Source organism: Lonchura striata, chromosome 5 (assembly GCF_050655825.1).
Source record: "Lonchura striata isolate lonStrDom1 chromosome 5, ASM5065582v1, whole genome shotgun sequence".
NCBI lineage: Eukaryota > Metazoa > Chordata > Aves > Passeriformes > Estrildidae > Lonchura > Lonchura striata.
Window position 1 is genome coordinate 33,971,791 of NC_140707.1, and position 143,042 is coordinate 34,114,832.

The 143,042-nt window shown below is 42.6% G+C and overlaps 4 protein-coding genes across 10 annotated transcripts in view; 3 read left to right on the forward strand and 1 right to left on the reverse strand.

Annotated features, from left to right (window-relative positions):
* Positions 1-5,968: 5,968 nt before the first annotated feature.
* On the forward strand, positions 5,969-55,162 carry PRDM11 (PR/SET domain 11). 6 transcript variants are annotated; one of them, XM_085580251.1, is made up of 8 exons: positions 5,969-6,116; positions 24,047-24,165; positions 24,548-24,651; positions 25,530-25,792; positions 26,581-26,648; positions 41,186-41,373; positions 44,433-45,083; positions 45,925-48,604. In XM_085580251.1, the coding sequence occupies exons 2-8, from the start codon at positions 24,050-24,052 to the stop codon at positions 48,087-48,089; spliced, it is 3,555 nt and encodes a 1,184-aa protein (XP_085436377.1). In that variant the 5' UTR covers positions 5,969-6,116; positions 24,047-24,049; the 3' UTR covers positions 48,090-48,604. The 6 variants fall into 6 exon arrangements, with proteins under 6 accessions (XP_085436377.1, XP_021388924.3, XP_085436379.1 ...); XM_021533249.4 differs by lacking the exon at positions 5,969-6,116 and adding an exon at positions 6,389-6,618; XM_085580252.1 differs by lacking the exon at positions 5,969-6,116 and adding an exon at positions 6,739-6,760.
* LOC146767321 (uncharacterized) lies at positions 28,685-37,404 on the forward strand. The gene is made up of 3 exons (XM_085580255.1): positions 28,685-32,695; positions 33,470-33,586; positions 34,298-37,404. Exons 1-3 carry the CDS (start codon positions 32,257-32,259, stop codon positions 34,870-34,872), a joined length of 1,131 nt encoding a protein of 376 aa, XP_085436381.1. The 5' UTR covers positions 28,685-32,256; the 3' UTR covers positions 34,873-37,404.
* A 3,945-nt stretch (positions 55,163-59,107) lies between the features above and the next one.
* SYT13 (synaptotagmin 13) lies at positions 59,108-79,448 on the reverse strand. 2 transcript variants are annotated; one of them, XM_021533251.4, is made up of 6 exons: positions 78,847-79,448; positions 74,043-74,265; positions 71,991-72,131; positions 70,132-70,445; positions 65,678-65,807; positions 59,108-64,952 (listed from the first exon to the last, which is right to left on the reverse strand). In XM_021533251.4, exons 1-6 carry the CDS (start codon positions 79,027-79,029, stop codon positions 64,648-64,650), a joined length of 1,296 nt encoding a protein of 431 aa, XP_021388926.3. In that variant the 5' UTR covers positions 79,030-79,448; the 3' UTR covers positions 59,108-64,647. The 2 variants fall into 2 exon arrangements, with proteins under 2 accessions (XP_021388926.3, XP_021388927.3); XM_021533252.4 differs by having other exon boundaries at positions 71,991-72,125; positions 78,847-79,446.
* Positions 79,449-96,905: 17,457 nt separating this feature from the next.
* Positions 96,906-143,042, forward strand: part of LOC110472148 (astacin-like metalloendopeptidase) — a 305,051-nt gene continuing 258,914 nt past the window's right edge. Inside the window, exons 1-15 of the mRNA XM_031504939.3 lie at positions 96,906-96,989; positions 97,218-97,242; positions 99,479-99,495; positions 99,887-99,911; positions 100,743-100,814; positions 101,605-101,739; positions 102,360-102,477; positions 103,217-103,395; positions 103,519-103,603; positions 103,997-104,124; positions 104,868-104,983; positions 105,398-105,623; positions 106,608-117,055; positions 137,423-137,579; positions 138,864-142,151. Coding sequence (XP_031360799.3) covers positions 96,921-96,989; positions 97,218-97,242; positions 99,479-99,495; positions 99,887-99,911; positions 100,743-100,814; positions 101,605-101,739; positions 102,360-102,477; positions 103,217-103,395; positions 103,519-103,603; positions 103,997-104,124; positions 104,868-104,983; positions 105,398-105,623; positions 106,608-106,642 — 1,230 coding nt within the window. The 5' untranslated portion in view covers positions 96,906-96,920 and the 3' untranslated portion in view covers positions 106,643-117,055; positions 137,423-137,579; positions 138,864-142,151. The remainder of the gene's footprint in view (positions 96,990-97,217; positions 97,243-99,478; positions 99,496-99,886; positions 99,912-100,742; positions 100,815-101,604; positions 101,740-102,359; positions 102,478-103,216; positions 103,396-103,518; positions 103,604-103,996; positions 104,125-104,867; positions 104,984-105,397; positions 105,624-106,607; positions 117,056-137,422; positions 137,580-138,863; positions 142,152-143,042) is intronic.

Consider the following 143,042-nt stretch of genomic DNA (forward strand, 5'->3'; position numbering starts at 1 on the left):
AGGATAACATCAGCTAGTGGGGAAGTGTTGCACAGATTGTCTGTAACATACCGTGTTAGTGTTTCTTGAAGAGCAACACTCCTGCCCTTCCAATAAAATGAAATAGTAATAAAAGATGCGTGCAGGAGGCATTCCATATGGTTGTCCTAAAGATGAACTGGAAGAGCTGCCTGACAAGGGCCATCCTCTTGTAATGCAGCAAGCATCATGAGAGCCTACCCCAGCCCTCCCAAGAGCAGCAGGGAGTACTTACTCCTGGGTAAGAAGAGTGGGTAGAGAGTCAATGTAGAGTCAGAATCAATTGCAAGACTTGGGCTGAAGTGACAGCCTCTCCTAAATAATGTCCCCTGCTCAGGAAACACCTGGTAATGAATGGGCTTTCTAAGAAGTATTTGCATTTATCCTAGCAAATGAGGGAAGAGAAGGTGTTATGATATCTGATCTGAGAATGCTTGATGTCAGAAACATGGGCCTATTCCCAGAAAATTATTTTGCAGGCAGTGCCATGTATGGCACTGCGAGCACAGGCCATTCCCAAGGAGTGATGGAACACTCTCTGGGTAACAGCAGCTCTGGAAAGGGTAAAAGGACAGTTTCATGGGGAACCTGAGTGTCCTGATACAATGACCTACTGTGGTGATCCTGAAAGCAGAGCTGTAAAGACACTTGTGTATAAATACAGATCTGCACTTTTGTTTTGAATCCTATACTGCTAGGGGCAGTTCAGACGACTGTGTTTTAAAATGGATGTTGAAAAACTGAGTGGGCTTCACAGGAAAAGCAAGAAAACAATATAAGGACTGATAGAAATATCCAATTTCCTTTGTTGAGAGATTTAAAGAGAAAATTCATTAACTAACTCAGAAGGAAATTTTTTGAGTTGACTAGATAACAGCATAGATAATATCTTCCCAGGAAGAAAATATCAAGAATGTGTCTAAGCATAAAGAAAAACATAAAAAGGACCTGTGGCTAGAAGATGGATGCTGCCAAATTCATACAGAGACTCTAAGCACATGTTTATAATGTGGAAAGGACAAAGGGAAAGCTAAATTCTTTATCTCTTGATTTCTGAAGATCAGAACTCAGTGTCTTTCTTAAAGAAAACTTTATAGTTAAGCAAAAGTTATTTGGCTCAAGCCAGGGTAGCTGCTTGTGATATATAGAAGTGCACATTCCTATGGACTGCCAAAACATGTGACGGGTGCCTAGAAACAAACCACCAAGTTTTGAAGTGCTTGTGAGCAGAGACATTCCTTGCTTTCCAGTCTTTGGGCCAACTACAGAGAGACCATTTCATATGGAAAAGCAGTTCTGGTTATTCATTAAAAACATACCAGTGCAAATTCTCAGACCCTAGTGTTTGAGAAAGACTTTGTACGTGCCTCTTTTTGTCCAAAATATTTCAGGACTGATCTTGGGCAAGTGATTTAATTTCTGTGTTTCTGGCTACAGCTTTACTGCTCATTCCTGCTGCTGTCCCTGCAGTCCGAGGCATGGGCACCAATCTGGGAAAAAGGCTATCCATATGCATGGACCAATACTATGATAACTAAGTTTTTTGTTTTGGTTTGGTTTGGTTTTTTTTTTTTTTGTTTTTGTTTTTTTTTTTTGTGGATTATTTTTAACCCAGTTCAGTTTTCTTCTTCAGCTCATGGCCTGTGAATCACCTTGTCAGTACAGCTAGGACTGGGTGGCCATGACAGCACCCACTGACCACAGAAAAGGAAACCCTAAAGACACTACTGCCTTGGAGAAGAGAGTAAAAGGCAGAAGGTTGCACCCAGAAGTTTCTTGTTTACCAGCTGAACTCAGCACTAATTATCAGCCTCCTTGGAGAATTACTCATTAGGCTCAATCCATTGAAACTCATAACTTCAAGGAGAGCACTGCATTGCTAAAGGATTCATATTTTTCTACCAATAACAGTGGAAGACTCATATAGCATGATGAGGAAAAACACCCAGCACTACTGGGTGAAGGTCATCACCGCTTCTATTGTACAGCAGAAATAAAAACACAAGCTGCAGCTCTGCACAGTTACGTGCTCTTCAAAGAGCTCTTCCCCTGCACCTCATTCAGAGCCTGTCCCACCCTGCTGCAGTAATTTGTAACTATGGGCTTCTGGCCGAGTTTCCTTCTCAGTCATGTAATATCCTTTTCTTTTGTGGGCCATTTTCAGATTTTCAAAGGAAAAGTTTGTGTTCTGCTTCACTATCCAATAACCTATGAATGTAGAAATGTCCCTGATTTTGATGTGGCTTATTAACAGAATTTTTAATGCTAAAGGATGTTTATCAGCTAGCGACACACTGACTGAGAGTATCAGCACTGTGGTCCCACAAATTTAAATCTTTTCTGTGTGCTGGAGAAATGTTCCTGGGTAATAGCAGTAGGATTTTCCTTTCTGCTGGCAACTGAGCAACCTTTTCTGGAGGAAGATGAAGTTTGGCCCCAGCAACTAGCTTCTCAGAGCTTGGGAAGCAGCTGCCTCTTGGTATTGATGTGGTTACATATGATGTTGACAATCTTGAATGAGAGAATACTCAGTAATGTCAAGGCTGCTGTATGCTACAACTTGCAGAAAAACCCAAATGCTTTCCTATCTTTCCTTAGACACCCTGTTGAAGACAGCCAGGCGTCCCCCGGCACCCACTTCCAGCACAGGTCCTGACTTCCACTCTCTTTGCAGTGTTGTGCCTGAGACACTGGCTGTTTTTAGATAAGCTCATTCCACAAAATAAATCCAGACTCTTCTGGTGCAGGGAGCAGATTTTGCAGCTGACAGATGTACCTGCCAGCTCCCAGTACCTGGAGCTCTGAAGATCATTTAACTGAAGCTTAATTCAGTTTTACCCACTTTTGCAAGCATTATTTTTTATAACATCAGCTAAAAGTTCAGTGTCAGGAGAAGAAACTTTTTGCCTCTGCAGGAGAATATCCAGCATTTCATGGAGGAACAGATTTGACAATATAATACTGGAAAGTCAACACCTAATTAGACAGTCATTCTGTCAACACCTAATCAGACAGTCATTCTGAACTGATGTTGCCATTTGTAAAGTTTTATTCTGAGAGCCTGTCAGACAGAGGAGAACTGCTGTGGGTGGTGGAGTGGGGGCTGAATGTAGTTATTTAAAAAAAATTAATCCTGTGTCTTCTTAATAAGTGAGGAGGCAGCTTGTTGAAGAAGGGAAGCCTTTTCAAGCCCCAAAGGTAACATTTTTGCAGAGAGAGTACAATTTTGCACCATCTTTCTTCCATAATTTGTTTCTATATAGAAAAGATACAAAATCTTCTTCATGGGGATTTTATCTTCTGATGGGATGGGTTGACCTTGGCTGGACACCAGGTGTCCAACAGAGCGGTTCTATCACTCTCCTCCTCAACCACACAGTGGAAAGAAAATACAATGACTAAAAGCTCATGGGTTGAAATAAGACAGGTAAAGAAGACTCACCAATTACCATCATGAGCAAAAGTGACCCAGCTTGGGAAAATTAGCTTATTACCAATCAAATCAGAGGAAGATAATGGGTAGTAAAACCTAAATATTAAAACCCCTTTCCCCACCCCTCTCTTCTTCTGGGCTTAACTTTACAGGGAATGGGGGCTGCAGTCAGTTCATCACACATTTTCTCTTCTGCTCCTTCGTTCTTAGGGGGACTACTCCTCATGTTCTTCCCCTGCTCTGGTGTGGGGGCCCTCCCACAGGCTCCAGTTCTTCACAAACTGCTCTTGTGCATGTCTCCTGCAGGGTCTCAAGTCCTGCCAGCATACCTGCTCCAGTGTGGCTTCTTCTCTCCACAGGTCTTGCAAGGAGCCTGTTTCCAGTGTGAGCTTCCCAAAGGGTCACAGCCTGATTTTAGCATCCACTTGCTCTGGTGTGGGGTCCTTCAGAGGGCAAAAGTTGATACCTGCTACACCATGGACCACCATGGGCTGAAAGGACACACCTTGCCTCACCATGGTGTTCTTCACAGGCTGCAGGGAATCTCTGCCCTGGCACCTGGAGCACCTCCTCCCCTCCTTCTTCAACTGACCATGGTGTCTGGAGAGCTGTTTCTCTCATATACTCTCACTCCTCTCTCTGGCTGCAATTGCTGTTGCAGTTTTTCCTTCCCTTTTTAAATGTGTTATCACAGTGGCTGATGGGCTCGGCCTTGACCAGCAGCAAGTCCAGCCTGGATCTAGCTAGAGATGGCTCTGTCAGACATAGGGGAAGTTTCAGGCAGCATCTCACAGAAGACACCCCTGTAGCCTCCTCACTACCCAAACCTTGCTACAAAAACCCAACACACCTGACTATTAAACGTATAAAGGCGACTGGCAGACATTAAAACAAGGCAACTCCCTGTCAATAAATTAGCATGCCTGTGTTTACAGGAAGACATAATAGCTGTTATTTATATTGCATTTACATATTTAATTTTCTTTATGAATAAAAGCTTTATGCCTCCCTTTGAGCATCCCCTTGCAGCCTTTGATTACAATAGCTACAACTAAACTATTACTCCAAATTAGCCTGGCATTCAGTGTGCATTTGTATTACTCACTTGATTTTTATTGTTTTTTAGTTATTATTTTTCCTCTTGGTTCATTCATCAATCATATTTACAAACCCATTGTTGTACTTACTGCCAGTTGAGTGTTCTCACACATTTCAGCACACAGAGAAACTGCAAACTAGGGCAGCTCTATTAGGATCTCTAATATTTCTGAGGAGTCTGAAGGTGCTGACAGCTTATGGTCTTTCCAAGGCAAGTGCAAGTGCAATTACTGGAAGGGGTAAAATGACACCGCACGCTTTTCCTCTGAGAAGGAATCCTCTCCCCAGAGGTTAGAAATGGGGAACAAAAATCAAACTACATTTGGAGATCTGAGGACTGATACTCATTTGAACTTCCGAATAATCATCTGTGCCACACTGGCTGCTTTTGCAAAGAGAGCTTATTTTGAAGCCGAGTTGATTACCTTCCTTATTGTTCTGCCAGGCAATTTAAATTACATGACACTTCAAGACCTAACTCTGAAGTTCTGTCATCTCACAACACTCAGTGAGAGCAGTGGAAGCAGTGGAAGGATGGCAGAAGCAGGCCTCTATTTTGCTTGGGTTATATACATTTTTACTTTTTGTCCTCACTCAGTTTTTCTCTTCTTTACACCAACTTTGTATAGTAAGCACTTCAGAGTGGAGAGTATCAAGAGAGAATTTATTCTTCGGGACTGCAGAAAACGGTGTCTCTCAGGGCTACAGAAAATGGGAAGTAGTTCCAAGAATCCAATCTGGCATATTGTCACCACAGCCCTGTTTGCATACAAGTCCATTGTCAACTGAAGGAACTGGAAAATTATGGCTATTTATCCATTCTGCTCTTTACCCCCCGTTGTGCCTCTTTTGGCAAAGCAGCTGAAGAGTTTGCATTGTTTCAAATTTAATGCTTGCAGATGGTTTTTATTTAGAACTTGTTTTATTGGTGAGACATGCTTCCTCTGTTTATTAAATTGTGCCTACTTTTTGTCATCCGTCATGTTGCCCGCAATTTCTGCGCAGAGCTCGAGGGTAGGGTTTGTTGTTACTGTTGCTGTTGGGTAGGTTACTTTTTTGCGGGGGTAATCTGAAATATGATCGAGCTCCGAGCGCCGGGGAAACAGCGGGTATTCTCATTCACTTTTTCCCGCGGAGGAGCATGAGGCTCCCGACGGGCGGGCGGAGGCGCGGGGTGCTGCCGGGGGAACAGGCGCCCGCCCCGGGGCAACTCCGCCTCTGGCCCCGGCCGCCGGGGGAGCCCCGGGGCAGGGCGGCGGGCGGGGGTCAGGTCCGGCCGCCGCGGCCCGGAGGCGGGCGGCCCCGAGGGCGCGGGCGGGCGGCCGGGCGCCGCTCCGCGGGGCGCCGCGGCGGCTGCCGGGCGGCGGCAGGTGGTGGCCGCGGCGGCGCCCGGGGGCAGCCCGGCGGCTCGGCCGGGACGGGCCCCCTCGGCCGGCGGCTCCCCCCGCGCGGTGCCCGCGGGCCGCCCGGGCGGGTTCTCTCCTCCGGAGCCCCCCCGAGCCCCGGCCGGCCGCGGGCGCTGATCGCCGGCGGCTCCGCGCGGAACTCGCAAGCTCCGGAGCAGGAGGTGGGAACGGCGGGCGGTTTGGGTTTGCTCGGCTTCTTCTGCGTTTGTTTTTTGGTGTTTTTTCTCCCCGTAGCTGTATGCGGCTTTTGGGGTTTGTTTTTTATTATTTTTTCCCCTTCTCTTTTCCCACCGCGGGTATTTGGAAGGAAAGCGGGAATGCCGCGGGGGAGAGCCTCGGCAGGCCGGGCCGGGCCGGGCCGGGCGGGCCGGCGGCGCCTCCCCCCGGTTCGGGGGGTCCCCGGGCTCGGCCCCCGAACGCCCCTCTCTTCCGTTCTCCATGTCATTTCCTGTGCTAATAAGATGGTGGTCACGGCCGGGAGGGAGGGAGCCGCCGCTGCCGCCTCCGCCGAGCCCGGCCCGGCCCCGGGACCCGTCCTCGCCTGGGACTAGCCGGCGGGGCCGGCGGGGTGGGAGGGCGCAGCCAGCCGGGCTCCCCCCGCCCCTCCCGGGCGGAGCGGGCCCCCCGACGCCGAGGCGGGCTCCCCGCGCCCGCAGTGCCGAGGTGAGTCAGCCTCGCTGGTAGCCAAGGTGGCCACGAAAATGGCTGCGGAGCGCGGGGGGGAAGCCCGTCCCAGCCCGGGGGGGAGGTCCGGCCGAAGGGTGCCCGCCGCGGGTGGGGCGGCGGCGAAGACCCGCGGGCACAGGTATCTCCCCCCTTCCCCGCCCGCCCCGCGTTTCCCCGCTCGGGGCGGGCTGCTCGGGGCCCAGCCCGTCCCCGCCGCTCCCGCCGCGCCTCTCCCGCCCGCGCCGCGGCTGCGCCCGCCCGGCCCCCCCGCCCCGCCCGCGGCCGCCGGCGGGGCCGGCGAATGACGCGGCCGGCGGCCAATGGGCGGCGGGGGCGGGCGGGCGCGCGCCACATTGGAACGCGGAGGCGGGGCGGCGCGGGGCGCTCCGGGCGGCGCGGGGCGCGGGCACCCCCGGGACACGGACACCCCCGGGGACACGGACACCCCCCGGGGACACGGACACCCCCCGGGGACACGGACACCCCCGGGACACGGACACCCCCGTGCGGGACACGGACACCCCCCCGGGAAAAGGACACGTCCGTGCGGGACACGGACACCCCCGGGACACGGACATCCCCGTGCGGGATACAGACACCACCCGGGGACACGGACACCCTCGGGGACACGGACACCCCCGTGCGGGACACGGACACCCCCCTGGGACACGGACACCCCCGTGCGGGACAAGGACACCCCCCGGGGACACGGACACCCCCGGGACACGGACACCCCTGTGCGGGACGTGAACACCCCCGTGCGGGACACGGGCACTCCGCCTGCGGCATCGCTCGCACCCCGTGCACAGACCCAGGGCAGAGCTGCCTTGAGCCGTTCGGCCGGGATGCTCTCTTAACTTCCACAGAAAAACTCCAGATGCATCTTCTTGGGCTTTCTTCCCTCTGTGGGTTTGGGTGTTTTTTGTTTTTCTTTTTCACTAACAGAGTTTCTCAAGTTTCTTTGCAAATGCTGCTATATCGCTTCTGTTTCAGACGGAAATGGAAGATGCCTCCAGAGTCCCCTTTTCAGATCCCTAAAAAAACCACAAAAACTGGCCTGTGGGCAAAACTGTTGGCTTACTGTTGCTTCCTCTTTTTCCTGTGATTAATGCCTCTCATAAGTGGGAGGAGAACTGGCAGAACCAGCTTAAAAAAATACCAGCCTAACTATAAGATAGGATTGTTTTCCAGCACTGCAGGTGTGTGCAGTGGTTTGTTGAGCAGCAAAGGAGCCCCAGCCCGAAATATCCAGCAGCCCCTTGGATCCGGTCCTGCCAGCAAGGTTTAACTCCCCGTGAGCCTGGTGGAGCACAAGCTCACTGCCTGGGTTGGGCTTCACATTCCCTAAATTTCTATTTGTCTAATGACCAAGTGAAAGTGGAAAGGGAAATGAGTCTCCTGACTTCCTAATGAATTGTGTACAAACCACTTTTACTTTTCAAGTGCAAGCTGCAGTCAGAAACAAAAGTATTGGGATGATGGGTATTTGCTTCTTGCAAGGGGTGCCTTTGGACCAAATGTGCTCCTGCTCTAGAAGGAATAGTTTAGCACAGGGCTGAGTGCCATGGAACTCTTGAAATACATGCAGCCTGCAAAGAGTTCAAATGTTGGTGTGGGCCAAGGACTGTGTTAGCAAAGGAGGGGTTTGCTGCTGGAACCACTCACCAGGGAGGATTTGAGGTAGCCATGGGAGATGCGGATGCTTGGCTCTTGACTGAATGCTGAATTGACCGATCTCACTGTGGCATGGAGTAGCAGGACCAGGGCAAGTTGTTTTTCTCTCCTGCCCAGGAGTCATGTCAAAGGCTGCTGCTCCTTCCAGCTGCTTGTGGAGCATGAAGGAGTTCCTGAGGCTCCTGACTCAGTGCTGTCTTTGGTGCAGAGCTCTCTAGTTTTGGGATACTGGCCTGTTGTTCTTCTAGCATCTTTGGGGACCATGCGTGAAGCATGGTGCTTTTTGGTGCAGTTTGTGGGGGATTCTCAATATCAGCCTTATTGCTCACTGATGGCAATTACTTGCACTTTTTTAGCAAGTAAAGGGCAGGAGTATTGTGAGGATAGTACCTGATTTTAAATAATGAGGGCAAAAGCAATGACTTCTTTGAAACCTTATATTTTATGAACTGATGCAAGGTCCTTCTTGATGGGATGGGATGGGATGGCATGGGATGGCATGGGATGGCATGGGATGGCATGGGATGGGATGGGATGGGATGGGGGCAGCGGGCAGCTTGTTGCTCGTATTCCTTGCTGGAAAGTGATGGAACTGCTTGAAATTGATAGGAGCAGTGTAAAGGTTGTGAACACTGCATGAGGAGCGTGAAGCAGGAGGGCTCCTTCACTGCAGCAGGCTGGTTTTATGATCAGGAGGATACAGGAATTGTGGGGAGTGGAAGTTGCCACTCTGAGTCAGGAATCAAAGAGTGTATATCAATGAGAATTACAACAAGCCTAGTCAAGAGAGGTCTGGTGTTTTTGGAGAGAGGGCCATGTACACTTTATTCTACTGTGGGTTTTTTTTTTAATTTTTTTTTTCATAACTTCTTTGTCATGCTGGTTAATTCCCAAGTGGAGTTGTGGGGTTTTAAGTATTTTTTTTCCCCATGTCCATTTATGCAAGATACATATATGCTTCTACCTAACTCTAATCTTAAAGTTGCTGTTAGCAGGGCCTTTCCCTTGGTTCTGCTAAACCATTTCCAGAGCTCTTAAAATGCTGCCTAATGTATGTGACATTTTGGGGTAGCATAGTTAAAATCATTACTGCCAATCCAATGGTGTCGCATGGATGTGAAAATTTGCACAGAGAAACTAAATGTAGTCTTAAAGACACAATGATTTGGGTTTGTTTTTTTATTTTTGTTTGATAGCCAAATAGTAATGATATATGTTAACTTGGGGACCTTCAGAACAAAGAAATAAGCTGCTAAAACTTGATGTGAAGATTGGACCAGTGAGAAGTAGTGACTTTGTTTCCAGTGGAGTGAGTGCACGTGGGAACTTCTGATGCCTCTTTTGCACTGGGAATATGTATACCTGAGACCTGTGATTTTCCTAAGTAAAGCCAAAACAAGCAAGTATCACTTTTATTCTTCAGTTTGTATTGCAGCTTTCTGTCATTTTAAGAAATCTAGAGTCTGCCAGATACACATCAGGGTTTGTTTGATATATCTTCTTGCATCAGTGCTGCGTTGCCTGATCTGTTCTCTCACCTGAGCACAGACCCTTCAGATCCTGGGGCTGAGAGCTGCTTGAGGCACAGGCATAGCCAGTGAAGGGAGTCAGCATGTGCAATATCCGCTGGCATTGAGCAAGTAGCAGAATTCCTGCTGGACTGCAACTGGGCAGCCCTGCTGTGGGATGCTGGCTTTGCTGCTTCACGTTTCACCCCTTGTCGTGCTGTGGCATTTGTCATTTTAAGTACGACTGTACAGCTCTCCTGCCTGCCTGAGGCTTTCTTGTAGTGGGTGAAGTTTCTTGGGCCACAGCTCTGGTGCAGCTGCAGGCAGTTTTAGTGCCTCCTGTTGCACTGATGCCTCTGCATTAGTGGAGTAAAGAAGGCTTTAATTTCTGTTCTCCCTGTGACCTCTTCTCTGCTACCAAAGGTGTTTTTAAATAAAGCCTCTAGAGAAATGTTCCTTCTAAAGCTACATAGTAAAATGTGGCTTTTCAGGAATTCCTTCTAGTTAAACTTGTTTGTGCAAGAGGATTCCAATAGCAAGTCCAACCACCCTAAGAAAAGCAGAGGACAAGGTGAGAGGTTCATGCAGTCCTGTATGGCATCTTTTGAAAGAAGATGAGGGAAAAGGAAAGGGAAGAATTTTGCATGTGCAAGAGGCCAAAGAGCAATGGAAAACAAAGCAATCCTGTGGCATTTTTGAAAGGTAGTGGCAGCCAAGGTGGATGGACAAGAAACCTGGTGAGGAGGGCAGCACAACTATGCCATGCTGGAGAAGTTTTTCTTTTTAATGTGCACCGTGAGAGACAATACTGATAGAAAAGACTGGGAAAATTGAGAGCCAAAAAGCAGAGATGAAGGAGAAAATTTTGACTTGGCAACTAGAATGACATTTTCCATGTGGTTTTGGTCTGGTCACTGTCTGCTGACGTTCAGCTAGAATTGAAGGTGGTACTTGCACAGGCATTTTTCCAACTTCCATCCCAAGCTCTTCACATAAGTGCAATAACATATGTTTCTGCAAAGACAGTCAAACAATTCAAAATATTGACACTTAAAGCTTTGCTGTTGTGTTTCTTGGTCATGGCTCCATTTGTGGGGGCAGGATAATTGTATCCTTCAGAGCTGTTGCTGAAAGAGCATTTCTCTCTGCAAGGCTGGAAGGCAGTACTCAGGCTCAGAACAGTTCCTCTGCAGTCAGAAAGTAAAAGCATTATAGATGTAATTTAAGGTTTAAGCTGCAGAAACTGGCAGCCTGCAGCAGTCAATCAGTAATGCGTACTGCAGAGCTATTTCAATGCAGTCCCTCACTCATGGACAGCCATCAGTAAGGGGCCCATCAGGAGGGTCTGTCATAAGCCAAATTGTCCAATTTGAGCATGTTCTGATAAATGGCTTCCTTTCTCTGTCCCCTTTCTTCTCCCTTCCTCAGGCTTTGGCTTTTCAGTAAGGCTAGTTTTCCTTCGCCTGTAGTGACTTGTCCCAGAGGAGGGGCTGCTGTTCTAAAATCTTGGCATCAAGCCCTACTGGGGCTGCCACTCCCAGCACTTGCCTTGCTGCCTGTGCTGCTGTCAGCTGGGGCTGGCTTCTGCCTGTGGAAACCCAGCTGTGGGTATGGGGGAGATGTATAAGGACAGAGTGATAAAAGTTCATGGGAGGTGATGTGGTGGATTAACTCATGAAGCAGCTCTAGGGTTGCTGTAATTAGCTTCCCTGAGAGCCAGCAGTGCTCCTGCCTTGCACAGTGGGAGCTGTGGCGCTGAGCATCCTGTGCTGCTCCCCAAGCCAGGTCATCTCTGTGGGCAGCAGGGCACTGGTCCAGGCTTCTGACTATGGATCAGGGCATCTGGGGAACACACCTCCAATGGTCCTCCACTGACACCCTTTCAGAGTGTTTCAGAATGTTGAAGGCTGCTAATTGGAGCTTATATTGGTCAAGGCCATCAGTCATTTGCAGGCTGATAATCAATATGAAATATTTTTTCCAGTGCTTTCCTTTTTTAGTACAATGAAGCTTTATTTTGAAAATGTATCATATAAACTGCATCATTATATGCTGGGGGGAGTTAAATGTGGACCTTCAACTGTAGACTCAAAATTAAGTGTTTACAGCATCATCCTTGGAAGATGTCCTAAGTTTGACCCAGTATGTTCTTCTTTACACCTTTCATTTGTATAAATCTTGACTTCCTCATGTCTATGTATATCAAGATGATTTGCTTTTGTTTGGGTTTTTAAAGTTCTTTTCTTCTGATGCTGCTGGAGTACTTCATGTGGTCTGCTCTTTCTTTGACTTGGTGACTCTTTGCTTGGAGTTGGGAATTGCTAATTCCCAATTAATGCTAAATGCTAAATACACTACAGTTTGCAGAGTCCAGTCCTTTTATAAACTCTGGGGAAATTAATGAGAACACATGGAAACTGACTGAGGGAAAAATCCATACTGATGACACAGAAGCATACTTTTAAGAGCAATAAAATATATTCTATAGTTGTGGTGTTTCACACCTAGGCTTCCTGATTATCTTTTCCGCAACCAAATTAGTTCAATCAGCTTTTGAAGACTAGAAGCTTTTAGATTACTAATTTTCTTTTCCCTTTGTGATTGTAAAGACAATATTATTATATATGGTATTGTAAGTTGCTTTTTTCTTTGAAAATTCTACCTCAGGTAGGGAAGGGCCAGCTGCTGTGTGGGTGTAGAGGTTTCTGACCCTTAGCACAAAGTCCCACCAGCTAATGCTGCATTGCTGTTGCAAAGGTGGTAGCTCCAGAACAGCAGATCCACTATTGCATCTCCTAGATGGGCTGAGACAGATGCTAATGTGTGCTCTCTAGCTGTAATGGAGTTAACTAGTGATTTGCTGGGTGTTTTTTTTAAACTAGACCTCATTACTAGTCAGGTGTTGAGATATTGCTTCTGGATTCTTCTAGGATAGTTGGTGAAAGTTCGTAGTCCCTTAGTGACTTGCACATATAACATTATTCTGAAATGCTCCCTCTGCTTTTTGGACTGGAATTGAATGAGTTCTTAGGCTCTTTCTGTGCTTCTGCTAATCAGTGTTTTTAAAATAATCCATAGTGTAATGGACCAGGTATTTCTGTGCAACCCAGCACCTTTATGTGGAAGATGCACTTAAGGTTGCACATATAGACCAGAAGTGCTTGGCCCCTGCTGGAAATTTTTTTCTAGTTAGCTGTGTTAGGATATGCAGGGTCTGAACACCCCTCTCTCTGTATGGAAGGGAATGTGCAGATCAAATTGTGGTGGTGGTGAATTCAGCACACGGATATCTGGTTTCTTGGCAGATCTGACACTGGGAGTATCTGGACTGCTGCCTGCCCCAAGGAAAAGGGGGTCGGTGTGACCCATGCTCAACCACTACTCATCCAAGCCATGTAACATGAGTCTCTAACCTGTAGACAGATTTACCAGCTCTGAATAATGTCTGTTGTGCTGTGAGATCTTATCTTCCTAATGGCCTGCAAGAGGGTACAAATGAGGAGAAATAAATACTGCTCTTGCTTTTGCTTCCTCTGCATTTTGTGGAACAGTTGATGTGTTCTCATTTTGCCTGCTGTTTGTTAGTGCTTTTAAAGGACTGAGCTAGTTTGTCAGAATTTTGGGAACAAGTGAAAGTAAGATCTGCTCCTACCTTCTCATTTTCTTCCACATACTCTTTCCCTTTTTGCTGAACAAGTAAAAGAAAGGAGCTGCCTATCATGTCCTGAAGTCCAAGTAGAGTGAAACCACTGTAACAAGCATAGAGGAACTGTCCTGTAACATCCTTCCACAGAAACAGGCACCAAGTAGATAAATGGTTCCAAAGCAGGATTTTATCTTCATTTTACATGTGTACTCATAGGTCCCAAGGGAATGGATATTCTCCTGCACCTGAAACTGCCTGCCTAGAAGTATTGGTGCTCCAGAGGCATTACAATTATACATTTGATTCCAGAAGCTTTTGAGTTGTGTGGTGGGAGTGGGCATTGTTGAATAACCAGGTGCCTTCTGGAAGTCCAGAGGTCTCTTGTAGCAGTGCAAGTTTCTCATTGGCCTTCGGGATAACAAGCTTTGAGTTGTGATCTGTAAGTGACAATCTGCTCAAGAAACTTTCTGTCATGTTACTGTATCAAGAGTGAAATCCTGTTTTGCGATTCCTGACAGAATTTAGCAGCAGTCTTATAAAAAAAATCACTGGCAGACCAGCACTTGGTTATTGTTGTTGAGTGGGTTGTTTGCTTTGTGCAGGAAAAAGGAGCTCTGGCAAAACGCACTGAATTTTTTGAGTTGTTGGGACAATTTGATTTTAGTGCATGGCTTGGTCATGGCTCACAGATGTATGTGCAAGCCTGTCCATCCATTTGGTCTTCTGACACACCTAAACATTCACCAGTGAAAGAAAAAGACAGCATACTTCAGGTAATCTTTCTTTTTTAAAGAAAGGAAAAGCTGGAACTTCTGGAAAAGTGTTGAGTGAAAGGCCGTCTTGTTAGAAGATGGATGTGCATTCAGAGAGGCTAATTTTGACACTAAGGAGATATATGTAGAGCTGATTGCTGGCCAGGTGCCAGTAACTGAAGGGCACTGGAGGCTGAAATGCCAGGTAGTGCTGCCACTTCAGCCCATGACAGTTGGGTTGCATGAATTATCCCTCTGCCTTCCAGCTAATTTTATCCTGTTGGTTTTTCATGAATCATTTCCCATCTCTGTGGGTTAGAAATTCAAGTGGAAGTTTGCTAGCCAGAATAGCCACATCTGCTATTTAGAAACTAATGTCTGGGGTTTGCTTCCTGCCCACCTCCAGCTTTCCCTTCCCTTTCCCTTTTTACCTCCATCATTGTTGAAATACATGAATCACTAGTGTTGCTCATCTATAACAATTTTTGGGCTGACCATCCTGCACAGGTGCAGGGGTCTTCTGGGTGCATGTGACTTCACTGTGGGCAATGGGATGGCGGGCAGATGCTCAGTTCTATGTGGCAGGGTCCCAGGTGCACAGTGATGCTGGCAGGAACTGACCAAGGCATCTTGAATTTCCTGCATGGGCTTTATAAAACACTAAAGACACTCCAGTGTCTTTTCCCTCTCTCAACACAGCAGAAGAGCAGGAGTGTGACAGTGGCCCAGCCTTATGTGCCTACCAAACACTTCCTCTCTCCAGCCTTTTTGTCTGTCCATGAATGAGAGTAAAAAGTCATTTGGGCAGTAAATTCACATCTCTGCTTCCCTTTGTTGAACTGTGTACCCTTGAGTGCCATTGGGGCTGACAGCTTGGCCAGCAGCATAGGAAGTATAAGTTCATTATTCAGTAGTTGAGTGCTGCAAGTCAGGATCCAGGGTCCCACATGGGAGTTGTGTAGCGTGGGGTCCTGTTGGTGAGCAGTTTTGCTGGCAGCTATGCTAAGAAAAAAAGTGCATTCCCGTGAAATATAGTGAGCACTAGATGAGTGAGAGGAGGTCTCTAGCTTGTTCACTTTTATTTAGTTTTGGTGGATTGCAGCAAATGCAGGAGACGGAATGAGTGATTGTGTTGGGACAGTTTTGAAAATTGCCAAGTGGATGGCCCAGGAAAATAAAAGCTGGGTAGTGTGACACCAATCCTGGGTAAATATAAAATTATTCATGCCTGAAAATTGGTGGCATGGGAAGTGTTTTGTACTTCTTAAAAAGTTATGATTTTGTTCTTGGAGAAGTTTACTGTTGATTTAAAGAGACATCTCTAGATGTGATATACAATTACATATAAAAGGCAGCTAACTCAGTGTGTGAGAACCCAATTAATATCCAGTGCCAGAGAATATCAATAAAATACATGTGGCTTAGGAAGTGAAGGCAGTGATTGATAGAGAACCAGCATCCAATAAATAAGCTGAAGTGGCAGTATAAACAGTAAGGAGGTTGAAGGATACTCTAAGGTAAAGGAGCACACTAATAAATCAACTGTTTGAGAATTGACTTTAAAATGAATGTAGAAACTATCTTCTCAACATCAAAAGATCACTGTTCTGGCATTGCCACCTTAGATGAGGGGAGCAAATAATCTAGCTATTTTAAGCTAGAGCTTGATCATTTTACAGAAGAGTCTCTGCAATATGATATGTAGAGGCTGTGTTTTCAAAGAAGTAGACTTGATGACCCTTCTCTTCAGATAAGGGGAAAGGAGAAGCCAGTTCTGCCTGACACTTACTTAGTGATGCAGAAGACATGACTCATCGCTGGCAAACTGTGTAGATGAAGCACGTTTGGTGAATTGTAGCTGTTGATAGGGGCAGGACGGTGTAATGCAGTTTGTTTGGTAAATGAGATTATTGAAACCGAATCATTTTCACGCAGACAAGTGGAGATTTATGAACCTGGAAAGGCATGTCCTGAACGTGATCTGTGAAGGGAGGCTGTGTCCTGAGCAGTCCCATCTGAGAACATGGGGGTCAGAATGGGCAGGCGGCTCTGAGGAGCTTTCTGTGCCAGGTCCTAGTGGGAAAAGACAGCTGTGGTTTTGGACACAAGCAGGATGGTAATGATTCAGGGTGAGGAGATAGTTTTACATCTGTAAACCTTATATTTACTTCAGAATCAGTCTTACATCAGCATGGCTTTCTAGTGCCAGCATCTTGAAGTAATACGGAGAAAATTGGAAGAGTTACACAAAAGAATGATACAAATTGTTGGAAAGCTAAGAAGATACTGCATGGCTACATATCCAGGGCTCTTCTATGTATGTGGGTTTATTCAGTGCTTATCACTATTGCTATCTGAACGCCTTTCGGTAGTGTCTTAAGGAAGAAGGCTTACAGCTGCCACTTAGTTGTACTCTTATTCTGTCCTTAGGGAGAAAAATGGTAAAATAACATCTAGTTTTAGTACTGGGGCTTTGTGTCTGTTTGTTTTAACTTTATAAATGTAGGTATATATTTATGTTGAAGCCAGAGGCAAAGTGCAACTGGCAGTTCTGACCAAAGATGGTGAGGTTTATTACAGCCATTAACCTGGGAAGCAATTCTTTCCAGTTGCTCAAAGCAGTATCCCAGCATACTGGGTATTTCAGCCTTTCCCATCAGGTTCCAGGACCCTTTGAAAGAACTGTTGCCTGGTGCCCAGAACTAAAAAGAATCACATAAGACTTGTCTGTCGTGGGGATTAACAACTGAGATAAACTCATGAAATGTTGCCTTCTCTTCCTCTTGCTTGTCTCAGATAGAAGTTTTGTCTTTTTTGTAGACTAAAAAGAAAGGAGTAGGACGTAAGGGGTGTCAGTCAGATTTTCCAAATTTGCATTTCTACCCTAAAACTGTAAATCTGTGAGTTCAATGCAGGGAGCAGGAAAAATGAGAAGTTTCCATATATTTTAAAAATGCAAGTCACTTATGTATTCTTTCAGCTGCAGTACCTGCATTGGTTCTGTGGCATGTTTCACTGTTTCAGAGGCTTTTAGGCTGCATGGGAGCTTTTCATTGTCAGCATCCTGCTTGTTTGAGTCCTTACTCAACACTTAACATGGAAAAGTTGCATTGAGTAATACCAGCTTTGCATAGGCTATGCTGATCCATGACAGTGCATGGACCAGCACATGGATCCTTTTCCTACTCTCTCTGAGATCAACAAAGGGCAAATGCTCTGAGGCCACAACACAGAATTTTGTGACAAATCTTGTAAAGTTATCAGTATGTTCCATATTCACTAGAAATAATCATGAAACAAACTTCAGACTGGTTCGGGAGTTATTTCAGAGGTTTTCTGTCTTCTTCCCTCTCTGAAACATGTCTGTCATTAAGCAGATCATGGAGAGTTTTGATAACGTGTTTTGCCAATGAAGCATGTAAGAGTGACAGTGTGAACTCATCTCCCATCCATTTGAGACTACAGGAGGAGTTCCAGGTTGGCAAACCAAAATTTCCCTCTTCCCAACTAATCTGCACTGAGGATGGCAGTGGGAATTTGGTGCTGTGGTGCCCCATCCTGTCATGTCAGTTGCTGGTCTTGGGCAAGTTAAAACCACTGGAAACTCTCTCCCCTCCCTGCTGTAAAACATGTTTAAATTTTGTTATTTTGAAGCTTACTCTCCAAGCTTCTTTAGAAAGATGCAGAAAAACTGGTGGTGTTTCCAGGTATCTTTCTCCGAGTCCTGACTTTCTTCAGTGTTTTCAGAATTTGAAACTCAAACAAAATATTTAACATTTCCAGTGAATTTATGCCTCCTGAGTGTAGCAGGGTAATTGACAATGAATGAAATGACAATGAATGACTGCTCAAATCCTACATGATGTGTGACCTATAATTTTCACTAATTAAGTGTGAATTTGTGACTGCTTCATTGTGTTGCCAGGTGTGCTGGCTGCAGTCAGCCTTGCTCTGTGGTCATCAAAGAGCCTTGGCCTTGCAGCAGGCTGGAAGGCAGGTCACGGGGACTTGCACTACTGCCACCAACCTTTGCTGTGCCAGGAGACTGCTCCGCTGCATGCCCAGGTGGAGGACAGCCTCACCCACAAAAATGTTGTACTTTTGTGGAGAAAATGCTGTGGCAACTGTCTAGGCAAAACCAATTTTCCCAGTGGAGCATTGGCTTATATCTGTCTGTGGACAGTGGTCATCCTCAGAGCAAGCTGGTCCTCCCTGTTACTTTGTGATCTTTGATCTTTCTGAGTTTGCGCTGGCTCTAAGCATGAGCTGCATAGCCAGCTGGTACTTCAGAAAGTGATCTGAAGTGGTTGGCATGGCCGAGGACCTTGGTAAGGGCATTCACCTCAGGGAGAACAGCCTGGGTCTTCCACGGCTGTCTGGGGGGCAGCTCAGAGCCTTGAATGCTGTGCTTTATTCCCTGTTCTCAGCTTGTCAGTAGCTGACTGTTCTGGATTACTATTTCTGGTAATCGTATGCAACTGTAGAAGAAGTGTATGAACTCATGTCCATCTTTCACCATGGGCCTGCATTTCAAAATGTGGTACAAGATATGTAAGATCTGCCTTAAAAGAAGAGGGGATGACCTCCAGAAGGTCAGCAGTGAGAAGCTGATTGAAGGAGCTGTGTGCTGAGGAGGAGATTGATTCCTATATGGCTGTTTCACATGAAGGAATGTCCCAGTCTGGGAAACCTGCCAGTAAAATGTAAAATTAAAGCTCTGTTTTGGAGGCCGATCCATGCAGATAAGAGCTTGTGACTGTTAACTAATAACTACAAGAGTGGCAGTGATAAAGGCAGCATACTTGAGGACAGGAATTCACAGGTTTGTTCATGCTTAACCCTATTTGGAGGTTTTTTCCTGCATTGGAGATTAATAGCTCAGATGTTCTTGTGTTTTCTACTTCCCTGATTTTGAGCAATCTGGCAGAACCACCGGAGATCTTAATATTTGTCGTGCAGAAACATGACAAGTCCTTGCCTGACAACAGGAGGGGTTGTGTGGTACAGCCTGTGAACCCAGGGATGATCCAGGGATGCCTCTTGGGATTTGTAGCAGTCACGCTGATGTCCTGGGTTTGCCAAAGACCTCTGTGCACAACTGCCTTTGCTGTCCAAAGCACTTGATGTTGTGTGCAGACAGCACCTGGGTCATCACAGCATCCCTCTCACCAAGGATTGGCCTTGCTGACATGCTGCTAGGATGTTGCAGTAGGCTGTGTGCCCACTGAATATTGGGAGGGCTAAACGTTCTTGTTGGCACAGGGACATGCACAGATGAGGCCAAGTACACCCTGGAAATACTCAGCAGTAACCAAGGAGCCTGCTTTGCTTATGCTTACATGCTGCTTCTCCACATCATCTGAAATCTTTAGAGGCTCCTCATATTTGGGTGATAGAACAAACACAATTATAAAAACTGCCAAGAAAACCCCCAAAACAATGAAGTGGAGGGAGTGAAAACTGCAGAATGTGAACTAGACTCTTGTAGCTGTAGAAAGCTAAAGGGGGAGGAGAAATGGCAAGAAAGAGGAATTAATGAGCAGTGAAATTACAAAAAATTAAACACCACTTTGAATACATCAGAAGCTAAAAGAGTCCTAAAAGCATGGTCATCTGCTGAAGTCTGGAACTGGAGAAGTGTCGTATGTTTTTTTTCCTGGAAGAAAAGATAGAAGGTGTTACCAGTTATAGCAGCAATATAATGCTCTGTGTTGTAGCAGTAGCTGGGGAAATTAGCAAATAGCAGCTACTACAGCTGCTATTTGCAGTACATTTTAAAGTTTGCTATTCTGGCTTACTTGCGTCCAGGGACTTTAAAAGGCCTGGCTGAGCAGTGCTCTCTGAGCCATAAATGCTAATTTAAAAATAATTAAAAAAAAAAAACATGTATAATGAGCTAGATTTGAAAAAAGGTTGTCTGTTACTCATAAGCAAGTAGGCCAATTTCAAGTTTAACTGGGCAAATTAAACTAGGCTACCCACAGTCTGTTGTTCACTTCCAGTAAAATAGTGTAGCAGCTGATATGGATCAGATTGGTAATGAGTTAAGGGGTATTAATTGTAATAATCAGTCTCTACAGGTTTTTTTTAGATCATTCTTTTCTAACATAGTTAGATGATTTATAGCAACACCAGATGATTTTCTGGTGTTGCTGTAATTTTACTAAAGGTAAAACTGTTGATAAGTATAACATGTTTAATGCACTGAAATTGTGCAACAAATCATGAGAATAAATAGGTGGGATGATTCAGTGTGTCACACACACACACACACTGTTGGAGTGAGTCCAGAAGAGGAAGGGCCATGAAGATGATCAGAGGGCTGCAAAGACAGGCTGAGAGACTTGGGATTGTTCAGCCTGGAAAACAGAAGGCTCCAGGGAGACATGATTGCTGACCTTCAGTACTTGAAAGGAGCTTTTGAGAAAGCTGAGGACAGACTTTTTGGCTGGGCCTGTGGCAATAGGACAAGGGGGAATAGCTTTAAACTGAAAGAGGGTAGATTTAGATTAGATACTAGAAAAAATTTCTTTACTGTGAGGGTGGTATGGCATTGGAACACAGAATCTGTGGCTGCCCCATCCCTGGAAATGTTCAAGGCCAAACTGGATGGTACTTTGAGCAGCTTGGTCTAGTGGAAGCTGTCTCTGCAGTGGGACTGGAACTAGACAATCTTTAAGGTCCCTTCCAACCCATGCTATTATGTGATTCAGTACATAAAAGGAAACCTGACTAAATAAAGGGTCACAGTGTGGCAACAAAAGGAGCCCCACTGCTGGTAGTGTAGGAGTCTCAGCTGGAAATTTTTTGGTTTTTAGCTCAGTTCTAATAAAGAGGCAGAAACCAGTCTCTTCTCCCTATTAAGAAGTGATAGGATGAGAGGAAATGCCTTCAGGTTGCACCAGGGTAAGTTTAGATTGGAAATTACAAAAGAGCTATCAGGCATTAAAAAAAAATTGCTCAGAGAAGTAGTTGAGTCCCCAACCCTGGGAGTTATTTAAAAGGCATGTAGCTATGGCACTTGGGGATATGGTTTAGTGGTGGACTTGTCAATGCTAAGTTTATGGTTGGGCTTGATGATTTTAAAGGTAATTTTCAGCATAAATTATTCTATGATTTAATGGTGGACTTGGCAGAGCTAGATTTACATTGGACATGATCTTAAAGGTCATTTGCAACCCAAATGATTCTCTTGATTCTAAGATTGTTGGTGTCTTGGGAAAAAAAGCACAAACTTAATTTGGATTGTGTTTGTGGGCAACATAAAATCTGGGCAAGTTGCAGGTAGTGAAAAGAGGAGTGTTAGTGGTGAACTTGGGCCAGCTGTGTGCTGGGTGGGACAAGGAGTTGTGTGATGCTCTTAAAGCAGTCACCTACTCTCAGAGCAGGTGGGAGGGCTGGCGGGATGCGTGGTGGCCTGGGAGCTGTGGCAGGAGCAAGGGCTCTTAGAGCAGCACAGCGGTTCGCTGGAAACAGAACCCCAGCTGGGCACAGTGACCAGAAAGTGAATGCAGCACTTGGACACAAACACGGCAGTCCTGAGCAGGGGCAGGGAGGGCCTTATCTCGGTGCAAGGTGCTGCTCCTGCCAGTGTGCTGCGCAGGAATGTTACTGATAAGTAGGAGGGAGTTCAGAGAGGACCAGGAGAGGGGTGGGCTGCATAATGTGCTATGCAGTAAAACAGAGCTTCATGTGTAAACACAGTGTTTCTTTCTTCTTCCTTTTTCCCCTTTATTTGGAGCTATGCAGTAGTTTAACCAGAGCTGAAGGAAGCACAGTGACCTTCTTTGGTAGGAGGTCAGACCGTGTCATTGCAAGGTTTCTCTCACTCTGTAAGAATCCGTGGGGCAAGAGTGAGAAAGGAAAAGTCATTTTATCTTCAGAAACAAAGGCATGCATCTCTTCCTGATGAATGATTGGGGGATGCGGGTGTTTTAACTCCGGTGTCCTGTCTGCCAGGCTTCCAACACGTGGTTGTTCTGACTTAGAGCACCTGCCCCACAGACAGCATCCACCTTTCCTGTGAAAGTGCAGGCCCCACAGCTAACCAGCACTGGCACACCACTTATATCTTCTTGTCTTTTAACATTTTCCTGCTCCCCAAGCTTTCTCCCTCTTCAGCTGCTTTACTGCAGACTTTGCGGAAAAGGCTTTTTCTTCTCTGAGAAGGCTAGGTAGGCCCTGATTGCAGTACTGGCTGCTGTATGGGTACAGGACTGCAGAGCTTTCCTCTTGCTCCAGAGAGCGCAGACAAGGGACTCAGCCTGCCAAAATAATGAGCCCTCCTTTGGCCTTATTACTGCTTTCCTTCTGAATGGCTGTGGTAATTCTGAATTCTGTCTTGTTTTGGATGTCCTGTACAGGCTTTAAAGTGCATGTGTTTGCATGTGTCTAGTTGTACTTACGCTGAGGCTTTGCTTTCAGACCACTGTATGAGTATTAAGTAACACTCCTTGATAAAGGTTTGATAAATGTCTTTCAGGCTGCACACTGGCATGTGAGAAGTTTGATTGGAAAAACAAATCATTTGTCCCCTGGCATGAAGTAGAGCCAGAGAGGTTGGGAATGGCATTCCTTCTTGCGGAAAATAGGGCAGAAATGCAGACCAGACTTCCATTGTGTTCAGGCCCATACAAGCATGTGTGGAATAAGAAAATTCATGTCTTCAGGGGTTTGTGAACTTGAATTTAGAAATACCCCGAGCCAAGTTTCCCTGATGGAAGTGGTGTGATGAGCTGTGGAGGCCCCTCTGTCAGCACTGCAAGTATGCAGCATAACAGAGCATGTCATTGGGCATGGAAGGGGCCATCACAGGGGATTTGGGGGTAGCAGCTGTGAAATCTGTCTGATCTGGTGTGGTACCTGAGATCAGACAGTTTGTGTACCTTAGAGGAAGTCTTAAGATAAATGGAAATGAAGAGATGAGCAGCACTCTAATTTATTCATTTTCTCACACTGAGATGCTCTTATGTTTAATCATCCTTCCAAAAATCTAAATTAAATCCATTCCAAATTATTATCACTTGACATATCTATATTTTCTCTTCAGCACCACCCCATGATGGGAGGGGGAGGGAAGTGTTATTGTTTTGGAGCTTGCTGTCCTTAAACATCATTAAGTGATTGATGATTCTGTGCAGTGCCTCCTGGCTCTTGTGTTGAGCAGAGGGAGAGTCATTTTCAGTATGGCAGCCTTGTGTGCCAGAAGGGTGGTGGCGGCTCAGTTCTGGCTGCTGAAAAAGAACATCACAAATATGATTTGTATAATTTTGGTGGAGTCCCAAAGGGTGCTGTAGGCACTTGTCTGTTCCTCAGAGGTGTCTAGAGCACATAGAAAGCTCTACCTGTAGGGGTGTGGTACACTGTATTCTGTTCCTATATGGAGACTGGCGTATGTAAGGTTTGTAGGCAGATCCTGGTTCAGTGCCCCAATTTGCATTCCTCTTTCTTGTCCTTCTGCCCCCGAAGACTTGCTCTGAGGTAGTGGTGCTCCGTGTTCCCATAGCATAGCACACCCATTACTCTTAAATTCCATGTGCAATTGGAAATCCTGTGTATGTTTTTAATGGGCTCTGTGAAGCATACTTCAGATTCTCCATACCTCAAGTCGTTCTGTGGTGTCTCACGCTCTTCACCTGACCTGCAGCTGAACTGCTCTTCCCTCCCCAGTGCAGGAAGAGGTTTCCAGGTGCACCTGTGGGTGCTCTGGTGTGTGATGGCAACTCTTGATGCCTGATCTGCTGGCTGCATCCTGGCCTGGGGAAGAAAGCTGTGGTTCCTGGGGGAGCAAGGTTGTCATTTCTCAGCTACTCATATCTCTACTCCCTTCCTTCATTCTTTTTCAGAACATGAGTGAGAACTTGAGGGACTGTTTGATCCAGACCCAAGCTTCCTTAGGGGAGATGGTGACGATAAAAACAGAGGCCTGCTCTCCACACCGGGACCAGGAGTATGGACAGCCTTGGTATGTTGCTGAGCTTTGGTCTGATGTACTCTAACCCCTTCTCTCCACCTACCTCCCAGCTTAAAGGTGGTGTTGAGGAATATACTTGATCTGTTTGAAGTTATTAAAGCTCTTCCTTGTGAGGTCTGCCTTGGGATGTTTGATAGGAGTGGTTGCCTACTCCTGTGCACCTATTCTAGCTGAAGCCATTTTCTCTTGTGGGCTTTAGCCTTACGGATCTGATACACCAGATTTTGGCAGGTTGGGTGGCAAGTTTAGTTAATTCTCTGCTACAGTTTTGGGACTGAAGGAGTTGGTTAGGCCCCATTGCTTCAGCTTATCTCTGTGTGCAGTCCCAGCATCTTGCTAGGTTAACACCATCCTTCTGTTGTTTCCTTCTCAGCTCTGGAAGGCCTGACCCACAGTCCATGGAGATGGAACCCAAGAAACTGAAAGGGAAACGGGATGTAATCATGACCAAGAGCTTTCAGCAAGTGGATTTCTGGTGTAAGTGTCTTGTGAGTGAGGGAAAAGCACCACTGCTGCTTGTGTAGACTTTGCCCGTCAGTTAGGGTCAGGAAGAAGGGGGGAAAAAATCCATTCTCACCTGAAAACACTGGCATGGTTGGTAGGTAAATTGTTGCACAAAAGCAGCTCGTCCATGAAGGGGATAGGCAGAAGTAGGGAGGTAGGAGGAAAGCAAGCTGGATATATGAAATTGTACATTGGAAAACCCTCAGAGTGTGGAAAACCCAACTACTTGAATTCAGAAACTACAAAGGGAGCATTGAGCAGATGACAACTATTTCTCTCATAATCTGGAAAGAAAACTTGTGCCATTTATGTTGGCATATCTACAAATTACCAACTGGTAGACCTGCCTCTGTCTGGACAAAGGACAGGTGCCTGGGATGCTGTCTCTCTCCCAAGCATAGAATGAAGGCTATATGATGAGGATCTTTGTTTTCAGGGATGCTGAAAACATCCCTCTGATGTGTGGGGAATCAAACCTTTTGGTTGGAGGACTTACTGCTAACCAGGAATGTGCAGGGAGCCCTCAGCCTCTGTCTCTGCAGGCAGTAATGGAGCCTTTCCATGTGTGTTCAGCCATCGGTGGCAAATGCATGCAGGGCACCAGAGCTCAGGCAGGTGCAGGTGTTGGTAGGGGAGGTGTGGGTTGGGGCAGAGCCTGTGTTGAGAGGCATGGCAGAACAAGGGAGCAGCCAGTGAAGCATCTCTGTGTGTGTAGGCTGCAGTCTAGGGGGGAGCTCAGCTGGGCCAGGGAGAGGACAGGGAGCTCTCCTGAGTGCTGTGCATCCAGTGTGCTGCAGGAGCCTGTGCATCATGTCTGCCCTACCTAACTCCTGTTTCCTTCACATCTGCAGTCTGTGAGTCCTGCCAGGAGTACTTTGTGGATGAGTGTCCAAACCATGGCCCCCCAGTGTTTGTGTCTGACACCCCAGTGCCTGTCGGCATTCCGGACCGGGCAGCGCTGACCATCCCGCCTGGAATGGAGGTGGTTAAAGAGCCCAGTGGGGAGAACGACGTGCGCTGTATGAACGAGGTGATCCCCAAAGGTCACATCTTTGGGCCGTATGAGGGGCAGATCTCTAGCCAGGACAGGTCTGCAGGATTCTTCTCGTGGCTGGTGAGTGACAAGTTTCCCCAACTAAGTGACACCTCAGCCATGCAGTTCAGAGCTGGGGGAGTCATGGGCTTGTGGAGCCTAACCTTAGTCATCTTCCCCCTTCTCTGAAGGTCTTCTGCTGGCCACATGGGCACTACATCAGCATCAACCTGCTGTAAATATTAGCAGCTTAAGACAGATGATCTAGAGATTGCAGGGTTCTCTCATGGGCCTCTAGCACTCCTTCCCAGCCTGCCTGACCAGAGGAGGTGGCCAGGAAGCCAGAAAAAAAATCCAGGCCATCAGGAACTGATCTACATGCAGATTCCAGCACTAAAACTTTTTCCCCCTCATACTAAACGACTTGGTTAGCATATGAGATAGAGATTACTGGATCAACACATGTTAATTATGAAAATTACAATGTGGGACTTGAGTTATTATTGGGAAAAAATGGAGAGCTGCTGATATGAAATGCTCCTCACACTTTTCTGTCTGTAAAATAAATGTGTCTCAGCCCTGTCCCAAAAGGGAAGTTAATATTTTTTATCCCAGGATTGTCAATGATTTTGTCAGCTGCATCCATAGTTACAGATATTTGTACTTAGAAAAATGACTCTCAGTCAGTTCTGAGTAGCCTCTACACACTCCAGGTCAGCACCCTGTAGTACCAGGAGAGCTGAGATTCACAGCTTAGAGTTTCACACCATGACTCAAGGCTAGAACTGAAGCAGTGATTTGAGATTCATAGACCTTCTCCTGCCTGGATCAGCTGGTTGATGTGCTGCATCCATTCTCTTGTTCCACAGATCGTTGATAAGAACAACCGCTACAAGTCCATTGATGGGACAGATGAAACCAAAGCAAACTGGATGAGGTGAGTCCAGTTCTCTTCTGCTTTCCCTTTTGGGACTGTCTTCCAGAGAGAGGCCATCAAATACTCCTTACTGTTTTGTGTGTTGCAAAACCAAACCAAAATGTTACCACCATTTTGCAAATGGTATGCTTGTACTCTTTCAGTATTCATTGTAATGAGTATCTTTGATGTCAGATTCAAAGAAAGGGTCTAAAATAAGACAAGGATGTGTATAGGGAAGATTGCTGTTTTCTGGAATGAGAATAAATGTTAAAGATGATCCTGTTGATCCACTCTTACAAGCACTGACATGTCTCACTCCATTTTTTTTTACTCATTCTTTTATGTTATGTTCAAATATTTGCAAAATGCTTTGCATTACCCCCGAGATAAATTTGATTGCTTGGGTTTTATTTTTTTGTCCCTACTGATATTTGGGAGACACTAAAAGAGGTGCTTTTTTTTTTTTGCTTTCTTTCTGGGCTGCATTTGAAGCAGCTGTCCGTGCTGGCTGTCGGTTGGCAGTGTCAGCTGTCCTGGTCGAGGGAAAGGGCGAGCAGGGAGAGGAGAAGGGCGAGCAGGGAGAGGAGAAGGGCGAGCAGGGAGAGGAGAAGGGCGAGCAGGGAGAGAAGGGCGAGCTGGGCAACTGAAGGCAGAGCTGCTGCGGATGCTTGCTCTCCCTCTGCTGGTCCCGCTCCTCGGCAGAGCAGCTTCGGCGCGGCTGGCCCTGCTGGGGCAGCTGCAGCAGGAGGGACCACATGTGACCACGCAGCAGAGTTTCAGGTGTTGGCATAGATGTGCGAAACGTCCATCACCAAGGCCTCGCATGAGTGGCGAGTCACCAGAACGGGACATTGCTGCACGGTGAGGCCCGTCAGACCAGTGCTGCTTCTGTGGGGAGCTTTGGAAGTGGTTATTATCAAGAAGGCATCTCCTACAAGAGTAAGGCAGCAGTGGGATTAGCTGGTTTGTTGGCATGGATATCTAGGATTTTCAGTTATCCCTCGTTATGGGAATAAAAAGCATGAAGTACAGGTAAATGAAAGATTGACCTAACCGGTCGTATCTGGTTGCACCACTTGTGGCCATTTCAGTCTTCACATGGATAGCAGCTGTTCCTACATTTATGTTCATAAAGTTCAGCAAAGGATTTTGTTTTTATGTAAGGATTCCAGCTGTTACAGTTGTCACTGCTGGATGAGATAAAATACTAGACCAGGGCTGTATTCAATGAATTGAGTCAGTGAGGTATTCAAGTGAGGCTGGAGTCATCACTTCAAAAAGAAGCAGTGATACAGTGGAGAAGGTAGGCAGACATATATGTATAAGTAAAGAATGCAAAGTTCAAAAATCTGCTAGAGCTTGATCTTTGTGATCTGCATGACGGTGAAGCGGGGGTAAAACACAGTCTTGGAAAGCAAAACTTTTATGATGAGCTCTTCTTCCTACTGCTGTGAACATAAGTTTGATGTCTGGATTTAAATAGGCATTACTCATGGTGCTAACACCAAAGAGCAGAATATTCTTGCCTAAACTTGTATTTGTCATGGTTCAGTCTCAGTCTGAGTGTGGCCTGGGCCATTGTATACAGCCTTGAAAGGGATGGAGGTGTTATGGCTTTGTGGAAAGGGGATGTTTGTGATCCCCTCATGGGAAGGTTGTATCAAAGGGTCTCTGCAGGCTATACCAGTCTTACTGATTTTTCTGATTTTACTCTTGAAAAGTGCTTATAACCAGTAGTATTATGTAGTCTGACTGACAGTTCAGGTGGCAATAGGAGTCCTCAAAAAGCCTTGATTTTGTTTGTTAGCACCTTTTATATTAAGGTGTGCTCAATATTCTGTGCTAGAACATCATCTGACACTGAGATCACGCACAGAAACCATGCTTGACTTCCAGGACGCTGTAGACAGCGCTCTTTTTGTTTTTCAGATGGTGTTCTTTGCTATCACTCACAGATGGAGTGCTTTGCAAAGCAGATCTACTCACCTTCTGGGTAGGTGGGTATGGCATGGGGAGGGCAGCTTGGGCTGACTCCTCTCTCTTCTTGTAGATCTGGCTATTGTTTCTGTTGTTTGAATACCACACCTGAGTCCATTTTCATGTTGCCTGAGGACAACAATATGTACACTGCAGCACTTAGTGGTTTAATTTCAAGTGCCTGTTTACCCAAGGCAGTGGATGACAGGAAGGAAGGAGTAACAAGTGCAGCAGATGGCATGGCACTGGTAACATCCTCTTGCCCTTTCCCTCATCAGTTAGTTAGTCAAGACAAACTCCTGATGCTGGGAGCATGTTCTCCTAAGCTGGCTGCTGGCACACGGCTAAGACATCCTTCATCTCTGTCCAGAGTAAAGCCCTGCTGTTTGCAGTACTTCATGAAACTCTGTGACTTCAACATATGCAAACATCTTCCTCTGTTTTTATTTTTCTGGTGGCTGTTTACAATGGATTGCAGCAAGCAAAATTAATGCCTTTTGGACGCAAACTGTAAATTGCTGCTGATGGCAGTTCTTGGGACTTCTGAAGGGTTGCCAAGGACCATCCATTTTCCTGGTAGCTTCTGAAGAAATTCTCATTCTCAGTTGTTGGTGTCCTCTAAAAAGAATGGCTCTGACAAAAAAACAAATGTAATTCAGAAAGTCCAGGAAAGTCCATCCTTTTGTGTATCACTTTGCCCGGAGCCAGATGTAGGATAGAAACTTGCAATGCCTAACTGAATTGTTGAAGTGTAGTGCCTCATGTTTAGGGTTTCCAGGATATTTTGAGCATATTTTGACCTTCACATGTGAGGTCTTGAATTCTTAGGCTTTATAAATTCATCCTTTGCCTTAGCCAGTGTGAAAAGGCTGAAGCAAGACTTCCTCACTGCTTTCTCCTTTGCCTTCCTTTCTGCCCCCTTTCCTCTCCATACACACTGACAGAGAACATGGGGAGACACACTGTCCTGTAAATCTTCCTGTATCTCCTTATAATGAAGGCACCTGTGATTTGATTTTTCATTGAATAATGGAGCTTGGAAGGGAGCTCTTTTCAGGTGTTCCAATAGCCTTCTTAAAGCAGGACCAACTTTGACTAGTAGATCTTTTCAGTATGGAGCTGCTGTTTCAACTTTACAGGACCTTTTAAAAATAAGCATTTAAAAAACAGTCAGGGTTACTGTGACTGCCCTTGTGTTCAGGGTGAGTAAAAGCCACCAGCCTATGAATGTCATTTTGTTGAACATCACAAACTGATTTCTGCTATTTTGCAGCAAGTGGCACAAATGTTCTTATCTATTACAGAGTCAAATTTAAGCAGAGCGAAGGGATCCTAAATTACTGTGGGGCTGTGGTCACCACAAAGCCCTGGGGAAAATTACATGCTTATTTCTTAGAGACCAAGAAAAGTGGAGTTGATAGATATTTTTGTAGGGTAATCATTAAATGCCTACTATTCAGTGTGTCTTGCACTTCCAGAGTAACCTGGGCTGAGGTGTGAATTCACAACCTCACAGCTGGGGCTGCTCTGGAGCTTGCTGAAACCCTCATGGCATCACCAGAGAGGTACTTGTAGATATCAGTGACTGCCTGTAGGGACCTATGGCATGCTAGAGGAGAAAAGGATCCCCTCTGATAGTAACACTGTCTGCATTTTTATTAGGAGGAGGTGGAGGTTGATGTGCCTCTTAGGAACCTAAGGTTAATTGAATTTGTGATTAAAACTGGCCAGAGCTCATTACTTGATGTGTGGCAAGTTTGCTATTGAAATATGTAAGTTAGATTGTTTTGACCCAAGTCATGCTGGAGCATATGAGTAGAAACACTAAAATCTGAATATCCAGGCCTACCATAATCTGTCCTAAATGCACTTGATGGGATATCCTGTCTGGAAATAGCAAACAGGGTTCTAATTCCCTATCAGTGCAGCTTTGCTGGTGACCGCAGCTGTGTGTTTGGCAGAGAAGAGGGGGCACCAGGTTTTGTGACCCCATGTCTCCAGAGAGTGCTGTTCTGTTCTGCAAGCCATTCCTACCCCAGAGCACTTTGCAGAATACTGTTACTCTTGAGCAGAGTAGCTTATCGGTGGAGGTTTGTTGCCACCTCATGGAGGCATTGATGATACTGTGCAGTCATGTGTACCTGATGAGGAGATACACCAAGGCCAGTTTTGCTGAATGCAATAAAAGTCAAACTAAATATTCCCTTGCTCAATGTCTTGTGTAGCCTTTTCCCTTCTTCTCATGTTCAGCTGGGAGAACTCTTTTTTCCTTTTAAGTTTGGTGAGTTGTTTTGTTGGGGATTTTTGAGATTCAGGGTAACAGGTGCTTTGCTAGCTCTCCATCATTTCATTACCATCTTCTCTAAATACTCCTTCTTTCTCTCTATAAACAAAGCTCCACCAAGACAGTATCTCAGCCATTCATTTATATTTATTCCCATGAAATGCATCTGTGCACTTAGGTCCCAGCTCTCCCTGATGTGCCCTGGATTTGAGCAGCTTGTCCTACTGGTTTTCTAGCTTTAACCAAACTGACAGTTGCCCTGATGGAAGGCAGCAGTGTCAGTGAGATTGATTAAACAACAGTGTTAACAGGACTAGGAAGAACTAGAATGACATGGGTCAGCACGTTTCTGTAGGTTCAGACAGTCTGTTTTCCTTCCTTATTGAATAGATCTACTGCCTTCTTTTTTTCTTTTTTTTTTCTTTTTTTTTTTTTTCCAATAACAAAACATGGTTAGGACTAATGTTTTGTTTATTTTTATAGTTTTCTTTGACTGTGGCTGGAGAAATTAACACACACCCCCTTTGGATAAAATTGCTTGTTCTCAGGATGGCTGCCTCTTTTTCTCAGTAGGCTGAGGCTAAATGTTGTTCATTTGAAGCACCAGAAACTGGGTGCAGGCTCATGTTGGTGGCAGTGACAGAAAGCCAAGCCAGGAGGATCAAGTGGGTGGCCTCATTCCTTTTGAGAACAATGGGAAATGGTAGCCATTTCTGAGTGAAACAAGAGCTTGCTATGAAGCAGACAAATGCTGGATGTAGACTACCCCAATGCTGAAAAAAGAGATCTTTCCTTAGGGAAAGCAAGTTGCAGAAGTTGCCCACCAGTCTAGTCAAAACCTACCTACCCTAAAAAAAATCCAGTTTGATGTAGCCTCTTCATGACATCCTGCAAGTTGTAACAGAGAGGCTGGTGTAAAAGTTTTCTATTGTATGTTTTGCCAGGTAGAACAATAAGATATGTTTCAAGCCTCTACATTTCCTCTAAGTTTTGAGAAGTGTCAGATTAGAAGCTAATTCACTGCTCTGATTGTGAGTTCTCACTTTTTTTTCTGTGCACAAACTGTGGCGAGTGATGTGAGGCTGAACTGAAAATCTCATATGTAAGTCAGGGCATCAGATGATGTGTAAAATTTGATTTTAACTTTAAAGCTGAGAAGGCTCCTTCACACTTGTGTTGCTTGGTATTTTTTTTTTTCTTAAGCTTGAAAATTGCCTTCTAAAAACAAAACAGCTGCCTTTTCCTGGTGAGAGGTTGTTGTGGGTCAGGGGAGCTGGATCCCACCAAACTCCTCTGCCCCAGTACTGCACTGGCCAAGTGGTTGGATGCAAGGGTTGCTTTGCGCTGATTTCCTTTTACCCAATTATGCTTTGCGGGATGTTCAACCCAAGGAACATGGCTGAGCGAAAGAGGAAGCCCAAGTTTTCCAAGGAAGAACTGGACATTCTGGTCACTGAGGTGACCCGAAATGAAGCCATGCTGTTTGGGAGGGACACAATGCGTCTATCCCATGCTGACAGGGACAAGATCTGGGAAGGCATAGCCAGGCAGATCACATCAGTCAGCCAAGTCCCCAGGTCTGTAAAAGACATTAAACACAGATGGGACGACATGAAGAGAAGGACCAAGGACAAACTGGCACTCATGCAGAGGTCCCTCTCCAGCCCCGTCGGCGGGGGGCAGCCCTCAGCCATCGTCCTGACCGCCCATGAGAGAGCCATCGAGTCGGCGCTGCATTCATCACACCAGAGGCACGGCTGCCGGAGAGCGGATCTGGATGTGGTTGGCAGCCTGTACATGAGCTGTAAGTATCACTGCCTTAATCCCTCTTTGTCTTGTGCTTGCATATCTCAGTTTGACACCAGAAGAGCATTGTGTGTTGTGTGAGATGGCTGGGTTGCCTGTCCTTCTGCTGGTGTTGGTTTCTGCTCTGGTGGTTGTGGAGTGTTGAGATGGATTGTTTCCAAGTTTGTCTTTATCTAGTTTTTTTCCATACTGTCGTCTGAAAGTAGATGATGGATTATAAGTATGAACTAATCCTACAAGTGAGGGAGCATCTGTAGCTGAAGTATGAGCTGCCTCTGGTCTGTGGAAGAAGTGTTTTTTGGAAGGATTAGGATATCTTCACTCTGATAAAACAGCAATGCTACCAAACTGAAAGGCATCTGCCTGTTGCTGATGGATCACTTCCAAGAGAGCTTTGAGGGTCTCAGTTATCACTGGTGTTCACTGTTGAGGTTGTGCCATTAATGATTTCTCAGTAGTGGTCAGAAGGTCGGCATGAATGCTGTGAAAAAGGTAGACAATAATGACTCCTTCTTCACTGGTTTTAAAGAAACTGCTGGCCCTGCTTTTGAAGTTAATCTTCTTACACCACAATTCTCAGACACCTGCCAGTGCTCAACCATAAGCTGCTTTTGTGCAGGTTCTTTCCACAGTTTTGTACACAGTTTTCTTTTGTGGAGGTGCAGCTTCTTGTTTGTGAGCTTTTAGAGATACAAAGGAGAGAAGGAGGCGATAGCTTCTTGGGAAGTGAGTCAACTAACACCTCATGGGTGGTCCTCTCCTACCACACTAGGTCTGATCTCATATCTGAAGTTAGTGGGAAAGCAAGGACAAAATCTTCTAGAACTGACAAAGTGGGACTTGGTTATTCTTTGCATCTATCTTGGAAGCCAGTTGCACTATTTCAGAGGTAAAAAGAATTCAGGTTATGTAAGTAAATAGTGGGCAGCTGCACCAGGTGAAACCTTGTCTCTTCTTACTCTTCACATGCCTGTACCTGTGAAATGGCACATCACTAGATATTTAGCAACTAATGAGAATTTTCCCATGGCATTTTCCTTTAGTTTTGATTTTGCATCAAGTGTATTTGCCTGATTAACATAGGGTCCTTTTGCTGCTTTGTCTGATTGCCTCGTTGTCTTAGTAATGCCAAGCCACGTAGTGGCTTTGCAGAACACCTTGAGAGCAGCAAATACAGCATCTATGGTCTTCTCAGTGCAGAGGGTGGACAAGAAATGACGGAGGGACAGGATTTTTCCATGAGAAGTCTGTGTCCCTCGAGAATATTTGTGCTAGCTACCTATGGGCTTGGGGAAGAGAAGTCATTGCTACTGTCTGAAATAGATACATATTCTAGTAATGAACAGTTCTCTGTATAGAATACCACAATAGCTTGGTTCACCCACTCTCAGGTTTCTCATGGCTAAGCTTGTCACACAGATGCTAACATTGCAGCACTTGCATGTTCACTTATGCATCAGAAGCTACAGGCTTGTCTGAACTGGCAGACTGGGGGGAGGGGAAAACTCCTTTTTTCCACGTTCTTTGAGATATCCTGAAACAGAAGCCAGTGTTGAGAGGGATTTCACATTAATAATTCATGCTTCCTCTTCTGTTTAAGCTGATGAAGATGAAGAGATGCCAGGCACTTCTCAGGAGCACCACTTCGCTTCGCTGCCAAGGGCTGTTGCAGGTGTCAGTCCGTTCTCCAGGCCCTCCTTGCTTCGCACTTCTTCCTCATCAGAGCCCTCGGAAGCTGCCAGCCAAAGGCAGGAGCTGCACTGTCCATCCCCACGCACCACCTCGGCCTGCAGACCCCCGCACCCCCGCACAAGGAGCCTGCCCCTCTCCAGCTTCGACCGCCAGCTTCTCCATTCCCATGCACAGCAAACAGACCTGTTCAGGCAGTTCTGCCAGGAGCTGCTGGCCATTCACAGGGACATGGCGGATAGCATGCATGCCATCAGCCAGAGCATGGCTGACCTCACCAGCCAGGTTGGCCAGATGTGTCAGACACTGACAGAAATACGTGATAGGGTCCAGGCTTTCCACAGGGTACAAGATCCAGGGTCCTGTCTACAAGCAGCTTGCCCTAAACAACCCCCCGAGCCCAGTGCAGAGTCTAACCAAAGCTCTCTAAAATGGACAACTCCTGCACAGGCCACCAGGTCACGAAAAAGAAAACATCATTTTTAGTCTGTTTAATATAAAGTAAAGAAGGATGCCCCTTCCTGAGCTGCTGCATGTTCTCATGGCTTCTCCATGTGTATCAGTATTCTGTGGGGAAGGTCAACAGCTGACCAAACCCATCATTCCCCCTGCTGGCTAACAGAGCAGTATGAATATGGCAGCTAATTGTAGGACTGGCCCTCTGCAATGACAAAGAGGAATCTCAAATACTGTAGAGTTTGGAATGTAGGACATCTTTGGGTTCATAGAGTTTAAGAGTTTTCACTGGCTTCCCCATGCTTTAAATGCCGTATAAACTAAGAAATGCAATAGAAGTCATTATCTGGATCTCTTCCTATGCCTGTGAAATATTATTTACTGAAACAGCATGCTACAGGGATCCCTTTGTAATCAACTCACAAATTTATCCTACTACTGCATTCCCATCATCTTCCTGAATATTAGTATATGCAGTATGTGCAGAAATTCAGCCTTATGACAATAAAAACTCTTATTGATCATTGCTTTTATCTTTAATTCAGCAATAGTGGGCTGTCTAGGGCTTCCTGTGACTTACACACAGCTTTGGGAAGAGGAGTGTAAAAGCAGAGCTTGTGCAGGGGCGGGGCAGAAGGCACAATTCTGAGGACAGGTTTGAGCGCCATGGGGTTTAAACTGCTGAAAAGGCCTTTGCAAGGATCCTTCAGTGCCACATGCACTTGGATTAAAGAGTTCAACTTTTGTTTGCTCCCATCTGAAACCCCTACCTTTCACAATTGCAGTTAAAATACAATTATTTGATCATATGACAACATTTAAAGATAATTGTATCATATTATTTTCTTGAATGTTGTCAACTCTTTAGTTTTGAACTACCTCATCCCTTCAAAATGTGGGAGACTGAACAGAAACCAGAAAAGATGTAGAGGCCTGCTTCTAACATCAAGTCAGTTTGGTTTTGTTTTACTTGAATTCTGTCAGCTTCAGTACAGTTACTTTGCACTTAGTTTTATTTAGGGTGGGATCTGTTCTGTGTCTTCCTGTCATGAAGGGTTTACAATCTAAATTCACAGCTACATGGGTTGAAATCTTAAACATGTTGGTTTTATACTGCTTTTTTTACCAATATAGATGCAAGAAAGAACAGTGTTACAACAATTTAATTGCTCTAAAGCTGTGTGAGGTTCTCATGTACAACACTGAATCTGGAACTAGGCTTTAATTGTGTCACTTCAGGTGGTGATAATGTATGTGGTAGCTCTTCTATAATATGTCTGTTTTCTCCTTAATTTTCACCTCTGGATCTAGCATGCTGCCCCTATCTGAAAAAACCCAGACCATTATCCTGATAAGCTTCCGCAGGGAAAAGGGTCAAGGTGTTAACCACACAGCACACTGTGCTCTCCAGGCTATTCTATTGTATTTGGAGGTTGGTTGCAGGACAGTATTCCAATTAAAATTGAGTGTGCGTCATCATGCCATGGCTGGGCTACAGACTTGGCAAAAAAGTTACAGAAACTTCTGTGGAATTGAACATAGGCAGCACGGTGTAGCAGAAGGATAGCTTGTTTTGTGCAGACTTCAAGGGTTATCTTTAACGTGTCTGGCCTCTCCTTTTAAAGTATAGTGCACTAACTTCTTTCCTGAAAAGTTAATTGTAATTTATTTTTAGTGGTGCAATAAAAGATTGCTCAAGAAAGTAGTGGTCTGGCAAGGAAAAAAGCCTCATTCCTGAGGAATGATCCAACTGGTTTCATGAAGAGGACATTCCCATTAGTGCTGATGCCAGACCAGGGCAGAACTTACTCACCTTCCACTTAGGATGTATTTTTACTTCTGTTGAAACATTCATATTCTGCAAAAGTCACAGCCTCTCTTCAGATGAAGGGGAGACTGGGAAATGTGACAAAAGTGGATCTAATTTATGAATCAGAGAGAGCTGAAAAAAAGGTGATATGTTTTAAAGGCTTACTGAGTCAATATAGTGCTGCTGCTATATATTAGTATTTTATATTTTTAATCATATTTGGTCTCTACTGATGCCTTCCCATGGGTATAGTGCTAAGATTAGCTCCTTTGATGTTGTTCAGGGGATCCCTTCTGGGAACCCTCGGTTCTGCAAAGGGAGGAGACTCCTGCAGGTGCTGGGCACTGGAGGGAGTTACCATCATTGCTGCAATCAGTTTAACCACACAGATGTATTTACAGAGAGCATCCTGGTGCAGGATGCACAGCCCTTAATGCAAATCCCCAGGTCAGGACAAAGGTCCTGATGTCTCGCCCAGTTTCCTCTGTGGACTATTACAGATTGGCCCAGATCTGGGGACATACCTCCTGCCCTGTGTAGACCCCTCGGTGGAGTGGCTTTTCTGTACTGGCTCGCAAAGGATACTTCTTCCTGCACCTATCATGTTAACTGGCTGTTGAAGTAAGTGTCTGTGTCAAAACAAACTGCTGTGCTCAACTCCAGTATCTCCATATCTTGTACATGCTGAAAAAATTCTCTCTTTAAAAGTACTTTTGTTAAGAATGCAATAAATATATAACACTTTTAACACAGCTGCTGTTGAGTCATTTGTTTCTCTCTACAATTTTTGCCTGAGCTGGTAACTAGCCTGTCACAGATGTGGGTCTCCTGGAGACACTTGGCATCAGAGCACGGAGACAGGGTTTATGGTTATGGCATCCCATGTCATCAGCCTGGGCTGGTGGCTGCTCTCTTGCATGGGCTCTCCTGCCCTGGCTCTGTGCCCAAAGTTGGTTTGGGAAAGGCCAGTGGCTATGGAGTGGGCAGCAAGGAGCCATGAGGCAAGTCCAGGGCAGTAGTGGAGGGGAAAAGGGGAGAACCTTGAACATCATTCCAGCTGCAGAGGTCTCCTCCCTCATCACCATCTCTTCTGGATCCTCACTGGAGGCTCTGTACCCCTCCTGGGGAGGAATGATCCCAGCTGTAGAAAAAGAACTTGACATTTTTCTGGGCATGCTCATTCCCATATCAAAACTTGGGAATTTGGTGTTCTGAGTGGGCTGGGCCTTAGTAAAAATGAAATAATAATTTTTATTTGCTGCTAGCTTGAGAGTCTGTGGGAAAGGTGGTCCTGCAGAGCAAGGTGCTGTGCCTGTGACAGCTGTGGGGTTGATCCTAGCCCCAGTAGCTGTGGATGAGTCAGAAGTGGTCTCCATTGGTGCCATGTCTGGTCCTAAGTAGGACCAGGAACTGGTCAGGAACTATGGTGTTCTGGAGGCTGGCCTGTCCCAAGGACTAGACAGGACATGAAATGGTGGATTTGTGACTGGTGGCAATGCCTCTCTGCAGGACCAGGTGCAGCTGAGGGTGTCTGGGTCTGCTGAAGGATTCTTACTCTCCTCTGAGGATTACAGGATCCTCTCTTGGGAAACGTGCTCTGCAAGCAGAGCCTTGCCCATCTGTGCAGTGCTTGGGTCAGCCTAACCATGCCTGTCCTGGGCATCCAAACCAAGGTAGCCTCCTTTATTCAATCCAAGTGGAGTATTTGGCATTGGGAAGGGGACTGGACACTATGCAACCTTTGCAGGAAGGGTGGGGTTGTTCAGGATGTGAGCACTTTGGCCCTGGGGATATATGTCAGTGAAGGCTGATCATGCAGTCTCTCCTCAGCAGGTAGTTTGTGCCCCTGGTTCACCAAGCTGGCTACACTTTTGTGGAATGATTTTCTCCATCCGTGGAAAGCATTTGCCTCTCAGCTATGGTGTGCAGTGGCACTAGGTGTCTCAGACTAACAGTTGGAATGTGGGGTTTAGGCAGTCCTTTGTAACCTGTGTCTTTTGTGCCTCTGGGGAAACTGGAGTCTGGGGCTGGGCAGCACTGGTTCAAAACAATTTCTTTTGTGTGCATGATCTCATCCCATTTACCTTATCTCAGGGAAGTCTCACAGATGGAAAGCTTCCTTACTAGGAGTGTAAGCCACTTGCTAGCTGGGTGCAGCTGTGAAGAAACATGTTTGTGACTGGGTTATCCCAGAACTCTCTGTTGGGGGCTGCTGAAGAGAGTGGCTGTGCCAGTGGCTGCAGGAGGCTGGATGAGCAGCCAGGCAGCATTTGCTGCAGTGTTGCAACAGTGCTGCAGCTCATGCCCTCCAGCCTGCACTCTCCTCCCAGCTCCCTGCTGCTCCAGCAGGTGGCCAGAGCCACAGGATGCAGGCAGCAGAGCTGAAGGATACTCAGGCTGAAACATGGAGGGCTGTAGAGGCAGAAGGAGAGCAGTGAACAGAAAAAGGTCATACTCATGCTTAACAAAATACTTAATAATAAAAGTGAGCCCTGGTGCAAATAGTTAACTTCCCATTCAGAGTTGTATTTTCTACATCTCACTGTCAAATACAGTTTGCTGAAAACGCACTAGACCATCCTGCCACCGCTGCATGAATTCCTCAGTGCCACTGGCTGTGGATGTGCAGGTCATGTATGTTATATTAAGGATCTCTGAGTGACTTTAGGTTAGTAAATCTTCACACGGGCAGCCTGATCTGTTGTGGATGGTAGGATGCAGAGCAGGGTCTCTCCTTAGCTGGTGCTAGGAAGCATCCTGACATTTTGCTTGGACTGGAGAGAGCATCCTCTAGGATCTCCTGTGCTTCAAGGAGAGATTCTCCTGTGCTGCAAGGCATCAGCGCATTAGTCTGTCTCAAGGGTTGTGTATCTCATGGCTGGCTGAAGGCCTGATACACCTTTTGAGGAGTGATCACTTACACACAAAAGCAACAGCCTGGCAGCTGTGTGCTATTGCAGGACCTCCTTCCCACCCCACTGGTCCAGGTCTCTCTTCTTCTCAAATACACAAACTGGTACTTCAAAAGTTCCCTTTGTTTTGTGATCAGAAGTAAATATGGGTTAATAAAAGCCAATGTTGGCAGTACCAGTCTGCTGTTTAAATAATTACTGAAGATGGCAGAGAATCCTGGGTAGCACACTTTAGGAAAATTACAACTGCTTGCCGGCACATGCACAGTTGCTTAACATTAAAACCAGAGCCTCAGGCAATCTGAGACACTGCCACTGCAGACTTGTTTTCTGTGTTTTGTGGGAGGTTTCACCAAGATTGTGACCTTTCTTGTGTGGGTTAGTGGGATCACGTGAAGGTGGACTTGTGTCTTTATCTGTGCTAAAGACATGACTAGAGAAGGTAGAATATTCAAAAAATTTGACAGATTTCTTAAGACAAAGGAATACCTGTATATACATTAGGGAACTTAGGCAAGAACTAATAGCAGCAGATGTCAGAGGAGCCATATGCTCCCCTGCAGCCCCCTTGCCTTTGCTGAGGTTGCTGCAGCAGGGCATGCTGAACAACAGAGGCAAATAGCATAAGAGAAAAATAAATTTTAGCTATCAGCTGTTCACGTCTGATTTGGGGTCTACACATGCTGTGATGGGGCCTCCTTCCTGGGTAGGTCTTGTGAGCTCATGCTGATGGCAACTGGAGCCAGTATTACCAAGCCTTTTTCATGTCCTATAGCAGGAATATGAGGAGGGTGGGAGCAAATAATATGACTCTAGTGATACATCTCTGTCTTAGCAAGTTGCACAAGGGGCCAGTTGCTTGGAGTAGGAATAAATACATTTCTGCTGAGCTGAAATGAAGCTGTTTTAAATCAGGAAAATAAACCCCGTGCCCTGAAAGTGATCTTTTTGTCAGCACTGCCAGGAGATCCCTACAATGTGGTGTTGGGGTTTCCACTTGCAGAGCTGAATTGGGTTTTTTTGTCACACCCTGCTGAACTCCGAAGTGCAAAATCTTCCAATACTGGCATGACCTTGACAACTAGCACATAATCCCATGCCCATTAGGTATCCATGTTTCTGTCCTTAGAATCTCAATTCTGCTTGCCTGAGAGGACAGAGGCAAGCAAATCTGTTACCAACTGAAAAAGGAAGGCAGTGTTTTCGGGAAACAGACAGGCAGAGGAACCCTGCCGTATTCCAGATATTCCTGAGGACAAGGGAGGGAGCCCTGGGATGTGAAGTGACAATGGGAGTCTGGAAGTTCTTGTTTTCCTCACTAGGCAAAGATATTTCTGACTGGGAGAGTCTGTCACCCTTGCTGGCAGACATCCCTTCAGACTGGATGTGCATTAGTGTCATCCCCCCTCCTCAGCAAGAAATATCCACACTGGCTTAGTGTTCCCTGGGTGGCCATGCTTGTTTGCACACCATTGCTTATAACTCCATGCTTTCCAGCCTGGCTGTGTTGATGTCTCTCTCCGAAGGTCATTCTGGCTTCTTCATGGTTGTCATTCTGATGCAAGGGAGGGCACAGGAGAGAAGTTTGTGCTTCACACCTGCCTTGTCCCCTTGCCCTCAGATACGTCATCATCTCCCGGGAGGAGAGGGAGCAGAACTTGATGGCCTTTCAGCACAGCGAGAGGATTTACTTCCGTGCCTGCCGAGATATCCACCCTGGGGAGAAGCTGCGGGTCTGGTACAGTGAGGATTACATGAAGCGGTTGCACAGTATGTCCCAGGAAACCATGAATAGAAGTTTCACAAGTGGTGAGTCCCTTCCCTTTCCATCCTCTCTCCTGATCCCCTCAGGCTGCCCCACAGTTGGGCCAAATGTTGTGGATGAAGTAGGTTTTGCACAGGCTGTGTGAGGAGAGCGGCATTTCTAGAAGCAGAGCACCTCTGGGTGAACGCCCCCAGCTCTGCCTGACATAGATGGATGGGTGTACAAGAAGAGTAAGATACCCACAGTCATGGAGATCATGAAAGAAAGATTTGTGCTGTGATGTGTCACGTCATGTGTTGTGTGGTGCCATGCTGTGTGTGTGTGTGCTGCAAGGGCCTGTTGCAATGCACAGGGATCACAGAGCACCCCTGTCACAAGACTTTCTGGCCCAAAGATTGCCAAGCTGACGGTCCTACAAGACAGCGTTAGGTTTTTCCTCTGAACATGCTGGCTTCTGTGAGCAGCCTGTTTGAGGGAGCTTTGGCTGGTTTTGTGTCCATATGAATGAGATTTCCTTGGTGTGTTTGTATGTCCATTTTCCTCGTTTAATTTATCTCCTCTTTCTTCAGAAAGATAATTTGGGATCAGCGCGTCATCAGCTCCTTAGTCTCACAACCTTAGAATGTGTATACAACGTACAGGAGGCTTTGTACTTGTCACACTGATTCTTCCTTGGATAAAAATTGTTATCTTGTCTAAAGAGTAGCAATGTTGAAACAAACCCAGCAGTCCTTTGGGCCCACGTATTGTCATCAATATAGGAAGCTTTAGCGGAAAGCAAAAATTCTTAATGCATCTGTTCATCTGTACAATGCTGATACCTGAAGTTAATTAGGAGCATTTCTTTCCAGTCTAGCTGCAGAATGGCAGGGCCTCAGAGGGGCAGCCACACTAAATATAATTTGTAATTATGATTTCTGAGTATATTATTACACAGCTGCTGTTGCTGCCTTGACTTGGTAAAAGGTGTCTCCTCTTCAGTCATGGGGTGGACAAGATGTCCTGAAAAAGCTGGTTATCTCTGTCACCTTAGGGTGGTTATGCACTTGCAGTGTTACATCATGCTGGCTGTACTTGGACAATTCCCACTTTTGAATTAACATTGGTATGAATTTTCTTTTTTATGTTAATGAACACCAGTGAGAGATTAGGTACAGGCTGCAGTGATTTTGCTGCTGTAACATGCACACATTAGTCATCCAGATGGCTTAGTGCTTTCTGAAAGTACAGCAAGAGACAGTCTGTGTCCTTGGAGCAGCTGCTCTACAGGGGCACCAAGGCTATGAGCTATTGCCCTGCCATGCAGACATGCCTTTAGTCCTGGATTATCATGGTGTCATGGTTTGTGGAAGCTGAAACCATAACTCACAGCCTGCTCTGTGCTACAAGTGTGGTGAAGATCTGACTCAGGACTCTCCAGAACCTGCCACAACCTAATGCACCCTCAGGTAGAAACTCTTGTGGCGACAGAGACCATTCCAGAAACCCCCTGACATCTTGGTGAGCTCATCCTGCTGCAATCTGGGTTTAGCCTGCCTTCACAAAAGGGGCATGGAGATGTTGTTAAAATGGAGCATCACCTGGGCCATTGCTAGACTTGAGAGAGACATGGAAGCTTCCACTGGGAGGGCACTGGGAAGTGGTCAGGAAGCAGCACAAAAATCTGCTGAGGCACTTTCTATTTAAAAGTTACCAAATCCCTGCAGATAAGTCTGTCAAATGAAGTGGCACGCTTTACGAACTCACAGAAAAATAACATTGTTCCTGGGTTTTGTTTCTGCTGATGGTTTCTGACCTGCCTCATCATTGGAGTTGAGACCAATAATATGAGGGATCGTCTTGTGATTTCTAGCTTTTCCATAGGGCTGAAGCACTCGGCTTGTTGGGGGAAAAAATCACCGAGAAAGAAGAACCTAAATCACTGCCTCTAAATCACTACGTCTCACAGTAGTTGCTATGGTCCATAACAGGGGAAATACTAAGAGAGAGAGTGAAAGCTGAGATCTGTTATTATGGATTCACTAAAGAAGTGGCTGAGTTTCCCAGTCAGCATCCAAACCCAGTGCAAAATCCCATCCATTCAGGCCAGCCCTTTTTACAGTGCCTTACTCTGTTTCAAGTCTTGCATCTTTTCTGCATTCTTAGCATTGCTCTCCTTAGAGAGGGAATGGTAGCTTTTGCTCCATAACTCTTATGAAAGCATGAATACACTTTAAGCAAACAAAACCAAAAATCAGCATAAAGCAGCGTCTTGTTTGGGAAGCCATCAATGCTTGAAGTTATTTACAAGATAGAAGAGTGATGGAAATTGAGCCAAACCTATCGTCTTTTGAATTTCCAGGTAAGGAAATCTGGCTATTCCCTTTATTTTAAGCAATTAATAATTTATATGAGGTTGCTTTTAATATTTTTTTTTCAATTACTGAATGGTCATGCTCTCAGACTCCACCCGGACAAGCTAGATGTCCCATCCTTGGAGGGCATTCACCTGTTGTAGCTCAGTTGACAATGTGTACCTTAGGTTTTAAGTGTGCAAGTTGTTTTTACTCCTTTACTTTTGCATTTCTGGAGCAGCCTCCAAATTGAACGAGAATAAAGGGGCTTGCAAACTTTGTGCCATGGCGTGCACAGACACTGGGGTTGTCATGAAATGGTGTAAATCTCTTGCTGCACTGCTGTACGCTTGATACCTTTTACCAAGTCAAAACAGGCACAGAACTTCCAGCTAGCCAAAATAGCATTTAGGCTCTGGGTGTAGTTTCCACCATGATCAGTCATTCACCTCATAGTCCTCTTCCAACACAGGTTGGTTATACCTTTAGGTTAAACAAGCTGCCTGTAGTTTCTCTTCTCTTTGAAGCGTGTGGGTTCTACTCTGCTGTGGTTACCCAGGACTGTCTCTGTTTTTACAGACATGCCCATTAGCGGGGCTTCTCCTCTTGCAAGCCTCAGTTTCCACTGAGTTGTGTCAGTTCCCTGGCTTGTAACATAATATGCAGACCTTCAGGGATTCAGTCTGCCTTTTTGTTCTTTTTTGAGTTTTAGATTGAGGGATGTTGCTCAGTTCCCAGTGATAATCCCCACCCCTCGTTTTCCATTCTAGGAGACAAAATGTTACAGAATGAAAATTCAGAAAAGAATGTAGAAAATCAAGAGGATGCAAGGGGAGCACTCCAGTTCACTACCTTAAAGCAGGGGAAGAGCCCCTACAAGCGCAGCTGTGACGAGGGGGAATCCCACCCCCAAACAAAGAAAAAAAAAATTGACCTCATCTTCAAAGATGTCCTGGAGGCTTCTTTGGAGTCTGCCAAGTTTGAAGAAAACCAGTTAACAACAAGTACACCACTTTCCCTTGGAAGAGCATCTAAATACCAGGCTGAAGACATCTTTGAGCAGTGTGGCAATGCCATGCAGCACAGTTCCCTGAGCCTCAGCAGAAACCAGAGTGAGAGCGAATGGAGGATCCCTCACAGTTCCTCTTTCATTTCAGCCAAAGAGATGAGCATCCTTGAAGATGAGGAAGAAGAGCCCCTGTCACTTAAAGCAGACAGCCCAACTGAGCTGTCACTGGCGTCTGCACAAGGCAACTCCCATGAAATCCCTAGCACATCCTTCTGCCCCAACTGCATCCGTCTGAAGAAGAAAATCCGGGAGCTACAGGCTGAGTTAGACATGCTGAGATCTGGGAAGTTACCCGAGGCGCCCGTGTTACCGCCCCAGGTACCCGAGCTCCAAGAGTTCTCAGACCCCACAGGTAAGCCTTGCCGAATTAGAGCATTCTCCAAACCCTGCCTAAGGAGAGTAGTGAGATGCCTGTGTGCTGTGTACCCATCTAAAGCATTTTGTTCTGAGTATTCAGGTGAACCTGTGGTTCCATGGAAGGTTCTTTGTCAGGTTTTGTGACTGGGTGGGCCCAGAGCTGATGCTGTGGGTACAGTGGAAAACACTGCTTGGGAAAGACTCTGTATAACAATTTACTCTCTTTGTTGCCATTGTAATTGATAATGCACTGCCAATAAAAAAGACATTCCATTGCAGACAGTTTGTTTGCTGTATTTTTGATGCATTCTCTTTCAGCGGAAGACCTTCCACAATGCCTCACATGCTACCAAGAAAGTATGAATGACTCTGTGGTAATGCTGAAATGTTCTCTCTTTGTATATGAAATTATGTCCTGCTGTGTCCCTTGTTGGAAATCTCTCTCTGTTTCCTCCACTGCCTTAACACAACCACGTGTCTCTTTCTGAAGATACATTTCATTTCCTCCAGGAACATGCTGTCAAGCAGCCAGGAGCATTCAGTAAAAAGAATATTTGGGTCACACAGTGTATTGTTCAAGTGGCCAGGATGTAGTGTCCTTTGTTGCTGTTCATTGTGGCATGTTGGAGACAAAGTTCTTATGCAGAAATATAGATTCCTTTTCCCTTCAAAGTCATGATTCAAATTCTATCCATAATGTATTGTGGGCAGAAGAAGAGAGGTTGTGACCAGCTCTTTGGGCAATGCTCTTACTGTCACCAGTAGGATGGTTCTCTAGCTCAGCAACTTTGTAAATACCATATTTTTTTCCTTTTTTTTTTATTTTTTTGTTACAGCTTCAGAAAGCATCATCTCAGTTCCCACCATCATGGAGGATGATGACCAAGAGGTGGATTCTGCTGATGAATCAGTTTCCAACGACATGATTGCTGCTACAGATGAGCCTTCTAAGATGTCTTCTGCCACGGGCCGGAGGATACGGCGGTTCAAGCAAGAGTGGCTTAAAAAGTTTTGGTTTCTGCGTTACTCCCCGACACTGAATGAGATGTGGTGCCATGTCTGTAGGCAGTACACAGTGCAATCTTCTCGGACTTCAGCCTTCATCATTGGCTCTAAGCAGTTCAAGATACACACAATAAAGCTTCACAGCCAGAGCAACCTCCACAAGAAGTGCCTGCAGCTTTACAAGCTCAGGATGCACCCAGAGAAAACAGAAGAGATGTGCCGAAATATGACCCTGCTCTTCAATACAGCCTACCACCTGGCACTGGAGGGCAGGCCCTACTACGACTTTCGGCCTCTGGCAGAACTACTGAGAAAGTGTGAACTCAAGGTGGTGGATCAGTACATGAATGAAGGAGACTGCCAGATTTTAATTCACCATATCGCCCGGGCTCTCCGAGAGGACCTGGTTGAGCGCATCCGGCAATCTCCCTTCCTCAGCATCATTCTGGATGGGCAGAGCGACGACTTGCTTGCAGATACAGTTGCGGTCTATGTGCAGTACACGAGCAGTGATGGGCCTCCAGCAACTGAATTCCTGTCTCTTCAGGAACTTGGCTTTTCTACAACAGACAGTTACCTTCAAGCATTAGACCGGGCTTTTTCCAGCCTGGGAATACGACTGCAGGATGAGAAGCCAACGATCGGCTTGGGAGTTGATGGTGCTAACATTACCGCCAGCCTGAGAGCCAACTTGTTCATGACAATCAGAAAGACCTTGCCCTGGCTCCTCTGCCTTCCCTTTATGGTGCATAGGCCCCACTTGGAAATTTTGGATGCCATTAGCGGGAAGGAACTACCATGTCTGGAGGAGCTAGAAAACAATTTGAAGCAACTGCTTAGTTTCTATCGTTATTCTCCCCGACTCATGTGCGAGTTAAGGGTCACTGCTGCCACTCTGTGTGAGGAGACCGAATTCCTGGGGGACATTCGAGCAGTGAAGTGGATCATTGGGGAGCAGAACGTGCTCAACGCTCTCATCAAGGATTACCTTGAGGTCGTAGCCCATCTCAAAGATGTCAGTGGCCAGACCCAAAGAGCAGATGCTTCTGCCATTGCCTTGGCTCTCCTGCAGTTCCTGATGGACTACCAGTCGATCAAGCTCATCTACTTCCTGCTGGATGTGATTGCTGTGCTTTCACGCCTTGCCTACGTCTTCCAAGGGGAGTATCTTCTTGTGTCGCAGGTGGATGATAAAATAGAGGAGGCCATCCAGGAGATCAGCCGGCTAGCAGACTCCCCAGGAGAGTACTTGCAGGAATTTGAGGAAAACTTCCGTGAAAGCTTTAATGGAATTGCAGTGAAAAATCTACGGGTGGCTGAAGCCAAATTCCAGTCAATCAGAGAAAAGATCTGCCAGAAGACCCAGGTGATCCTAGCCCAAAGGTTTGATTCCCGCAGCCGGACATTTGTGAAGGCCTGTCAGGTATTTGACCTTGCAGCTTGGCCCAGAAGCACTGATGAGCTCATGAGCTATGGGAAGGAGGATATGGTACAAATATTTGAACACCTGGAAACAGTCCCATCATTTTCCAGAGAGGTTTGCCGAGAGGGGATGGACACCCGAGGGAGTCTGCTGATGGAGTGGCGAGAACTCAAAGTGGATTATTATACCAAAAATGGTTTTAAAGACTTGCTCAGTCACATTTGTAAATACAAACAGAGATTTCCCCTCCTAAATAAAATAGTTCAGATCCTCAAAGTCCTTCCCACCTCTTCGGCCTGCTGTGAGAAGGGGCGTAGCGCCCTGCAGAGAGTGCGCAAGAACAACCGCTCTCGGCTCACGCTGGAGCAGCTCAGTGACCTGTTGACAATTGCTGTTAACGGGCCGCCCATTGCCAACTTCGATTGCAAAAGGGCACTCGATAGCTGGTTCGAGGAGAAGTCAGGCAATAGTTACGCGCTCTCGGCCGAAATGCTGAGCAGGATGTCATCTCTTGACCAGAAGCCAATGTTGCAGAGCATGGACCATGGCTCTGAGTTTTACCCTGATATTTAGGAAGGAATGCCTCAGATCAGATAATTTTTTTAATCTATACTCTAAACTTTGATATATTATATAAAATATATATATTATCTATATTAAGGAAAAACCCACACTGAAAATTTAAGACGATGTGCGTCTGATAGAAGCTAAGCAGAATTTTAAAGATTGAGACAATGTTTAGACATTTACTGATGTCTCCAACCATGGCAGCTGCAATGTAGGTGGCAACATTTCATTCTTTAGAAGCATGTGCTGGGGCCATACTCTACATGTTCAAACCTAACAACCTATAAGCTAGACAACGGGTCTTTGTCAGCCTCATCCTCCCAGCAGTTTCCTTTGTATGTGTGTTGTCAGTTTACTGGGTTGTTTTTTGTTTTGTTTCATTTTGGGGTTGTTTGTTTGTTTGTTTGTTTGTTTGTTTGTTTTTCCCTTGGTTTCAATCTCTGCCTCTCTTTCCATTGTTCAGCCCAGTTATTGAGCCATTTGAGCCTTTTGTTGGCAATCATCAGATTTCTGATTTCTGACAGAGCATCCCGTGTTTTGTTGCCCCCTGCTCCACCCAGTTCTCTTCAACTGAGTGAAATATTTCTTCACTCAAAAAATTACTGACAGGAGAGAGGGGCTGGGGGCATTATTTTGGGTTTTTATTCTGATTTAGAAACAAATGCCTCCACTAAACTGTGATGCCTCTTTCTCAGTTCTCCCTATTTTTGGGCTGTAGAGTAATACTTGGCTTTCAGCTCCTTTTGTGATAACCCTAGTACCAGTCTATCATACATATGTTATAACATGATGTCATGTGCAGACTATAAAATAGCAAAATAGAGAAGGCAGGGGGAAATTTTTGCATTTATATTTTTATATTGTATGAGATAAATATATATATATATATACAACTATTCATTCAAAACCAGGGCTGCTGTGGAAGCTAGACAGCCAATGAGTCAAGAGCCACCTCTGGGCGGAGATTCAAAGGCTTAAAAATTATATTCTAATTTACATTATTTATACCATGTCTTTATAATCCTAGATTGTTGTGGGGTTTTTGTTTCGTTTCGTTTTGTTTTGTTTGGAATGACTGAAAGAAAAAACCTGCTGCAGTTTGGTGGCAGGAGCTATCAATGCAAGATTATCTTGGATTATATTCATGTGTGATGTCCTACAAAGGTTCACTTACTCTCTTGTGACCAAGGTAACATGTTCCACAGCACAGCTGACTTGATGACAGCAGGAAGAAGGGATGCTCTGCTTCTTCCTGCAAAATATTTCTTCCTTTCTTGGAAGAATGCAGAGTCCAGCTGAAATGTGAATGGGGGACTTGCACCTTTCATCACAAAGAGATTGTTTTGTGGGCTTGGGGCTCTTCTTTGTTTTATTCTTTTAAAGTAAACAAGCTCCATCCACACAATATCACTTCAGGTTAGAAAAGAGAAAAAAAAAAAAAAAACACAAAAAAACCCTAACCAACCAAAAAAAACCACACAAACAAAAAAGGTGCAAAAACTCCACAGATGCTAGTGCCTTGCCCTGCTGATGTGGCATGGACAGCACCAACCTGACCAGATCATCGTGGGAGTGAGATGTGTGGTCCAAAAGGTGTCCAAGCCAACATGTTCTCACTTCCCAGAGGGATGAGCTTTGTGCCAAGCTGTGTTGTTTGGAAACATGATGGTGGTATCAGCAACACTGAACCTTTCCTTTCTCCTGTTACCCCCTGCCCTTGGTCTTGGTGCTAAGATATCTCTAGAACCGTTGCTGCTAGTTAATAGCTTTTCATTTATATAAATATATATATATATATATATAATATTATTTTATTTTTTAAACTTTTTTGTTTGTTTTCAATGGAGATGTAGCATGTTTGGAACTGATCTCTCTCTGAGTCACTTTCACTGCCAGGGTTCACGCACTGTCTTCCCCAGGAAAACACACACTTCTACCTAGGTCTCACTCACCTCCTGCTAACCCCTTTGCCTTCAGCAGAACTTCACAGCCAGCACTGGCAGAGATGTGCAGCCAAGCCACTATGGTACAACTTTCAGACCACATAGGAACAGCTAGGCTGGTGTTGGTCAGGGTTTTGAAAGTGTTTGCCTCTCTTCCTGCGGGACTGAGGAGGGACTGAGCCCACCCAAAGCACAAGTGGTGGCCCATCCTTGTGTCCTGACACTGCCCCTTTGCTGTAAAACAGGGCCTTTCAGTCAGATGATCTGAGCGGAGCAGCGTGGACCCTGTGAATGTAGCAGTGAGGGCTGGTCAGGCTGGTCAGCACCCTCTGTAGCACTTACCCCTTGCCTTACCTCTGACAGCACGTGCAGCCTGAGGCTGGCTCAGGCAGGAGAGGGCCACCCACCTGCTGCCAAACTGCTGCCAGGGGTGCAGGTGCTGGGTGCTCTTCCTTGTGGTCCTCATGGAAATGTCACAAGCTAGGTCAGGGCATCACACAGTTGCAACACAGGGGCATTGATATGACACATCTGAGAAACATGAAAAATGGCTTTGTTTTCATGTTTTCCTGTATTTTCTTACAAATTATATGATCAAGTTGATCCATTCATGCAGAGGTGTGAAAATTAAACTGGAAACCCCCTGCCAGCAGTACAGCCTTGGGTGGTTGTTTGCCTGACCATAAAGTAGGGACCTCTCCATCTCTCCACACAAGGTGCTCGTAGCTCTCCAGGCATGGTGAATTGGCTCTGCTCAGGGTGCTGCCACAAAGCTCTGGAGCTGCTGCCTGCCAGGGAGGTGGCAGGCTCCCATCCTTTTTTAAACTGGAGGAGATGCAAAAAGATAAAGAAGATAGAGAAACTGCTGCTCCATTCATTTCTGACTGGAGATGGGCATGGTGAACATAAATCATAGAATCCATAGCTCTTTGTGGGTGGAGAGGAAAAATCACCTGCTTTTCTGTTTGCAGCAGCAAAACTCCTTGGCATAGAGGCCCATCAAAGTGCCTGGCCCACATGGAGGGGAGGAATATTTGGGGACAGTCTCCAGACACCTTTGGAAAGAGGAATGCTCCCCCAGGACTTGTGTTGAGTAGCCTGAGAGACCTGTTTACAACTCTCAATCCAAGCCTCCTAACTTTTGCTACCGGGGAGGAAATGGTGAGGTAAGAGTTGCCAGAGGCCTCTTCAGAAATTACTCTTCCAATTTGTTACTCCTTCCCTTTGGTACACTTGCAAATCCTGCTTTCATCAGTGACATTTTTCACCGGCAGCTTTTACTTCTAATGGTGCAGTGAAATGTGCAGCATGTGGTGATATTCTCTGGCAGCTAGCAGACACAGGCAGAGCACTTGTTCCTGTAGCAAATAACTTTGCTTGCAAACAGTGATTCCCTGCCCCTGGATGTTATGGATACTTATGATAGGAGCGGTCAGAGTCCCCTTACATTGGTGATGAGGATAGACAAGAGCTTGGTAGAGCAGCTGGCCCAGCCCAGCACATCCCATCTCCTCCAACACAATTCCCTGTTAACCTGCACATCAGAAAATAAACCTGGTCTTTGCCCTAGGATAAATGCAGGTGCTTTGCAAGCTTTCCCTCCAGGTTAACCCACCTGTCAGATCTGTAGCTCTTACTTTCATGGATAGTCCATGGATGGAAACATGACTACAAGACAGGGAGGAGGGAGGAATATCAATGCAAAGCACCCTTGGCTTCCCAGGGCTCCCAAGCCTTTCCCAGAAGCAGGTGCATCTCTGTTTGCTGTTTGTCTGGGCCCAGTCTGGTGTCAGTGAGGCCAGGAGGCAGCAGCAGGCATGGGGAGGGCTTAGCAAGGTGATGAGGGAGGCCTCCATGGCTCCAAGTTTGCCATGCATCAGGTTTAATCAATGCCTTTCTTGCTGTGCTGAGAGATCAAGAGGAGCTGTTTTGAATGTGTTCCTCACAGTGTCTTGAACTGGTTAGGCTGCAAAGACAGAGAATTCGGTTTTTCTTGAATGACCTCTTTATTGTCTCCTTCCCACACTCCTTCCCCTGCATCTTAGCTGTGGCATCTGACTGTGAATACTGCACACTTCTCCAAACCCTCGGGTTTCTGTTTCTAACCCGTGGGATTTTTGGTTGCCAATTTCCCTTCCCCACTTTTTGCTCAGGCTCCTTGCCTCTTTTACCCTGCTGTGAAGCAGAAATCTGTGAAGCACATTTAGACATGTCCTTCTGCAGGGCTCACCTGTGTCCACAGGGATCCAGGCCCTCCAGCCACAAGACCGACCTCAGCAGGGATAATTCTCACAAGAAACCAAAGCTCTTCCCATACCAGCAAAAGCACACAGAAGTTATGGGGGCTGTGAGGGGACACAGTGGGCAGGGTCCTCATGTGGCGTCTGCCTTGGGTCTTGAGCCAGCTGCAGCCATGTCTCCCAAACTGGTGACGCTTTTGCTGGTATGACTGTTCAGACGTGAATCAGGCTTGGTCCATCTCTTTCTCACAGCACAAACTCAACCAGATGGCCCACAGGGTCTTTGGAGTCCCCATCCTTTCTTATATCATGAGGATTGCTGTTTGTTTGACCAGTGCCTAGACAGCTGGCTTGCAAATAAACAGCGACAGCCTCTGCTTTTGCAGATTCCCCTTTCAGCCCTGTTAAAAGAGGTCTTAAAAGCAGAGAAATGGTACGTTAATCCCCCAGCCATTGTATCCAATGCAGTAATGCCTATGCAATTCCTGTCTCCCTTGGAGACACGTATGATGTGTGTGCATGTAAGCTAGTGTATGTATACAGTACATATGCATATGGTCTATATATTGTATATACGCACATCCCACTACATATACACACAGTACAAAAGATTAAAATCACATGCTTATATATCTATAAATGAAATCCTATATATTTATATATTTCTATGTTTTCAATAGATATAAAGATTATAATATAGAGATAGACTCAACCACCCTTGTGTAAGGCTGGCCCTGTGTTCTAGCACAAGGCACGTAACACTGAAGACTTTGGACTTTGGGATGGTTTTAGCCATACACTGAGGCCTACATTTACATGTAAAGCACTCTATGGAGAGGGGCTTGGCTGTTTTTAGGGCAAGGGGTTTCCTTGCTGGCATGTTAACCAAGTGATAAATAAGGTTTGTTTAATAATGGATTGTCTTGGTAGGGGAAAATGCTTGAGTGTCATTCTCCCAAGAAAGCGTCTTGCTGAGAGCCTGTGTGTTCACACTTGGACAGACACATATCCACCCTCATATGCACTTTCGTCTCTCTGCATGGATGTGGTTGGCAACTGCGGGCACTGGTGCTGTGGAAACGTGGCTTTTTGCAGTTCCACCTGGCATTCCTCAGCAGTCGCCGGCACACTGCCAGGGAGACCCTGCGCTGGCCAGAGCTCACACGGCACCAGCGAGAGCGTGGGTGCGCTTGTGGGCATCGGTCGGCGACACAGCCATGGCACTGGGGTAAAGGCAGCAGGAGAGCCAAGGCGGTTTTGAGCAGAGGAAGGGTTACGGCCACGCAGTTGGTGGTGGCAGGGATAGTGTATGGAGTGGGAACAGTGCAAACGAGAAGGAACCATGAAGTCAGAGCGATAGATGAGAGTATGCGATCCCAGTTGGGAAGGCATGCTCAGCTCTCTTGGGTCAGGCTGGCCGCTGTTCTGCTGCAGGAACCACTCCGCTCCCTCAGGACTCACAGCCGCTCCTCAGCCTGTGAGCAGCCTGCCTGGCCAGGGGCCCAGGGAGGCTTTCTGGAGGAAAGGAAATGATGTGATTGTATGGAAGACATGGTCAGTGTCTCACGTGTGCCTTTGGGCCCCAGCACACAGCGTTCGGACCTTGCCAGGCTGAAGCACCAAAGGGTGCAGTCCTCTTACCCTGCCTGTGCAAAGAGACACCTGCTTTCCCATGACCAGAATTTCCATGCTGGGATGGGGGTGGATCAGTCCTCCCTGAGTATCTGCTGATGCCTGTGGGATGGGCAGCTGTCTCATCCATCCATCCCTCCCTTCACACAGCCACTCATAGGACACTGGCCCTGCTGCATCCTGAAGCCTTTGGCTGATGCCTGAGAGAACCTGAGAGGTGCCTCTGGCTGGTCTGGCAGCAGGTGGTCAGTGAGTGAGCTGGGTCCCCACAAGGGCCGGAGGGAAATCATGGAGGTTTGCCTTGGCAGCTCCACGTCAGGCCTGGCAGCCACTGCACTCCTTGCCGTTTGTTTTATTTGTTGGCTTTGGTCGGGAGGAGGGTGAGTTGTAATTCCGACATCCGAATGGATCTTTACACTGGTATTGCATGAGCAGACGCTGTGCGAGCTGCCCCCAGCCCCGTCACACACCTCAGTGCCCTCTCCCAGGCCTCTCTCCTCCACACAACTGGCAATCCACCTCAGCCGCCCCTGCCCGGCGGCGGCTCCCCGCTCTGCCGCAGCCCAGCAGCCGCGCACACCGGCGGGGAGCTCTCAGCACCTGCTCCTCACAAACCTCAGAGACACTTTTCTCCTCCGGCCCCCTCCTTCCGAAGCCACTGACACCCGCGTACGCTCAGCCCGGGCCTCGCCTCCCAGCCGCCCTGCTGGTGCTGCTGCCGCCCGGCGAGGGGCTCCCATGCACTGCACCTCATGTCGAATAAGCTCGCTGGGCTACGCGGGGGAACCACGTCTCATATGCTGTAATGTCCCAAATGCTACAGGAGGGCTACGGAGCTTTCTGCCAGTCATGGCATCCTCATAGACTCACCTGACAGTCGGCAAAAATGCATTTTTACTTCCAGAAAATGAGGTTTTGTCTCAAACCTCTCCGTATCCACATCCAAGCACAGCCCTGCTGAACTGTTTCAAGCGATCTCTCACCCACCCACTCACCCACCACACACACATATGAAATGAGAGAAAAATATCTAGACATCTATTACTATATATGTATTAATATGTTAATATCACTCTTTTGGAGACATTAAAATTATATTACTTTACAGACTATGCTTTATAGTACCTGTGTGAAAGGACCTAGGACACTGGATACGAATAGAGCTATGTTGATATATCATAGTATGTACACAAGAACTTTCCTTTTGTCATATTATCCTTGTAATGTAAAATGATTGTTAATAAAAAAAAATTAAATTTATCAAGTTGGTTTGCTAATTCTTTAAATTGTTCTTGGAGGTTAATGTCATTTTGCCAGATAAAGGGCATCTAAGCTGATGCACTCCTGTTTCCCTCAGCCCAGGACTATAAAGAGCAGATCCAGTGCTGATTAATCCAGAAAGGTCAGTTGCAGCCCCCTGAGGTGCTGGTAGTTCTCCCTCCTGAGTGACTGGCTCCTGACTTGCTGAGTGCCTCTGCAGCCCCTTGAAGTCGCACCTTGGCAAGCAGGTCCAGCGTGTCCTGTGATGGAGCTGCTTCGTTTCCCCATGGGCTGGTTTATCCCAGTGCTATGCCAACGCTGCAGCAGGCAGACCAGGAGCTGGCACCTCCCAGCATCCCAGGGCTGCTCTGGGTCAGCACATGCTATTTTCGGGTAGGGATGCAGAGTGGGTACCCTTGAGGCTCTGCATGCCCTTTCTAGTCAGGTACAGTGGCATTATTGTTAGCTTTGCTGTGGTGGACTGGGCTTGTAACGGATTGACAAAGCTTTACATATGTGCCTGGTTTGGTTTGAAGGTTGGAGACACTTTTCCTGAGCTCTAAATACTCCAAATCCTGTGGAATCTGGGCTTTTTCTATCCTTAAAAGAGAGGGCTGACTTAACTTTGGATTCTTTTTTTTTTTTTTTTTTTGACACTGCAGTTGATTAACTAAAGGTGTAACTTTTAAAACAGTTCAGTGTATTAAGACTATTTTTATACATGGAGGGTCTTAAATCTGCTAAATCATTGTGGGCAAGAGAGACAACGTCTGACACGTGTCCATGGATTAGCCCTGGGCTGTGGGTTGTGTTTTCTGTCCAAACAGCTGAAAACATTGCCTCTGTGGGTTGAGTCTGGCTGCTGCTGTGGATATATCTCGCAGCAAAGGCACTGCAGGGACTGTGGATCATTCTTCCTTCACTGAGGCTCAGGTTTGCATGGCAGTGCAAGCAGGGGCAACCTTGCAAAGGTTTCGTCCATCCCTAGGTAATGGCTATAGCTAGAGAGAAACACAGGCAGAAAACAAAGCCCTTCCAGCACAAACAGTTGCTCACTCAGCTGTAAATGTGTCCGTGTGGCAGTGGAGGGAATCAGAAAGCAAGGAGCAGGCTGTGCAGCTGTGAGTGTGGATCCTGGGTGTGGCACTGCACACTGAGTGCCGATACTGATAGTATTGCTGAACTTCAGTATGCAGGGATGGAACCATCAACAGGACTGGCTCTTTAATCTGGTCTGAAGGATTCCCAGTTTTCCAATTGGCCCAGGGGGAGTGTGTATGTAGACCCATCAGTCCTCTCAGGTGAAGGGCTGTACTGAAATTTTGGGTTCAGAGTGAATGCCTCCAAATTTTAATGGAGAATAGCCACTGGAGCTGGAAGTGAGTAGCAGTTTCTTGGCTGAGAAGTGAAAATTGGCCCAAATTAGTCATCCAATAGGTCTAATAGGAAAGGTTGTTTCAGTGACTTCCTCAAAGTCCACTTCATGGAGCAGACCACATATTACACACAGTTTATAATTTTCTGGCAGCTTTCCCTGTAGTGATTTAAAATGAGCAGTAAGCAAGCCCAGCAAAATCCTGATGGTTGTCAGGGCTTAGCTTCAGTTGGGTTTCCTGGGCACCTGTCAGTCAGCAGTGAAGACTCCATCTCTGGGGTTTTTGCCTTTGCTAGTCAATTGACAGCATGAAGGCAGGACAACACTTTCAGCAGCTCAACCATGTGTAAAGAGTCAGAACTGCTCATGAAATGCACTGCTGCATTGTAATTCATTTCCTACAGGCAATTTTGTGGTGTAGACTGTTGTTAGTTACCTTTGGCAGTGATCAGCCTCCTTGCTTGTAACTTCAAACCAAGGACTTAAATGCAAGATCCTTTCAAGGAAAGTGCACTGAGCTTTTATCAGGAATGGAAGCTTGCACAAAATTCATCTGATCCAGGGCTAAAGGTGCCCTTCACTTTTAGGATCAGTGATTGTCCTGTCAATCAATATGAGTGAAAAGGAAATTGAAAAATTCCTTGGCGATGGTTGTCATAGCATTAAAGCCTGCCACACATTTCCCCAGCTCTGCTGGTGTCCTGGATATTCTCTATGCAGTTGACTGTTGTTAGCAGCTGGTGCTAGAATTTTCATTTAGCAAAAAAACTGGACATGTTTCTTCCTGGAAGCAGAGGGTGTGGAGCCTATGATGCCAAGAGCTTGCAGGCACAACCAGAGGGGGTTTGCAGCACTTCCTGGGATCCATCTTCCCTATCTTGCTCTCCTGAGACAGAAGGAAAAGCACAGGCAGCTGAGCACGTGGGTGGATTTAAACAGGTGCCCCCCAAGACTTTTAAATCAGAGGGCAGATGCCGATATCTGGGCAGTGCCAGGTCCAGCCCTGCAGTGGCACAGGGGACCAGAGGCTGTTTCTGGCAGAGCTGTCGCCATACGCCACACAAATGGAGCCACAGCTCATTTACAAAGGGTTCTAAAAATATCTGCTGGATAATCAAAGGCTCCCACAGCACAGCATATGTGCTAGCTAGACTTTTTGACTCTCTGAAATCCTCTGTTTGAAGTTGTTTTGATCAAGGAGAAAAACAAGGGCGCTGTCTGCATAGCTGCCAGACACCCTGTTTCTGGGGACACTGGTGGTACCTCTGGAGGCACAGGGGTGGGAGAGCCTTGCAGAGGTGCCAGGGCTGGGATGGGGAGCCATGTGCAGCAGAGTGTCAGGAGTGGCAGAGCTGCACTCCAGGCCACCACTGCACTTTGTGACGTTCAGGAAAGATGTCTGGAGGGCTGGGTAGTGTGTTGGTTTTAGGTGTGACCTGTCTTCTCAGGTGCATCTTGGAGCCCTGTCCTCACTGGGTTTATTTCACATTCAGGGGTCACTAAGGGCTCAGGGAAGTGAAGGAACTGGCTGCAGACCTTCAGGACTGGCACTGGCAATGGCTGTGATATAGCTGCTGGATTAGGTGCTACTCTCTCTTGGCATACAAAGGATTACAGGACAATCCCAGTTTAGTTTTTAAATACCATAGGGGGAAGAAAAGGCTTCTAATGAATCTGAAGTGACAATGAACAGCAGGGTTAAGAGAAGAATGGTTCTGTGGCAATTATTGCTGCTTTTCAATATGCTGAGCTGGGAATTACTGAGTAACCCTGTACAAATCTCCCAGGTGGGAAGGATTGCCCCTGGCAGATGCACCACCCGTGTTCAGCTCACTTTGCAGCAAAACCACAGCTTTTTCCTTCATCTCTACAGTGGATTCTTCAGTGCCATCTGCCTCACCGTACAGCTGACAGGCACCCCTCTTTGCAAAGCCAGCAACAGCCTGGGGCTCTGCAGACAGGCTTTGCTTTCTCTCCTTGTGCTTTAACGATGACTGTGATGGGTGAGAGTGCCCCCAAACTGTCAGTGCCCCCAGACTTCTCGCTCCTGCTCCAAAAATTTATTTTCTTTTACTTTTATGTGCAGGTTTTGATCTGTGTGTCTTGTTAAGAACCAGCTAATTCTGGTGACAGTATTAGGTCAGCCAAGCATGTTTTTCTCACGAATGCATGGTTTACAGAGTATCACCAACACCAACTTGAAAGTACTGATATTGGCAAAAAACAAATTAATAATTTTTAAAAACCCTCTAAATCCACTTTTTAGATTTGTTTCAGAGATGGAGCCAGTATCTGGGAAGAAAGTGGTTCCCAGATCCCATTTTCTAAATTCTTTGTAGCTACTGGAAAGCCTTTAGAGCTTTGTTTAGCTGCCACCTTACTGAAAAAGCCAATAGATTTTTTTTGCTTGCCCAGGATAGGACTCTATTGTTGACTCCTCCTCTTCTCATTGTACACCCATCCTTGATGACACCCTTCAGAGCATCTTCTGTTGACCCATGCCAGCACTCTGTGCCCCTGACGTGGGCTGCAAGCAGAGGGGACTTACTGTAAACAATGCAGACACAGCACTGGTACAGTTTGTAATTATTTACTTGCAGTGTTTTACATGTTGTGCTGTAATATTAAACACAATGGCTAAGCATCATGCTCTGGTTTTGTGCATTGGATTGTGAGAACAATATAGAGTCTTGACAAACAATATCTGGCTCTGTACAATAAACACACTGGGACACCAAAGGACCAAGTAAGCAGAAAAGCCTCCTCATGCTGGAAGGTCACAAATCACTATTTCACTTTACTACTTTTTTTGTACATATTGAAAACAGAAGAAATAATATTAAGTGTTAAGTGTTACTATTTACTCATCATGCTTATCTTTTAACAAATAAACCAAATATATTTTAATACCTAGTTAAATTCTGAAACACATTAAAATGTTGTCAAAGCTCTGTCCTTCAATCAGTCTTCAAACTGACCTTCAAAAGACTTCAAGAAGCATGGTCCAAGTCACTTTAGCTTCCAGTTCTTATTAAATCTCATTGTAGTCTACTCATCTTAGACATTAGGAAAATTCGGGCAAACATTGGGCTGTAATTCTAGGGCCCAAATGACAACCTACTTCATTTTTTGGGGGAAAAAAAGGAGTGGTTTTCAACACTACTGCCAGATAATACTGAAGAGAGATGCTAGCAAAATACAAGGTAAAGCCATCAAGCCCATCAGTACCTGGGAAAAATGTTGAGCATGAAAATTTTCCCAGTCCTGTTGAAGGGAATTTTCCATTACTTTCTGATGTATTAACTCTTTGCCAAGCAAATATGTTTCTTATTAGCATGCAAGGATATTTGGGACAACAATTGAGGGGGAAACCCTGCACTGAAAAAATATTACCCTTACAGGGCACCAGCTGTACTCCCCTTACAACTGGGGAAGGGTGCTGAGTGTAGTAATGAGTCTAAAACATCACAGATATTTTAGTTATTAATAATGATTTGTGCTTATTAATTCTTCTACTGTAGGACAAATTGCTTAGAATCAAACTAGATCATTTTTGGGGAGGAAGATCTAGCTCTGAGTGCAGATTGAGGCAAAACAACAGATGGCTGCAGTCTATATTTTAACAAAGGAACTGAATGTAGTCACAAGTCATTTCCTGCTCAGCCCCCTCCTCTGAGCAGAGGCCGCCTCAGGAGGCCACCTTTCCCAGGCAAAGCTGGGTAATATACACGGGAGCTGTATTTCTCAGGCTTTTTTACAGTAATCTGGTTGTTTGTGCTTTGTCACTGGAGGAGGGACTATGAATCCCTATCCTTAAACTCACAATTCTGGCCTTTAGCGAAAAGGATCATTCATTCTGACCAGGTAGACTGCCTTGACACCATCTTTTTTTTTTTTTTTTTTTTTTTTTTTTTTTTTTTTTTTCCCTCCTTCCTTATTCCCTACAGTCTCTTGGCTTCCAGCTTCTTCATATTAATGCTTATAGCAGGCAAAATTACCAGTCCAGCCACTAACTAGGCACTGGGGACTCTTGTGGCTGCTTTTGGTCACGCATATATCTTAGGAACATTAATTGCCATAAGTGGATTTTTTTGCTTCTTCTCTTATGATGCAATTTATAAGCAGCATCCTTTAATTTAATACACAGTGGTGCTTGCTGATGCTCCTGCATTTTCAGCTTCAGGAGCTGAAAACCAAGGGTCTGTCTGGCTCTGTCCTTACTGCACTTTGACAGCTCAAGTTGCCAAAGCTGCTTGATACAGCAGCATTTCCAAATACTTCAGATTTATCTTCATGACTTTGTCACCTACCACAGCCATTCCCAGCCCTTTCCCTGCTGGGACAGTTCAGCACCTCGGCCCTTGGGGTGCTGAGGTTCGGGGACACCCAGGTGCTGCTGCCCAGGCTGTCCGGAGGGGTGCGGCAGGGCCTGGCCAGGCGCTGGAATGCGATGGGTGACACACGGCTCCTGCTAGCAGAGTTCAGAGGGCCGGGCCGGGCGCCCCTGCCCCTCGGGTACCACACGTACACAGCATCCCTCATCCCCTTACGTGCCCGCTGTCAGCCCCGGCTGCGGCCGCCTCCTCCCGGGGACACCTGGCAGCCTTTGTTCAGGCCGTGCTGATGGCGAGGAGCATTCTTTGCAGGCTAAAATGCCAGACGACAAGAATGATCCATCCGGGGAAGATGTATGCATTTTCACTCTTTCTCTCTTTCCCATTAAATCCCATTGCAGCAGAGGAGGAAACAATGCCTTTCATTAACACTGATGGCACTGCTTTGCTCCGAAGACAGATTTGTGGTTAAGTAGTGTGAATACATGTATTTGTCTGCTGTAAAAGATGACATTGTTTTTCCAGAGCTAAGTCAGATTCTGAGGATCTATGCTTTTAAATGCCATAGGACTGATTGATATCTATTACAGGGTGTGCCAGGATCACCAGGGCACAGGCAGATAATGCTGTTTACAATCAGTCACCAAGATGTTATAAAAGACTTTGTGAAGCAAGCAGGATGCAGAACTAGAGGAGTTGGCAGCAAGGCAAATATTTGGCCCTTAAGGCTTTCCATTGCCAGCCAAATGGCGTCATAACGTGAAGTTATCTTTCTTATCCTCATCCCCCAAAAAAACACAGTGCTGCCTGGAACTTATATGTGAATTAGGCCAACATTCCAATAAATTCTGCACTTATATGGAAATTATTATTCCATACCTGTCAGTACATCTACAGGCAAATCAGGATCACAGTAAGCATTAAGAATTCACTATCAACTAGACCTGTGTCCAGTTTTCTCACAGTATCCTACCACTTTTTGTTAGTAAACAAAACCCCATAGAGCAAAACAAGAAACCAATTTTCTTTTGTTTACATGCCCTCTAGCCATCAATATCAGAGATTAAACTATTGGGTGTAAGATTCATGGGCATACTTAGCTTTTCTGTCTGTTTGGTTGCTTAAAGATTAATTTATTGCTCTCTTCAAAAGGATCCTGTAATTCCTGGCTACACCACCCACAAAATAAATAGTGTAAAGATAACAGCTTTCAGTGTGCATCAACCTTGTCAGTTTCTTCACAAAATCATAACATTGCTGAGGATATAAAGGGCCACTGGAGATCATATTGTTCAAACTCACCCCTGCTCAAAGTGGGATAAACTAGAGCAGGTTGTCAGGTTTTTCACGCTGTATCTCATCAAATTTTCACTGTCTCCAAGCATGAAGACCCCCAGCAGCCTCTTCTGCCAACTTGTTCCAGTACTTGATTATACTCACAGTAAAAAAAAGGGGGGTTATTCTTGGTATTTTTCATGTGTTCAAATGGCATTACCTACATTGCAACTTGTGACCTTGACTCTTGTCCTGTCACTGGACACTAGGGAAAAGAGTCTCTCTCCATCTGCTTTTGTCCTCTCCGAGGTCAGGTATCTGCACACATTGATCTAAACAGTTCCAGCTCTCTCAGACTTTCCTCTTACAGAAGATGCACCATCCCCTTAAACATCTTCATGGCCATTTGCTGCACTCTTCCCAGAAACTCCATGTCTTTTTTGCACTGGGGAGTCCAGCAACAGACACAGCATCCCAGAAATGCCCTCACTGATGCTGAGTTGAAAGGAAGGATCACTCTCCTTTGACCTGCTGGCATTGCTTAACGCAGCACAAGGCACTCTGCTGCAAGACCACACTGCTGGCCCATGTTCAATTTGGTGTCCACCAGGACACCCAGGTCCTTTTCTGGAAAGCTCCTTTATAGATCATCAGCCTTCACCCCTGCACTGCAAGGGGTTGTTCTTCCTTAGGTGCCACTTCCCCTTGTTGAATTTCAGGAGGTTCCTGTTAGCCCAGCATTTCTCCAGCATTTCTCTCAGCATCCCTCTGAATGTCAGCAGCACAACTGCCTTGTGTATCAATCACTCTTCCAAGTTTTGCATCATCCACAAACCTGCCGAGGCCATACTCTGCACCATTGTCTGGATCATTTATGAAGGTGCTAAACTCTGTCAGTCTCACAATTAGCCCCAGCCACCACTAGTTACTGACTTTCAGCTGAACTTCATTTCCCAGTTCATAACCCATTGTGCCTGGTGCTTCAGGCAGTTTTCAGACACTGGTTCTGTTCTTTTCTCTTTGCCAACAGGATGGCAGCCTTCCCTTGACAAGCTGCTAGACTTATTTGACTGCACCATCAGAATAGGATGGATACTAGTTAAATCTTAGATTAATATTTTGATTTAAAGAACGAGCAGTCTGACCCTGCAAATATGAAGCTCTGAGATTTTTAAGGCGGAAAATTATATGGTTCTGTGTCCAGGTTTTTGGATGCCTTGTCCCCGTGGAAGTCCCTTAAAGTTTTGTCTACTACTTGAAAAAAAGTAGTAGGACAAGCAGTGTGCTTATAGGGTCATGACACTATCACTGCCAATGCCAGACTTTCAGTCCATCTAGAAACACACAAAAAAAAAGGACAGTCAAAAGTAACATTTAAGCTACATCAAATCTTGAAAGTGCACATAAAAACAATCCCTGGAGAGTCTGTCTGATTGGTGAATTCCTTCTGTCTGGAAGTGATGAAATACATGGCAGTTAATAAGGGTTGTCTTTGAGTAATGCTGTTATGAGGATTTGAGTGCAATAGTTAACTGTCAAACCAAAACCATCTATCAGCTGCTAAGGTATAGAATTATCCTACTTCTTTTGCCTAATTTTAGATGTTGCCTGGAATACAATTAGCATATTTGAAACTTGGGGAAAACACAAATAGAAAAGATGGCAGTAAACTGAAAGATCTGGTCCAAGATTTCGGAGGTAACATCAAAAAGAACTTTTTGGTCCATATTTAGGATCTTCCTGGATGACACCATAAAAAGATAAACTGTATAGATATTCTGCTAAAGGGTCCTGAAACATTCATATTTTCAGCAGTTTTCATGAATCTTAAATACAAGTCCAGGAAACAAAAGTAAAGGAAGGTATTTGACTTCTTGCTCGGCAGTGTTTGCTCAAAGGCTACACAGGATGAGTAGTTCTTCTTCCTCTGTTCTCTCCCTTAATTCTGTATATTTTTCTAGGTATCCACTTCGGCTTCACTCTCTTTTTCATATTGATTCTTTGTGCCTGCCATGACAGTCAGTTCTATGATCTTCATTTCTCAGTCTTGTGGAGTATTATGAAAAGCAGTGATTGGTAAAACAGTTGCGTGTTTGTGATATGGAGCCAACACTCACCCAAGGGACTGGGGTGACAGCACTAGATGCCAGTGAAGGGCTTACGTTTCCATGTTAACTTTGCTCTTCTTTGCTCCCCTCTGCTCCTCTACAGAAACAGCGACCTCTCAGAAGAGACATTGGGCAGGCAAATAAAATTAATTCAAACCATCCAGGCAGCCAACCCCTTGTTTGAGACAACCACTTGATTAGGTGAGAGACTGTCCTTTAAACACATTTTCCAGACAGTTTCCTAGGCTAGAATGGGCAGGAAGATCAGAGAAGGGTGTTGTAATAAGAGTGCTGTGCTGAGCAATTTCATGGAGGTGAAGGTGGAAGATGAAGTCCATCTTATTCCCCCAGGCTCTGAGGCCTGGTGGGATTCTTGTTGTCAGTAATCTTGATGAGCCTACATATGGAGCTGGTGCCACATAGCTATCTGTTTCCTGGGGTTCCTCAGCATTTCTTCCCAGTGGTTCCTCTCTGTGCCTGTGACGTGTAAGCCCAGACTGCATTTGCCGAGCACATGGCTCTGGCCAGCTCCGTCCTGGCTCAGCATTTCCAGCTCCACACTGGAGGCACGCAGGAGCTCATGAGGCACCTCGAACATGATCATCTCATTCCACACAGGGTTGATCTTGTGCTTTGCACGTTTGGTCTGCTTCTTCTTCAGCTTCAGTGACTGATGCCTCAGTGTTACCTTGACAGAAACATCTGTATAGGGAGGGGAGAGAGACACTATATTAATAAACATGCAACAAATAGACTAGTCTAGACTAGACTAGAATAGGCTGCGTTGGAAGGGCTCCATCAGGATCATGGAGTCCAACTCCTGGCCATGCACAGGATGCCCCAAAAATCACACAATGTGCCCAAGAGCATTGTCCAAATGCTTTTTGGAATTCATCAGACTGGTGCTGTGACCAACCTAAATGTCCCTTGATGCAGCTTCACGCTGTGTCCTCAGGTCCTGTCCCTGTCCATGGGAGAGAAGAGATCAGTGCCTGCCCTTTCACTTCCCCTTATGAGGATGTTGAAGACCATACACAGGGGCTTCCCTCCCTCTTCTCCAGGCTGAACAGAGCAGGTAACCTCAGCCACTCTTCATAAGACTTCTGCTCCAGGGCCTTCACCATCCTTATGGCCCTCCTTTGGACACTCTCTAATATCTTAATATTTTTTATACTGTGATGCCTGAATCTGCACCAAAAAATGCAAGACAATTTACACTGGTGACATCAAACTGGGAGCACAGTAGAAAGATTGGTCAGAGGGCATTTGGTTTTCACTTTTTAAAAATTATCCAGATCACTTTGGCTTTCCAAGCCAGACTTTTTTTTTCTTTTTTTTTTCCCACCAAACTTCACCCTCCCCACTTTCTTTCTAGATTTACATAATAGCAGAAACAACAGTATCTGTTTCCTTGCCATAACACTCACCACTTCCGAGTAGATCTTTCAGCTGCTTGGAATGGAGGTTTTTAGCCTTAATAATCACCACCAGCAGGCGATTAGCTGCTGGCAGGTAGCTAATAGAGAGCAGAACCTCCCCATGGCCTGTGGATGGCTCCTGGAAATGGAGACACAGAAAGGGTTAATTTGGTATATGATCTTGGCCAGAACATTAGGAAAACAGTACTAGAAGACTGATGGGTGGAACGTCATGGACCAACCAAGTTGTCTCTCTGTACAGGAGATCTTTCCAGTTATGCTGGATGAGAATAAACCTGGCAAAGATGCCCGAGGCTCATAAGACTCCCATAATGTGAGTTACTGAATCCTTATGGCACTGGAAAGTAACTGCTTCTGACATCAACTTTTAGTGTAATATTTAGTCAGAAGAAGATTTGGGGCTGACATACAGTGCAAATAGTAAAAAAATCATATTTTGAGAGACCACCTAACTGACCTACATTTATATCCACTACCCCTTTTACTGCTTTTCACAATTCACTTTTGGTTTCAGGTGCTCCATTCCTCAGAAGGCTCTGACTGGATTCAGCCTCCAGCCTGCATTGCCCAGCAGGAGTGTAGGGCTCCCTCAGAAAGCAGAGGTGGTGTTTGGGGCTGAGTCTGACCTGGAGCTGGACTTCACCATCCCTGATACCCTATTTGGTATGAGAAAAAAACCTAGCCAAGCTGAAGTCCTCCACGAGCTGGGCACAGTACATTACTCTTCCTTACCTCTTGCCTTCCATCAGGATTGTGAGCTCTCCCTGCTTCCCTTGTGGGAGACTTTCCCTTTCCCTTTCCCTTTCCCTTTCCCTTTCCCTTTCCCTTTCCCTTTCCCTTTCCCTTTCCCTTTCCCTTTCCCTTTCCCTTTCCCTTTCCCTTCCCTTCCTTCCTTTGCCCTGGACAAGCAGCCCTTTGGGGAAAGCCTAGGCACACAGTCACACCACCACTGCTCTCCTGTAAGAGAGTAATGCTATTTCCTTCTCGGAAGCCAGCAGGGAAGGAGAGAAATCCCACACCATTGTGTGCAGAACTGACAGCCCTTGGCAAGGAACAAAAGGGGAGTAGTTATTCTCTCAGTGAATGGGAGCTTGTGACAGAAATCTGGTTTACTGTGAGGTTAATGACCCAGAAGAGTCCCAGAAAGCCAATGCCAATTCACTAGACTCATTCTGGGCTCCTTAGCATGTTCTACATCCTCGAGGATAGACAGCCCTTCTCCAGGCTATTTCTGTGCTCTGCAGTGTTGCTACTAAGTGAGCCATAAATATTTCAAGTTAAGTTTTCAACCAGTTTCTCGGAACAGGCAAGGACAGGCCCCTGTATGCTCTCCATGAGCTGATTGACTCTCTAGAAAACATGGCTGTCATCACTGTCTGCTTCAAATGGCAAATTTGTCCTGCACAAATCCGGTAGAAGGCCATTAGCAAGGAAGCCTGCAATTCAATCCCAGGTAAGCCCAAGAAAATCTTGTTTTCATGCACAAAGGTAGCAAGGAAGGGCTTGTATGCATTTCACTTATATGAATCCTGTCTTAAATTGAAGTGGACCTTAGAAAAGCCCACACATAAAAAGAGGCAGTTTCAAATGCCTGTATGCGCTCTGCAAAAGAATTGTACATTCGGGGGGAAACCCAAACACCACCTCAATGCGAGCCTGGAGTTTAGGCATGTCGTAAGCTGCTTTTGTTTATTTACCCCCACTAAATCTCAGCAGATCCCATTCTATAGCTCTTGGCTAGAATTTGGTTCCTGTAGCTCCAGGCACAGGCAGATGCAGCAGAGATTGGGAGGGGGTGGGGCTCTGTAGACGTGCACACACACACAAACACACACGTTGTACTCGGATCACATCTTGTACGGATGACTTTCTAGCTTCTGATGTGCTGATCAAGGTTTTGGACAACTTGTATCCAAATGGAAACAAAACTTGCAATGGTTGGTCTCTGCTGGAGTTTTGTGTGAACAGACCAAACCAGAGGTACTTTTCTTTCCCCTTCTGGGCTTTGTTTTCTTTGTTTCTTTTTTCCTATTAAATCCACAACCTACATTTTGTGCTGAAATCCTGCAAATTCATACAACCATCAGAGCTTCAGTCTTTCTTGCTATGCAATATGAATAAGAAGCAACAAGGAGTCATCAATGTCTTACGTGCAGGGCACCACGAAATCACAAAAGGGATGTTGCTATGCAAGGACACACTATCATCTACCCACTGTCGTTACTGTCATTAGCAAAGCAGTGGGAGGGAAGGAAGACAAGATAAGGATATCAGTCTACAGCATCTACGTCTTTGCATTGCTCACTGGACTCCATGGATTCCTGAATGCTAATTGCATTACCTGGTTAACTGTAAGCTCCACTCTGGGTTCCTTCCCTTGTGTGTGGGAGAATTACTGGGAAGGTAAGAACGAAATTTCTGCCCTTCCTGGCACTTCAAGGAAATGTCACACTTTCGACACTTTCAGTAACTTTGTTCCTGGATGAATACTGTCAGAAATAGCTCCTCTTTTTTGATCAGCTCTTCTTCACTCCCTCCCTCTCTGGTTCTCAATGAATGATTCAGGATCTGTATACATAAGCTATCTGTGCAATGGTTGGCTCTCTCAGGTCCCAGATGACGCAAATTCAGCTTTCACTGCACATCCTTAGCTCAAACTAGGGCACTGTGTAGCAGCACTGCTGGTGTTAACCTTATGCTGTCAGCCTGGAGAAGAAATGAATTTGCTGTTTCCGTGTGTGATTGTGAAGCTGGACCAAAGCAGAATTCCCTGTATATCAGGACTCCATCAGATGCACTGGAAAAACAACTTATCATTTCTGTGAGCAGGCTGTTCCTTGTGTATTGCTAAAAAAGCAGATGCTTCAGTATGGGGGGAGAGGGGGAGGATTACAGCTGTTAGGCAAATACTGAGTCTTGTGCTTGAAGTTTATTAAACTCATTCAGACCACCCATTTGTTTCTACTGTCTCTGTCTCTGACAGGTGTTTTTTTTAGTGTGGACAGTCCTGTTAGTATTCAAGTGGTTATGAGATAAATCAGCACTACTGGAAATCAGAAATGCTAACTCTGTGTCTGTGGCCAGCTCAGTGGAGAGCTCTCACCCCTAATGGTGACAGGCAACAATTTGTTTCATCATGCTTAGTGAGGGTGCTGATGTTTTGCATTGCTCAGCCATACCACAGCAGACTACAAGACGTACCACTTGTGATGAACAAGCAGCAGCAGTAGCAGCACCCTGCTGCTGTGTTAAGTGAATTGCTGCTACTAGAAGAACAATCTAGCTCATGGCAGGGAAAAGGCTCCTGAGGAAATGTCAAGAAATTAGTGCACATGAAGCATCCCCTATACCCACTTCAAGAATGTTGGAATTCTTCCCTCCATTTTTCCTGTCTGTGCAACTGTTAAAATGTGGATAAGGAAGGAAAGGAAGGATCTGATGTTTAAGGAAACCAACACAATGCAATTTTTGATCTACCAGAACAGATAGCACTGGATTGATTCCAGTAAGTATGTGTCCCTCAGTCCATCATTCCAGTCCCAACAACGTATTTCACTCCTAGATTAAGGCTCCCTAGGGTGCCACCATATGCCCTACCACACCCAGCTTTGCAGAGTCCCTCCATTATGCTCACAGTAAAAAAAAAAAGGAGTTTATTCTTGGTATTTTTCATGTGTTCAAATGGCATTACCTACATTGCAACTTGTGACCTTGACTCTTGTCCTGTCACTGGACACTAGGGAAAAGAGTCTCTCTCCATCTGCTTTTGTCCTCTCCCAGGTCAGGTATCTGCACACATTGATCTAAACAGTTCCAGCTCTCTCAGACTTTCCTCTTACAGAAGATGCACCATCCCCTTAAACATCTTCATGGCCATTTGCTGCACTCGTCCCAGAAACTCCATGTCTTTTTTGCACTGGGGAGTCCAGCAACAGACACAGCATCCCAGAAGTGCCCTCACTGATGCTGAGTTGAAAGGAAGGATCACCCTCCTTTGACCTGCTGGCATTGCTTAACACAGCGCAAGGCACTGTTGTCCTTCTCTGCTGCTCCATTGGGCTCTGCAGGCACTCTCTGATATTTCAGCTCTTGCCACTCTGGTCCTGTATCAATAATTCTCAGAAGCTCACACCCCTTTTTCTAAACATAGCATTTGAATTACAGATACTAATGTCAGATTGTCATGTAATTGGGGAGGAGTTGAAGGAGTTGTGACATATTAACAGCTGGGAGCTTTAAACAGAAAAGCTTCTCATATGATGAGCTACAGACAAGCAGAGAACTGTGCTGAGTGATCTCTGCAGTCGCACATCACCCCTTTAAACCAGTTCCAAACAAATAAAGCCACCCACCCACATGCAGCTCTCTAGGAAAACGGTTTCTCTTGTCCAAACTCTTAATCATTACGTTTTCTGAACTACTGACAAAGACTGAGTCCATACCTTCTCTGGGCTCTTTAGCCTTTCCCACTGGGCCTTTCCAAAGGATTCCTCCATTTCAGCAAGGTTCAGTTTGAGTTCCCCCACAATGCTGTGCCTGGAGAACTTGTCACAGTTTCTCAGGGTGAGAGTCAGTGTCCCTCCTGGCATCTCCTCCTCTGTTAATGGGAACTGCAGCACCTCCTCCCAAAGGGTGTGAAGTGCCTTCTTCTTCAGCTCTGTCTGGGCCTCAGCAATACCAGACTTGCTCTCCAGTGTGCCCAGTATGTAGCAATGACAGCCAGTGTCTTGGTCCCCGTTCATTCCATCATGCATAGCTAGAAAAGATGGATGTTAAGGACCTCTCATAAAAGACAGCCCTGAAATATCTGTGTCTAAATTGCTTATTTCATGACAGCCATAAAATAAAGCAGCTGAATAGACCCTGGCAGGAAGCCCTGTTCCTGCCTGTCTGGGGGCAGATTAAGCTGCATGACCATGCTGTGGTGTTTTCCTCAGGCTGCACAGTGTCCCTGTTCTTTTGCCACTGCATAAGGATGCTGCCAGTGTTTGGGAGAGCAACAGCTGAGTTCAAGGAAACACATTCTGTTGAAAGATGTAGAACTGCACTGAAATGAGGCAGCATGAAACAGGGATTGGCAGTTATCATTTACTTTTACCTTGGCACACAAAAATTACTTCTTACTTTAAAAGCAGGAAGGTCAGTCACAGACATCAGGGATGGGATAGAGCTTCCCTTGGCACACATCCATCCCTCCCGGCCAATGTCTAAGGGTTATTCCATTCTGCTGGTCCAACCTCTGGTAAATGAATCCATCAGAAGCCACCCCACAGCCCAAAAGACCTGCGTCAAGGGACATTCATCCCTAATTTTATACCCTTTTTATGTTGAAAAGTCTAGAGTGAGAATGGCATTTCACACTCCTCTTCAGCTTCAGCAACAGAGCTAGACTGCCTTCTCCGGCAGCAAAAGGAGCACACCCTCCTCCCAGGGGTCATTGAATATCACCGCTTTGAGGGAAAAACTCTTGTCCTTGCTGCAGACAGTCCAAGGACATCTGCTCCTGAGCTGCCAGGACCTGTGGGTCACAGGGCTCACCTGGCTTCTCAGGGGAGCAGCACTGGGGAGCAGAGCCAGGTCCTGTGCACAGGAGTGCCAGGGTGGCAGCCAGCTGGTGTGGGTGTCCATCCTGAAGGGCAACTGTGGGCTTGCTGCTGGCAGGAGGCCCTGGCAGGAGCTCCTGCTCCCTGGCAGGAGCACCCTTTCAATTCTCGCCTCAGAGGCTGTGATTTGATTAGGTTTCCACAGAGATCTACACTGTGCATGAATTATTCAGTCAGCTTATTTTACTCTCCCAGAGGAACTGATGATGCTCCAGCCCTGAGTAGAGAAGCTGTTGCAGTTGTCAGAGAGTGACACAGAGCCTGGCTGCCTGGCCAGGCACTGCCAGAGGGACTTTTCTCAAAATAAGTCTGGTATCTCCAGCTCAGGTTTTGACTTGACTTGAGGAAAAGGCAGTTGGGAATGGATCAGGTTAAAGAATTAAAGGTATAGAGAGGAAGGAGATAGTAACCCCATTCCTCTTAACTCAAAGGAAAAAATAAAAAGAAGAGGTTGCTTTGGACCGCGTCTGGGACTGGAGGAGCCCATCCTGGCTCCTGACAAAGCTATGCAAACAATGTTCCAAAGCTCTGCCCTCTCTTCAAGCAGTGACATTGACAGGTATCCTATTCTGCAAACCCAGCACCAGTGAAACATCCAGTAGTCCTGAGGGCACCTCTTGGCCTTAAGATGGGGGGGAACTGTCTCTAAGTGTACCCACCATGTGTGTGGTCCCGTTCAGGCCAGACGTGTGCCCTACCTTGGAGGAGGGTGACGCGCAGCTGTGCGCGCTGTGGCTCGTACAGCAGGGAGTAGTGCAGCTCGGGGGTCTGCCGGCCGCTGCCTGCCCGCTCGGGCTTCAGGTGCTCCGTGACACACACGTCCTTGACCACACCTGGAACTGAAATGAGCCCTTTAGCAAGCAGCTCTTCCCCTTCCCAAGACAACAAATCCACTTTTTCTTGACTTTACTTTTCTAAATGTCTCGCTATTTCTGTGCTTTTTATGCAGGACTATAATTTATTTTCCTTCTTCATCCATCATCATACATCCTTTTTGTTCTGTTTACTTGCACGTTCATTTCTTTCTACAGCATTTGGACAAGGCTTCTGCCCTCCACCACCTTGTGCTCTATGATGGTTTCCACACTTCCTCTTTTACCTTATGACTAGGCCAAGGTGTCTAAACAGCACTCATTACCTGTTATATTGTTGTATTTTCTTTTAACTGGCACTATTAAATTTAATATTCTCTGCAATGAAAAGTGAATCTGCTCTTGAACTGCTGTGCAACTCTTCACTAGGTCAGACCACTCTAAACATTTTGGTGTTTTTTGTTTGGTTTTTTTTTTTAATTTTAACAATTAAGTCTTTTTCATGCAAAAGACGTCCATTTCCATACCACCTGACCAGATTGAGGGCAATGAACTTGGAATCCATAAGGCAGTTTCTCCATGCATGATTTTGAAGATGAGTATGTATTTCATACTGAAATAAAGCAAGATTAAAAGAAAAGCCAGAGATTTTTGTTGTCCAAAACTGTTATCTGCAAGGTCAGTTCTGATTAACACAGAAAACAATAGTGGGACCAGCACACTTCCTCCCAAAAATCTCAGCCACAGTTCAGACCAGTTCATTGTGGCATCAAAAGGAGAACGCAACAATTCTTGCTTAATTTTAGCAACACTTGAGCTATATAATCAGGCAGAGCAGGAAGGAAACTTGCTTGTGCCATTAGCAGTGCAGAGAGGCTCTTACACCAACACTTATATAAAGCTTTAGCCTAAATGCAGCCATCATCTTTCATCCTTTTCACCCTTATAATCTTTTCCCTGACACCTACGGATGTGGCTCAGACAGTCTCTTCCTCCAATGCATCTCCTTCCCATGGCACTTTCTTTTCTGTACTCACAAGCCTCACATTGGAGGGGTGAAGGTAGCAATTGTCCTTCCAGAAGAGCAAAAATATAATCTCAAAAATTTAAAAATAACTAAAAAGAATACTCAGTAAAAATAATGGCAGATGGCATTGTCTCTCTGGCAAATCTTCAGGAAGGTTGTATTAAAGTGGTAGCCATAGGAGTAAATATCCTGTTAAAAGATGGCTGTGAAGTTAAAAATCAGTATGGAAGAAACCCAGACATGCTGCCAGATACATATAATTAAGATTGCATTTTCTCTCAGGTTCCAGAAATCTTATGTTTCAGGATTTGGAGTGTTACCCTTTGGGCTGGCTGGGAAACAGGAATTCTGTTTGGCAAAAACCTTTGAGGTGTCAGCCTTCAGTTTCACTGCACATTACAAAAAGCCAAGAACATCTCACCAAACCATGGCAATAAAGGAGCAGAGAAAATTAGAAGCTTTGGCCCCCACTGTCCCTGACAAGGGCACTTGCTGGACAGCTAGCATTTGACCTGGAGGAGCTATTCTGCCTAATTTTGGCCAGATATTTCACACATACTCTGGCTACTGCTCTCAGCACAACTACACTAAATGTGCTTTTCTATGAAATGTCTGCTATCAAGGGAGACAGATTCTTCAAAACAAAAGATGTTTAAGTAAAACAAAAAATTGCAAAATTGCAACAAGATACAGCTACAGCATTGTTATCAGAATGTCCTTATAAGCTCCATGACTACCTTCTACTAGACAAATATATTGAAAGGAAAACTCAGAGTGCTCATGATAAGAAAGCGAAAAGCAACCGATGAATTCCATATCTATTTATCTAACAACAATCTCATTATGTATAGAAGTATTACAGATCCACACCCACTAAAGCAATTGTTAGTTTGAAGACCAAAAGCTCCTACCGTTCTGAGGGAGAACAAACAGCTCTTCATTGACTTGTATCTTCATCCTGTTCTCATCCAAAGCAGTATGTTTTCCACTAGCTGGTTCTTCTGTTGTCTTCAGAGAGTACTGCGTGTAGTTAACAACTTCAGGTGAAGTTACTTCTGGTTTGGGGCCATAAATGTTGGGAAACTTCAGAAGGGCTCGAGGCTGGACTGGCTCTGCAGTTTTCTTAATGTTGAACTGAAAATTAAAACTTTTTTATTACTTTGCACAAATTACATTAATTCCTCCTATTCTCTTAACGTTAGATGAGTTGTTTGTACCGTTCATAATTTGTACATAGTCCCCCAGCCAGCAATACAAGAGTAGTTGATTCAGTGGTCATTTCACCCTCTTGGTTCTGTGGACCAGAGCTCCATCTGACCATCAGACACATATTTCCCCTTTATTATACCAGGACTGAAATCTGGATTTATGTCTGATTTTGTTCTTAACACTTCAATTTCCTGTTGATTCATGAACAGGGGATGAGCAGAAGAACCTGCAAGATGCTCAGATAGTCCAAGCAAAGGCTGGCAGAAAAGTCATTGCTGTTCTCCCAGAACAAAAAAAATATTTTACTGGAATAGAACAGTTCTCTTCTGCTAATGTTCCAAGAAAGGATCCTGCCTTCTTACAATTTAAATAATTCCTGATTTATTTATATTTGGATTCACTGATGGGGAAGAACAAAAGCTGACTGAAGCAAATGACCCCAACCCTTGCAACTTATTTTCTTAATATTTCCAAAACATAACAGACAAAAACCACAAGTAAAATAGCTGTTTCAGTTGATTATTGTGCAGTGGGATTATCTCCAGCCTAGTGCCTGCTAACCTACTTTTTGTCAAGATTGAGGGCAAGACAGAACAGGTTCATAACTGTAATGGAAGTTTTTCATTAGTCTTATTGTTTCCTAATAATAGTGAATGTAGATGAAGCTCTTGTCTGTGTAGGGATTTCCTGGTCACAGCTTGTATGTCCAGAGGAAGCTACCTCTCAAGAAACAGAGCTGAAGAAAGAGGGCTGTCTTGGATGTTAGCCTAGCCATATTCTGTTTGTGGAGATCCTGGCTGCATACACTTGGCAGTGGTAGGGAACTAATTAGGTAAGTGACTCCACCTTCTCAAGGCAGCCAGTGCACCAGTGTTTGGGAAGTCTACTGTGCAACATAGCATTTTGGCTTGTCTAATTGTCTTGTCCCTTTGCAAGGGAAGTGGGCTGAGACAGAAAGACATCATTGTGTGCCATCCTCACCTAGCATTCAGTTGAGTTTAGATATTATGTAAATTACATGGTATGAGGCTGTAAGTGTGATCCCTCTTATAGAGATGTGAGCTTCATCAGTCCTAAAATACCTAGGAAACATGAACTTACTCGTTCAAACTTTAAATGCAATTTTCCATCCTTCTAAAATTAAACAAACCAACCAAGCAGAATACATGAGGAATCACTGCACAACAGCTAGAAAAGGCAGGTTGCTTTTGTTGTGCAGGGGCATACATCCAGCACACACAGTGGTGACCAGCCTCTGCTGTCCTCTCTCCTGGAGCTGCTGTGTCCTACCACTCACTGGCCACACACTGGAGCCTCCTGCCTGTATTGCCGCGTGCTGCCAGCACACAAAGCACTTCCAGATCCTTTGGGATTGAAAACACCACACAAATTTGAGGTATTGTTAGTACAATCTTTTCTTTTCTTCCTCTTGCTAAGTACCTGGCAAGGTACTTAGCAAGAGGAAGAAAATAGTCAGGAAATCCATCAGCACATAGCATCTAAGAACTCTGTTGGGTCTAAATATTCCTCTTGTCTGTCTGCTCTGCAGAATTAGAGACGAGAGACATATGCAAGCACAGTGGGACTAGCTCGCCCCCTCTTCCAACTGCATCTGCCTCTGTTTATTATGTTGCTGCCAGCTCTTTTCCCAAGTGCTGTGTGCTAATACAGTTACATAGCAGTGCCCTATGGAAGTTTCCTTTGCAACTCAGCAGTTGTGTCTTAAATAAGGTCACGAGCAGAACAGATAGTTCTGCAAAAAATGCATGAAAGCAAGTAAACTAAAAGGAGCAAGGATGCTGCAAATGATCCATCTGTGTCCCTGCCCAGTGTCACTCAAAGCACCAGACTGTTGCCATTGCTGGATGTGTTTAGGAAATCTTCATTCTGCAGATTTTGCTGAGACTTCGCAAATTTACAGCAGTTTCTCATTGTTTTGTAGATGTATGTTTGTGTTTGGACTTCTCCTCATGTATGTAGGGCATGTCCATGGGTAGCCTCTGTCTATAGCAAATACAAGCATCACTGTCATGGGAGACATGCCAAATGAATAAAATGCAGACTTGCTACATCTTTCTTTTGTCATCTGTGTTTATCAGAATCAGTGGCCCTGACAAGTTTCAATAATTAAATGTGTCCAACACTGACTAGGACATACTGTGTATTAATGTAGTCAGAAAAAAATGTCCTGACAGAACAATTTATAAACATAGAGATAATAAAATTTCACAAGCTCAGAACTCAAACTGAGATTCATTTCTTGAAGGTATAGAGACTGATTCTGATTCAGTGACAGCATAGGAGAATTCATGTTCCTGGCAAGAAAATTATTTTAATTGGAATGAATTGCTAAGCATATGGAATATGCAAACTAAGAACATTTTGCACTTTCTGTGACAGAATGTTCACTCGGCTGCTATAATATGTCCAGATTTCTTTAAAAAGAGCTATAAAGCCCATAACATTGGAAATAATACTTCAAATTTAAATTCTACAATGCTGAAAGAATGCAATCACTCAGGTAATAATGATACATTTAGGGCAGATTGAATAATTTTCTCCCATGTTGGTCAAATACTGGATTAAGTAATGGCAAAACCTGATGAATGTAGACATATTTTGAGGACCATAACTGAATAGCTGCTGAGTACTGGAGGCTTAACTGAACAATATGGAGACATAGTGATTATTCCAGTCCTGCAAACAGGATAGCACCCCCATGGACAAGATCCAGGATGGATTAACACTTTCCCAAGATGTTTTCCAAAAAGCTGTATAAAAGAAAAAAATCCCAGTCCAAGGATAGAGTTAAAATGAGGATTTGAGATGTTTCTGGGCTTGGAGATTGCACATCAAACTCATAGAAGGAGCCTGATGACAAAGTTGTCTGTGGGTTGTGTTGCTGCAGACAACAGCTAGAAAAAATTGCTTTGCATAGTAATGTGGCTGTAAAAGTTATACATTTTTCATTCACTTTAACAGTAAACTTGGAAAAATCTCTGTATCATTGTACATTTTTATATACAGGTGTTAGCAAACCCCCTGTATGGGGTAGGAAAGACAAGAAAGGAGCCTGAAAGGGACTTGACTTAGATATCAAACAGATTAGCAGGTGAAATTCATCCTAGGAAAATGCAAACAGGTTCTAGGAGTTATTCACCATGCTCATAGAGGGAGGCTCAGAATTAGCAGCTATCTCTTGAGAAGTCCTAAACTCCACACAAAAATTAATCCATGGTCAGTTGATGTAGCTCCTACACCTCCCCCCCTGCTCCAGCAACCACAAGATCTGCTAATGCCATTCTCTGTATCTGCACCAGTTCTCACAATACTGTTTGTAGATTTGGTCATCTTTCCTCAGCATAAACTGCAACAAGAACATGAGGATGCCAAGGTTTTCTGATAAGAGGGTAAGAGTGGAATATTTAATATTTGAAGATTTATTTACAACCATTACAGAGAAGTTCAATTAGGACTTCTGCTACACTCTTTAGGAATACAAAAATAATAGTCAGCTCAAATAATTAAAAGGCAAGCAAAGACTGTTATACAAGCCTTTGGAATGGGCTACTATGGCATAATTTGGTTGAATGGCTAGGTGAAACTGAAAAGGACACAAGCACAAACAAATATCAGGAGCAACAGCCAACAGGTACTTTCAGAGATTGACCAGTGCTATAGCTCATGCTGAAGACCACATTCAACCAAGGAAATAATCAAACACTTCCCTTTAAAGAAGAAATTCCCATTAATAAGTATATTATAAGCATTCTATAATTCCCCTAGCTCCCTAGTGCACTGAGCTCAGGAGTAAATCATGCTGTTTGGATTCTAACAAAAATGAAAGAGCACACAAGGATGCCTGACACTATCCATACTCCACACTGCATTTACAATAAGTGAAAAATTCACAGTGAGATTGTCCAGTCATCATAATCTAGATTCTCACTTGCTTTTTATTATGATTTCAATGCATTGTTTTAGCTTCACACATAATTAATCCCCTCAGTTAGAAGGGCAGAGGGAGGAGGAGGGAAGGTTTTCACAAGAAACCAGCTGTTGACAGGGAACTATCCTGCAGGAACTATGAGGTATTGTGAATAGAATTAAATAGATGCCATACGAGATCTCAGCAGGAGCCATCTCCTCTTCACAATGCTGCGTGCCACCTGGTACAGTCCAGTCTTCTCTTCTTAGGAAATTATTTCCCTTTTGATCTATCTTAAAAACTAAGCAGCATTTCCAGTCCTCATCCCCTGTTTCTGCCATTAGCAGCTTTCTCTCTGGCTCCATGGCAGCTGTCTCCTGCTCCAGCAATTGTGGTACCCAGCTCATCTGTGTTTTTCCCTCACTCCTCCTCCCACTGGCATGTTGTTATATCCCGAACACAGCAAGCAGATAAACAGGCAGCATAAATCACATGCTGAGTAGCTTAACAGGGAAGTTGTACTCCCACCCTCTGCCTTTAAAGAAATATCACAGAGTAAATTAGAGACTGTGTCTTACTTGCTGGACTGGCTGAAGCACGCTGGGCTTAGTATTTTCCGTCTCATCCTCTTGGTCCTTTTCTGAGAGTCCTTTCCCAGGTTGCTTGCATTTGCAGAAGCAGGTGAGGCCACAGAGGGCAAGGATGCTAGTTGCAGTCCCTAAGGTAGCCCCCAGGGCTATAACTGGAGCAGACAAAACCATTGTCCTGCGCTGCACAGGAACAGAAAGCAGAGAGACCCTGTGGCTCTTCCTACTCCCTGGGAGAGCAGCTCTCCCACATCCACTCCAAATTCTAGCCTGGCTTCATTCTCCTTGGAAGTCTGAAAGCAATTCTGTTTGCAGCAAAGGGACCAATCTAGACACACAGATAAATCATCCCACCTTTGCTAGGCAACAAGGCTACCTTTCTATCCTGCTGATGGAGTTGCTGCTCCAGGTCAAGGAGAGGAAATAGTAATTGTGGTGCTTGCAATCTCCATATAGCTGCAAACAGGCAGTTTTCATTGAAGCCTGTTCTCCAGCTCCACTGGGAAAAGTCTGATGTGTGATAGAGAGGAAAGACGTCAGCAGAAGGGGCTGGCCTTGCTAGCTAACTCACAGAAAGTGCATCCAAGTGTTTGATCATCTCTCTAGCAAAATTTCTCGTGGTTGGCTTGCTGATATGCTCAAGAGGTTGCATTTGTTTTGTCTTAAGGCAAAGATAGTGACTGCCAAAAGATGCTGGCCTGAGAAGCTGTGTTATGATAGCACTGCACGATAACTCTGTGGTCACAGTAAAGCTTCTGTATAAGTCAGGCAAAACTTTCTCATCCTTCAGAGGCTGCAGAAAAAACACAGACAAGAATTAAGCACTGTCCCATGCCTCACCACCTGCCCCTCAAAGCACAGGGTCTGAACCTTTTGGAACTCCTTTCTGCAGGATAAATGCAGAGCAGCGCCTCTATTTAAAAGGAGAGTAGAAAATCCTACCAAACAAGATGCACTAGTGCATATGCTGCTTCCTCTGAAGAAAATGAGAACGCAAACAACATATGCTAGATATTAGTCATAGTGCTTACCACACTGGTGTCAGGCAGTGGGCTGCTGAGCACAGAAGAACCTGCATGAATAGACTTGAAGAGCTGGATGTCCGTCCCAGTTTTCTCTCGAGGTGATGGAGTGATTATCTTTCTCTGACTCATTTATTTTTGCCTTATTTCTCAGAATGCCCAGCTTGGGGAAGAGAATAATAAATGCCATAATTTGATGTGTTTCTCATGACATGTACTACCCTTTTCTGTGTACTTCACAAGTAGAGTCTAGTGGCCAGAAGGTGATTATCATTCTGGTCATTGCATCTCTCAGCCAGAATGAAAATAGTCAGCATAATGTAAAATATTCAAAAAATACCCAGTTCTACTGATTCTACTGGAAGTTTGTCATTCTATTTTGGAACATAGTTGATGCCCATGGATCAGGAAAACAAATTAACTATGTATAGAGAATTGTTTAGAAATTCAGGGGTTTTGATCCTTCTGTAGCTCAGGTTTTGCATAGATTTTTCTTAACTTTTTTTTTCTTTGATGTTTCACATCTTATTCATGACAACTCACTCAGTCTTTGTTCCTTGATGAGATGTTCACCTTCCTGGTACAAAACTTCCCTCACACATCTGAGTCTCACTTTAATTGTTAGATTCCTCTGTAGCACTGCAGCATCCTAATGGCTGCAGTGCACATTCCCCTTCTCCTCACCCTACCTGACATGTCAGACATGTCTCACCCCTTGCTTCCAAGCTTCCTGACCTCCCATCAAGAAACAAATCCCAGTGGATTCCTTAAGCAGAGGCACTTCCCTAATAAATTGCTGAGCCTGTGGAAGCTGGTCTTTCAGCTCAGTGCACATAAGGAAAACCTTGAGCTTTGTCTTCTATCTACAGGACCAGGAGTTGGGCACACCAGGCTGGACCACTGGCACACCTCTCCCAGTGCTCAGCAGTGGGAAGAACATCACACAGAGGGGGTTGAGAAATCTGACTAAACAATCCTTTTGCTTCTTGCTTTCTGTATCTTGGGAGATTGCAAAGCCTTGAGCAGCATCCTTGTGTTTCCCTCTTCTGATGTGAATTTTCTCTGCCACAAGTAGACTGTTCCAACCATTTGCTGACTTATCTAACAGCTATTTCATTCAGCCCACAGTTGAACAGGTAACAGTGTACTCATGGTGCCATGAGGTCTCATCTAGAGTTTAAAGAATGAACCATGTTGTTAGGGACTTCTACGACCACTCAAGAGAAGCAGAAGTGAGAAGAGTCTGAAAGATGACAAAAAAGATGGACACACTCTTTAGATGCCTTGATGGGTTCTTCATAGAAGTGCTAATGAAATCTAACACAGTTAGGTCAAAGACCTCAGAGATTTGGAAACCACATGAAAAGGAAGAAGGTTCTGTTAAGGGTAGAATACAGTGAGAGAGATTTGGAGTGGAGAAGGCATTCAGTCCACTAATGAGATGCAAGCTTGTGTTTCCCACAAGCTGTTCTGAGAATTACACGAAGAATTACATGAAGACTGCTTATGACATGCTGTAGAAGTAATGTCACGCCAAACTTTCTCTGCAAGACAATAATTACATAGCATAATCTGTGAGATATTTTCTGCCTGCTTATATAGGAAGATTAAGTTTTTCTTGCCAGAAATTGTATTTGATGTGAAATGTAATAGGCAGAGAATCATTGTCAGATATGATTTTTAATAGTAACAGCCAGGCAACAGCCTTTTGCTGCTATTGCTAGGAAAACAAAGAAGCTCTTCCCAGACATTGAATATTATCAGTATGTGAGCTTCTACAAGTGAGAGGCCAGAGAATTCAGATTTTTGTGTGTGTACTGATGCATGTACAGATACATAATTTAACTGTAGCTTTGACATGTACTGCCACTGCATGGTTGCTTATTTTTAGCACATTGTGTTCTAAAAAAATTGGGCCAGAAATGTGTTTCAAAGTCATCTTTACACTTGCTTGTTTCAACACCCAATAATTAAATCACTTATTTTTCTTTAAAGCAGTAGTAAGATAAAATGGGGTCAGGTGACCCCATTTTATGACCTTTCCCACTAGTCATTCACACTGATACTGTCCAGAATCACATAACTTTTTTATCTGTCACATCTACCATAGGAAAGAGTCTTGACAAGGTAAAAAGATGAAAGCCTGTTTCTGCAATCCAGATTTTAGGGGCAGGTTCAGGCCTGACAACATATTTCACAGTCATCCTATCCACATATTTTCTCTAGATTCTGATGTAAGGTATGAATAAGAATGACAAAAGCATACACATGGTTTTCAGCTTCTGGTATTTCAGACAGGAATACTCTGTGATGACAAAATATAAGGTACCAGTAAACCTTTGGTGCCCATAGATTCTTTGTTTCTGCTGTGAGCTCTTCTGCTGACATTTTGGGCCTTTCTGTTAAAAAAGAGCTGTATAAAAGAAGCTTACTCTGAATGAAGACTTAGTAGTACAGATCACATGGAGAAATACAAGAGTTTTTGCATTGCCTAGCTGAAGTTCATGCTTTAACAGAGAAAAAAAAAAGCGCCTTTTAATATAATTGCCAACCACTTGAATAAGCAGGTGGGATTTTCAGTCTTTATTTTGACAATTGAAGACACCAAATTAAAGTGCCAGAATCCAGAAGTAAAAGCTGATATACATCTGAATGAAAGATGTTTGCATATTACTTTCCCTGACTCAGCCTACTCCACTCCATCAGGGGCTGGTATCAGAGATACTCTGTTTTTCACTGAGGAATTCACCAGGCAGAAGTGTGAGTTAACAGATGGAAATGGGAAAGTTGTTTGGGCTTTTTTTTTTTTTTTTTTTTTTTTTCTCCCCCTCAGGGAAATCCTTGTGACAGTCAGATTTAGCCTGAAGGTGTAAGCTCATGTTTAACTTGTATTGACTTGTTATGTGATTCTGTGCTATAGGAATGGAACAGTTTGAACAGAATGGTGGTCTGAAATAGCTTTCCAGATCCTAGCAAGGTGTTTATATCACCGACTTTGGGCACTGAAATAATCAGTTAGTAACAGAAGGCCACATAAGGATGTCATACATTTTGTATAATAAGTAAATGAAATACTGTGAAAACAAAAGTGAAGGTAAAAGGCTTATGCTTGCAATGACTGCATCTGACTCCTTATGCTTTTGTGTGCTATTGCCTCAGGTTGTAAAATCTTAAAGAGATTCTGTCTTCCTCCAAGTGGTGAAGTATTCCTCCCCCAGATTAAGGTGAAGTATTAACAAACCACTGAAATAATCCTTTGCAGCACTATTAAGACAAAGCAGTTTTCTCTACATATTCATATGCAAAAAGAAAATAAAGAAGGAATGTGGGCTTGGTCCCTCCATCACTGTCACTGAAGCAGACCTAGAGATATAAATCAAGTAAATTAGGTAATTAAGGGAAGAACAAAGACTCAGTTTCTAAAAGGAAGTTATACAATGATCAGCCTCAACAAAATGAGCTTCAGAGTGTGGTGCCTCATCTGATGCTAATGGATGTAGAACTCCTGGAACCTCCAGACTTACAGGAGCATCTGCCACCCATGTGTGTGGTCTTTTGCCACATTTCTACCCTCAGGATGATGATAAGGATTTAGTACCATGGAGGGTCCAGCTAGCTGCATGTATGCAGTGGAGGGTTTGTGGTTAATGATTCTGTACTGATACACTACACTGTCCTAGATTAAAATCTGTGGAATTCAGGAGATCTATGGAAAAAATATGGCTGTCTGCCAGTTTAAGGAGGCTGCCACGTGCCCCCTGTCACCAGCAACCACTGTAAACCTGACTGTTGTACATCTCTTGCATCCCTTGCAGCAGCACTGGATGAATACTGCCAGAGGGTGGAAGGCTCAATACTAGAAAGTAGAGAGAAGGGGCCAAAAAGCAAAAACTGGGGAGGAATAAGAAGGGCCTGTAACATGAGAATTGGTGTGACTGCTGTAGCAGGATACTATTAGATGCTACACTATAAGAAAAATAGGAAAATTAGGGGGGGTTCAGGGAAGCACCACATGAATGAATTAAGTGGTGTGAGGCAGTGGATCAGAGTGTGCCTCAAGGACAGTCTCTTTATCGATGAAAAGGCTAAGGGGTATCTTGGTCAAAATCCTTAAGCACCCAGTTGTGAAATAAACCTTTGATGATCGAAGTTCTCTGCTGCTGAGCAAACACTGTGTTACCAGGAGCTAATGGCCAGAAGATGATGCCAGATAAACTCAGAGTAGAAATGTTGCAGATTTCCAACCACTGGCATCATTCCTGTGGGGGCAACCTCTGAGGGACTGCAGAGGGTTATCCATCACGGGTAGTTTTGAAATCAAGACTAGTGTTGGGCACTTTGTTTTTATGGGGCTTTTTTGTTCAGTTGTGGTCTACACTGATGTTGAATCACCAATGACACCACCGATATTCTGTTATGTGTAATTCCACATATATATGGGGACCACGTGGGATGTGAAGAATTATTGTATAAAGCAAGTTTTCAAAAAATCACAATTCCTCTCAGAGCATCAAAGGGCCAGCTGCAAAGAGAAAAGCAGCTTTCACATCAGCAGGAAAACAATATCTATGCATTACCAGGTGAATTGCTTTAGTGTGAGGTCTCAGCACCTCAGTAACACATATTCAGAAAGAAAATGTCAGCTCTAGCTCAAGACAGACCCAGTTGAAAGACAGAAAAATGTATCACTGGAAATGCAATGAAGAGTGTTGTTTGGTAAAATGGCAGACAAAAGGTTAAGTGTGAGCCAAATTAGCAGGTGAAGTTAAGCAAATGAGTAAATGCTTTCCCATATGGGGGAGGGTATTTTGCTGAGACCAGATAACACACAGATAGATATCCTGCTTCTCCATTGAACTCTGCTAATTTGCTATTGAAAATCCAGGAAAACAGAGCTTGTTTTGTGCCTAACTCTTTTTAATGTGAGAACTGGCTCTTGATTGACCAGAGAAGCAGAGTTTATTTCTGGGCAGGTATTTCCACTGCAAGCATACTTTTATTTCCACTAGATTATTTTTTATAATCACAGGCAATTTGAAAAACTTCAAAGCCTTCCGAAGTGCCAGAGTGCACATTGTGTATTTGCAATAAACGGCTGCCTCCTAGAGGTGACAATATTTTTCTTTCATTTTCTGTTCAGAGTTCATACCATGCCAGAGTTTCAACCTTTTGCAATGCCAATGTTGTAAAGGATACTTTACAGAGAAAATATTTGGATCTCATAATTTTAGTTAGAATTATATCTCCAGCTATGTTAAGGCAGCAAAGCCAGGAAATTCAAGAATTATGGTTCCCTATAAAGCCTTAGCTCTATCCACTTTCATGTTAGCCTTGTCCTTAAACCTTTAAGCACAGGATAGCACCATTTTATTTGCAAATGAACTGTGAATAGTTGCTGATAAGATGCACTCTGATAATGAATCAGAGCTAGTTACTGAACACATCTGGGTTTTATATGTGTCTCCCAGAGAAGTAGATAAAGAAAAATATTATTGCAAATTACTGGCTGATATTACAGTTTAAGCAGCTAGAAATATACACTGTAATTACATGGGGGTTTACTATTTTAATTTACACCCAACCTGGCACTTGTGGCCTGACTTATGCAAGATCTGTGTGCTCATTTCTGTGGCAAAATTCCATGGAAGTTGCGTTGGAATATGAGCAACACTGTGTGTATTAAGCCGAAAAAAAGTAACCTACAACTGTTCTTTAGGAGATACCCCTATGTGAGAAAGCCCCAGCTGGCAAGCAGTCCTTCTGGACTGGCAGCAGAGCCTGGAGCCTCTGCCTTCCACATCTGGCTCCTCATCCTCAGCCTCTCTGACTGCAGATATCACTGTCACTGCAGAAATACCTCCAGAGAAAAATAGGGAAGACCCAGTAAAAAATGCTGCCATATTTTTCACTGCACTTCAAGAATCAAAGTAGCAGCAAAATGGCCAAAGCAACATCTGCTTTTGTGTCAGTTAATTCCAGTTGTGGAGCAGATTGCTTATCCCTTAAGAGTTACATGCAGCTCTTGCCTTTCCAGTCTAAAATAGGATGTCGTCAAACAAAATCAAGTTCATAGAGGGATCAGAACAGATAACTCAAGGTGTACAGCTGGCTGTGTATAGGAATGAAAGAGCAAATTACAACTCCTCAGCCCAGAAAAGAGATACTGCATGGGAAGAAGAAAGAGGTCTCTCAAATCCTGAGTGTGTGGGAGAAACTGTCTAGGGATCAGCTTCCCAATTCCAGTATAAGAGCTACAGGGAAGATTCAAGAAGGATTCACATTCCAAACAAGGGGGAAGTATCTTGTATGTTTGCCTTGTTCTTATGTGCTTTTCTGGGCAGGCTCTTTTGCCCCACGATGGACAGAGGCCACAGGGTCAGAGAAGCCTGTGGTTATTCTAGCAGACATCACATGCCATAGAAATTGTATTTCCTACATCTTCTAGGTAAAACCCTGAGAATCAGCTTGGTTTTGGAAAAGTTATTTTGAGTCACTGACTCGTGGAAAGTTGCAGTTTGTCAGCAGCAGTTGATTTCTTATTGTTTCCTTCCGTGTTTCATTTAAGTATCGGTGAAAGTTTTAATGTATCCCCTCCATCTGTCAAAGAGGCACAGGCAGGAAGGCACAGTGAACAGACTGGGAACTGATCTGCTCAGTGTAGTCACTCACTATGTTTATTGGGGTTTTTTGCTGGCTACCTCAATCAGTAGAAGCTGCAAGTACCTCAGCAGTGGTAATTCTTAACGGCTAATGGTGAATCACTTTTAGTCCTTATAATATCAAGAACAGAACAGGAATATTTTTCCTTAAGATGATGTTGTTTGATCCTGTTCCTTGACATAGAGGTAGAGAACAAAGAGGAGAAAATAAGCAAAAATAAGAAAAATTCACATCTTCTAGTTCTGAACTCGAGAAATTATATTCTGTTCACATTCACCTCTATCCATTCTTTGTGACCCATAAGATTTTGTCAGGCTTTGAAATATCTTCCATGACACTGCTATTATACAAATTTCAGCCACCACTCTGATAAAATGAGTTGGCACGTAAGATCATGAAGCCAGACCTTCCAGTGAGAGAAAAACACCCTCTACAAAAACAGCCTTTTCAGAAAACATCCTCCAGCTATCAGGATAGATGCCTTTCACTGAGTTAAGTGCACAAGTGGCATGGATCTGTGCTTATGGTATCCTTATTCCTCGACTGCTCTGATCTCTCTGGCCTCCATGCCTTCCTTTGAAATAGCTCAGACAGGGAGCTGATTTTGGTTTTTGCAGAAATAAATGCTATGTTTAGTTTTTCAGATTGAGATCACAATGAGATCTGACTTCATCCTGGTCAAGCTTGATAGGTGATTGCTGCTCAGAATTGATGTTGTCCAGTAAGAAATAGAGCAGTAGGTCTTTCACATTTTATACTACTGCCAGCACTTTTATTGACAGCTTTGCAGTCAGGCCTAATCTAAATGATCTTGAGATAGCCACCACCTTCAGGATTTAGGCACTTCTGTGGTGGAAATCACAGGGGCATTGCCTGTGGTTGCCCCAGAGGGCTGTACTTGCTTAGTACACAGTTTTCAGTCTTCAAAATCATTAGGGCAAAACCTTCCCCTAACATGAGAATGAAAAAGTTACATCCAAATTTGAAAGGAGCCCCACCATATGTGCTCCTTTCCATAGCTCTAGGAAATTGTTTCCTTAATTTTCACAACTGCCCAAATTATGCTTCAAAAGAGTGTCCTCTCCCCGCTGGGCTCACTGACTTGAAGCCTCAGCTGTTCCCTGGCTGCTGTCAAAACTCTGGTGTAACTAATCTTCAAGCTGCAAATCTGCAAAGTGGGTCAGACGCTCTTCCCTGGGTCCAGTATGAGGAAACCTGACACAGTAATGATGAAGAGTAAAACCCTTAGTGCAAATTCCCTTACTTGACTCAGTTATTTCCACACTAGTTTCCACAATCTCTACTTCAGTGCTGTGCTTACACTGGCCAGCTCATTGTCTTTTTTTCCTGAACACAACTATGATATTCAAAACTTATTTGTGTCCTCCCTCTCCTTTTGTAAGCCTTTCCCTCCTCCTTCTCTTTTCCCTTTTATCTGTCCATTTTGTAGGCCTTCACTTTTCTTCACCATGTGAGAATCCATTAGCTACTGAGAGGATAGGTGATTCTTCTTTCTCTGTACCTTATCTCCACTTAGTATTTTCCTGATCCATTCCCACTCTCATATTTTATAAATAGATTACAGATTACCAACATTTGGTTGATCTGTTTTCTTACAATATGAAATCTCAGGCTGATGCTGAGATTCTTCTCCCACGAAATCTTCTCCCAAGAGACTTCAAATGAGTTTAAGCCTAACATGGTCATATTAAAACTCACCATTTTCCCATGCAAGTTGTCTTTATTATCCAACATCTTCTCTCACACCACTATGTATCAAAAGCCCTCGTGACTCAAGCCCATACCTCTTGGATGTCCCCAGCTTGGCATAGACTTGTCACATCAGGAGGAGCTTGCACTTTCTTCATCACTGTCAGGCCCTTCTTGTCTATACAGCCTAACTCCTCTGAAGTACCAGTTCCACTGAAGTTGATGGCAATATCAGAAAAAAATATGTGATATAGTTTAAATCACACTGAAGCTGTGCTTTATAAACTTCAGAAGAGAAAGAGGTTTTGTTCCAATAAAGTTTAAATTTTGCATTTCACCTAAATTGTGGCAAAATACATGCATCTTGTGTCAAAATTTCTGTTCAAAGTTGTGACACACTTGGTACCAGACAGTAGGAGGGAAAGGTCGGCCCCTGTCTGTGGAACAGGGACAGTTGAGTAATCTTCAGCAGTTGCAAGGCAGGTGTGTAGGAGAGATGGTTGCCTACATCTTACCCAGTCTGGCTTTCTCTGCACAGATCAGGAAATGATGGGGGCATGGAAATCACACTTTATTCATACTTTGCTTTTTTTTTATAACAACCATGTAGACAGCCTAAACATCCTGAAAATATAGGTAACTTTGTTCCAGACACAGTGGAATGCACAGTGCCTACTGAGTCATGCTAATGGCCCTGTGAGGAAGCTCCCAAACCTGCTTTGTGTCATGTCACAGCCTGAGAAAAGACAAGGCACAAGATCCCAGTCCCTGCCAAATGCGGTGCCACATACATACAGATTGCAATTTAGTAAAAGCTGCTTAATGGAAAGCTTCTTTAAATTACCCTAGGATAACCATGTGCTACAGTAACTATACACTAGAGTATGGAAAAAATATCATTGTCTCCTAACAGCTCATAATTTAGGACAAGTGTCTTCAGTAACAGCAAAGAATATCCCCATTCATTTCAGTTTGTGAGTGCTTTAATCAAGTATACCCATGAGCAGAGAAATATGTGGTCCTGCTCCTGTGAGGACCAGTAGGTCAGCAAGTCTGCTGCCCACTTAGTTTAATGATCGGGCAAAAAAATTAGAGTTTTTCTGGTTTATTGGGTTAGAAGGTTGACTTGACTATTTGATATATGTATTTCTTTTTCTATTTGCATTTTACTGTTCTTTTCAGTTATGTCATCACACAAACCAGCACCTTAGTTCTTGGTCTTTCAACAGATCCTAAGATACCAGGATTGCAATAGTCTGAGGCTACAGCCATAATTCATTTAATGGCCGGCCACAGAGACTGCCTCTATGGCCCTCATAAATTCTTGGAGAGACGAGCTCTACATTCTCTTCACCTTTTTATGATGGTCCAAAACGAGTATCACATGGGCCTCTTTCTCTTCAAGATCAGAAGAGATTATCAGAATAAGAAAGTAATAAATACTCCACCCTTCTCTCATTTGCAGAGCCTAACAGCTTTGAATATTTCACATCATTCACTACTTCAATTTCTTAAAAAAATAATTTATTTATTTAAAGGAGGATTACAAATATCCACACAGAACCTGTTTATGACATTCTTATCAGAGATAGAGGGCAAATACATGTGCAAAGGATGGAAGCAGACCTCTAAGTAGAAGATTTCTCAGAGTGCCTTGACCTTGATTTGTTGCTGAGCTCATACTGCATCATGTGCAGATTTACAACTGAACCATTTCTGTAAAAAAACAGAGCTGCAGTTCAAATCTTACAGTACAAATAAATGGCTTTCCTCCATACAAACCTGTGAATTGAGAGCCAAATCTGAGTTCACTGAGGAGAACTGAAACTATTAGCAAAGACGAACCTAAAGCCAAAAGGCTAGATGTCCTAACATTAAAGTTTGGCCATACATGTTTCTATCAGCTAGTTAGATAAATCTAAAATAAATTATATATGAAAACATAGATAGGCTTTTCTCTTTAGTGGAAGATCTCAAGGCAGCCTCTCTAATTTATTTCAAATGCATGTACTCTGAGGAGAGGGATGTGTTCACTGAGCAACAGAGGGAACCCTGGTAAGGACTTCAGACACTGTAATTGGAGGTTGTGTGTCAATGTGCCTTTAATGTGTTCAGTAACTAATGGGATAGTCACTGCAGATGAGTGGAAAAGAAAGGCCCCTGTGGAAGCCTTTTCTTTAATGTAATCACAGCTGTAAGCCAAGGTTAATGTAGCCACAGCTCCCTTGGGAAGCATCATGGATAGATAATTCATGGGTTGGGTAGCAGCCATCCTCTGTTTCCTGTTAGGTCCACTCTTCCCCAAAGCAATGGTGAAAGCAACAGACTGACACCCTCGTGCTCCAGGATCCTTCCAGACCCTATGGTAAAAAGTTCTGAAATTCCTGGTGACCCAAATAAAATCAGTAGTGGAAAGGGGAGAGAGGTGCAGATATAAATGTACCCATTTAACTCCTCCTCCTTTCCAGATGGAATTGCTGGAAGGGTAAATCCATGATGGCACACTTTTTGGATGTGTTTTTAACAGGAGCCCTAGCATGGCTCAAAGAAAGAGCCAGGAATGAGTATCCCTCAGAAACGGAGAGCTGATTAAGAGTGGTTTTCCTGTTAAATGGTTAAATCATGAGTGGCAGTGGTAGATTTTAAAACCTGAATTATTTCCTTGTGAAAATGAAAGGCCAGCACTGAGAGGCGGCAGGTGGTGAGCCCAGGCCGCGGCTGCGCTCTGCAAACCTCCCCAGTGACTGGCAGCACAAAGCAGGAAAGCCTTCGGCCTCCCACCCTTCCTCTGCTGCCCGCTGCAGCTCTGCCGCTGCTGCTCCAGCACCCCTCGCACCAATCCTGCTTGTCCAGCCACTGTCCCTGCTATCCCAGCCCTGCTGTGCCCCACCCAAGGGCTGCAGACCCTGCTGGTCCAGTCTGGACCCTCGGCCCCCAGGCCAGAGCACGGCCCTCAGCATGGGCATGCGAGGTCCACCATGCCTTGGCTGCAGGCTCACAATGCGCAGAACAAAACACAGAGCCCCTGCTGCACATCAGTTACTGTGGTCAGAGCTTCAGAGATCACTGGCTGCTTCTTTGGAGGGAAATGCTCTCTTTGGCAAAAGACTCCTGGAACATGCAAGTGGATTCTTTGTTTCAATAACTTTGAAGTTTATTATCAGGTAATCTTTCCCATGTTAATATTTAACCATTAGTATCTGCCTGGATAGCAGCTCTCGCTTAAAACAAGACTTAATTTTTGTGAAGTACTTTTCTGTGGATCCACATAAAGTCAGAATTAGCACAGTGTCCAAACTCACCTGCTCAGGAGAGATGAGAGGAGCTACAAATTATGCTCCAGAAGAGGAAGCAAATCCATAAGCTAACCTGGTGCATTAGAAAAGAAGAGTAAGAGCAAAACAGCCATCTCAAGACTCCCATTGAAATATTAAAAAAGCCTGCTTAGAGGACAGTTGGGAAGCAAATATGTGAATAACAATCAAAGGTATTGAGATAGGTACTGAGACAAGCTGCACAGTCAGAAAGCAGAGCCTTTCTGGTGAGGGACAAAGGAAAAATAAGTCAATGTAGTGATATTTGAGCAAGGGACAATGTCCAATCCCTAATGGACCCTTTATCAGGCATATCTGTGTACTGTAGAGGCAGAGATGTGCTTTCCACTTGCAGCATACACAGGCAGCTCCCATGCACTCATCTGAGAGGTGTTTTCCTCTGCCTTAGTTAAACTGCCAAGCAAGCACTCACAAGGGTAGCTTTCATGGCATGGTTACTGTAAGCAAAAGCCTCCCTGTAGGCAAAAGGACACTTCTGCTCACAGGAGATCAAACCAAGCAGGGAAGCTGGCTGGCCTTGCATAATCTGTCACAAGGAGATCTCCCCAGCTGGGGCAGCACTGGGTGTGCTCCTTCTGAGGGCAGAGGGACCAAAAATGACCCCAGGCACTGCTCAAACAGCTTACACCTTACCCCATCACATGGATTCCTTTGCAATCAGCATAACATTACTCTGCAGGCTGGAAACACAGTGTAAACCCTTTGATCCAGCCTTTCTTCACCTAAGGGCAGCAGACAAATCAGATGGCTTCTCCTGATAAAAGAAAGGAATTTGTTTTTTTTTTTTTTTCAAGGCAATCAGAAGTTCACTATTAGAATTGTCCAAATTAAAGTTCCAGTTTCCATTCTCCTTCCCTCATCCCAAGTAGCCATTAGATCACACTTATTACAAATGCTAGTTTAATTGCTAAATTTTGCTTTGCTAAATTTGGCCTTGAATTCTGATTTTGAAATTACAATCAACATGTTTGCAACCTTTATTTTAGAAGTTAAAACGTTTTTATTATTCCAACTTTTTTCTTTACTATTTTTTCCTCTTTCCATATTTTTTCTTTCATAAAGAAGAACATATCACAAAAAAAACCAAAAAACCCAAGAACAACCTTTTTCTTCATTGTCCTTCTTCCAATGACAGACCAAAGTTCAAAGTTTTTAAGTTTGGCTCTTTTAATATAAAAGTGGCTCAGCCAATGTTCATCATCTTAGGTTTGAGTTCTTTCAATAAACAGTCAGGGCTAGGACTGCAGCTGGAGCTAGTCATTAATACCACAGAGGATGTGTCAGTGTTCTGCTAAAGAACCTGCAAATCATGTGGATTCATTGCTCCAGATGGAGTTAGAAATGACATGGAAACCCCCAAAAATGGAAAGCAAAACACAAAGTGGAACAGGAATCTGAGCAACTCCAGGTCTTCTCTGGGAGGTAGGATCCAAAGAAGAAATGTGGAGAGAGACATGAAGGACAAGTAAATCTGTGAATGCAGCAAGTGTGGTCGTGGGCACTGGGAAACAGCTTCTAACTCCACTTTGACTTGTCTAGAGCTGTCTTTTATAACACACATCAGTCTTCAACACAGGGACTTGAAGTCTGTGCTGGTTACTTGTGAAACCCTCAGGGGCTGCCAGTGCTTCAATAATACTCTCAACCAGCAAAGTGCAGTCCTGGCTGGCATGAATTGCACTGAAATTGTCCACTCCTAATCACTGCACTCCAAAAAGGTACAGGCAACTTGGAGGGAATGAAAATATAATTGTAGAATCAAGAAGAGTGGAATTATTAAAGGGCTGAAAGTCCTTTAAGCCAGCACAGAGAAAGCTTGTGTGAGGACTGATTTATATCTGAAAAGTGTCTGATCATAAAGACACCACAGAAAAGGAAGTGATTTCTGTGTGATTAGGGCACTTGGAATTAGTGAGAGGAAGACAAAGCACTGAGATGAAAGCACTGCACAGGAGCAAACTTACAGGCCAGAGGATGGGGGTTCAGAATTCATGAACCAAGAGCTCAGTGGAAACCAGAATTCTTTTTCCAAATGAAAGTGAGCCAAAATAGTAAAATGCTGCACAAAGGAGACATTCCTGGGAAATGATACTGAGCAATTTTACCTAAAATAATATATTCCTAGTTCAGATTGTCATTAACCCCAGATTGCATATGTAATTGTGTGGTGTTTATTCATGTGATGCCAATCCACAGCAATTTCAGTTATGTGTTGTGGTCTATACCATTGCTTCAATGGTTGGTTTTAGTAAAGGCAGATGATTTTAAACTTTCAAGATTAGTTAGTATTTTACCATGAATCAGTTATGGCAGTTATCACATAACTTCCACAAGCTGTTCAGCATACAGATTTCTATTAGTTCCTGGAATTGTTTTTTTCCTGCATTTCATGGCACAGCAATTAGTAGCAATTAGTGTAATTTCTGTCCATAATTAAATCTTGATGGTTTACATTATACTTCGGGAGCTGTTTACAGTGGAAGACTCCAAAGAGAATAACACATGACTAAATGACATATCACTGAGCAAAATCTGAAAGATTTCTGCAGAATTGTTGTATCTTTCACATATCTGCTGTTTTGATTTAGATTATATATACTTGCAGTGAATTCTTATATCAACAGAAGGGATTTTTTTTTTTAATTATATGTTTGTATATTATTTTCTTGGTTATGCCTACAGATTTCAGCAAACAAGTCTAACAGGCATAACTCCAAGTTTTGTGGTGGTCATTTAGGAGCAGTGCTATTTTTTGCTGAGAGACTTCTTGCAGACTGTGACACTGTTCAAGTACTTAATGAGATTTTGATGTTGGTTTTGGACATCTGCTAATAATTGTTCATGTGTTCAAAATCTGTGGAATCTCTACTGTCCACCAGAAACTGGGATATACTAACATGAGAACTTGGGTCTGACAAAACTTGCCAGATGCTTTTCTTGTATACATGGATACACAGCTTATCTTTGTGAAGTCCTTTGGTTCCTAAGAGTTCCAAACAATTTCAGTGGAATTTTCTCTACTAGTATCTAGTATTGTATCTAGTAAAACTATGTCCTGTTTTTGCAATATCTCAATACATTAGAGTGTATTTTGATTAGAGAAAACAGGTCTGCTGACAATTCCTCCCCCATGAGTACCACACTTTGAAAAATAACCAAATATTGAATCTAAATATGAGGCACAGGTGATAAGATCTTCAGAACTGGCAGGAACCATGAGTACCAGCACTCCCCCTTGCTCTGCTGTGTGAACTTTGCCAGCTGCAACATTTACAGACACATCCTTGATCCCAAAAAGCCATCTCCCCCATCACCACTATTTCTTAGCTTATGGAAAACATGGCATGCAGCAACTTATTTAATTAACTGTTTAGTATGTCAGCATAGTAACATGTCCAGGATAAAGCGTGCTGATCCTTTTTGCCTCACTCTTTCCTGAGCACAGGCTCATTCAGGAGTAGTATTTTCCCAATAACAGGCTACAAAAGTGCTGAGGTTACCAACATTCCTATCTTGCTTTTCAAGTTCGTTTAATGCCCTCAGCTACCTCTGATCCTTCCTTTTGCTCCTGGACAGATTTTCCCTGAGAGTGGTCTGATTTTTCCTTTTTTCCTTCTAAACTCTAATGAAAGCATATTATATTCAAGCTCCATGTTGCAATGTGGTTTTGGTATGGTTTTGGCATGCCAAGGTATCTGGCATTGTGGACTTCTGTTTTGTCCTTGTGTTGAGTGAGAAACATGGAAACATTCTCCCACTGCAGGCCAGAGCTGCACAGCTTTGCTTCAGCATGAGGAAGATTTTCATCCTTCTGAAAGACAAATATTAAAAAAAGACACTTAGTGTTGCTTATTGAGAACGTTTATGCGCACAAAGGACACAAAACAGGATTAACATGCTGACAATAGCTGCTTGATGCACTTTCATGGTCACAAAGACCATGTGCCACCCTGCTGTTTACTAACCCGTGCCTGAGGCAGACTTTCCTTCAGCCAGTGTGCAGACACAGAAAAGTAATATCCCCCTATGCTGCCTCCCTGTGGGGGTGACCAAAGTTCGTCCCTGGACTTTGCCAATCCAGACTTCCTTAAAACAGGCAACAGTTGCACTGTGAACTTTCCATCGCTAAAATAAAGAGTAATCCCCTCCAACACAATTCAGATTTCATTTCCATCTAATTCCTACTATTGACTGGGTATGATTTGGAGACAAATAGAGGGAAAGCCTTCTGCTGTTTCTTGATTTATTCACCAACATGGAGAACTTCTAGAACATCTTATTCAGTACAGAAATAAGGAATAAGTGCGTTTAGAACTTACTCTGAGAGTATCTGAGCACTAGCATGGTCTAGAGGCAGAATCAGTGCATTTTATAATTCAGCTTCCTTTTCCATGCATGGAAAATATACTTTGACACAAACCAAAAGTGTATCAGAGACCAGATGCTTTCCCAGCTACAGCAGCTTCAGCAAATGGTTCAGTAAGTAGAGCTTTGCTGTGAGAAGAGGTTGCTGTGATAAGAGGCAGGTTTGCCTCCTACAAGTATTTCTTGCTAGATCTGCTCACTGCTTTCTCTAGACAACTCCACTCTACTTCTGGACAAGTGCACTCCAGCAAAGCAAATCTGTTAATCAGTCTCAAAATGAGTAAGTGCTGCTTATGCTGCTGCTCTCTTTTCCCCTGCTCTGGTTGCTGGTCACAAAACTCATAAGGGCACCTATAACTGCCAGGCTGCCAGAAACAGTGGAACACAGGAGACGCTCCTGACGTGGTGAAACATCAAGAAACACACAGGAAAAACCAAAAATCTCTACTTATAGAACCAAAAGCTGTCTCAGGGAAGACACAGTCATAAGATCACTGGGTAGACGTGTTCTATATTTCAAAGCAGCACAATAATGTCATGGCCTTCTGTAATCTCAGTGACATAAAGAAAAAAGTCACCTACCCTGTGAAATCCTAACAATCCATTTCTCTGGAGAGTTATGCAGGAACAAGGGCTTCCTGTGTGGTAAGAGTCAAACCCAAGATTTCAGGAGAGATCCTCTACGAAGCAGAGGAAGTGCATGGCAGCCCAAGCATGAGGCCGAGCCAGCTCTAGAGAGCAGCACGAATGACCGTGGGAGGCCTGGGGATGCTCCCGGCGGCGGCGGGAGCGCAGCGCCGGGAGATGCCCAGGGGCGAAAGCGGCTGGAGTTTGGGGCAGCAGCAGGAGTTTGCTTCCTGCTGGGATTCCCATTGGCTGGGCAGGGTTTCCCGGCCCGGGCAGAGCAGGCTCTGCTGCTATATCTAGCGGCAGCGCTGCCGGGTGCGAGATAAGGGCTCGCCCCGGCGGTGCGATGGAGCTGAAGCGGTCCCTGCTCTGCGCCGCGCTTCTGCTTCCCGCGGCCCTGGGCTTCCCTATTCAGGTGAGAGCAGCCCCGTGCAGCTGTGCCCCAGCGTCCAGCTGGTCTGTTCTTCCTGCAGTGAAGCTGTGAAGGCCCACTTCGATACATTTTCTGCAAGAAAATATTAGTGCTATAATAAATAAAGGCAATGTAACGATTTAGTTCCTCCGTTCATCCTGATTTTGATAATATTGTTGCCGCATTTGTCAGCTGTGGAAGAATAATGCCTTTTACCTGTTGGTTTTGCAGGACAACTATGAAAACAGCACAACAAGTAAGTAGGATTTATAGTGCATTTTAAAAGCACCTGTTGTTTCTTGACTGTTTAAAATATTCTTGGTTTTGACTTGCTTTTAGAGCATGTGAAAGCACTGACAGGCCTTTTGAATAAGGCTATGTTTCATAACTTGTTATTGAGCTGAGTGCAGATGTGTTTTTACAAAAATGTGTTTTACACAGACTTTTGGGGCATGGTTTATTAGGTTAATTTAGATGTGCTTTCACAGGCTTGAAATAAAATTTTAATTAGACATCTTGATACCTTTTCACTAAATTGAATGTTATAGGACTGCTAATCATTTGCCTCCTTGCCTACCTCAGTTCAGCTGTATGAGAAAGATGTCAGGCATCAAAGAAAGCTTTGCTTTGTTCTGGTTTGGAACAGGCTTAGCTGAACAGCTTTTGTTAACTGGCAAAATACAAGGAGATAATTGCAAACCTTCAGAGGTCGATGGAAATAAAACTGTAGGCAGACTTTAACTACGGCAAGAAACTAACAGGCTGGAGGTAATGTGTGCAAAAAGAAGACACCTTGGGAAAATTTTCTTGACATAGAGCAAGTCAGTGACAAAAGAAAATTGACAAATTCTGCTTTTGAACTGTCATTTATGCATGGGAAAAAAGAGATGTTAAATTATTACTCAGTATATTTAGAAGGGACCAAGGGATACACTTGCTCAAGTTCAAGGTAGTCAGTTTTTCAGATTAAAGGTTGCAGGCTTATTGGGACAAATGCATACAATGAGTTTTAATTTATCATTGTTACTGGGTTTTGTGCCTTTTGAGACTTCTTTCAGTATTTAGAGTGTAGGGAAATGTGAGCTGTATAATTTTGAAAGCCCTATCACACCAGATGTTCATTTCATCAAGGAGATGGCAGACGCCTTCTGTGGTGTCTCATTTGAGTTTTAAAAAGAAGTTGAAGGCTTTATGTGCCTAGGAATCTGGAGCCTAATTTCACTGACTTTGACTACTCAATTAATCAAGTGCCTCTTGGGTACATAAATTCTGGATCCAGTCAACCCATCTCAAAAATACTCTTCCCTGCAGAATGTTTTTAGTCGCCATGGATCTCTCTGATGCAGCTGGTGGGAACTGACTGAATTTTTCTATAATAAACCACCATCATTGCAGTGGACTCCCATTGCCATGTAACTGAAATAACAGTGTGAAAACACGGACTGAAGTCTTTTTGGCTCAATAAAAGTAATTCTGTTGCAGGTCCTAGATAGAGTCCGAAAATGAAGACATCTTCTTACTATGTTTGAGCAATAATTATGAAAATGGAATGGTGCTGCAAGGGGCGATATAGTTTGGCATATTTTTTACTGAAAAAAATTATAGTAAAATTTGGGGCACAGATGGGCTTGGAAATAATGACTGTTTACATGAGTGTTCTCTGTTTCAGTGTTAACTAGGAAAACCAAAATTGTTTCATACTTTGACAAGGAAGACTGCAATTATTAGGAAACTGGAAGAGATTGCCAGATAGGCTTGCAACATATCCATCATACTTAAGAACTGGTCAAACAAACTGTGGTCAGGAATAATACAGATAAAACTGTTTCTGCCTTAGGGAAAGCAGACAAACTTATGACATCCGAAGGTCCTTCCAAGTTTTAAACTTTTTTGATATTATAAAAATTAAGATAGAAATGTGTACATCAGGTCAGAGTTTCACTTCTGTTTTGTATCTAGAATCTCGTATTTGGTAAAAATCAGAAGGCACCACAGTAGAAAGGCACCTTAGGACTCAGAGTGGTACCATGCTGCTGTCAGGTGCATAATGAAGCTGAGATTATTTTCCCCATGCTAAATCATAGCCTCCATCACATTTTATAACCTTATTGTTTGACACTGTGAAACAGGAGATATTGTTGAGCTAGTTAGCCTGCAGCTTTTGCAGAGAAGTCTGGGGACAAAGCATTTTTTTGTCACTGATTTATTTTGAAATTTTCCACACTGAAACTGATAAAACTCTTTGTTGATTCTTAGATGGCAAATGATCAAGATCTGTTCCTCAGCACAGCCTACTCATAATTTTAACAGTTGTTTGATTAAATATCTTTTTAATTTCTGTGCCTGTGCATCAGATGGTGTACTCCAAGGGATCTGCCAAAGGCATTCCCATGGCTGAGGAGGTCCATCCATGCTTTGAACACTGTGAAGTTGCATTCAGAGTCTGATGCTTGTCTCTTTTTTTTTTTTTTTTTTTTTTTTTCTTTTTGCAGCAATAGAACCTACTGAGGTAAGGAAAGCTAATTCAGATCTTCTGATCATTTTGGGGTCCAACACTGTGGAAAGTAAGGTCAGGACTCTTGTACTCCAGCTATATCTACACCTGTGCAGCAAAGTCTTCTTTGCCCAACCATGCATCAGAGTGTATCTGAACCTTATTCCACACTTCATATTGCATTTGCCTTTATGATATCCCTATTTGCTAAGGTACCAAAGAAGAGCATCTACCACCCTGTGGTACTTCTTTACACATGGCACAGTATATAAAAGCTGCATTGGTGAAAGATACTGCCAATGGTAGCAATGGTAGCCTGGACACTGTTGGCAATTTATATGTTTTATTATTTAATTTAATGTTACATTATAAATTGTGAGATTATATTGATGTATTGTTCTTGCAGGTTACTACGGAGGAGAATATATATGGTATGTATTGTTCCATCTACAAGTACATATTTGAGGGGATATACTGATTGTTATCTACTCAGTTAGTTCAGAAAATAACACAGGCTTAACACAAATTAACCTTTATGAGGAATTTTAAATGAATGCACTCACCACAGTGCTTCATGCAAATCAAAGTATTGTGTTTTTGGCCAATCTTGGCCTTGCTAAAAACCTCAGCTGTTACTTCTGCTAAAAATAGCTCTGCTTAAGTTATGTCTTGAATTAAGTCACTTCTAAAGGTTAGAAGCACAGAGGTCATGTGTTTCTGCTTTTAATTGATGTCAAGACTTGTTGCATAATGCAGAGTTGGCTGAATTTGTTAGCAAGGCCTATGAGTCCCTCATGCTAGGCTTGGTGGGGACATAAGTCCAACCTGTAATTTCATTGGTTTTGAGGATTTTTCAAGAGGTCATCGTGTCCAGCAAGAAGTAGCAGGACTGCTCTCCATGCATTATTGTTTCTGGTATCTTATGCTGGGGATTTGAGTGTGAGTTGCTCATAAAAAATCAAAACTGTGCCATCTCAGGCCTGAAAATATGATGGCTAGGGAAAAAAAAAAAAAGAGAATGAAATAATTGAAGGAGAATTGCTCTTGGGACTAGATTAATGCTAAAATAACTGCATCTAGGAGATTCTCAAGAATGTCTCAGTGAACAAATATCTACATGAGTGAACATCCCTCTCAGTCCCTAAATAGGCTGTCTAAGTTTTACATGCATCACTGGAAAAATCATACATCATCAGAGTAAAAATTCAGGATTCATATTTCCTCTGGGAATGAGAAAGTGATACTCTTGTGTTTCTGCACAGAATCTCCTTTGCCTACAGAGACTGATGAGGAGGATGAAGATATTTTTAACAAAATTCTGAAAGTGAACAAAGGTAATGCCACCAAAATCCTGTCTATAAGGGGGCTGTCTTTGTTGCTTTAAGGTGATGTGGGAGGTACAATGTCTTACCACAATCTGTGCAAATGTGTTTCCCATCATACACACGACCATGTAAGAGATACCACTGGGATTACGCTGTGGTCTGCTGAGGCCCTATAGCATTTCAAGCTATTGTGTCAGTACTGAAGATGCTCCCAGGTGTGGAGGCAACTAAAAACTATTCACACAGTTTCTTCAGCTTTAGCTTTCAACATCTTTGTCATTCTTTGGACATAAAAAGAATGTGGGTATTTGTATGCTTTGCTATTTAACAACCTTTTTTTTGAATGAAGCATTGCTTGCATAGAGCAATCATATGGCTTTGCAGTGCAGACTCCTGGATAAGCTGCAAACAATTCCATTCTCACTGCTCCAGATTTCCTCTTCCCCAATCCTTACAAACATTCCCTGATCTATCAGCTTGTTTCTCACATGACTCCAAGAGTCGTTCAAGACTTGAAGTAAAGTAGAAAGGGACACCAAATATTCCTACAGTTTTCTCCTGACAACACTCCTCTTTTTGGTTTGCCCACCTTCTTGGCACCTTCTGCTTTTGCCCAGCACCTTCCTGGGGAGATATTTGATGCCATTCATTCAGTGTTACAAGATGTGACACTGTTAATTAAATTAGTACCAGACTAAAACATCCTTCTTACTGTTGCCACTGCTTGTTTTTCCAAGTGTGCTTAGCAGGTGTCCAGCAACTTATGGCTCAAATGTTTCCACCCTTTCTCTCTCACCAGACAGCTCTCAGTTCTTGCAGGAAGGTGACATAGTTCCACGAAGGAGTCGCAGTGCCATCAACTGTCGTCATTGCAACTGGCCCCAGTCCAGTGATGGGATTGTTCGAATTCCCTATGAATTGGATCCTGTTTATGGTGGGTTTAAATATATTTTTTTTGTAATGGGTTTTCTTCAATACTCTTCAGAGAGAAACTTACATTGAGTGAGCATGCAAGCAGTTGAAGAAATCAATTCTAAGGATTTACTTGTGCTGTGCAAGCATAGATAAATTTTAAGTCACAAGGACCTGAATGAGAAATATTTCTTGAGACATTTTGCCTGCATCATGTTTTGGGACTGATCTCTAGAGATAGCAATAACCTTTCCCTCTAATAGTGTCTTCCAGAATACCTTCCTTTATACAGTTCATGACTATTACAGTGGAGCTTCAATGATTTGCTTTTCATCAGTTTCCCTTAATTGTCTCCAAGTGTCAAATAAGATACATCAAAAATAGCTACTATAATTAAGAATAAGTTGCTGAAAAAAGAGGCACCTGAATACATTTGGACAAATATCTGGATAATAAGGATATTGTGCCAGGCTGTTAAAATCTTAAACAAAATTCAGTACTGAAAAAAAAAAAAAAAAAAAAAATAGAATCTAGGCTAATATTTCTGTCCCTCATTTACCCTGTTTTTGAGATTATGTGAGATTTTAATGGTATCTGCTAACGTCTGCTTGTGACCTCTAAAATTAACACTCTCTTCCCCAGAGGAGAGCCATGTAAAAGGAATTCATGATGCCATGGCAGAATTTGAAGCACTGACTTGTATTAATTTTGTGAAGCGCAAGGCAGAACGTGACTACCTCAGTATTAGATCTGCTGATGGGTGAGTTGAATGATAAATTAACAAGTTATTTCTACTCTCTTTTTCAATCCTTTTCTACACTGATTCTGTGTGACCTCAGAGAGGCTTTTGTTTTATCACAGTGCCAAGTTGTCTTCCTTGGGTACCTTACTAGTTCAAGAGTTCATCAGGTACATCAGGAACTCACTGCAGACACTGAAATAATACAAATCATGGAAAACCACCATTAAGGGGGAAAGAATATCTAAGCTCATGTTTTTGTGTGGTATAGTGCACAGTTCAGCACAATATATATTGAATACTGTAGGTCCTACTTACAAAAGTAAACCAGTTTCAACTTACAAAACCAACAGTTCTCTGAATCACACTGTTGGCCATCAAGTTCAGAATTACAGTTTATGAGAAAATTGTTCAACACTTAGCTTGAATGTATTATTTCCTTCTTATCTCCAGCTCTGATACTGTCTAGGATTTTGAAAAAAAAATTGTTATTTCAAGGGAGTTAAAGTCATGGTAAAGTCAGAATTCAGGAGCCTCTGTGCTAAAAAAAGTATCCCAGAAAGATTTAGCAGTGATCATATGCTTCATTCTTTTATATGCCATGGTAACTTCTGCCTCTGTACACTCTGACTGTCACAGTGGGCAGAGAGGAATCCTTCCACTCCCACAAGAGGTGTGAAGCAAGCTTCTCTGTTCTGCCTCTTTGCCTGTCTGCCAATAAACATCCCATAAGTCTTCTGTTGTTCAATGCCTCTCTCAGCTGCTGGTCCAACTATGGGAAAGTAGGAGGTGGACAGACTGTCTCTGTGATGAAAGGAGGCTGCATGTGGAAAGGAGTAATTCAGCATGAGCTGGAGCATGCTCTGGGCTTTTTGCACGAGCACTCTCGAAGTGACAGAGATAAACATGTAAAGATCATGTGGGAGTACATCAGTCCTCGTAAGTACTTTGAACTCCTCAATGTAGGAAGTGGTGTAGACACATCCTACTGCTCCCAGATCCCCCTTCTCCCAAAGGGAGTAGGTAGGAAGCATTTTCTAAGTACAATATCATATATTACAGCTGACAGACCGGACTTCAAGAAATTTGAAAACTCCAATAACCTGGATCTTCCATATGACTATACCTCAGTAATGCACTATGGCCCGTAAGTAGCAGCATGGCATTATTATTTTAGGAATGCAAGTCTTACATCAGAATTACTTTCTATCATGACTCTCTCCTAACTACCAGTTTCCCCAATTCTCCTTCTGAGGAAAACACCATGGGTCAGTTCAGACCAGCTGCTCCCTAGGACTGGGATACACTGTCCCTTAGCTTTCCATTAGGGACCCCTCTGCTACTGGGCTTGGGAGCAAAGGAGAGCATCTGGGCATTGACTCTTCTTACTGGTGGACGTCTCAATGAGGCCAGTTTTAACAGCACTATTAGCCACAGGAACAGCTTATGTACAGTTCTTGTTCTCCCTCCAAAGCATCCTACTGAATCCTGAAAGAAGTTATGGTGCTAAGAGAACATTGTTTCTCATGGGTCTTTTCAGATACACATTCACCAACACCACTGGGAAAGCAACTATTATACCAATTCCTGATGGATCAGTACATATTGGACAGAGACAAGGGATGAGCAACTTGGATGTGGCCAAAATCAACAAACTTTACAACTGCAGTAAGTATATCCAGGCCACCCTGTTATCTTTAACTTAGATTTGAGCACATGGCAGAGACAGCAGTTTCTCATCAGACTGTGAGACTATTCTCATGAATTCCTGGTTCCCACTAGGGTTACTCCAGGAGGGAATGCAAAGGTGAAACTGGAGGCACATTGTGATTAGTGAGAAAATGGAAGCTGCCTCTAAATTAAATTTGCTAAACACATTTGCTATTAGCATAAGTGGCTGCTATGCAACTGGACTAACTGCATACCGCATTTTAAACTTCAATGGAATAATTTGGTTTCTTACAGTTCAGCAGACAACTATAAATCCCAAAAGAGCCTCTTGCACTCCAAGTGCTCCTCCTAAGCTTAGAATTTAAGCATTGCAGGGGCATCATATTTGTGCTTGACTCTTTTGACATCACTTCCCCTTCTCAATGGAAACAGTGGCACCAACTGCAGTGAACCAACTGCACCAACTGCAACCTCTCACTCTTTACAAAGTTGCAGAAGGATATCTCTTGATAAATGACAGAGCTAATCCATAAAAATGGATGCTTTTCAGAGCACTACTTTACTCTTTGATGCATTATGTGAAAATTAGGACAACATGATTCCTCCTTTTAATCAAGATGTACTAGTACTCTAAATGAATGCTTGTAGATCAGAAAACAGTGATCAGTCCATTCTGAAGAGATTGTAGCTGTGAATGACTGAAATCTTCTGCAATCCTGAAGCAAGCATTTTTCCCTCAGGTCGCTGCAGCACTATTCTTGATGGACCTTCTGGGTCATTGAGATCTGCCAACTACCCAAGGAATTACTCAGATAACACCAACTGTGTCTGGCTCATCCGAACCCGATCTAGAAAGGTAAACACAGGTTAATAGTGGTCTTGAAATATGGCTGAACTTCTTTCTACGTTAAGCATCTTGTACTCTGTACAGCAGTTGCCAGATGAGAAAAATTTCAGAATAGTCTCTCCTTCTAGAGAGGTATGTGCTTAAGTCGGGTATAGGCAAGGACATTTCAGAGCTGTGATTTTGAAAAATGTCCACAAGCTGGGCTTCGGCCTTGCAAAACCAAGACAAAGCTCCTTGAGCATGGGAGCATTCAGTGATTACATCTGAACCCTGCAACTTCAGGGGAAGAGAGGCAAAGCTGGGTAAGCAGTTCTAGTCTGTGAGTCCATGCTTGGTTACGGTTTAGGTTCTGTCTGTTTTAAAGGACATTCCATGAAACAAGTATACTTATATATTAAAAACTGATTTTCTCTTCCCTTCCAGGTTTCCCTGTACTTTCAAGCCTTTCAGCTCCAAAAAACTAGAGGCTGTCAGGGTGATTATGTTAAAATCTATGATGGATCCAGCAAGTCTTCTCCAGTTCTAATGGACAAGACCTGTGGATCAAAGATCCCCAGTGGCGTAGTTGCTTCTAGTAATCTTATGCTCGTAGAGTTCATCACAGATGGTGCCCACACAGCTTTTGGTTTCCAAGCCACCTTTACTGCTGGTAAGTCTGAGAACAAGGAGAACAGCAAGGAAAACACTCCCTGCCAAATCAACCTTTTATTCACTCAGGAAAATAATTGAAGAACTGCTCTCCATGAGGGTCATCACTTCTTTCCTTGTTCTTGGCATAAGGGATCAGTTCTACACTGACCCCATTTATTCATTCAGGTGGGGCCACTCTCAGGATAAGTGCTGTTAGCCAGGTGATTCACTGTCCACCTCCCCTCTCAGATATGTGCTATTCCAAAGCACGTGCCAATAAGGGCAATCAATTTAATGATGCTGTTTGTGTTACTAGCACAGTAGAAAGAGAAAAGATCGTAATGCAGCATTTGAATATATCATTCCCCTGGAAAAGGTGCAGTTTTTAATCACACAGTTCAGAGGGTGAGACAGATCTATGGTGAATGAGGTCACCCAGTCCCATGATAAGAAGAGAGGCAACATTTCCATGGTCAGAATTCCTGGAACCTTTCCAGCTAGAACACATTTTCTTCAGTTCCATTTGATTGAGAACTAAGGCCACAACTAAACAATTAAGTGACCACAGGCTTTCGAGTTAGTGTGTACCAGCTGGAATAAAGGAATTCCTGTGTGTATGACTGCAGCCTACAGCAACTGCACAGCAGTGCAGCTTGTGTTGGTGGGAAAGGAAGCTTGGCTGTGTCATGCAGCCTTGTATCTGCCATGGGATAAGGACAAGCACACAGAGTTTGCATGAATCTACTGAAATGAGCTAACTTGACCATGTACCCAAACCAAACCAGCAATTTTATATTGTCTCTTTGTAGTATCTATTTCTGTACACTGTTGCTGTGGAGGGAAAGAAAAATTAAGAAACTCCCTGTGTCACTTTGAGGTGTCCACAAATATAAAGCAATCTGAGTTGCCAGATAAGATGTGATTTAGCATATACATATTTTAGAGATGCTACAGTTTGTTCAGAGACCTCTGAAAGCTAAGTATACTCTCATTTCATTTACAGTGAGGACCCAAAGAAGATCTAGCATCCACAACTGACTGAATAAAGAAGAACCTATTCTGTGAATATTGAAATGATGTGTTTCTTACTCTGTTCCTATCTGGGCTTGGTTCAGTATGGAATTTTATTCTATTAAGAATCAAAGTTTTCATCTTCCTGAAAAAGTTTATTTCCCAAGCCATATAAATGTACAATTTCTATACATCTGGTGTACTCCTCCTTTTGTCTGCACAGTTAAGTTATTACCTCTTTCTATTTAACAATTGAATAAAAACCTTCATTAAAAAAAGAAGTTTCCATTTCTCTTTTCCAGCAGTCACTTCCAGCCAAACACATGATCCATGTGGTCTGACTTCTTAGCCCCCTTCATTCAGTCATAGGGATGTCTCTTAAGTATGCCACTGACATCATCATGGGTTTAGTCTTGAGCACAAGAAGGTCTTGGACAGAGTCCTACTCCAGTCTAACATTTCCACTTCAAGAAATTACTTTAAATCACAAGAAATGAGGACAAGACAAATCTACTTCCAGGAAAGGACTGGTACTTCCTATTGCAGTTTTCCTTGTACAGTTCTGGCAGGCAGGGCACAGCTAAGGGTGCTTGTTTAGCCACAAGCCCTTTTTGGTCCTGCAGAGATGACTAAGCCTATCACAGGACAAGAGGTGGACAAGATAATGCTGCCAGAGTTCATGCACATGTTCAGAGAAAAAATTTTTTGTCAAGAAAGTAGCTAAGCTCTTATCTTATGATCTCATAAGAGATCTGCAAGAGTGTTACAGCTCCTGGAGTGTTCATTTTATTGCCTTGCCTGCAATCACACTTAAAATTACATTCTCTTGATGAAGACAAGCCTGTAAAAGATCTGAGAACAAAATAGGCTGCTATTTTTATTTGTAGCATAGAAAGATAGTTAAATATATTACTAACCTGGGTATTTAATATACAGGTTAGTAATATATTTGGGATATTTTACTGTACTGATAAATTTTGCAAAAAATATTGTATTTTTAAGTCTGAAAAAAGGAAATATTTTCCTGTTCTTACTTAGTAACCCTAGAAACCTTGAAATTATTCTCACAGAAATATGTTTCTAGAAAAGAACAATGGGAAATTTATTTACATCTCAGATTAAAATTTACATGGAAAATAAAAAAAAAATATTTTATTTTGTTAAAGGAGGCACTAATCTGAAAGAATTTGCTCAAAGGTTTGTCTGTGTTTATACTATAAGATGAAGAAACAGTCAGCTCTTGAGAGTGGTTTTAATTCCATTGAAGATTGCTTCCTTACCCACAGTGTCTGTGTAAATACCTCTGAACACAGTGATCTTGAATCTGCTTTAGAAGAGGCATTTATTCAGTTCTTCACACTGCAAGACAGGTTCAGCTTCTGATATGTTGTTTGAGTTACTCTAAGCAATCAAGTGTTGCTATCAACATATCATTAAAGGAGTAGTCCTTCTAAAATGCTGTTAAAAATGCAGGCCTAGGAAATTTTTTTGCCAGTTTTGATTCCTAAGCTCCTTCAAGACAAAATGGAGAAAATAATTCTGCAAAACCAATGGGGGAGGACTAATATCCTAGCACTATTTTTGAGAGGAATTTCAGGTGTGATTAAGGTGTTCCACAAAATGATGAGAAGACAGGCTCAGGTGATTCAGGTACTTACCCTTGAATCGTGATTTCAGTAAGAGTTCTGAAATGTTGTTGGCAATGGCTGAGAAATTAATAGAGCTGTGATCATCTGTGTATTGCTGAAGTTGCTACAATAGTTAAGAAGTTTTCTTTTTAGGAAAATCAAGCAATCTGTGCCAAGAAAAAAATTAGACCCAATTGATGTTAAGAGCCTGCAGTTCCTTCTTTTAATTCCACTGGTAGAGGAGCCACTTCTCCAATATGCAAAGGCCAGGTCTGTGTGGAATTGGTCTGATTCTTATTGCACAGGACTGCAAAAGGCTAAAGGTGGTCACAGAGACAGACCCAAGGTTGAACCCAAGGATGTGACCACACAGTTGCCCCAGGAAAACTCTCATGAGATACCAGCATCTCAGGATGTGGCGAGCAGCCCAGGCAGTCCCTGATTCTACCTGACCTGGTGTCCAGCCATCAGCTGGAATGTACAGGGACAGCAGTACCAGGAAGCTCGTCTGTGTCTGAAAGCCATTTCTGTCATGAGGACTTTTACACCCCTTTGCTGTGACCATCAATGCCCCCTGTTCCAATTTCAACCTGAGGGTAGAAGCCACCCTGTTCAGTGGGATCTCATCTCTACTTATTTCCCTAAAGCAAAGTGTAACATTTCCCTCATGCAAGTGGGGTCTCTCCCCAGCTCTAGGGACATGCACAACCCCACAGACAGGGCTGCAGGACTTCCTGAGTGTCAGCCCAGGTGTGGTTTCACGAGGCTTCCACTGAATGGGCCCACTTCACTTCAAGCACTCCTTGTCTCACACACACGTAGTTATGACTGCATCCTCTTCCTCATCTTTGACTATCTCCAGAAGAGATATCAGATAATGCAGCACCATCTTCTTCAGAGACACCATCTTGCTGAAGAAAACACCTGCTGAGCAAGAGAATATTTCAGCAGGGAGAGCAGCTTCACAAATCCTGATGGGAATTTTCCTGGACCCATATGCAGATATGCGCTCAGTCTGCTTGGGAACAGAAGTGGGCATCTCCCTCAGGCAGGACTAGTCTGGAAGCTGTAGTGGCAGGACAGAGCCCCAGGCAATTTTGAGGCTTTTCTGCAAGTTTATACTTCTGGGCTGCTACCCAAAAGGTGTGAAGCTGAGACTTCTGAACCAAAACCACTTTGGGAATGTGGAAAACTTAATGTATGCAAAGCCTCCCAGGGATGAAGCAGAACATCTCTTTTCCCTCAAACTACATCCATAGCAATCCAGCTGGGCCAGTCTTTGTGGAATGAAATACCAAGATTTCCAGGAATGCCACAGGGATGGAAATGTGCACGTGCAGGAAATCACTGGAAGAAGCAGCCAAACAAGGGTTACAAGACCAGCCTGTATTGATAACAAAGGACATAATTCCCATGACACAGCAGCCAGGAGGATCATGGAGGAATGCAGTGTTTATGGCATGACCACAGGGTCTATGCTGCATTCAGCAACAGCCCAGAAGACCTGTCAGTGGAAAATCCTGCACTCACGTGCCAGCAAGTCTGCAGCTACCCAGTGTGCTTTCCCTTTTTCCCATTACACAGCAGGAGAAAAATGCATCCTTTCAGCAATGACAAACAGGTTGTTTGAACATGAGAGGTTTTTCTATGAGGAGGCAGAAGGCTCTAATTCCCATGCTTATTTCAGTATGTCTGCCCCTCATGGTCTGAATTCTTTTTCACTAGGCACTGCACAGACTCAGGCAATTATATGAGGGATAACTTATTTTTTTGCTTTAAAGAAAAGTAGCATTTAGTCTGACTTTTTGACTACTTTGAATTGTTAAAAAAAAAAAGGTACCAAAACCCACAAACTTCCCTTTTCCCTTTCAATTGTAGCATGTACAGTCATTCATAACAACTCTTCTGAACTGACCCTTCAAAGCTATTGGCATCATTCTTGACCAGGAGAATCCAAGAAAATAGTTACAACTAAAAGCACAATCAGAAGTTCATTAATATAATTCTATATCTTCAATGAATGCTTGTCCTTTTACATATCTAAGTGAGAGACCAAACAATGGAAATTAAAAAAAAGCATTTTTATTTGGCATTAATGGGCAGAAGAGGTGTTGCCTGAATTTGCCTGTTTCATATCTCTTTCAGGAAAATTGTAAAGCCAGTATCAGAGGGAATAGGCAGATACAGCCCAGTGATCAGCAGGGGAAGTTCACAGTGACAAGGGAGATCCAAGGTCGAACAGTGAATCTGTTCCACAGGCCAGGATGAATAGGGTTCATGGCCAAGTAGAGGCACAACTGTGACAACACTGGACACACTTCCTCTATAACTTAACCAGAGAGTGAAGATGCTGGTCTGAGCTGCAGTAAGGCTCCCTGGCCCATGAGTGGAAGGCTTGGAAGGAGCTCCCAAGTGAAGCTGATCAGGGTAATCAAGGTCTCAGTGCACTCAGGGATCTGTGAGCAGGAGATAAAAAGGTGTCAGGAAGGTTGAGGTTCTTTTGGTAGCCAGTGGTTTAGGAAGGTTCTGCAGTAGGTACTAAGGTAACCAGACAGCAAGAGATTCATGAGCAAGGAACTGTCAAACCATCTGCACAATGAAAGTGTTTAAATATTAGGAGGATTCTTAGGTAAGTGTTTGATTCATTATAAAGCTTTCTATCCTTCTCAAGCCTCAGTCTGAATTAGCAACCAGAGTTGTGGGCCCTGGTTTTAGTCAGTAACTATATGATAGGAGTTATTTTTTATGATTGGAGTTTATTTTTTAACTCTCTGCCTGTATTGAGAGTTAATATGTGAACATCAATAGGCTGTGTCCATTTCTTCTGGGATCTTGCTGCTGCCTTGTCCTGCTGGCAGTTTGTGTCCCAATCAATCTGACTTGTTTTGACTCTTATCTCAAGACACTTGATGGCAGAATCTTTTGCTTTTCTTTCCAGTCCTCTGTCTTGGTGCAGGATATGTACTTCCATTACACAGTTGTCTTCTAGAACGTCTTTTTTGGATGCTTTTAGTCTATGGCTACTACCTTTTATTTCATTGTGTTATGGGGCTGTAATGATTGAATTCAGTTGTACTGTCGGTGCATAATCAATTGAAATTGAAAGAAGTAAACTCAAAGGGAATGTCCACACAAGGAGATATATATTTATAATTATTTTTGTTTACTTTTAAGCTTCTGTTTGCTATATATTTTATTGTTCTTCTTGTCCATGGCAAACTTGGAGAAAAATTTCTATTTGATTTAGCCAAAAGGATTTTGGCTGGATTTTAGGACAATGCATGGTGGCCTTAATACAAAGATTCAAAAGTAATTCTTTTGGGGGGGAGTAAGCAGTCCGAAACTGGCTGGAAGGCCTCAGCTTCTAAACATCAAAGGTTCTTCATTGTCTTATACTTTGCCTTCACTAGCTTATGTAGATCCTCCTCTCAAATGAACATATGAGTGTTGGTAATTAGATTTCCTAATATATTTAGATGTAATTTATCACATTAGTAAATTACCTCTTGAAGTAAAATGGCATGAGGACATAGGACTGTGGAGTAGAAGTGTTAAGTTAGGGGTAACTGATGGACCTGGCTTGTGGAAACCCACCACCAACACTACATTTTGACTACAAACTCAGTTATATTACATGAGAGGAGTAAAAGGAGAAGCTGTATGAAACCCCAAAACTTGACCTAAGTAAGGTATTACAGGTTAGACTTGAGATATATTATTAGAACCTGGAGCATGACTCTTTCACAGGAGTGCAGCACTGAATGCCCCAAAGGGAGAAAGAAATGGATGCTGTGGTTTCGCTTAAACTCCCAAATGTAATCCTTTTAATCTCTTGGAATTCAAGAGATTTTTTTTTCTACATTCATTTGTAGGAATCAACTTGTGCAAGAGAGTTTAAAATATTCCTTTCTGAATGAAACTTAGCTGTAATTTCTATAGGCAATAAAATCACTGGTCTTTCTACAAACAGAATAAAATAGCCCATTAAATCTGCTCTGGTTTTGATCCTGCCTCTTTCCATGGTATTTAGCAAGATATTTTTACAGCTATAATTCAGTGTGCTTGATACAATAGGATTCAGACTCCTCTTTACATTGATTCCAGAAGACATTATTTTTAGCCAAATATGTGCCATTTCTAACAGCAGTCTAGTTGTTTTTTGTACCTAAGCAATACTAAGGTCTCAGCTGATGAACAACACTCCAGATTAAAGTGTTCCAGAGTCTATTAGTTAGTAATGTTTATTTTTGGCATCCATATGTGTTGAATATGCACATGTTACACCAGATATATGGGAAATGGATACCTAGCATTGTTTGGTTTGAGAATAAATATTTATAAAATAATGTAAATGAAAGAAAAGTAATGGTCTACTTAAACTCAGCCCCCAAATCTTTTGGTATTAGCCCAAAACCTTTTAAGTTATGCTCTGCATAATAAAATGAGCTGCCAGTAAATATCTTTGCAAAATGAAATGCATTAGTCTGCTTTTGTCTGAAACCTGTTATCTGGTTCTGTTTCTACCACTTTCTGATAGGGTGATTGACATTCAGATTTCACACAATATCTTACCTCAACTGACATGTGAGAAAATCTATTCCAATAGTGATAATAGCATTCAAGTAGTTTTCAAAACAGAAAAAACATCCCCTTCATTACAGGATATACAATTCTTCTCTCCCTAGAACATTATTTGGGACAAGGTTATCCCAGTGTAGTAATAATATGCCCAAATCTACTGTGTAAAATGAGATAGACTTGCAAGTTACAGCAATTTAAAAATCCTTACATTCTCCATTTAAATAAATTATACAATAAAATGTTAATATTCAGTTTCATTAAAGTTTTTGTTACTTTTGCCAATCTACACAGTAATCACAAAATAAGAGGCTATTTCTGGAGGATAATTTATTCAGTATGTTAATCTCTTTCTTCTGTTGACAAAATGCACAGAAAAATCCTCACAATAACTTTATTGCCTGAGTTTGTAAATTTATTTGGTAAACGTTTTTCCATGAATATTTTATGAACAATTTGTTGTGGATATTCATGATTCAAATTATAACATTAATTCAGTGCCTAAGTAGTATGGTTTCTGCATTGTAATTGTCACTTGTGCAGCTTACCCACACACTTCCCATTTAGAATTTATAGTGTGAATAGTCACATTCAAACATATATTTTGTGACTATTTAAGCTTTCAAATTTAAATTTATTTTTGAAAGTTAAAGTAAGCCTTTTTTTCCTCTAATGAGTATTAGTGTGGTTTTTTTTCAATTGCTTACACAGTTCTTGTAATTGAATTTTCCTGACCTAGATTTCCCTGTAGTTTCAGCAGTTTCAGTTGACTACAGCCTTTTCCCTTCACTTTCTAGACTTCTATAGTGTCCAGTAACTGAAAATAAATTTTCTTCCAGTATAATATGATTTGGAGAAATTGATCACTTGATTTAGTTATTGATTTCTTTACTTTGGAAATTTTGGCAGCAAAACCATCAGAGAGTACTATCAGCACTGTTGTAGAGTAGATGAATGAGGTTTTTTAATCCTTGATCAAAATCTTTTCTTCTGACATCTCAGTTGACATATTAACTGTCTCTTCTTGTCATTTGGGGGAATAATGTCAGTTTGATGAAAGAGCTGTTTATTAATCTCATATCTGTATGGCAGAGCTGGGCATGTTGCCAAGCTCCAAGTAATTATGTAATTTCACTTCTTTTAATTGGCTTATTATTTATTCCATGACTGTGGAAGCAATTTCTCTCTGTAACATTTTCTGTAAGTACAGAAGTTGTGTATTCTTCTCCTGAACACGTAGAAATATGCTGTTTTTTGTTGATGAGATCCACCTTATTTTTCCAAAGCCAGAGCCAATCTTACTGCAGAGATTCTACAATGTCTGAAAAAGATCAGTTCTTGGAGGAAGAGCATATATCTCAAATTCCACTTGGGCAAAACCAAAATGACACTATCCAATGCCCGTTTTCTCTAGGGAGCACTTCCTTTTTCTTTTAGTCTAAAATCCTAGACTCTGAGAATTGTCTCACACAACAGCCAGCTTTAATGGGCAGAATAATCAGATATTGACTGAATTACAAAATTCATCATAGGTCTGCCATCTGTAGCAAATATGTAAGCCACCACAGAAAGTCATATGCTCATAGAGAGAAGGGCATTTTTTGGTGATGATCTCCATAGCCCTTTTAGGAAACTAGCTGTATTTACAGAATGATATGACACAACTTTTTACTGCCATTTTTAAGTGTTAGGATTTTAATTACAAGCCATTCTGTAACAATCATTTACACACAACTTCTCCCCAGATATTTCATGAAATCCCTTAGTCTCAAGTTCTTTATAGGAGTATTATAAGGAATTTGAAACATCAGTGTATGAAGAACTGATTCTCCTGGTTCTAGAGATAAATGCAGTACATTCACTATATCTGTTACTCATTTGTTCAGCACTGGATATACCTCTTTATACCACAGCTGGCCCAATATAGGCCCTAGGTTAGTGTTCTCCAGCACTGGCAATTTAAGTTTCCTGGGTCTTGGGCTCCAGAGCAATCTCATCCAAATAATGATGTAACTGGGGAGTTTAGTTTGCCATTTGGGAGAACAATTCTTACATTTCTTCAGGAGATGAGAAGATATTCCAGACATTTTCATCACCCTTTATACAGTAAGATTAAACTGAGATCAGAGAGAGAAGCTGACAGCTGTATTAGAATGTGTCATATTAATGGCTATGCTGTTGGAATTGATAAGTGCCATCTGATGAATAAAGACAATATTACCTAATAAGTCAAATTTACAAATGAACATAACAAAAAGATGAGGTATTTAACTAGTTATATATAACATCTTAAATCTGCTATTTCATTTTTCAGTTCGGTGTATTCTGAAAAATGTTCTGCAGTTGATTCAATCAATTGGTTTTTTTTTTTGTTTTGATTTTTCTATTGACTGAACAGATCATTAAGTCAAGAGTTATTGAGATTAGCAGAAGCAATGAAGAACTCCAAGTAGCAGAAGCAATACAAACAGTGAAAAGTGGAAGAAACTTGAAAGAAAAGTGAAAATTAAAAGATGATATGTATTCTACTTACTGGTTTGCATTTGTATTGCATAACTTACACTGTTCTTGCATTTTTGTGTGGTCTATCTGGCAGAGCTACTTCTCTTTTATTGACTGATGTAATGTGCCTTTAAAAAGGCATTCCAAAAAAAGTAGTATTTTTAAAAGTTTGAGACTGCTCTTATTTTCCCAATATACAGCTTAAAGTCTATACATTTTTACTAAAATCCATGTAGGTTATTTTACAGTGTTTTACTGCCCATAACTCTTTTTCAAATAACATCTTATACAGTTATTGCTGCTTGGCATGGCATGATCTTTAAAGAATTCATGGAATTTTGCTTGTTTATGGAGAAAAGTATAGAACATCAGCTGCTGGAAGTGAAACAAAACTAAAAACCTCTTCAAAGGTTATTGACTTGACAGCTTGCACACATTCTCTTGATGTACCTTAATTCTACCTCCCAGGCCCTTAGCAGCACAAACCCAGCAAAAGGCAAACCCACCCATCATATTTCATCCTCTGGAAGTTGCATAGTTCAGTGCTCCTTGGAAGGAGAAGTAAATGCTGTATTTATGTATGCACTGGTGCTGCACAGCCAAACAGAGCTGCCGTGTCAGCGAGTAGGTGAGTCAGCAAAGCACCTGCAGAGGGCAAAGCAGGCATGACTGTTGCTGAGACACCACGCCTGCAATACAAAAAAGAGCACAAATTGAGTTTCTTTATGCATTTACTGCAGCACATTTACAGTAATCTTGGCATGTATACAAATAATGGACATCCTACATGTACAGCAAGTTAAGCTACACAGTGACAAGAAGCCGTGAAGCAGGGCCACCCTGATGGAAAAAACAGGCAGCAGGAGAGATTATTAAAGTGCTGCCATGTGTTCATTTTGGTTTTGATGTGAATGTGGCTGGTGGGATTAGCTTGACACGTGCTGAAAAATTATGGCTTGTTTCAGGAATGAGTATCTGAATGTTAGTATCTGAGAATGGGAAACTGTCCTGAAATCATTAATCCAGACCTAGATTTGAATGAAGAACTGAGTTGCCTGAACAGCATGCTTGATTTAGGTGGCTGGAAAATGGCAAGTGATTTCAGATTTGGAATAAATTTTCAGCGAGAGGTATTGTCATTTGCATTTGAAAGTAATGTAAATAACACTGCACTTTATGAGACAATAGGTGATATTATTTCAGTAATTGAAAATTTGGGAAATTGCCTATGGGACTAAATCACACAGACTCCATTTTCTTCATGGTGGTAAAAGACCACTCTTTATTCACAAAACTCTCTTTTTATACAGTTTTACAGACCTCCTGTGTGACTCCATTTGCTTAGTAACTTTCTTGCCAATTACTTTATTGGTTTCTAATAAGTTGTCACAACTGTGACAAGTGTCACAGTATTGATTGATTGGTCACTCAAACCCCCAGTGTGTATGCTCGGGAAAAGTTTTTTTAGAGAGATAGTTTTCATTTTTCTATCTAGCAGTGTAAAAACAGTTTATACAGGTGTTGTTTTTCACCCAGGAATAGATTGTTACGTTAATGAACTGCTCACACCAGGATTGTTTTCACATGGGAACTTGCAAAGTGCCAGCCACTGATTCCAGGAGAGCAGGCTTGATTTTATGAAGCCTTTCTTTATGATTTTTCTATCTTACTGCAACATCTGCCCAACATTCTTAAGCTACTTCTGCTTAAAATAGACCAATTGCAGAGATTGGTGAGTGATCTAATTTTCCTTGGATTCCTATTGTAGATTATATGGATCGTAAAAATATGATTTACTCTTTAGAAGAAAATTATTACTAAATAGTCTGAACTTTTGAAAAGCAGAACTAAGATTCTTCAGTTGTTTAAATTCTCTGGCCTGATTTGCATTGTGCTCATATTGATTTTGGTATAAAGGATTAAACTCAAGCATAGTACAAGTGCTTTAATTTAAACAAACCATTTAACATTTTGAAGATGTCCTGGCTGCTGACTTGCAAAATGGAAAATGCTTTAATTGCATTACAGCTTTTAAAGAACACAATGGAAACCTTAAGCAAGTTCTCCAGAGCAAGTTACCTAATCCTGAATTTTGAATTCTCAGCCTTGTCCAGGAGAAGGTGTGCACGAGGTTGGACAAGTACCTTTTAGTTGCCAATTTATAGATGACAGTAGAAAATGTAGTTTCAAGCTGTGATGTGGAGGGGAGTGTGTGTGTATTTTGTGCAGCAGAGAGAGCATAGAGAAATTAAAATTCTGGGAAAAGGGACCTGGATATGGGAAAAAAATAAGCATCCTTGGATGTGCAGTTGTTAATGATGTATGGGTTATTTATCTGGGTTGCAAATTAATGATGCTGAGGATGCAGAGACACTAGTTCAGAGGTTGTGAAGAGTCAGCTCAGGTCCATGGAGTCTGTCAGCTTTGATGCAGTGCAGAGCTGTGGAGGGGCCAGCTTGGCTGTGTGTGCATTTTTAGACTGTGGTTAAAACTCCAGCTGGACCCCAGCTAGCAATTGTCTGATCTCACCCTCTGTCAATCCTCTCAGGATTATGCCATGCTCCTCGTTATCTCCTAGAATACCTGGCTTGTTCCAGGTACCTGCCTCTGTGGCTAAAGAGCTGATTGTGTACTCATTCAGTTAATTTGTTAGCTGCGAGTCATAGTGTTGGAAGAAAAGTATCTCTCTGCCTTAGAGAACTTGGTAATTGCTGTTTTAAAGAAGTGCTAAGTACTGTTTAGTAATTTTATGGCAAAGGTTGGGGTGAAATCTCTTTCTCCAGAGTGCAGTTTTACTGCTGTGGTGGTGCAACACACCCCACCCTTCTCCTCAGGCCACACCATGATCCCAGAAATGTTCCTTAGGCTTTGAGTTGAGCACCTGTGCTCAACTCATCTGAGTTTATCAGAAACACCACCTGCTCCCAGGAGCCTGGGAGCTGGCTACAGAGCTTGTTTCTTAACAAACAGCCTTGGAAACTTCGTTTTCCTGCCTGAATAATAAACTAAGTGGAATAACATTTTTGTTGTCAAACCTTCAAAGAATGTTTCCAGCATGAAATGTGGTCAGGATGGAAAATCATTGTGTCTAAAGCCATTTGTAATGGGACCCTATAAGCAGCGGTCCTGAGAGTGAGACCATTTGTGCTCTCCTGGGCTGCATGGGCTACAACCAGCAATCCTTTCCTCATTGTGACAGCTCTTGGAAAATGCAAACTCTAAAATTTGCTATACTTAGAGTGCTGCCACTGAGCACCTGTGATGGAGCCTGGGCTGAAACCCCCATTCCCAGAGGCTCAACCCTTGGTCCATGGTGAAGGTGCAAAGGCATCTGATGTGAGTATTGTGCTGAATTTGAGGGGAAGCTTCACAGATATATACCTTGTACTCCTTTCGGTCTCTGCCTGTGTGCAGGTGTGACTATGCTGTAACAGATGTACTATGAATGTTGCTTTCTCAGCTTCTTTACAACTTTAGATCTGTAAGTAACTGTGAGTTACTGTTCTGCTATAGTTAACTTTTATATTAATATTTTGCTAAATGATTTAAGCTGAGCTATTGAGTGCTGTTAAGTGGAAGTGCTGTTAAAACTTTTATCTCTAAACCACTGCTCAAGCAAGGGGTCCATCCTGAACCTTGTGACTCAATGGGAGGGTCTCCTTGTTCCTTTTAATCCTTCAGCATTATTATCCTTACCCTTTTCCATGCACAGACTCCATATAGGCAATTTTTGGTTGATTTTAGCTTTAGATTGATTTTTTTCTAGATTTCAGTCCAATTATTCTCTGTGTCCTTTGACTACCTAGTAAGTAGTAGAGTGGGCCTTGCCACAACAAACCTCATGCTTTCACTTTAATATTAAGCCTGTTTATGCTGACACCTTTGCTGGTGATTCTTTGAACAACCTGAGCCATTCATTTATGTCAACTGCACGAATCATAAGACTACCTTTTGCTTCAGCCTATTTCCAGCACTGCTTGCCATTTTCTGTAGCAAGTGTCACAAAATGCCCCACTTGCAGTCATTCTTCCAATGCATAACCTTAGCCTGTCTCTAGAGAGAAGGGACCAGGAACAAAAGGTATATGAGCTAAAGTTAATTTTATGTCATTTATAATGCCACTTTATGCTGTCTGTGGGTGGCAGGGCAGAGAGGGGCTGCAGGGGAGGCCCCTGTGGGATGAAGTCAGGGGCTGCCCCACGCTGACACAGCCAGCTGGAGAAAGCCACATCACAGACCCCACCAGGACACAGCTGAGCCAGCAGCCAAGCTGGCGGCACCTCTGTGGAAATGAATTTTAGAAAGAGTATAAAATGTTAAAGGGAGAGAGGAAAAGGAAACAAAGAGTGAGGAACAAGACAGGGGACACCAAGATCAGAGCAGATGCTCTGTGAAGAAGAATAGTCACTGTTGTGCATGGAAGACCCACAGCAGAGCAGATGGAGGCTCCTGATGGAGCTGCTGGTTGTGGAGCTCACATGTCAGAGCACATGCTCACTTTTAACTAGAGTACCGGGTAACAGTTTATAGAGAAACTTGTTCGTTCTTAGGATTGGGGGCTTCAGAGCCAAACAATGACACTTTTAGACTTAAGTCAGTCACTCAGGAGCTCTATAGGACATGTTACCAATAGAATAACATTATGAGGTTTACTATGATTCCAGTCTTTTTTTTTTTTTGACAGCAGGTTCAAGGCTGCAGTGTCTAATGACTGTATCACAACAAACAAATCCGGAAATAAAATATCAGTGATAGTCTATAACTCTTTTAAACCTCAAATGCTTTCAAGATTGACATTTGTCAGCCACAAGCTGCTGTCACTGCTGTTCATTAAATCAGTCATGTTTAGAATTAAAGCAGTTTCCAAACAAAACAAATTTGAAGGTGAGGATTACTTAATCTTACCTTTAGTTCACATAAAGAAAATGTGTCTGGCTATCCTAAATATTTAATTATTTCTGTTATCAAAGTGATCTCATGCTGAATATAGTACAGAGAATGCTACAAAAAAAAAAAAAAAATCAAGAGTAATCAGAAAATGACCTGAAACTGAACTCTCCAAATTAGAAACAAATCAATCAGTTAGATGGCAAAGGTGAGTCAGAACCTTGATGGAATCAGCAATAAATCTATTTGTCTTCAGTACTGTTGTTCAGGCTTGGGAAAAGGGTACAGCAGAAGCCAGCACTTTCAGGTGAAAAGAAAGGAAGACATTTTTTTAGTCTCTGCAAATGCAGAGTGTGCTTGCTCTAACTCATTTATTTTGCTCTCAGAACTGCAGTGTAGAGGGATCAAATCACAAAATCATCCTCATCTTTATATTTGAACTCTTTATTTTTCTTTCTAGTAATAAATCTGTGAAATATATGGTTCAGAACTGTGATTTGTATATGCAGGGAGAAGATACAAAAACCCAAAGTTCAGTAGGAGTTGAAACTGGTCAGACATGAAGTTGTGTCAGACAAAAAGGGTTTTTAATGTATGCTTAATAGCAATAGGGGAGTCTAAGCAAAATATTGGATTGATACTTATTGAAGATGGTCACCTGGGCATCTTCAAGAGCAAGAGCAGTATTGTTCCATGTTAAGAAGCAGTCATACCTCTCTTTATAGAGCAAAAGTTCAAATAAATTAATTTTTTTATCAGTTTGCAGAGTTTTCATAATTGGTAATGATATATTTTTCCATGCTAGAAATAAGATTACAGAAATGACATAATCTAGAAAAAGGCAATCGTAATAAATTTGGTCTATATGTAACAATTTATCTTTGACTTCTTTACCGTTTAACTTTGAATTTATTTGGCCTTTTTGAGTCCAAGTGAGGGTGATATAAACAAAAGAGCAGTCGTGATGGAGTCTGATATACAGATTGCTGTGTGCTTCCGATGGGGAAATTTCCAGAGAACTCTCACAGCTCGCAGCGACAGAAGGACAGACCCTGCAGATGGCAGCAGAGCTTTAAACTTCAGCTTGAGGTGCAGTCTGAGAGACAAGCCCCGATGAAAAGACTATTACAGTGAGACCTTTTGCTAGTAGTGAGCAGCATGTTACTGATGCCTTAAAAAAAAAAAAAGTTTTCCTAATTATCAAATAGCAGAAGGATATTTTTGTGCCTTTTGGAATCACTGCAATTTCCCAGTGTAGATATTTCCTACCACTCTGTTTCATAGCAAGAATTTGACCTAGCTGAATTGGAATAGCATAACACACTAATACTTCTGTAAAATAACCAGTTTAGTCATAGCAAAATTTAAGTGACTGTTAAAAAATCCTTCCAGGTGCAAATACCTAGTTCTAAAGACACAGCTTCAGAAATGGAATAAACAGATGAATTCAAACACATGAAAAGGTATCCCTGCTTGGATATGAAATATTCCCCTTAGTTTTACTAGCTCTGTTGTCCTAAGGTGATTTCTTCAGCCTGTCATGCTGCATAGGCTATTCATTCCTTGCTCAAATGTCTTTATATCTTTTTTTTCTTTTTTTTTCTCACCAATGCTAATCCATCTTGTAGTTTGTGTCAATAATCTTTGCATCTTCATCATCTCCTTTCAATTTCTAACATTCAGTTTTAATGAGATATTAACAATCCACAAGAGTAATGATCAAATAGAGCGTAGTGCAGGTAAACACTTATTTATAATGTCTTTATTTTGTGGTAGTCCCTCTAATTTTAAGGAATAGATTGGTACCCATTATGTTTTTGCTGCATTTAAATATTTTGGCTGTTCCTCCTCTGTTTCCACTGGTATTGCTTTATTTGTGCTTATATTGTAATTTATTCAAGGCAATGACAGCAACTTCTTAGTTTATGTACAGAATATTTGCATATCATTCTTGACTGAATGATGGATTGTTAGCAAATGGCTGTCAATTTTGACACAGTTTCCTGGCTGGTTCATCAAAAAGACAAAGTATGAAATAGTTTTCTGGCAGACTAAGTAATCATAGGCCATGAAGCTTGAATATGCTTTGTTTCCAAAATGTAGATGTCTCAAGAGCAATTTTGAAGCATATGGATGGGACAGCTCTGTTGGTTTGTTCAGAAGGCTTTATTCTCCAAAACCAGTAAACTTTTGCCTAGTCTGGGTATGGTATTTTTGTCAGTGTTCCACTTCCTGTCCTGGAATTTTGTATAACGTTACTGCATGCTAAAGAGTCTTGTGTTTTAACAGTAGGGAAAACTGTTCTCTGTAAAGGCTTTGGGATGCTTCTAGATGAAAGGTGTTATGTAAATTGTTGGCAGTTTTACTATTTCATACAGTGTGAACTGATGAAAGACAGGAAAGGAGTGGCATTTACCTCTCAATATAATATATAACTTGCCTTAGGTAGGACCATTCTTTTTACTGAACACTTCATTCAGTCCCAGTGGAAAACCAGTGGTGGCATCTGCTGTTTTCATGACAAGCCAAGGAAGATGCCATGTCTCTGAATGGCTGCCTGCCCCCGATGGCAAAACAGCAAAGAAGTAATGTGAGAAACAGCTCTGCTGAAAATAACTTCAGTTATCATCACTGGAGCGTGTGGATTCATTCCTACCACAGGTCTGCTTCCCCTAAAGCAAATCTCTTCTCCCACCATGGTGGATTGGTGCCATGATTCTCTTGGGCATTCCCAGTTCCTTTTTTTATTTTTTACTACAGGAGCAGCATAAGAGAACAGGGTAAAGGGGAAGGGAGAAGCTGCTAAAAGAAATATACCATTATATGACAAAACTACTGACTAAATAGGATACTACTACTATTAATAGTAATAATAATTTTAAAAGTAGCACAGCTTCTTACTTTTTCTGGAATCCTGTAATTTGAACACATAGAAATATTGCTTCCAGTTTTTTTCTGTTCAGTGAGAGACAGTAAAGGAGAGAGAACATAACACTGCACTATATCATAGCCACTTTGCTCAAAATTTAGCAGGGAGAAACAAAAGCCGGAACCACACTCATTGTGGTTGAAAATCTGCATAGGATGAGCATTGTGGCCCAAAAAGAAGGCATCAGTACCACCTCTGAGCAGCAGCTAACCTTTGGGCAAACCTGAATACTCACCCATTAATTGTAAATTAATATAAAATTAGATAAACTGTAGAATTTGAGACTCCAAATAAAAATATGCTGTGATCAAGAAATCATACAACAGCTGCCTGAACTGAGAACTGGTCACAGTTTATAGCAGAATTAAAAACCCATTTCAAGTGAAAAGGTAGAAGGAGCAGACAAGTAGTCTAGATTGGTTAGTTTTACACTGGGAAGTTGAGTAAATAAGTACAGAGCAACAAAAAATTCATGATGCATCAAGGCAACAGCAGAATTCTTTTGACAGGAAGCAGAATTTGCTTCCACTGTCTCTGGACAAAGTGTTTAATCTAATCCTGAGGAAATGAAACACTTTGCAAGTGTACCCAGTAGTAATGCAAGGTCTGCAGATGTTAATTTGAATCCAGTATTGTCAGTGTGGGAATCAGTATTTAAACAGGATCTGAAACAGCTGTGGAAGAGCCTTTGCAGTCAAATTTTGCAGCTAGGTGTTTGTGTGCAGAGATATGCTTTTATATATATAAATATGCTTTTAAATATTAATATATTGTATACATGTGTGTGTGTATGTGGTTTTGTGTGTATTTACACATAAATATAGAGATCTTGTTATCACTGGGTATTTTGTAGAATAACTGGGAGTGTCCTCAAAAGCATCACACTCAAAGTTGAGATCAAGCAATGAAGAATAAGAGTATCATATCAAGGTATATATTTTTATCTGGAATTTTTGAAATTATGGGAAGAGCCTCCCAAATTACAATGGTGACCTCCAACAGGTGCACCAGCTCAGAAGCACAATTTAGTGTGCACAGCAACAGATACTGTGAAAATTATTTACTGCTGGGCAAGGAAACAGCACTGTTGGTAGATAAGTGATTGGTGATTCTTTTAAATGTCTGGGAATATTTAAAATTTATTTTTGAGCAAGTGTGTGAAAAACTATTTTTTGTAGTGGGGTAGTCAAGGAACTGGTTTCATGTACAGGAGATAATTTGTTTAAATAATAAGAAAATCCATTGAGGAAGTAGTTTTCAGTGTACATTTTCAACCCAAGAGACACAGGTGACCCTGACAGTGACCTTATGGAATGCTACAAAAGCTGTAATGTAAATATTGTTGAAAGGAATGCTGTATCCAGTGGATGGTTCCACTTTCTGAAAGGGCATAAAGTTACTCACTAAGGGCATATTGCCTCTCACTAAATACAGAACTACAAATTACTGGACTGTTGGCCTGATGTGCACTTTTCAAAGCTCATGAGTTAGTGTTTCCAGAGTTTTGCTGAATTCAATACTGAAATGGAAATTCTATATCCAAATGCTGGCCAAGTTTGGTAATGTTCCCACTTAGAAAAGTGATGTAGACTCAGACTCTATTCTGAAAGCTTCTCACTGTCGAGTGGAAGGGTGCAAGATTTATCTGAACCACATAGTTAAAATTCTGCTCTGGTACAACTCTGAGCAAATGCATTGCCTACCTCTTCCTAGACTTGCATTAGCATTATTAGGACACTTAAATATTTAATGTAACCTTTTGATGAAAAAAACTGCTTTGGTATAAAAGGAAAAGAAGACATGCTGAAAAACATTTAAAATAAAATGAATGACTGTAAGCAGCAAAAAAGTATTCATCATGCCAAAGTGACACCAATTTAAATTGAAATTTTTAAAAAATATATCTGGTGGGAAGAAAACTGCTGCAGGTTTTGGACTACGAAAGCTGACACAGAAATGAGCTGGTGCTGGGAATCCCTCAGAAAGAAGCCACTTCATAGCTGGGGAACAGATGCACTTCTGCCTTGCATATTCTGGCAGATACATTCAGGTTTCCTGCTGCAGGCATGTACAGAAGGTTTCCAAGTATCAAAAGGCTGAGTCTTACATCACCACTTTGCAAAAAAAGAAAAATGGGTAATATGGCCTGGGGCAGAAAAGGCGCAGGCAGGAAGTTACAGAGCCACTGAGACAGAAGCATGGAACGTGGTCCTCTAAGCCACCAGCTCTGTAAAACATGGTAATTTTTCATTCCTAAAGTGCCATCCTCGGTGGAGTCTGGTGCAGTGGGCTGATCATTCACAAGCAGCAGAAACAAAGGCTGTCTGCCTCCTTCCTCCTCTCTTGAGAGTATGCATTGCTGTTTTCCTGATGGAGCTAATATCAATCCTCTAGTGAATGATACTTTAGTGAAGAGTTTCACGTAAGGTTTTTCTTAAGCAAAGTAAAACTTGAGATTAGGTTTGGTGAAAGCATGAGTACTTCCATGTGGAACTGAGAAATGTTGGCATCTTGTCCCCTCTCTGAAGTGATTTTAATTATCCTGAAGGCAGACAATTTCAATTAAAATGTAATATTGCAATATAATAAATATTACATTGAATCCTTAAACAAACCTGTTTCCCTGCTGAACTATCACCTTCTCATTCATGTACTCTTACAGTTTTTCCCCAGGAGATGCTGGTTTTTCAGTATGATCCCAGTAGGAAAAGGATCCAGACTCTGCAAAATATCTTTTAAAACACTTTTCATTTACACTAACATAAGGAAGAAAGGATGGTACAGATAATTTTACATCCCCTTAGATTCTGGGAAGGCTGAACTGCACAGCATCAGCAGAACTCTGATCAGAACGCAGCACACTGTGCAGATCCCATCCATGGAAAGATCATACAGCATTTTGACATTTGAGCTCTTGCAGGATTTTCTCAAAAGAAAACAACTCCATTCATCATTTTTACTGTCAAACAGAAAGTTCTCATGAGAACTTCTTGCTGCACTTTTTAGAGAAAGGCAAGGGCAGGCAGGTGGTGCAGTTGCCGCTGCTGGGTTGGGTCTGCCATCAGCTGGCCGAGTTCTGCTGTGGCACAGGGACATGCCCAGCATGGCACTGGCCTGAAGACTGAGCTGTAACTGGAACATGGAACAGCACAGCCTGTGCCTGCTGAGGGTAACATGCTGCACAATGCTCTTCTTGTTCCAATCATTCTGCTTAGATAATTCAGAGAACAGCTAATTGCATACTTCCCTCCCTCTCATGCATCTCATCCTTTTACATAATTTTCAGGGATTTAGCTATCCTTAGGAACATGTATTTCCCCCCCTTTGTTAAACAAGGCTTGAGAAAAATTGCAGTAGGCAGACTCTTGAAGAATTAATTCTAGGTTTTACAATCTATGTGGTGCAAGCCTGGACAAAATGTTCAGAATTTTAGTCGGTCTAGAAAAGTTCCCAGAATGGTTGAACTTACCAGATTTAACTTAATACTGAGCCTTAGTGATTAATCTTATTGGTACCAGACAAATTGGCACCAAATACTGATTCATGCAGGTGCTATAGAATGTTTTCCTTATTATAGAATGGTTTCCTTATTTCCTTTGATATTTGGAGGGGGGGAGCTGGGGAGGAGGGTTTGTTTTTGTTTGGTTGGTCAGTTTTTGAGATGATCTGTCTCAAAACTAAGCTGTTCCTCTTGATTTCCATTATCCTTTGTTGTCTTCTTCATTACCAGGTGGCAAAGATTTTACTGCCTTTTTATTGCCCAGATGCATTAGACCAGCCCTTCATATTGTTCCAGTTGTCTTTTTGGGTTTTTTTTCTCAAGTAAAATTGTCTTTCTTTGTTCCTTCAAATATTTCCGAGAAACACTAGATAGACTTTGTGTAATTAGCCTTTGTGTAAACCTGTCCAGGTTTACACTATTTTTCATTTTCTATCCCCCTCTCAGTTACTTGTTGCTTTTTTTCATTGCAGCTTTCATATGGGGACTTGTTAGTGCCAAGGAATTGAATCTGACAAGAAAACTGACAAGATAAGACAAGCAGTTATGCAATTGAAAAGGAACATTTCTAAAACTGAGCTTTTGGTTTTGTGATTTTCTACCTTGGAAGGTTCTAACTGAAAAGGTGGAAATGTAACAAAATCACAAAACCGATGAGTAAACTTTCAGTTTCTTAGAGTTCAGCTTCGAAATATTAAGTTCCAAGCCATGCTTCCACTTGAGACTCTTTTTCCTCTCTACCCACCAGTTTCTGGGGTATCTTAATAATTAAGCTTCTGAGGTGCTAAGCTGTTTTTCAAAGAATTTTTCTAGTGCAGGAATGAGTCATTTGCTGTAAACTAGACATATCTTTGTATCCTATTGCAGTTCTGTGTTAAATCAGTATGTATAAAATAAGTGGTTGATACATATGCAATAGTTCTTGGGTTTATTTTATTTTACATTCTTCACAGGTAAATCGGCAGTGCTCATTTTTTTTTATTTAACAAAATCTTCCTCAGCAAGAAGATTCCAGGAAATGAAAACACTAGAGAGAATGTGTCTCTTAAGAGTTGTTAGCTTAAATTTCCCAACTGTGCTAGAATCTTGTCTAAAAGCTTCAGCTTACCACAGAGACATTCTGGAATAATTCCTGATGGGAATTTGGGCTTGTGATAGCTCTCAGCTTATACCAACAATTATTATTAAGAATTGTTACTAATTTCAATTTTAATAATTTTAAGTATATTGCAAGCCAATATAGGAGCTCAGCTAGGAACATCAGAGAAAAAAATGTTAGAATAAATAGAGTTCTGACAGTTGCTGGTGTTTTACATGTGGGGTCATTTAGCCCCGCTTTCAATTACTTATCTTTAAAAGTGATTTACTGCAGCAGTGCTTACAGTCTTGCTCTCTTCTTTGAGATTAACTGCTGTTAGCACCAATTTTATTTAAATTTATATAAATTTAACTTTAAAGTTATCATTAGAGACAGAAGAAAAACAGTTTAAAGGAATTACAGTAATACCTCTTATTTCTGTGAAAATACAATAATTTGGCTGTCAGGTTTCTACAAAGCAACAAGAATTAAAATTCAGTGTTACTATGTAATCTGAACTTCTCTTTAAAAGGAAAGAGAACAATTCTCTGAGTCCAGTCTTAGAGATATTTTCAATATAAGTTCTTGGTTTTTCTGATATCCCCATAAATATCTTCTGGTCACTCTGACCTGTGATAAAATTTCTTTCTAACCATCAGCACGAGGAGGAGTTAAATCTCAAGTTCATGAGCTAAACATCAGTTTATAATTGTCAGTGCTTCAGGAAAGAAGACACTGGTGTGATGAGATGAATCATCCAACCAGCCAGAAATTGGCCATCCTGGGCTCTCCATGCAGAGCCACAAGAATGGCCAAGGGCATCCTTGTATGAGGAAGGGAACTAGGAGTGTTTAGCCTGGAGAAGGGAAGACTCAAGTTGCTTCTTATCCAAATGTATAAATATCTGAAGGGACAGTGTTATAAGGATGTACCCAGACTCTTCTTAGTGCCTAGTGACAAGAAGCAATGAACACAAACCTTGAGGCAGTAAAATATGATGCTTTTCTGCTGTAGCTGAACATCAGAACATGTTTCCCCAGAGAGGCTGTGAAGTCTCCATCCTTGGAAATATTCCAAACTCAATGTAGTCAAATATTCAAACTGGATGCAGTCTTGGGCAACTTGCTGGAGCTTACCCAGCTTGATTATGCAAGCACAGAAGGTCTCTTCCATTCTCACTTCTGAGAAAAATAAACACTAAGTACTCATCTTACGTCTGAATGTTTAGTGGTCCTTCGAGCCCTTCCTAACAGCTTTCGTTCTGAGTTTAGAACATGTTGTGGCCTTCCTTCTTTTATATTTATATTCCCACATTCCTTAAATGTTGAATCTACCCCCAGACTACTGTGTAGAATTTGGCAGGGTCTGTGCCACGCGTTTGTTTCTGGCATCACAAAAGGGCTGTCTGTTTTCCTTGAGTGCAGCATCTCCAAGGGACACAGACTCCAGCAGAGAACTATCAGGGATCTCAGCCTTTGGGAGGCTGTGGTTAATGAGAGAAGACAGCTTCACTGGGCATTTCTGTCAGGTTTGCCCTCTTTCTAGACTGATTGCTTTCTGCCAAGTGATTTTCAGCCTTCTTAGGAATGTGCATCTTTGCCTGAAGATGAAATTCTATGATTTCCTTGAAACCTTGTCACTTTACCCTCCTATCTCCCTGAACTCTTCAGTTCGTCCAATGTTGACTCAAGGGACAGCAGTTTGTCACTGAGCCCCTTAAGCTGCCTGAGCTATTTATGCCGCTTGCCAATGGAGCAAGTTATGATATATGGAGTTTTAAAGGGTTTTGACAATCAGGAAGTGACCACTGAGAATCCCATAATTTTATCCATTTACAAATGATGTTACAGTCCAGGTGAACTTTTCTTTGTCCTTTCCTGCCTAGCATTGCTCTGGTCCTCATACTGGACATTGCTCAACATTCCCCATAGGATTGTCATGGCTAATACTGTGCTGTGATGATGAGCACTGCAGAGAATGATTCTTGTCAAGACCACAGTCCAACAAGTCTACCTAGAACAAAATTAGAACGAACAAGTAGTTAATTTCTAAACCTCCAAATTTCACTTAGACTTTGAATAGATTGCTTAAAATTAACTTGAGAGAATAGGAATAAAAGATGAGCATTTTTTTGCTATTCATAAGGTTGGAAGCATAGTAAAAACTTTGGAATAGGATGGCAAGTTGTAATTCTTGAGAGATCCATTAAGCAAACTCAAGGACTTGGTAGAAGAATTTGTCCTGTGGAAGCATTTCTGAATTGCATTCTGATACAGCAGAAAAGACATTAAAAACCCTAAGAAATAAGATAAACTGACTGTGCTACTTTTTATACACAAGGAACTTCGTGGTGAAGCTTAGTCCCCTAAATCCTTCACTGCTAGGTAGCAATAGGACAAATTTGTCAAGAGAAATTAGTACTTGCATAAAAAATAGCCTGTTACTTGAAATCATGTCAGCTGCAAATTCTATACTCATGATAAGTTTACTAAATGTTTTAATGGGTCTTGTGCCAATAATGAGCTTATAAAATATATGACTTGTACCTTGTAATGTAATGAGTTGGCCAAATGCATTGATTTCCTTTCAGTTTCAAGGCATCAAGAATTTCTAATGTAATGGGCTTGTTTGCAGGCTGTGCAAGCTTTCCGAGAGATGAAAAGGTTGTGACTGCACTAAATGTGAATTATTCAGTGTAAACAAATTTCTGTGCAAAGCAAACTAAAGTAGTCACTCCGCTCTATTTTATTCTTCCTGTATTTTAAGCCTCTTCAAAGGATAACTCTTATCAGCTTTGTTATTGCCCTTTAATGATGCTAAGGTTATTGAGGAAGGGAGAAGCAATAAGAATGCTAATTGCTTGCTCAGACATCTATCTCACATTTCCATCCTACTCAAGGTTTTCAGGAGAGAAACCTTTTTAGCAACTTGTAAGAATATTCTATTATTATTCTATTTAGAAACATCTAGCAGATAGCCCAATAGTTGGACAATCTGCTTTAATAAGAGACTTGTATGACTGGAAGTAATTAATCCCCATGCTGGTTTTTCCCTGACATTTTTTATTTACCTCTCCCCACAAGAGGATTATCCATTTAATTATTGCAGTTTGTTATGTTTCTGCAGACAAATGGGATGCAGAAACAGCTGTTGGAGGAACTGCTGCAGGAGTCCACTATGTTGTTCTTTGCTCAGTGGCTATTCCAGAGTGTATGAGTGAATCAAACACAGTTTTTCAGATCTCCTGATTCTATGGGCTGACATGGAAAATGAGAGAGAGAAAGGGAGAGTTAGACAAAAGACCATGAAAGGCAAAGAACAAATTATGGGAAAAACTTGATGGTTCCTATCCTGTGTTCAAGGAGAAAGACAATCACTGTAAAATAGACTGTTCTGTACTACTGGAAATCTTACTGAGAGATATCCCAGGGACACATAGAGGAGAAGAAGAAAAATCTCTAAACTCCAGAAGATGAAGAATGCAAGTCTCTAAATCAGTCTCTAGGCAGTCTCAGATGTGATATTTTTTGTGATAATTGTTGTGATATTCTGCTCCAGGATACATCTAAAGTTCAATAGAAATTGAAATCTTTATCAAACAAATCAGGGAAAAGTGAGACCAAGCTAATTGCTCAGTTCTGCTTCTGATTAATGAAGGATTATTCCTGTCGTAATTTTCATCTTAATTTTTTTTGTCTCATTGTACATTTTGAATTATTTCAAAATTCCTCTTTCTCAATTCTGTTTTTGCTAAGTAAAACCAAAAGACATTTCTCCAAAGAGAAAACCAATTTTTTTTTCTGCTCTAAGTTCTATTTCAATACCTCTCAATATACAGAAATATTAGACAAAAATTCTAGAACATAAGACTGGATTACTGCATAATTCATTGCTAATTTCTACAGACACATTTTCTTGTTACAGCTGAAGTAAACTCAAGGACAGAACTGTACATTTGCAGCAAGAGAATTTGTTTAATTGAAAAATTCATTATTGCCCATATTTACATGGGTGATAAATGCAAAACATCTTCACTTAGGAATATCTCATATTCCTACACAATGTCACAAGAAGTTCAGCCAGCAATATGAATTAGCCCTATAGAAACAGAATGCATAGCTGGAATATTCAGTATTGGGCAAAACCCACTCCTAGTGCCACGTGAGCTGTGGGCTGGAGTCCAGGCAGCCCATGTGCTGCAGAATGGAAGGTGTAAGCACCTGCAGTGAGCCGTGGTGGCAGTCACCAGCTGCGGTGTGTGCTGCCTGCTGCTGCCTGCAGGTTCCCTGTGCTGCAGGATCCTGCTCTCCCTTCACATCTGGCACAAAACCACATGTGTTCACCCTCACCAAGTCCAGTCTGAGACATCCACCCCAAGTTTAACATGTTTACACTGGCCTGGGCCATCATGACAGAAGTAGGTCAGGGAAGCAGGAATATGACACCTCAGAGGGTGGCAACCTAAACAAGAATATACACAGAACAGTGTAGTATTTGTTTTTTTTCGCTGAGACCTAGTTGGATGTCATATAGGAAAGGAAGTGCTGCAAAAGTGTGAGAAGGAATAGAACCTGAAGAAATGATCCCTGTGTGAAATTACAGTGCCTCAGTAAGAGGTTTCACTGTGGTAGAATTGCTTTCACTTTCAATCAAGATTTATTTAAGAAGACTAATTTCTATCTACTTTTATTTTTAAAAGCTGTTGTTTCTTTGCATCTTAGTTCTGAAGGTCCTAAAATAAAAGTAGAAATACAATTCAGAAAGCTTCAGAAAGTTACCCATGACAGAAATATATGGCAACATACTAAATTATAGACACAAGGCAGTTCTACAGTTTTCTGAATGTCCTGATAATAAGAGTCCCCTTGAGCTCAGAATTTAATACACCGGCATAGCAGACAGTAAATCATGGAGTCAAGAATGCAGGACAAACTACTAGAATGAGAAGTTCTGCTTTGGAAAGCAGTGAAGAACATGATTCAGAGCTATGCAGTGTAACTCAAAGGAAGCAATTTGTAATGTATCTACAGTGGAATCCAAATCCAATTTGTAACATATCTACAGTGGAATAACCAACATAAATAGAAAGTTGGTAGTATGACAAATAGCAACACAAGAAAATTAGTATTTTTTGGGTGGCTTGTCTGCCTTTTATATGTATGATCTTAGAATAAGAGAGCTCTGCAGTCTAACAGAGAAAGCTATACTGCAGACAGCAATCAGACTAAAACTTTTACTAAAGAAGTTCATTAACTTCTGGAAAAACTTTATGAATGTGCTAAATTAATCTCCCTGAGGCTTTTAAATATAGAAAATATCTTCACATAGCTCTGCTGGAGGTCATAGCTTTTTTCAAGAATTTAGTTGATAAAATTCAGTGGTTTATGAAAGGCAAAGTTTGGTGAGATTATTGCAAGATTCTTCTGGCCTGAAAAGCTACAGCACTTCTTGGGGGATTTTATCTACAGAGCCAAAGTAAGTCCATGCTTGTGTGAGGAATTCTGAATGACACAGTTATATGGATTTTATTTGCTGTCATGCAGTGTGTAGAAAGTAGACAAGTTATTCACAATTATCTCAGAAACAGAACCAAATATGCTATTGATTTTGTTTACACAATTCATACTGATATTATTTTCACTTTCACTTTCAATCAAGAAAAGATGTCTCTTTATTGTAGTCTGGCTTCTAACACAAATTGTTCAGGGGTGGTATATGCAGGATATATCCAGGATACTTTAGCACTGGAGAAAGTTATCTGAATGCGAGTCCTTTTTTTTTCTTACAGAAATATGTTATATATATTTATCACATTATAACAGTAAAGAAAACTTACTAAGGAAAATAATTTGTAATATAGCTTCATTCATTCCGTTCTAGCAGAGATTTCAGATTTTTTTCTTTTGTAAAGAGCATGTGCTTTTTATTCCAATAGAAGACAACTTGTTTCTCAAAAATGGAAAAGCAGTAGTAAGCTTCTGTTAAAGTAAAATTGAAAGAAGAGGAAATATTGCTTCCTGTTGCTATTTAACTTCATGTAGTGGAGATATGTAAATGGAGAAATGTTGTTGAACTGGAATTCTATAGCATCAGACAAAAGTCTATTGAATGCCATATTATGTTCAGTGTTTTAAAAATAATCATTCGGTGTCAAACCCTTATATCAGTTTTCTTGCTATATATTAATGAAACAATAAAACTATTTCTGAAATTTAGTTTTGTGTATATATTTCAATGAATATGTGATGCTTTCTTACTTTTGAGTTAACCAACATTTTTCAACTGTTTGAAAAATGAAAAGTGCTTTTAGTATCAGTGGAGGAATAAGAAATACAATGCAAAATCAAAGGTTGAAAAGTTAGATTTTACTGAATAGGTTCAAGAAAAGTCAATTTTTTTTCTTAGTTATTCACATAAGCAGATCATCACAACATGAAAACAACTGAATAGATAAGAAAAACAAAAAAATCAGAGGCTGATAAAGACCAATCTTCATCAGGGGAATGGTAAGATATATCTTTACATGTCACTTTTCTGGTTTCATGATAGTTTAAAACAAAAATGCTTTTTGTAACCTAAGAGTGTTAGGTTGCAAAAACCTAACATTAGTAGTTATATATTTGAAAAATTATTGCAATTCATTTTGCTTCCTGTGTAGTGACAGATAAAGCAGAACACATTTGGCTCCCAGACACCATTAAATGTTCCTTGATCCCAGATACTCTTAATAACACCCACCTTCCATAGGGATAGATGCAAGACAACTTCTTTCTCCAGTTCATTTTAGATTGAAAATGCTACTAAATGTGTCATTGTGTTCTGTCCTTTGCAGGTTCCTTTCTTTCCCTGCTCTTAAGAATCACTGAGACTTAAATGCCCATTTTTTACACTTGGTACAATATTTAATTCATCCATATACAATCAGACATTAGCATGAAGCAGGGATCTTTTTAGCAAAGAGACCAAGCACCAAAAGGGGAAGATGCTCACATTTCTTTCTGTCACAGCTCAGAGCTCAAACTCAGCTCCCAAGCCCACGAGATGTGGTCACTCAGGGCCATTACAGCCCTTGGTGAAATCAGGGCCCTGGGAGAGCCATGCATCAGTCCTGGCATGGAGGCCTGAAGATGGCATGTTCCAGCACAATTCCTAACCCAGAAAATATAGGAATCAGGAGCTTGAAGTCTTATTTTCACCTGCTTAGCCATGACCACAGTTATTGAGAGGTCTCCACAAAATCCTTATTTTCTGTTGGATGCTTTTGCTTCACTAAACTTCAATGATGAGGAGGTTAAGAAATTAATGCAAAACTTGAACGATGGAAATTTATGGATTTTTTTCCTACCAGTAACTGTTTTTCACATACAGTTATCTCTGGTCTGGGTGACAGTCTGCAACAGAAACACAAAGTAGCTCAAATAGCTGGTCTCCATGGTCTTTGATTCTGAGGTGTGAGAAAAAGATGGGTTGCCTATATTTTATCAGATTCTCTGGATTTTTCCAAAGCCATCTGTGTGCACAAATAAAAAGGCATGTTGGTGCATGTACAGTAACAATTTGTTGATGGTTTGGTGTAGAATGAACAGACTTACTTATGACCTGTTTCATCTGTTTAGTCTTAACTTATTTGTGTTTCAAAGAAAATCGACTGTTGGAAAAGAAATGAGAATATTTTTACAATGTTCTGTGTTGATTTTTCTTGTTAAGACTTTAATAACCAAGGGCTCTTCTTAGCTAAAATGTTGCAGCTCTTTGAAATCTTCACTTGAAGCGTGCTGTGTGTCCCTTGGTAATCAGGGTGGAATTAACTGCAGTTTGTAGCCCAACCTGTCTTTGCTCACTGCTTGGAATCATGGTGTGAACAGCAGCTGCCTTTGAGGTAGCTGTTCTTCAGCAGTGTTAAATGGGATATGCTGTGGCATAATAATTAGTTTAGAAAATTTGAATTTCTTTTAAAATTGATTCATTCCCTGCTGGCTAGACTTTCTGGAAAGAGCTAGGATTTATCCACTTTTGTCTTCTACTGATATTGTTTACACTGCTGAGCTCACATCCTATCGTGTTCTGCCAGTCTCGCTAATCCTTCTGCACGAGCTGTGTGATGCGTAGGAAGCATGAGAATCTATTGGGTGCTAGATTTTATAGATTTTATTACCTGGTACAACTTTAGTCCTTGGAATTATGATTACTGCATTTCTAAAGGAATGTTGTATCACACTATTTCAGTGATTCTCCCTAGGGAAATTACACTTCCATCCTACATCATTTGAAACCATTCAGAAAATCTTCTAAGAATGCATAGAAATATAACACTATCAAAAGTTTATTTTGTCTAGTAAGATGTTCTGATCTAGTTTCTTTCTTGCTGTGCCTTTGTAAGCCGGTGTATCTATCCTTGTAGTTGCGAATCTAACACTAAGTTTAAGGTAATAATGAAATATTATAATGTATCTTAAAAGACTTCATGTAGAGATTACCATGACATCACTATTGCTGGGTTATGAGAAACCTTTTGCATTGAAAATGTATAGAGACTCAGGGCTGTGACTGCATCATTGGGGAAAACTGTATGCAGTGTATCTATACTAATGGCTGAAGCTGCCTCCTCTGGCATTTTGCATGCAGAGGAGGTAAAAAACTGTTGGACTAATTATTAAAACTGTCAAGAGATTTAATGAAGCCACTGACTGGCAGGGAAGGCATGCTGCGGGTTCTTGGATGTAACAAGAAACACCTTATGTTTCTAAGTCACTGACCTTATTTCAGCTATTGTCTGTAAGAAGAGAAACTGGCTTTTGAGAGCTTTCTTTCATCTGAGCATAAGATGACTTGGATTGTAGCAAAGCAAAGGCCTCTTTCTAAGTGACCATTCAGAGTGCTGGCTGAGAAACTTGAAATGCCTTTGTGTAAGCAATGAAAAGATCGTCCAGAGCAGCTCTCTGGACAAAAGCTCTGCCTTTGAAGGAAGCTATATACAGGGAACAGAATCCAAAATGCTGTTTTTCACATTCAGGAGGTAGGTGAGCATTCCTTACAAGAATTTTCCTAAAGAACTAAGCACAGACAACAAAGGATGTAGGGCAAACCTCACAGACAGGGAACTCTTTATTTCTAAATGTTTAGAGAGCAATAGCTCAAAGAAACCCCAGTTAAAAGCAGAACAACACCATTTTAGATACTCATGCATGGTCCCAAGACTTAGGATCCAAATTCGTCGTGTCAGATGCTGGGGTTCATAGTCCGGATATTGTGTTCTTGGAGTGTTTAAGTAGCTCACAGGGTATATTGAGTATGTGTCTGCTCACAAAATGAGAGATTTTGACCTCTGGTCATTGAAAGGGGAAACATTTTGGGTGTAAATTTATTGTGAAGTGGCACATGTTTTTCTTTCTGAGCTTGCAACCATGGCTTCAAGAGTGATTGAAAACTGTGACTCATTCCTTATTTGGATGAATTAGTTTTGTCACCCTCTATTTTTATACACATCTGTCTTTCTGACCCTTCAGTACTAATTTTTAAAAAATAATGTTAAACTAACCTATAATTTCAGAGTTAACTCCTCAAATGTTAGGAAGCTTGTTAGGTCAAGTTTTATAGGAAAGCTTGATTTATCATGAGTGCGTATATTGTATATATTATAATATAGATGGCACACTATACACTTTCAATTCAGTGAGGTTTTTGGGTTTGACTTTTTTCCTCACAGAGCCCTTTTATCCCTTCAGTGATGGAAAAAAAAAAAGAAAAATAAGATGCAGGAGAAAAAGAGAGAGAGATAATGGGACTGAAGCCTGATGGTAGGAGGAACACAGAAAGGAATATACAGATTGAAAAGAATAGAAAAAATACAACCAATTATAAAGGTAACTTGTTTTTTCTACTGGATAATACTGAATACCAATATGCTTAAAATGACTGGAAAGTTTTATTAGTAAAGTTAGTTTAATTTTTACTTCTTGATTCTGAGTGAAATCGACAAATACAAAGTTGCTGCTGAAAATCATGACTTTCCTAATTAACATCAGTTGGAGCAATCATTATCCTCTGGATTAAATCCCTGTGCTGAGAAAGAGAGAAATTCAGAAGAGATCATTAGCAAAAAGTAGTTGACCATGTACCTCTGATGAACTTTAGTAACTGACCCCTAGAGCTATGAAGGTCTATTATCACATCTTCAAGGAGATAGAGTAGAATGCCTCTGCCCACTATTCTTATTTTAAATGGGCTTACAAATATTACTGATTAGCTGCCTAAATTTTACTTCTGCATGTTATAGTGAATGATCTGCTTTCATTGCAAAACTGTAACTCCTATCGATGTCAACAATAGCGGTACTAAAGCACAAACATCTGCATGGCCTGGCATGAAAGTATAAAATGCTCATTATAAAAATAACAACAGATATTCAAACAGATTAAGCCAAGAAATTGCCCTTTCACAAAAGGAAAAATACAAAAGCACTGGGTGCTAGATGCTCAGGAGAACCAGCTTCTGTAATGTATTCTAGTCAAACAGGGACCACAGCAAAATCAAAGCTTAAATATTTTGTTTTGTAAAATTGGACTAGAAAGTCTCAAGACACAAATATCAACAGTAATAAAACACACCTCATTCCTTATTTCATTCAAGTTGGGCACTGGACACAAAGCGTTTTGTATATTAATTGAATTGATGGCTGTCTTGAAAACCTGGCAAGATTTTATCCAATATATTTTTATTGCCAATAAGTGATGGTGAAATTTTTAAAAAATAATTTTAGTGGGCCACATAACCTAAAAATATCTGAGCAGACCAAGTGTGATCCTGTTAGCAGCACTGAAAGTGTTTAATATTGCACCTGCACTCTCCTAAAGTTGCATCCACTGTAGTAGATATGTAAGTGTATGCAGTTTTAGTAGTTGTAGCTCTGATGCCAAAGTTCTTGTGCCAACATAGGGTCCAAACTGGTTCTAAATGATAGAATATATTTCCAAGCATCTTTTTTTGTTCTTATAGTCCCCTCTTAGATGTGTAATATCAGAACTAGACTGCTACCGGTGCTCCAGACAACTTGCTTAAGATCAAAGGGAGAGAGCATCTTCACTTCACTGCAGTGTTGACTGCAGTAAGAGCTCTCTAAAATTTTACTCTTTTATTTATCTTTGCAGGCTTGTTTTTATATCATATATTCACTGTTAAAAAGGCATGGGCCCTACTCACACCACCCAAGAAATTTCCTGTTATACTGGAAAAAAAGTTACTGACTACATCATGAAACCTGAACACAGGAAAGTTATTTAAGATTGTAAACAAACAAACACAACAAGCTGTTAGTAAACTATTTTTCCCAAGTTAAGGACACAAAAAAAATCAGTTTTGTAAGTAGTTTTCTCTCTCTCTTCATATTATATTTTCTTTGAGTATTGCTGAAGTGCACAGATACCATTAAAAAGTCCACTTGCTATTAGAGCAGGTAAGAGTCTTGAACTGGGATTTGCAGTAACTTGTCATGGTTTCTGCTTGAGGAAATTGTTATGTATTGATAAGTGATGGTTTCTCATTATAGACTTCGGTGAATAAATGATCTTCTTTTCAAACTACTTTGATGCTTGAATATCTTGGAGAGCACTTAAGTAGAACTGTAACACACCCAGTGGTTTTATTTTAGACAGACCTCTTCTTTAAAAAAGACCCCATGGCAGTAATTTTACTTCAGAAGCCTATTCTCCATTGCAATTTCACTTGAGAGTAAGTTAGTGCTGCTGGTCCTGAAGGTTTGTTGCACTTGATCTTGGCAGCTATGACAGCACAGTAACCCAGAGATGATCAGCCTCACACAGTAAACACTGGTGGCACACTGCTCACATAGGCCCCATGGAAATAACAATTCCTGCTGATTATTGCTGGATTTCACAACCACAGAAAAGTTGGAAATTATTCTTAATGAAAATCCCAGGCAAATTGTTGAGGAATATTGTAGAAGAAATAATCAGCTATATATTTTGTCACAGGAGGCAGAAAACTTTTGGTGGTGGAAATTATCAGGACAGGGTCTCTTATTACCATTTTCCATGATGAGTTCAAGGAATCAGGTAGAATGTTGTAGCACCTCTTGAATACATTGCTGTGTCTCCATAGAGTCCCACTTCTTGATGATCTAAATATTCTTAGCTTTATGATACTAACAACTCATAGCAATAATAATTATAGAGTTTAAAAGTCTTGAAGGTGAATGTCTAAACTTTCCAAATGGAATGGACTACACTGAATAAGCATCCTGAATATTTTTGAAACTGAAATCTGTACAGAAAGAAGTGATTTTAATAATAATTAATTTTTTAAAAACATAGACCTATTTTTAAATAGTAGACTTTGGGACTACTTTGGGACTACAAGGTTTCATCTTGTTTTTCAGTATGTTTCAATGAAATATTGTTTTACTTTATGTAAAGATATAGTCTACTGAACCATAAGAGATATGGTAAACTGCACCAGTGATATCAGTCAGTAGTCACTAGTAACTCTAGTCACAGTGATAAAGCATACTTTGGAAATTATTGTACTTCTGTAACAATTTCGTGTAGGGAAAATAATTTTTATTGAAAATGAGTGAATTTTCTCAGACTAAATAGAACTGGCCTGAATATTTCTTTCTACTCAAACCAGAACTAAAACCCTGAAATTTACACACACCCAGAGAAACTCTGGTAGAAATAGACTAATTTTTTTTTTTTTTTTTTTTTTTTTTTTTTTTTTTTTTTTTTTGTGTGTGTGTCTGTGGTTAGTTCTGTAATTCCAAAATGTGGAAGAGCTGAATTTCCCAAAATGCTAAAGCAGGGCAAGATGTGATGGTGATCCAGCCTGTGAGCAGGAAAGACTGAGTATATTGTGGACTTGCCTTCTGGAGGCTGGTGCTGCCTTGTTCCCTAGAGGGCTGTAAGAATGGTTTAAAGTGAAGGCTCTGACACTTTCATGGGGCAATATTTCACCAGTCAGTAAATACCACTGCCAAAATTCTTTTGTGATATTCAACCTAAATAGTCTATGGTTATCTTTGCTTTACCTGCATCAAATAGTTGAAATAGAGGAAAGGATGAAAATACAAAGAAAGTGAAATATTCAGAGATGTGTTTCAGCTAGTTTTGATACAACTTGTTATTTTGGACTCTGTACAGAAATGATAGAATTTGCAAAACCTCAGCAGATTAAGAGAGAAAATAAAATAATCATTGAATATAATATTCAATGTGTGAATATATGGAATATATATTCATACATTGAATATTGTGTGTCCAACACACATGGAACAATTTGCTGAGCTTCAGGTTGTCATTTTCTTCTGCACTGCATTGAGAAAAAGAAAGAGGTAAAATAAAGAGATCAGAGAGATTTGCAGCTATGTCACAATTGCTAAGTATCTCAGTGGGTTTCTTTCCCCAATGTCTTTTTTATGCAATAAAATCTCACTCATTTTTCTTCTTAACAAAATTTTCCTTTGAGCCTTTCTGCCACCTTCACTAAACCTCAACTGATCTTATATTCTTTTCAAGAGGGTTTTGCCTGTGGCTTTTACTTTTTGCAATATTGTATTGAAATCAAGTTTCTGCCAGGTTGCTGGGGTCTAGAAAGACTGAAGGAAAATATTTCTCTTTTCCCCTCCCTTCCCATACCTTACCTTTCCTTTAGAAAAGCCAGATCCATCTGACGTGGAAACTCTGAGAGATATGGGGTTAGTAAACCAAAATCTGAAAATGTTAGCGTGTTGGTACATAACCTTTGCCATCATATCAAGGAACAGTGGAAATAAAATGAATCCTGATATTCAATATTAGAAGTCTGTTCTAGTTAATATGACAGAGTTCCAATTCTTTCTCTTGGAATTGTATACCTCTTGTTTTTTGAGGACTTTAACCATAAATAGCTATGAATAATCCTAGAGTTATGGTACGGGAAATTGGACTGACATCCAGTTTGTAGTGATTGCTTGTGGTGTTGTCCATATCAGGTGAAATGTTCAGGACAAGTGCTTCTGCCTGGAGTTTTGCAGGATGAAGTTGCAGTTTGCAAGCTTATACAATGTCTGCATGCCCCTCTGCTGGCACTGCCATCCCCAGCTCAGTGCCTGTAGAGGAACCTGCATGTCACAACCAAACAGGGAGAATATGAAGCTGTCTCCTCTCCCCTTCCACAAAGGGAAGATACACAGCAAAAATCACATCATGTTGATTACTGGTGTGCACTCAAGCTGTGGTGTCATTTAGTGTCTCCTTTCAGTGAATAATTCTCGATGGTTGAGATTAAAGTGTTCCAAATGAGCATTTTATTTGGTTCTAATGAGGCTGCTTCAGAATGTTAATTTCCCATTCACTGGACTCTTCAAAGAGCTCAGCATGGCTGCAGAGTACTGAAGACATACCTCAAGCTGCTGCAAAATTAACTTAGGAATTATAAAAGCAGTAAGTGCATGATTACTATTTTTCTTAATACATAAAAGAATGAAATGTGTAATTGGCAGTTTAACAAGCTGGCAGCAGCAAATTAAAACTTAATGTGATTATGAAATGACAATTACTGTAAGTAATTAATTGGTATCACCTTTCTGTAGCCCCGTTCAGTACTCTTTGTACAAAGCTTATATCAATGAGAGAATAATTAGGTAATTAGATGAAAAATTGGGAGAGTGTGAGCTTACAAAATGCTGTAAAATTTCTCTTTCTTTTCCGTGGGATCTACGTAATTTGAGATTGTTAGAAGCAGTACTTGCACCCCATAATTATTCATTGAAAAGGACTAAAGAGCTTTGGAACTGCATGACATTGCAGATATTTCTGTATCCGTAATTAAAATGAACTGTGTTCGTACTAAACTGGGAAAGATTGGTAAGAGAGTATCCCTAAATTGCAGTTCTTAGTAGAGAGTAGTGTCGATAGCAGTGTAAACACTTAAAATCACAGAAATGTATTTCTGGTTTGCAAAGGATAGGAAACTACTGCAGCTGACGTGATGTGTTTCCTGATTTTTAATTACTTTAGTCAGAAACAGTTTTTACATGCCATGTGCAGCACTTCGAGCAGAGCATTTCTCTGCCAGAAGTAGAGGACTGTGGTGGGACAAGTGTAATGTCTTGAATGTGGTAAAAACAAGTGTAATGTCTTGAATTATCTTTTTTCTTTGGAATCCCAAAGATTCCTTCTTGCCTGTCTGGACCACATGATTTAGGTTTTTATGTCATGGTTTAACCTCTGGTGGCAGCTAAGCCCCACGCAGCCACTCAGTCACTGCCTCCCAGTGGAGTGGGAGAGAGAACCAGAAAAGTAAAAGTGAGGAAACTGGTGGTTGAAGTAAAA

What these genes read in the sequence shown, in the direction of transcription:
- PRDM11 (XM_021533249.4), top strand. Translation starts at nt 6,394, where the DNA reads ATGTCATTTCCTGTGCTAATAAGATGGTGGTCACGGCCGGGAGGGAGG. An exon ending in TCAGCAAGTGGATTTCTGGT is followed by an intron (nt 24,652 to 25,529) that starts GTAAGTGTCTTG and finishes TCACATCTGCAG; the next exon opens with TCTGTGAGTCCTGCCAGGAG. An exon ending in AGAGTTCTCAGACCCCACAG is followed by an intron (nt 45,084 to 45,924) that starts GTAAGCCTTGCC and finishes TTTTTGTTACAG; the next exon opens with CTTCAGAAAGCATCATCTCA.
- LOC146767321 (XM_085580255.1), top strand. Translation starts at nt 32,257, where the DNA reads ATGCTTTGCGGGATGTTCAACCCAAGGAACATGGCTGAGCGAAAGAGG. An exon ending in TGGCAGCCTGTACATGAGCT is followed by an intron (nt 32,696 to 33,469) that starts GTAAGTATCACT and finishes CTACCACACTAG; the next exon opens with GTCTGATCTCATATCTGAAG. An exon ending in CCAGTTGCACTATTTCAGAG is followed by an intron (nt 33,587 to 34,297) that starts GTAAAAAGAATT and finishes CTTCTGTTTAAG; the next exon opens with CTGATGAAGATGAAGAGATG.
- SYT13 (XM_021533251.4), bottom strand. Translation starts at nt 79,029, where the DNA reads ATGGTTTTGTCTGCTCCAGTTATAGCCCTGGGGGCTACCTTAGGGACT. An exon ending in TGCTTCAGCCAGTCCAGCAA is followed by an intron (nt 74,266 to 78,846) that starts GTAAGACACAGT and finishes TTTAATTTTCAG; the next exon opens with TTCAACATTAAGAAAACTGC. An exon ending in GAAAGATCTACTCGGAAGTG is followed by an intron (nt 64,953 to 65,677) that starts GTGAGTGTTATG and finishes CTCCCTATACAG; the next exon opens with ATGTTTCTGTCAAGGTAACA.